This window comes from Crocodylus siamensis, chromosome 3 (genome assembly GCF_052110815.1).
Source record: "Crocodylus siamensis isolate JL-2025a chromosome 3, ASM5211081v1, whole genome shotgun sequence".
NCBI classification, from domain to species: Eukaryota; Metazoa; Chordata; order Crocodylia; family Crocodylidae; genus Crocodylus; species Crocodylus siamensis.
The window spans coordinates 139,276,799-139,420,977 of record NC_143397.1 but is presented as its reverse complement, the minus strand read 5'-3'; the positions used below and the strand labels follow the sequence as shown (position 1 = coordinate 139,420,977).

General features: G+C 43.8%; 1 protein-coding gene across 1 annotated transcript; it reads right to left on the bottom strand.

The window, feature by feature from the left end:
* Positions 1–30,200: 30,200 nt before the first annotated feature.
* Positions 30,201–127,817, bottom strand: F13A1 (coagulation factor XIII A chain). Its single transcript, XM_090039336.1, has 15 exons — positions 127,734–127,817; positions 126,723–126,890; positions 113,331–113,519; positions 90,210–90,461; positions 79,517–79,635; positions 76,013–76,120; positions 71,828–72,002; positions 68,047–68,185; positions 58,382–58,485; positions 57,106–57,194; positions 54,486–54,639; positions 52,002–52,289; positions 49,321–49,481; positions 42,384–42,520; positions 30,201–32,817 (listed from the first exon to the last, which is right to left on the bottom strand). The coding sequence occupies exons 2-15, from the start codon at positions 126,868–126,870 to the stop codon at positions 32,664–32,666; spliced, it is 2,217 nt and encodes a 738-aa protein (XP_089895462.1). The 5' UTR covers positions 126,871–126,890; positions 127,734–127,817; the 3' UTR covers positions 30,201–32,663.
* Positions 127,818–144,179: the final 16,362 nt, after the last annotated feature.

Here is a 144,179-nt window from a genome sequence, read left to right as displayed (position 1 = left end):
GGAGTCTGGCAGGAGAGCATGAGACAATTTAATCTGAGCTACTACATAAACCGCAGCAGTTTTCAAGGAGCTTCAGGGGGCTTGCAAGTGTTTGAGGGAAATACAAATTGAAAGTGATTCAGAGGGCAAAACTGAAGCATAAGTTTCTATCTCCTGCATTATTCCATTGGTAGGGATTTTTTTAAGCATTCTTAAGGCATCTTGATGATGAATGGACAGATTTCTCCAGAGAAATTTTTGAGTCAAAGTTAACACAATAGTGTTTGAGTTTAGTTTGTGCTGTTGGAATAAAATTAAATTGACCAAAGGTACAGTTATACATCCAGATATTGATTCTGGGCTAATCAAAACCTGATATGTTTACTGGCATTTAGCTGGTACCTCTTAGTCAATAAAATGCACTGAGGCCAAATTCAAACTTGGTATATTCAGGGGACTTAGAGCTATTTTACCCATGTCTGGATTAGGCCCTTAATATTATATCCAGCTGTGCTTTTTTCTTAAACAGTGTGAATGTAGAAAACATAATTCTAGATTATACATTTTAGGCTTGACCTGCAAGGTGTTCAGCACCTCCAGAAAGATGGTGGCCACCCTCTGTTCTTGCTCAAGTCAGCTGGAGGTGAGAGTGCTGACTGCTGAGCACGTCTCAGGACATGCTTCATCACTTTTCAAAACTGGGCCCTAGAAGAGCTATAAGACGACTATGTTCATTAGTGCATCTGTTATACACAGAATAGCATTACTTAACTATATTACTTACCTACACAAACATTCACAGCAATTTGCACAAGGCTCTCATTGAGGGGAGACAGTATACAGCAACCTTCAAAGAACATAACTTTATCTGCTTTGTTCCTTCATCTAATCTGTCCACTGCATCCATCAGTGCAGTATTTAGGTACTCAAAAATTATAAATAGTAATAATAATTCTCAGATCTTATCTAGAACGTCTCACCAGCAAACCTCAAAGCACTTTTGAAAAAAGGTCAGCAACATTATTCCCATTTTACAGCTGGAGAAAGTGAAGCAAAGAAGTGAAATGACTTGTCCAGCAACACCCACTAGGCAAAAAATAGTTTTTCAGAGTCTGATTCCAGTATTTCATAGCCTGTATCTATCTATCTATCTATCTATCATCTGATCTATATAGTATCTAGTCTGATATAGAGTACGTATTGCATAATTCTTGGTCTTCATTTCTCTATATAAAACCTATGCTAGTCTCTCTCTATATAAAATGTGTATATTTATCTATATCAATATCTATATATGCATGTGTGTATATATATACATACATACATACTACATATACAAACACACACTATATATATATATATATATATATAGTCTGATACATAGTATATACTGTGTAATTCTTGGTCTTCATTTCTCTATATAAAGCCTCTCTTTCAGCTCCCATAATGAACAAAAGAGAGAAGAAATGAAGACAGAGAGAAAGACTACCAGATGCAGAAGCTATAAAAAGGTTGTTGGTTTTGGGGGTGGGGAGGGTTGGCCTTGTTTTGTTCTAGGGTCAGTGGAAAAAAATGACCACATTTGCATCTAAAGTCAAGGATATTTATGTATGCAGTAGCTCTTTAGAGACAGGTAATATGTATGGGCCCTCAGTTAAAAGAAGATATGTCTGGAATAAGGAAATGAAGATTGACAAGTAGATAGAATGACTCTATAAATCCATTCACAGGGTAAATATCAGAGAAGAAGCGCTATTTAAGGTAAAGACAAGACTGGCATAAGATCAAAAGGATACAAACTGGTTGTGAACAAATTTAGACTGGAAATTAGAAGGTTTTTAACCCTTAGAGGAATTAAGTCCTGGAATGGTCTTCTAGAAAATGTGTTGAGGTAAGGAATTGCTTCATGACTGTGTTTGACAGGTTTATAGAAGGGATAGTATGACAGGATGTATGTGTAGTAAAGTAATATGTTCATGTCATATGTACAGTCAAGTATTTTGGTATCTCCAAGAAATAACTTGAGCTCTCTGAGAAGTGCCTGGTAGTTCCATGCTTCAGGGCTTTGCTGATCACCTCAAGGGGCAAAGAAAAACATTTTTTTTTGCCCATGAATGCATTACTACCTCTCTCCTCCACTCTTCACCTTTCTCTAAAATATTGGCCATTCCCTACAACAGCTAGATGTGGGACTTTGGCTAGGGTGTGTTAAAGGCACAAAAAACTTTAGTAGTTGTCTAAAGCTCAGGTTCAAACAAGTCACTAGATTTGAGACTAGAAAGGATATCAGATTGATATGGTGTATAGGATATTTATTTATTTATTTGCCTTCCTCTGTAGCATGGGGCACATTCCTCTGCTTAGGATCATGTGAGCAATTTTCTATGGCTGCAGTAGCAAGGCACTGGTGATGCCCTGGTCCCTCTTTAGCTGTGGCCCCTTATAGGGGATTTTCAGTTGCTTTGTGGCTGTGATAATTAGGAGGAGGGTTGGAGTAGACCATCTGGACTGCCTGTGCAAACAGGAAACTGGACTTGCTGGGCCATGAAGCCCCTTCCAGTTCTACATTCCTAATCACTTCATTTCAGTTGGTCCAAGCACTATGTCAGATTCTTCATTAGTTGAAATTGTTAACTTCCATGGATAGCTTTCTTAATGATGTATTCTGCTTTAGTCACAAGCTTTTGGCTTATTGAAGGGCCTAGAAGGTGGAAATGTACTGCCTGTATTATCAAGAGACCAGACCAACTGACCATGGTAGTGTAGCAATAGATGAACTATCTATGGAATTGCACGGGATAGTTGAAAACAGGATTTGACTGGGTTCTCCTGTCACAAGGAGCTGTCAGACAGAACTATGGTATTTCAGATGGATTCATGTTTTCATCCTTGGTCACCTCTGTAGTTTTATTCATCACAGTAACCCATTGCTTCAAGGGGTAGGGGAGGGTTGAGGTCTGAAATCTGGTTTTAAACCTGAAACCAAATTAATCTGGAATTTATACATTCTAATTTCTGGGGCAGGAGCTCAGCCAGTGACACAATGCCAGAGGGCCAAATTCTGTGTTCTCTCACACTGATGCAAATCTGGAGTACCAGACAGAAGTTCACCAAAGGCATTTGATTTGTGGGCCAAGTACTCTGAATTACTACAGTATAAAGGACATCATATGTTTACGCCTATGTGGGTGCATCTACATGTGCATTCATGTGGGTACATTGGGAGCAAAAAGAGGGTGCAGGGTAGCATAGGATCCCTGCAGGACAGGCAGGGGGGCTTAGTCGTGGATAACAGGGACAAGGCAGAGCTCTTCAATGAGTTTTTTGCCTCTGTCTTCTTTAATAGGAATCTAGACGAACCCTCAATACGCATTGTGGACACCAACAATGGGAACATCAGCTGACCAATGGTCAGTGCCAATACTGTAAAAGGACACTTGGAGGAACTGGATGTGTTCAGATCACTGGGACTAGAGGGACTCCATCTACAGGTAATGAAGGAATTAGCGAGTGTCATAGCCAAACCACTAGCAAGGATATATGAGCACTCATGGTGCTCTGGTCAGGTCCTGGAGGATTGGAAGAGGGCCAATGTTGTCCCAGTCTTTAAGAAGGGGAGGAAGGAGGATCTGGAGAACTATAGACCGGTCAGCCTTACCTCCATCCCAGGGAAAATCCTAGAAAAAATTATCAAGGAACACATCTGTGGGAGCCCGCTGGCTAATGTGATGTGGAGGGGTAACCGACATGGTTTTGTAGCAGGCAGGTCCTGCCTGACTAACCTAGTTTCTTTTAATGACAAGGCCACCAAATGTTTAGATGCAGGAGTCAAGGTGGATGTTATCTATATGGACTTCAAGAAGGCCTTTAGTGTGGTATCCCATACCATCCTTATTAATAAACTGAGGAGATTTGCCTTGGATGATTATATGGTCAAATGAGTAGCAAACTGGCTCAGGGACCGCACTCAGAGGGTGGTAGTAGATAGGTCAGTGTCAACCTGGAAAGATGTGTGCAGTGGAGTCCCCCAGGGCTCAGTTCTGGGCCCAGTGCTGTTCAACATCTTCATCAGTGATCTGGACAAGGGGGCGGGAAGCACCCTGTCCAAATTTGCAGATGACACAAAAATATGGGGTGAAGCTAACACCCTGGAGAGGAGGAAACAGATCCAGGCTGACCTCGACAGGTTGGGGAAGTGGGAAGAGAGCAACAGGATGCAATTCAATGAGGACAAGGTGCTGCATATAGGGAGAAAAAACTGCCATCATACCTATAGGCTGGGGGGCGACCTTCTCAGCACCACTAAGGTAGAAAGACATCTTGGAGTCACTGTTGACTTCAGGATGAACATGAGTCATCAATGTGACAAAATAGTCAGCAGAGCCAATCGCACCTTGTCATGCATCCATAGGTGCTTCACAAACAGGTCCAGGCAGGTGATTCTCCTTCTCTACACAGCACTGGTCAGGCCACAGCCGGAGTACTGTGTCCAGTTCTGGACACCGCAGTTCAAGCGGGATGCGGACAACCTGGAGAGGGTTCAAAGAAGAGCCGCTCGCCTGATTGGAGGCCTGCAAGGAAGACCCTATGAGGAAAGGCTAAGGGACCTTAACCTCTTCAGCCTCTCCAAGAGAAGATTGTGGCGGTGTACAAATTCATAAGGGGACAGCAACACAAAGTAGGCGATGATCTGTTTACCAGTGCACCCTCTGGAACAACAAGGAACAGTGGCCATAAGCTATTGGAGAGTAGGGTTAGACTGGACTTTAGAAAAAAGTTCTTCACCATCAGGATTGCCAGGATCTGGAATGGGCTTCCAAGGGAGGTGGTGCTCGCCCCATCCTTGGGGGTCTTCAAGAGGAGACTGGACAGGCACCTGGCTGGGATCACATGACCCCAGATTTGGTGACCCTTTTCTTGCTTGCCAGGGTCAGGGGGTTGGACTAAATGGCCCACTGAGGTCCCTTCCAACCCTGGAATCTACAAATCTATGGGCTTTGTCTAATGTACATTAAATTTAGTACCTCCAATATGAGGTAGTAAATAAATGCACATTAGGCTACACTAATGCGCAGTAGTGAAAACATACACTTTTTAGGTAATGCTTAATGCACAGTAGCCTATTCTACTGTGCATTACCATATTAGCAGTTTTTTTACATGTCACTTTGATGCACAGTAGAATAAGATACTGCACATTAAAATGCATGTGTAGATGCTCCTTGTAAGGAGTTACTGGGTCCTGCATAGATTTTTGCATATTCTTTTAAGCTGTGGTACTTGTTCTATTAGGATTCCTTGCCTCTCTCTTCATGTCCTATCAGATACTGCTGATTTATATACAGCTGTAGTAATGTGACAACTTGCCATTTAACATGCAGCGTATGGTAGATTTAGATTCAGTCTTGAGACCAAAGACTCTTTAGTTCCATCTAGTGGCAATAGAACTGAGAAACACATACCTCCATGCAGCTCAACCAAGTCTGAAAAAGGGTAATATGTATGAAATTAGGGAGATGTGGGGTATTTACTAATGTATTTGCATCTGGAATTGGTGTTCTTGGAGTCAAGGAGTCTGAGCCTATGAAATGCTAAGAATCTCTTATCTTGTACTGAATCAAAAAGAAGTTGTGAATGTTAATCCTTTGCAGGGTCTGGCCCTAACAGCTCGACTTGCAAGATGCTGAGCATGGCAGAGGTCTGTATAATTGAGTTTGCGGGCACTAGGGGAGCACGGAGTTTCAAGCAAAGAGATACGATAAAATAGTTTTCTGTGAATCATATGGCATATACAAAATATGTGACAGTGTTGTGTGCTATAAAGGTTTTCTTGGCACTTGCTCGGGATGATCTGGATGGCATACTCAAAGCGTGCCACACATGAATAATGTGGGCACCTCCAAACTCAGCCTGATAACATCTCTATATCACCTCAGAGTGCATTCTGCTGTGTGGGGTTATATAATTTTACAGAAACTCTACTTTTAAAAGAACATATTCAATTGGCAAAGTCAAGCACTTCCAAACTAGGAAATACCAAAATTAAGATGGTCTATGGCACTTAAACATAGCCCCCTTATGTGTATTCTTTATGCTACAATCTTTTGTTACATGATTGCGCATAACTTGCCTTATTCTTTGTGTAGAAGGGACCGTGTTTTTTAATTGTTGTTCTCATAAGCAGGTATTCAATAGTTACTGTATACTATCCAAGCATCAGTCTGAAGTGAGAATTACTAATCACCCCATGGGCTTTTCTATAGGGTCCCTATTAGAATGTCTCCATACTTCACAGACATTAACGTATTTTCCTAACACATTTGTGAGTTTGGGGTGTGGGTGGGGAGTTATCTCCCTTTCTAGAAGCGGAGAGCTGATGCACATAGAGAAAGCACAATTAAAGACCCTGCAAATATTGGCTGCCCAAATTGAATCTCTTAAGACTTGATTTTGCAGAGTAATTTTGTATTCTGTGGGCACATCTACATGTACATTAAGGCGCTTTTTCTAATGTGCATTAAATATAGTACTTCCAATGTGAGCTACTAAAGAAATGCATATTAGACTGCCTTAATGTGCAGTTAGGCATGTGTATGGTTTTTAAGTGATGCTTAATGTGCAGTAGCCTATTTTACTTCATGTTAGCTTAACCACAGTTTTTAATATGAGGCTTTAATGCACACTAAAATAGGCTATGGTATATTAAAGCACACATATAGACATGCCCACTAGCACTCGATATATTCAAAGCACAGCCTTCAGTAGCTTCAGTTATCCTTATGACTATTCAGCACTTCTGTCAGTCAGACCCATGTCTGATTGGCATGTTTCATGTCTGACTTGAAACCCATGCACACTAAGTGATCGCCAGGGAAAAGCCTGATTTAAATGGCTTGTCCAGCCTCAGACAGCAGCTTGTTGACACCGGCGGGGACAGAACTCCATTCCATTCAATTGCCATAATTGAGGGACTGTGACCAGCCTGTCTCTTCTTGCAACCTGTCTTTTTCTCAACAAAATTTCTGGCTCCTGCAACAAATAAAGGCAGGGGCTTATGGACAGTAGCTTCATTTGCTCACAGCTCAGATTCACGGCCAGAACACTATCTATCCTGTACACTGGTAACTTGCTTCTGACAACCTCCAGCCCTAAGCTCCTGACCTCACCACTGCACTCCATGTCTCAATATACCCCCTGATTCCCTTCTGTAAGGCCATCTCTTGGCTGGACTAGTTTTGCATTTAATTCAGACAGCTGCCTGGGCTCAGCAAGGTGTTAACTGAGAGCCTAAGGCTATAAACAGACGTGGTCTTTGGAGCAGGATCAGCTGTGCTGGGATGTGTCCCAGCACAGTTGATCTGCTTTATTAGTATCCACAGATGTTGCTGGGGCCCCTGTTACTCCCAGAGCTTCATGGCCCTGATCCTATGGGACAACAGCTCCTAGCACTATAAGTGGGGGGACAACTATGGGGTTATATTCATTTGCTGATGTGCCCCAAGTTAAAGGGCAGCAGCCTGATATGCATACTGCGGGAATCCTCTGTAGGGAAATTCCTATGGCATGCAATAAGCAAATAGACATCTTTCCATTTAAGGTGTCACAGACTGTGACTATCTTTGGTCCTGGCAATGTTGAGTAGAAACAGACGTCGCCCAATGTCATATTTGTACCACCATAATTTTTATGGAAGCACAAATGTTGAACAAATAGACTTTACTCCATGCTGGGACCTGTGTGATCCCAAGCTTCCATGGGAGCCAAGCTGGCCCCTGCCTTAGGGACAGGGGAAGGGTAGTGGGCAACCCCCAGCACTTAATGGATGCATCTACACATGCATTCATGCACTTTTCCTAATGAACTTTACATTTAGTACCTCCAATGTGAGGTACTACATAAATGCACATTAGACTGCCCTAACGCATAGCAGTAGAAGTGCATGCTTTTTAAGTGATGCTTACTTTACAGTAGCCTATTTTACTGTGCATTGCGGTATTTGAATGATTTTTTACATGATGCTTTAATTTGCAGTAAAATAGGCTATTGCATTTTAAAGCACATGTGAAGATGTCTCCATGCAGGAACCTGGGCTGATCTGTGCCTCTGTGTGAAGCATGGGACACTGCAGATACTCTCATGGAGGCACAGGGTGCTGGGGATTACCTAGCTCCCATTCACACTGCCCCAGCAGATGGCAATTAAAATGATTAGGGGGCTGTGGGACATGATTTGTGAGTAGAGGCTGAGGGAACTGGGCTTATTTACTCTGCAGAAGAGAAGACTGAGAGGGGATTTAATATCAACCCTCAACTACCTGAAGTGGGGCTGCAAAGAGGATGGAACAAGACTGTTCTCAGTGGTGGCAGATGACAGAACAAGAAGCAATGGTCGCAAGTTGCAGCAAGGGAAGTTTAGATTGAATATTAGGAAAAAACTCTCTCACTAGGAGGATGGTGAAGCACTGGAACAGGTTGTCTAGAGAGGTGGTCTCTCCATCCTCGGAGGTTTTTAAGGCCTGCCTCAGCAAAGCCCTGGCTAGAATAAGCTAGTTGGGACTGGTCCTACTCTGAGCAGGGGATTGGACTAGATGACCTCCTGAGGTGCCTCCATGTGAGGCACTGGTAAGTGCAGGACTTGATATTGGGCAGCAAGGAATGCAGGGAATGCCTGGGCAAGGGGAATACAATTGCCCTTATTGTATTGGATAGGGGACCTGATGCAGGACAAGGGGTGATGAGTGTGTCACCCAGTAAGGCTGATTAGGTATGACAGGACATGTCCGATCCCAGCTGATCTACTTCAGGTCAGCAATATCTGCTTCTATTCACTTTGGGGCACCTGGAGCACAACAATGAGCTATGGCTTCTGTCTGCTTACAATTTGTGCTGCCATTAACATTTTTATGGTGGTCCAAGGGCAACGTCTGTTTGCTCCCTAGGAAAGGCAGCCTCTCTGGTTACAATTCAGGCATCTATGCTTAATGAGGGCCACAGCAGCCCAGAGCTGAAAGTCCCATCCAGCCCTGGGCTGAAGCATGCCCGCTGAGGATGGAATTAGAGGATTTTAACTCACTGAAATCTAGGTAATCTCTGGACAGGTGCAAGTTGAGATTTTTTTTGTTTTGGGGATGCTTATGTAGCCCACCGAACTCAAACTCCCCCAACTTGGGGTAATCCAACAATAGCAAAATCAAAAATTCAGTGCTCCTCCACCAACCCTCCACCTCTTCCACATCCCTGGCCCCTTAATACAGAGAGGGGGCACTTTCTGCCACCCCAGAGCTCGCGCCGATCCTTGCTTGCCCTCCTTGGTCCTGGCGGTGACCCCGCCCCAATTATGACCCCTATCCGGGCTGTCCTGGGCTCTTGCCTCCTGGCATGCCGTCCTCCACGCCCCACCATCCCAACACTCCACCTGGGTCTTCCTGCACTCCAGAGGGTGCCTCCAATCTTCTTCTCTTAGGCCACCATTCAGTCCTCTGGTGAACAGCGAGGGACTGCGATGGGATGCTCCTCTCCCCAACGAACCTTGCCCCCAGCTCACCGGCCTCCTCGGGATCCTTCCTTGGGGCTCGCCCCACTGACAGCGTCAGCTGTAGCTCTGTCTCCAGGCCATCCGCCTCCTCTGCAGCAACTGCCGCCATTTTTATTTTTGCCGGCCAGCATCTGATGCTGACGTCACCGGCTGGCCGCAGCTGTACATAGAAGCGGCTCATGAGCCGCACAGGTTCCTCTTCCCGTTCCCCATGGGCTCCGTCCTGGGCTGCAGGTGAGTATCCCATGTTACCTCACTTCCCGGGACATTTTATATATATATGTATATATATATAAGATATCTAAGCAAATAACATAAACAATACAATACCCTCTGGGTAAATGCCATAAAACCTTATACCAGTGCTCCAGATACAGGTAAGTCACAGGTAAGTATCTGACCTCAAACTGATAAACCCCAAAATAAACATAGATAGCCAACAGGTAAACTAAAGATAAGTATGGGTGAACACAAAATAAGCCACAAGTAAATACAAATAAACAACAGAGGAAATAATAGCAACAGGGACTCTGCTCATCTACTAATTTACAAACATAAGAGTTTACAAAATGTAAGTGTGACAAGTGAGCCTATTCAGGGTCCACCTACTGGTGACCCCGCCCACCTATTATGGGCCAACCACCTGCCTTCTTGTCTGCCATGCCTTGTTGTTAATTGATTAATTAGAAGATGATAATTAAGTGGGAGGCTGCCCATTTACTTCCCTGATGCAAGGGGGCACTATCTGCAGCTCCTTTCCTTCCCTACACCACAGCCCAAGCCTTGCAGATGGTGCTAACGTCGTTTGGTCTGGGCCTTGTTCTACTCTGGCCCCCTTGTCCTCCCTGGGCTCTCATCCCATACATACACTCCTGGTCTTCCCACTTCTTCAGCATATTGACATGGTATACCTGCTTCTTTTTCTGTTTGTCTGTCTGATACAACTTGTAGTCTATGGGTCCCACTTGGCATATAACTTCATAGGGTCCCTGCCACTGGGTGAGTAACTTACTCTCCTGGTCAGGCAATAGAACCAACACATGGTTCCCCAAATCAAATTTCCTTTCCTGGGTGCCTTGGTTATAATGTCTCACTTGTCATTGCTGTGCCTCTCTGAGATTTCCTAAAACCTCGCTTCGAGCTGCTTCAAGGCGTTTCTGCAGGTGTATTACGTATTGGATCAAGTTCTGGTCTTTACTCTGCTGTTCTTCCCAACTCTCTTTAATCAGATCCAGGATTCCCCTTGGTTGCCAGCCGTATAATAGTTCAAAGGGTGAAAATCTGGTTGAGGCCCGGGGTGCCTCTCTTACAGCAAACAACAAAGGTGGTATCATTTTATCTCAATTCTGAGGACTCCTCACCACAGACTACTTTAACATCTGTTTCAGTGTCTGATTGAAATGTTCCATGAGCCAGTCCATTTGGAGATAATACGTCTTCAGGTGTTTAATCGCTAAGGCTTTACTCACTCCCTTGAACATGCATGATATAAAATTTGTTCTCTGATCCATCAGCAGTTCTCTAGGGAGCCCTACTCAGGAGAACATCTTCAATAGTTCATTTGCCACCTTTGGGGTGGACACTGTCCTCATTGGCACAGCTTCCGGGTACCTGATTGCGTAATCCAGTAAAACTAATATATACTGGTTTCTGGTGCTACTTCGGGGAAGTGTCCCCATGATGTCCACCACCACCCTCTCAAGGGAATCTCTACCAAAGGCATCGGAATTAAAGGAGCATTTAGGGGGTGTCTTGGGTTCACTTTTTGGCACATGGGACATGAAGTGCAATACCTAGTCACTTCCCGCAACAGTCCTGGCCAAAAAATCTTGCCTGAATACAGGCTTCAGTTTTGTCCCTGCCCAACTGTCCCCCCATAGGGAGCTCATGAGCCACCTTCAATAAAGCTCGTCGATATCACCAAGGTACCAGCAACTGTATGACCTCCCCTCCTTCAGGCTTCCCTTGTTCAATTTGGTACAGGAGGTTGTTTCTTATCTTGAACCTTGGTGTTGTCTTCATTAGATCCGGTCGTAATACCTCGCCATTTCGTTGAGCCAGGTGTTCCTGCAATGCAGACTGAAAATCTGACTCCTGACTCTGCTCCAACTGAAAATGTTAATCTTCACAAAAATATACGATGTCCACCACTTGTTCAGCCTCTTCTTTGGGAGGAGGTTGTTTGGTTGCCCTCTCCTCTGGCCTCACACTGGCTGTCTCTTCCAACAACTTGGGCCAGTCACAGCCCAGTACTACTGGGTAGGGTAAATTCTCAGCAATCCCAACTAGCATCTGGCGGGTCCTATTGCCTACTTGTAGGATGACCCCCACCCTGTCGATTTTGAGGGAGTCCCCACACCAACATTGCACCGTTATGTAATCTGCTATTCCTCTTTCTTTTGTCGGTAACATGTCGCTCTGCACCATAGTCTGCAATGAACCTGAGTCCAGCATAGCCCATAACTTTTTTCCCTCCATTGTCACTTCCACCGTAAGTGCAGGTGGCTCGTCTCCCGCCTCAGAGTTAACTCTGGCTCTGTAGCCGTACATCCCTACCTGGATCGTTGGTCACGGGTGGGTACTCCCAAACGTGTTGTCTTGCAGCTTGATCCCATAGACCTTGTGTAACAGGGACTCGAGGATGAGTCCTGTTACTCCTGGAGGGGAAGACTTAGCAGGTGGAAGAGAGATAGGATCACACCTGGGATCCATTTTGGCAACCATGCCAGCATAAAAGGGGGATTACCCAGGAGACCCATTGCTTACACGCATTCACGAGGGAGCAGGAGCCGGGAGCCAAGTCTGCGTTCACTGAGTGAGGAGCGGAGCACCTGGAAGCAGGCACAGCAATGGAACAAGGTAACTGAGGGCTTGCTGAGGCCAGCTGTTCATGGGACAGACTAGAGAACCCGTTGCAGCTCACTCCTTTGCCCACACCCAAAAAGACAGACAAGGGAATGGGCTGAGAAAGAGAGGGAGAGATTTAACTGAGACAGCCAGCAGATGCCACGACCGGTTGAAACTCTGTTGCAAGTGCCGCCACACTCAGGTACTCAAGGACTTAATTGATTCATTAACACAGGGAATCTGCCTATGCCTAAGGCAAGGCTAGGTGCCTTATGCAGCACAGGGATCTTTCAGGCACTGTGCTTGGCTTAATAGGCAATAAGGAGGGCTTGCAGTCCATTGTAGACATACACCTAGCCTCCGAGCTTCTTATTTATATCGGAACCTCTTCCTTTTAGTCAAAAGTCATGGTAGGCAAGAACAGGAAGCTTGGAGACCCCCTACATCTCCAAACGTCTACATCTTGTATGGTTTAATGTAGCCGAATCAAGACTTGCTGCTGTGAGTCTGGGTCCAGGATTAGTGTCTGCTTTCATTGCTCTCTCTCAGTGGACCCAAGGGCTCTTTTCCTCATATGGGCAAACCAGTGTTTTATGGTGCATACTGCTGTATGAAACTTTCCTGACCAATGCACCATTATGACAGGTGTGCCTCTTTGGGGTCTGTCTACTGGTGACCCCACGCACCCGTTATGGGCCAACCGCCCACCTTCTCATCTGCCACACCTTGTTGTTAATTGATTAATTAGAAGATGTTAATTAAGCGGGAGGCTTCCCATTTACTGCCCTGATGCAAGGGGGAGCTATCTGCAGCTTTTTTCCTCCCCTACACTGCAGCCCAAGCATCACAGATGGTGCTAATGTCGTATGGTCTGGGCCTTGTTCTACTCTGGCCCCCTTGTCCTCCCTGGGCTCTCTATAGCCCAGTCTTGCTCTGTGCCCTCACTGATGCTTGGGCTCTCCGTGGCCCAGTCTCGCTCTGCACCCTCACTGGTGTTCAGGCTCTCTGCGGCCCTGTCTCACACTGCACCCTTACTGGTGCTCGGGTTTTTCTCAGCCCTGTCTCACTCTGTGCCCTCATTGGTGCTCAGGGTCAGTGCACCCCAAAATGCTGCACCGTCTCTGGCACTGGGTTCCCTACACTGCTGCAGGTCCCTTATGAGGCCTCCTCCATCCCCTAATAGCCCCACCCAAGCCACCAGTCTTAAACAGAAATAAATCAAACACAAGCCCCTGGGCTGTAACATAAACTCAAGCTGCCCAGCTGTAACGTCATTCAAACCCTACCAGGGAATACTCTGTCCCACAACAGTATCAGGAGCTGCTTGTGCAGTCAGGCCTCTCCCCTATGCTTGCTCAGGCAGAGCTCCTTCCCCCTTGGCTGTTAGCAGGGAACTGTCCTCCTGGCCTCAGGCCTGGGACTTATGTGTGAGCCAGGCCCTGCCCCTTCCTGTCAGCTGACCACTGGTAGGTGTGGGTTGCTAGCTCACTTGGGTTGCCCTGGTGACTCACAGCGGGGTCTCCCTACTCACTGCTAGGGCTTTTTCCCTAGCAGTTTCCACTCTTTATAGGAGCTGGGCATCTAAAATGCCCTGCAACAGTAAGGCATGACATCACGCCACTTATGGTGCAAGAGCCTCAAAGATATATTTAATCCCAAGGAGAAACTCCAATGCCCTTGGGTTTTTTCCAAGCCCTACAAGGAAGCTGGTAACTTTAGGGGGGCCCTCCTAGTGGGACCTCCACTTTCAGGAGCCCTTAACTAACCAGGGAGGACTCTCCCTCCCCTGTGGGAATCCTCTTCTCCCTGCAACTCATGGCTCCCAGGCCTAGAGGGTGGCCCTCATGCTCTGTGCCAAGCTGCTCTCTTGCCTGCAGTGGGCTTTGTGGGGGGGTCGCTGTCCCCTGAAACAGGGCTCCTCTATGCAGGACTTCTGGGGCCTCTGGCTCGGCCCTGTCTGCTTGCTCAGTAGCCTGATCACCATCTGGCTCCCTGGACTCAGCCTTTTGCTGTGGGTTGGAGGCCTGGGCTGCCTCATGTAGCACCAGGCTCAGTCCGCTCCTGGACCCTCCATGCAGTGCCTCCTGCACCGAGCTCCCAGCCTTGTTCCAGGGGTTGAGAACCTGAGCCACCCAAGCACTCCAAAGGTCCTACTCCATGCACCAGCCTGTGCACCATGTCTCTGGCTGCACGCCAGAGATTGCAGACCTGAGCCGCCTCACGCAACTCCCAAGGTCTGGACACCGTACACTGTGCTGCACACCGATAGCCTATTAACATGAGCAAAATATATTTTTCCTTAGCCTTTTTCTTGAATCATTTTAGCTGAAATTTTCCAGTAAAATTTAATCTGATGCAAACACCTGGCCTAAATGAATCAAGCTTCATAAAGTTCTAAATCACTGAAAAATGGGTCTTATAATGAGAAATATCAACTATAGCAATAGGGGATGGTACCAACCTCAGTTACAAGGAATGGAACACAATACAAAATAAGAGATGATGCATAAGTGTCCAGATATCTATTAACTTAGTTAAATAATGATAATGATATTTAGGCATTTGTCTTTGTGGAAATGGATAACCTGGTATATTTTTGAAAGAGTATTTATAATTGGCTGTATTGTTCTGAAGATGTCTACCCCACATTTTCTTAAAATTGAACCAAAAATCCAAACATAAGTGCATAATTTCAACTTAGGAAGATTTTTCTTCTTAAGCACAATGTAAGGAGATAATTTTGTGCCATCTGTTAGATTGCCTAATATCACAGTGATTCTATTCTTACTGTTCTCCATAATTTTTACAAAGCCAGATGTAGCACCCTTTGTGTTCACAGTAACATTGGTTGGCATATTGAAGTACACTGGTGTTTCATCACTGTTTCCAGTTTTCCCAGTCATGTAACTGTGGGCTGTTCTAAGGCAAATAATGTGTTACTGATAAACTACCAACTTTTCACTTGTTTTTTCTGAGTCAAACAAAAACTGGGCATTAGGGCACAATTATAGCTTGATTTATGGGAGCTGATAGTAGTTATGTAGATATAAGTAAGTAAAGTGTGATTTTTATGGTTCTTTGGAGGGGATAGGGACAAGGTTGACTTATATAGTGTTTAATATTTATTCTATAAAGTATATCTATTTAAGAGATCAACTTGTAACTATCCATCATCAAACAGACATAGAGAAGTGAAGTGTAATCTACTTTTCAATATTCATCTAAGGATTGTACCTTATTGCCTTAAGGAAAACCCCACATAATAATCCTTTATTATAAATCTGTCATGCAGGTGTGGCTTGTTTGCATCATACAATATGAACCCTGGTTTAATAAGCAAAAGATGCTTTCTCCGTTTAGCTTCCTCTCAGACTTGTTAATACCCTATCTTTTTCTGTTCCATAGAGGTGATTCTACAGGAAAAATAAACCAAACTGATGCCAGTCTGCCTTGCTGAAGCACTCCAGCTGTCTTCAAGGAGCCTGACAAGAAACTTGTAGTTGATGTCCTTGAAAAGTCAAGGTAGCAAATGCACTTGCAATGGGTTGCATGAACTTCTCCTACCGTGTTTTTGGTTTTGTTTTTTTTTGTTTTGCTTTCATTTTTTTATCAGAGGCAAGGGTTTTTTTGCCATAATTTTCATTGGAATAACTGGGGGTGTCTACATAAGAAGCTTTACTGAACATTAGACTAATCTAATATGCAGTAAAGTGTGGCAATGACTGCACATTAAATTAGTCTAATGCACCATTTGCTAGTATCAATACACACAGGTACTAGAAAAATCATGCATTTACTAATGCACCAAAGCGTGCATGTAGACCCTGACAAGCAGCAATTTGCTCCTGGTCAGCCCAGGCAACTGCTGCATGGCTAACCCCCATCTCCATGTGGTGGAGGGAGCTGTCCTGGCTTTGTCCTGGGTGGGGAGCTGTCCCAGTTCCAGGGCATCTCCTTCCCAGCTGCACAGAGATTGAGGCCAGTCCCAGTCTCTGCAGGGTACAGGGGAGCTGTCTTGTCTCTGTGGGCAGCTGCTTCCCAGCCATGTGGAGACTGGGGTCAGCCCTGTGCCCCCTGAGGGTGCGTCCACACATGCAAGCATGTGCACTTGCAGCAGCTCAAATAGAATCAATGTAAATTTGAGCTGGGGCTTTTTGCTTCAGCACACATGCTCAGGCAAGCACTCTGGTGTGGAACAAATTGTGCCACTTGGGGCAAAATAACCCTGTCTGGCTCCTCCTGGATCTTCAGCCAGGGGGAGCTAGAGCCCAGGGCCAGCACCTGTGCTGTCCCCAGCAGCATAAAAAACTACCCTGTCCTGGCCCTAGCAGTATAAAAGCCACCTTGGCAAGTAGCTCAGGGCTACTAGCTCTCAGGAGCTTCTGGGACCCAGCCAACTGGTACCTGGGGACACTAGCTCTTGTGCTAGCTGGACTGCTGAAGCAGCCCTGAGAGCTCCCTGCACCTTTTACCCACTGCAGCAGTCTGGCAGTGGGGGCTGCTGCCTGGCTGTGACCTGCTATGCACCTGCCAGACTCAGATGGGGACTGCAGAGCCAGTAGAGGCATCTGCCCCTCTGGGCCAGCTGCCAGTGAACTGCGGTTGCAGGGTTGGCCTTTGTGTGGCACTACTGCCATTTGTGCCCCTTGCCCAGCCATCTGGGCAGCTATCCCCCGGAAGATGTTCCGGGTGTGGTGGCCTGCTTTGAACTGTCAAAGCATGTACTCTTGGCCCCATTTGTCCAGGAGGTCAGCCACAGCCAGATGGGTCCAAGGTGCCAGCTCTGAGCAGGCAGGGTCCTGCCACTTGCCTCCCTAACAGGAATTCTGGTGTTCCCCTGTTCACCAGAGCGCCCCAAGGGGATGACGAGGTCGAACGGTCACAAACTCCTGCAAGACCGTTTCAGGCTGGACATAAGGAAGAATTTCTTTACTGTCCGAGCCCCCAAGGTCTGGAACAGTCTGCCAGCGGAGGTGGTTCAAGCACCTACATTGAACACCTTCAAGAGTAAGTTGGATGCTTATCTTGCTGGGATCCTATGACCCCAGCTGACTTCCTGCCCTTTGGGCAGGGGGCTGGACTCAATGATCTCCCGAGGTCCCTTCCAGCCCTAATGTCTATGAAAGTCTATGAAAAACTGAAAAATCCCTGATAAAAAACATCCCAAAGTCACCCTGTAAAATACCCCCAAATCAATGTTCCTTTTGTAAAACAAAAGACAACTATAAAGACAGAGAGAAAGACAGAGACAGTGATCAGTTGGACAATGTTTTATTGATATATCTTACAGTGTTAAAACAAGTTTCTTATCATAATAATAAAGTGAACTCTAAATACATGTTTCATGAATTCATGAATACTTGTTTTGCTGCACTCCCACAGGGTGATGGCCCCCACACAAGGGGTTTGCCTCCCCCAACAGGGGATTTGGCCCCCCAGTGGGGGGTTCAGCCCTCTCACAAGGGGTATGGTCCCCTAACAGGGAGTTCAACCCCCACACAAGGGGTACTGGCCCCCAACAGGGAGTTTTCCCCCCAACAGGGGGATCAGCCCCCACACAAGGGTATGCCCTCCAACAGGGGATTCAGCCTCCCCCAACAGGGGATTTCATAGATTTCATAGACATTAGGGCTGGAAGGGACCTCGGGAGATCATCGAGTCCAGCCCCCTGCCCAAAGGGCAGGAAGTCAGCTGGGGTCATAGGATCCCAGCAAGATAAGCATCCAACCCCAAAACAAGGGGTACAGGCCCCCAACAGGGGGTTCAGCCCCCACACAAGGGGTATGGCCTCCCAACGGGAGTCAAATGGCCCCCACAGGGGCTATTATGCAGCAAACATCCCCCCTTGCAAGGTTCACATACCCCACCCCAGCCCCCCAATTGCTGCCCCACCTGGCCCCATCCCCCACCAGTTGCCGCAGTCCCCCCAATGGTTGCCCTGCCCAGCACCACCCTGCTCCCCCAGACCCCCCAATGGCTGCCTCACCCAGCCTCACCCCACCAACTTGCACCCCCAGGTCTCCATGGCTACCCCCAAAACCCCAGGCACCATCACTTAAAAAAAAACAGAAAAAAAAATGGAAAAAAGAACCTCTGCTTACCTTAGAAGCAGGGGGGGCAGGGCTCCAGGGCCTCCTGGCAGAGTCCCCTGGGGCAGCACAGGGCAGCAGGGCCTGGGCTGGGGCTGCTGGAGCTGTCACCCTGCCCCAAACTGTGGGGGCGGGGCCCCAGTCAGCTAGATGCAGCCAGATTGGAGGTAAGTGCAGGGTTTTTGGTTTTTTGTTTTTAACTGGGGGGGGCAGGGATTGGGGGGTTGGGGGGCTGGTGGGTGGACTGCAGCAGAGCAGAGAGAGGGGGCCTCAGGGGACTGGCAGGGGGGAAGCCTCAGCAGGGGTTGGGGGCCTTGGGGGGCTGGCAGGGGTCAGGGGGGCTGGGGCATCCAGAGCATCCCCTTGGAGGACCCAGCCTCTAGTTGCCTCAGGGCACAGTCCAGGACCATGCCCTACTCCACTTTTTTAAACATCGATTTTTTTTTTAGACCCAGGGGTCTAATTTTCTCTCCGCTCTTGTTCCCACATGTGCCTGTTGCCCTGCCTCAAAGGGGTTTGAGGTGGGGCAAGAGGCACCTGTGCGCTCATGTGGATGCACCCTGACAGCTTGGGCATTGAACCCAGGGGAGACTGGAGGTCCCCCTGGCTGCTGCAGAGGGGCAGGGGAGGGCAGGAGCAAATTTGTTCCTGATGGGCGCATGTTCAGATGTATGCCCAGGCACAGTTTAATGCACCTGAATCTTCTGCACAGAAAATTCAGGTGCATTAATTGCATGTGTAGACACACCCACTATAGCATAGTTGAGAAACATGTTGGACTAGCTTTTGGGCATAAAGTGCCTCTTTTACATCAAAGTCATAGTGAGAACTTCTATTCGGCCAACACAAAAATTTGTCTAGATAGACTAAACTAAAAGGACACAGTCCTGTTGTAATTTCTTTGAGTGCAAAGCCACAGAGAACTGGTCTAGGCAGAAAAATTGGGCTGTGAAATTTGAAAGGTTTGGAAAATGCATCTTGTGTGCATCTTGTGATGTGTGAAGAATGTGCTTTCTTCACTTTTTCTCAGCTGGAGATTATGCGACTAGTTTGTGAATTTTCAAAGTGTAATCATTTCTTGTTATAAAGAATCCATATCCTTCCTTCCCTACAGTTGGTAGGCAGGTAGAAAGGAAAACTCTAATTCAGATGGATTTCAGAGCTGCTCCTGTAGGGTCCTACATCATCATAGTGGCTCTAGGGTCTTTCTCCAGCTCTACCTGGCAGTGAGACTCTGGCATATATATTTATATTGACAAAGCTCCTTACAAAGGTATACCTCTTAAAGAGGAATCCCTAGGGAGAAGGGGCAAAACCAGTTAGCTAGCTTCTAGTTATGCTGCAGCAATTTCTAGAAGGCCTTGGAGAAAATGGTGTGTTTCTCTTGAGTTGCACCCTGTGCCAACATTCAGCCTTCATCCTCATACAGACGAAATGACATAAAGCATTCTCCACATAACTGAAGAGAAGGAGGAAATGATGAGAGTTGGAAAATTGTTGATCCGTGCCTGCTATATAATAGGTTTGTGTGTGTGTGCATGAGAGAGAAAGAGAGAGAGAGAGCGAGAACGCGAGTGAGAAAGTGAATCTCCTCCCTGATGAATTGGGAGAGGCATCATTGTCCCGAAGTCTGGGTGCTGGTAGAGGAAAGTTGCATTAGACAGAGAACTCCAAATGTAGAAAAGCAAGTAACCAACTTAGGTGCTGAAGGTTTTTCTCTTGTTTCTACCTCCTTCCCCACCCTTATTTCTGAGACAGAGTTGATGTATTGTATTATTTATTCTTCTATATTTAGTGGCACATAGTGTAGTGGTCTAGATAGTTTTTGTTCAGTATTAGGCACTCAGTAACATTAATTCCAAAGCTCTCAAATACAGCAAATGTTCTATATTAAAATACTTGCATAAGAGACAAGTCACTTTGTTGGGAATCTAAATACTGAATTGTTTTAAATAGTTGATGTACAAAGCCAATATCAGAAACTTTACATGGCTGCAGTAAGAAGGACTAGAGGAACTGGTGCTGAGAAGACAATAAAGTGCCTTTTTGAGGGCAGCAGTAGAATACTGACATCTGTATGGGGAAATGTGCCTCTTTGTGCATCTTATTTTTTCACTATCTTTTATCTGTGTCAGATTATATGGCGTAAACTGACTCCCTCCACAAAGTCAAACAGTTTTAAGATGAGGGCTGAGCCTCACCACTGCCCAGTCCTCATCTGCACTATGCTGTACTATGTAGCACAGGTTTTCTGGTTTGTTTGTTTTTTTTAATGTAAGCATCTGGGGTTTGATTGTCCCTTTTATACTTTCTCTCCCGTCTTAGGTGCAGGTAGGGACGGAAGCCACTGTTGCTTTTCCCTGTGTCAGGAACCAAGTGGCAAAGTTTCAAACCCCAACATACTGTAAGTCTGGGGTACTACATGGTATCCACTTACCACAACACCCAAAGGGGCATTCAGTGGGTAAAGACTGTGCAGGCTAAGTCTTATTTCAATTTCACTGATGTCATGGAACTTACATAGCTGTGCAGTGGCTACTTGTTGGCACTGCCACATGGTTTGAACTCTATTTGCACCTATGGTGGGAGAGAATTACCTGAGACATGAACCTGCCAACAGGAAGAAGGGATGAAGTATAAGAACCCTCACAACTTTTAGGTGGACAACTGCCCAGAGAGACAGAGACTCAAGTTTTAGACCCCACATTTTAACCAGAAAGGGTCTGAACCCCTTGGTTCCAGCACAATGCTCTAACCACCAGCCCATAGACCAGGCATCACCCAAAGCACTCTCCAGGCCTCTTCTTGAAGCTGGTACAATGGGCAACCAGAATGGGAAGAAATGTGGGGCTTAGAAATAAACAAGCCAGAAGGCACATTGTTCATTAAATTGGATGCTGTCCTGGAAGGGAGAAGGTCACGGGTTCCAAGGGAGAAAATAGCTAGGGAATATTTTTTTTTGTCTGAGGGACTCTTTAGGCCTCCTATTGAAACTGTCCTTCTGGGCTGCCAGAAAAGATGGATATATGGGGCTAGGAAGAGGTGAGTCAGCCAAAGGGTGTGTTGTTAAATAAGATGGGGCTGTACTGAAAGAGAGACAGGCTTGTGCCTTGCTCCCAATGAGGAGAGGAACTTTCCCAGTGCTAAGTTATTGAATGAGTAGTAAACATAAGGTGCAGTGGACCAGATTCAAGAGGAGTTTGGATATTGCTTAGCCCATAACCTGGTGGCTAGAGTAGCATCACCCTCTACATCCTCCATCAAACACCTGCTGATTGTATTTTTTCTGTAAGTAACATTTTGGGACTTGGGTGGTGTTATACACAGGCCTGGGCAATTCTTTTCCACCCAAGCACCTGTGCAGGGTAAGCACAACAACATGGAACCCAAAATGTACATAAATGTCAGGAACTGTGGTTATTTGGCTCTGTAAAAATGAAATATGGTTTAGCTCCAAACATGTATCAGTATCACAGCAGCTCCAGCAGTACCTCACTTACCCTGTGGCCAATGAGAGGGTGAGGCAGAGCTTCTGTGAATGAGCGACAGAAAGGAGGTGAGACATCATCCTGGCCCATGGTAACTAAAGTGAATCATTTGTAATTAAGGTAACTAACTAGGACAAAATTAGGAGAACTATCATTCCTTATGCTAATTGGCAGAAAGCTGTCTCGGCTATGGAAGATCCCTTTTCCTCTAGAGACCAAGGGACAAATCCTTAAAGATACATAAACATGCAACTCACTGCCTCAAGAATCAGGTACCTCAATACCTGTGTATTGGCCTATGTATAATTCAGAGCTAAAGTTCTATCAGGTTAATTGAATTACAGGACTAGACCCTAGCTGCTGCAGAATAACCATACACAAAGAGACAGGGTGGGGGAAATAAGGGGATGAAGAAAGAAAACGGGTGTATTTTTCTCAGATGCCAAGACACAACAATGGCAACTGCATTATAACTACCTAGCTAGTTAGAATGACCATTGGACTCTCTGAAATCTTGGGCTGGCTATGCACATGCTTAGGGGTGGAGGGTGTAGAGAGGTCATTTAAATTAGAGCAGTTGTTGGACAGCCACTCTAATTAAAACAGCTCACCATCACATGTTTTAAGCCCTAACCCCCCCATTTCAAAATGGCCTCATGGGGGTACTTTAACAAACAGGAGAGGGTCAGAGGAGGGGCAGACTGAAGGGTTCTGGGTAAGAATACAAGGGGGTTGGGAGGAAAGGGACTTAACGGTGGGTGTCTACTACAGACCATCCTACCAGGGGGAAGAGCTGGACTGGGAATTCTGAGGTCAGCTTGCGGAGGCAGTTAAATCAAGGGATGTGGTTGTTATGGGTGACCAAAACTACCCGGACATCTGCTGGGAGGAACAGTCAGCCAGGTCTTACTGCTGACATAGGTTCCTAGCTGAGATACAGGACCTCGATCTAACTCAGGAGGTGCACAGTCCCATGAGGGGAAATGCCTTGCTGGACCTGGTCCTGGCCACAGGCGATGACTTGGTGAGGAGACTGTGGTTTTCAATCACCTGGGTGACAGTGATCATCGCCTGCTGGAATTCACCATCCAGCACAGGGTGTCAAAGGCCTGCAGCAAGGCAGTAGCCCTTGACTTCAGGAGGGCTGATTTCAATGAGTTAAGGAGATTAGTAGGAAAGGCACTGAGGTCCTGGAGGGTAGGGAAGTTGGGAGTCCAAGACGAGTGGTCGTTCCTTAAGGATATGATCCTCTGAGCCCAAAGGGTGACAATCCCAACGCGAATCAAAGGGGACAAGAGTGCTCAAAAGCCCCCATGGCTCACCAAAGGCATTCAGGAACATCTGAAAGCTAAAAAGATGTACATCCAGTGGAAGGGAGGGGCTATCACCAAGGAGGATTATACCTCCATTGCTCAGGGGCTGTAGGGGGGCTGTTACGAAGGCTAAGGCAGAGATGGAACTAGGATTAGTGACCAGGATCAAAGATAACAAGAAGTCCTTTTTTAAGTACATAGGGAGTAAAAAGAAGGCACTGGGTAATGTGGGGCCCCTGCAGGACATACTTGGCAATCTGGTGATTTAATCAGATGATAAAGCTGACCTCTTTAACTAATTCTTTGCCTCCATTTTTCTGAGCAGGGACTGGGACATCCCCCCCTACCGGGATTCTGGACGGACTCAGGAAAGGCACAGCCAGGCCTAGTTAGGGAACTTCTGGTGGGGCTGGATGAGTTTAAATCAGCAGGTCCAGATGATCTCCATCCCAGGGTGCTGAGGTAAATGGCAGGGGTCATTGCGGGACACCTGGCACAGGTCTATGAGCACACATGGTGCTCTGGGCAGGCTGGGAAAAGGCCAATGTGGTCCCCATTTTCAAAAAAGGGAGAAAGGAGGACCCAGGTAACTATAGGCCTGTTAGTCTTACCTCAGTCCTGGGGAAGCTCTTTGAGAAAATTATCCAGGAGCACATATGCGAGGGGCCAGCAGGGGAACTTATGCTCAGGGGCAACCAACATGGGTTCATTAGGGGCAGGTCCTGTTAGACCAACCTGGTCGCCTTTTACAATCAGGTCACAAAATCTTTGGACACAGGTGTCGCGGTGGATATAGTCTTTCCGGCCTTCAAAGGAAGGTCTTCGACACTGTCTCTCACCCCATTCTCCTTAAAAAACTAGGCAGCTGTGGCATTGGTGCCAACACAGTCAGAGGGGTCACAAATTGGCTAGAGGGCTGCACCCAGAGCGTGGTGATGGATGGGTCATTTTCGACCTGAAGGAATGTGGGCAGTGGAGTCCCCCACAGCTCAGTCCTCAGGCCTGCACTGTTCAACATCTTTATCAGCAACTTGGATGAGGGGGTAAAAAGCACTTTGTTCAAATTCATGGACAACATTAAGATGTGGGGAGAGGTTGGCATGCTAGAAGGGAGGGACAGGCTACAACTAGATCTAGACAGGTTACAGGGGTGGGCGGATGAGAATAGGATGGGATTCAATACTGAAAAATACAGGGTGTTGCACCTAGGGAAAAAGAACCAGCAGCATACCTGAAGGCTGGGGAACTCCCTTCTCATCAGCACAGAGGCCGAAAGAGATTTTGGAATAATTATTGATTCCAAGATGAACATGGGCCACCAATGTGAGGACATGGTCAGTTAGGCTAACCGCACCTTGTCATGCATCCACAGATGCATCATGAGCAGTTCCAAGGAGGTGATCCTCTCCCTCTATATGACATTGGTCAGGCCACAGTTGGAGTACTGTGTCCAGTTCTGGGCACCGCACTTCAGGAGGGATATGGACAGCATTTAGTGGGTCCGGAGGAGAGCCACGCACATGGTCAGGGGGCAGCAGGGCAGGCCCTACGAGGAGAGGCTACAGGACCTGAACCTGTTCAGCCTTCACAAGAGAAGGCTGAGAGGGGATCTGGTGGCCATCTATAAACTTACCAGGGGGCACCAGCGGGGAACAAGAGAGTCCCTGTTCCCCCAAGCACTACCTGGACTAACTAGGAATAACAGCCACAAGTTGATTGAGAGTAGATTCAGGCTAGACATCAGGAGGTGCTACTTCATTGTCAGGGCAACTTAGTATCTGGAACAAACTTTCAAGGGAAGTGGTGCTCACTCCTACCCTGGGGGTCTTCAAAAGGAGGAGGGATAATCACCTAGCCAGGGTCGCTTGACCCCAGTACTCTTTCCTGCCCATGGCACGGTGTTGGACTTGACAATCTGCTTAGGTCCCTTCCAACTCTATCAACTATGAAACTATGAAACTAAAGCTCATTCAACAACGTTTAGTTAAAGTGCCCCCGTGGCCATTTTGTACTGTGTGGGGCTTAATACATATGATGGTGAGGCAATGCTGGAGCTAGAATGTGGAGCAGACTTGATTAATTGAGTCTGCTCCAACGCATTCTAATTAAAACATGAATGAGCATGTCTACAGGCAGCTTTGAAAACTACGTTCTATTGCAGGTTTGGGCCTATCAACAGCAGTCTCCCTAAAAGTGAGTACCTTAGAACAATAAACTTATTTTAAGTAGCAGATCTTAATAGAAACCTATAAAGCTTTTGCAATACTTATTTTTACTCTTCCTTACTTATATGACCCACAATGTGAAAATACCTTGTTTATGATAGCTTTTTCCATATGATAAACATCAGATTTTCCCCATGGCTGGGATGGAATAATATGCTGTTTTAGTATGACACTTTCAAACTATACAGCATCTCAGAATGCAATGGCATTTTTTCCTTTGCACTTTGCACTGATGTACCAGCTGCACTGATGATGTCAGCACAGATTCGTGAGTACTGTTTATTAGTAAAAAGCTCTTCCATGGCAGGCAGATAGAGCACAAGATATTGTTTTATAATAATGCAGAAATTGTGGCTATTGCTTGTTTACACTGATGGAAGAGAAGATTTTTGTAAGAACTAACTGCTGTATGGTACCACTGATCACTCTGGTAACTATGCACAATTCCCCACTCTAAATATTAATGTTATGATGCAACCCTTGATGTTTAGATTGAGGGAACTTTCAACATCACATTAATGATAGTTACAGAATTAGCTCAAGAAGTCTGCTTTAAAATGGTAATTAAAAAACAAACCCACCAACCTTGCTAATGTTTTAAACAACTGTGGGATAGACTTCCCTAGTTATGAATGGGACTTTGACCTGGGCACTGGTATATGGTATTTTATGAGACAAAGGGGTGCTTCCCTGTGTTAATTGCCTCAGGGTCCACTCTTACGCTGCAGCTGAAAATGCAAAGGGCTGGGCAGTGAGCCCAGGACGAGCTCACAGATGCACTGCTGTCAGCATCTACCTAGAACAGTGATTTTCAGATCCCTAGGGGTCAGCAAACTATGTCTAAGGGGGCTGCAAAAGATGACTACGATCAATCAAAAGTATGTGGATACCCACACCTACACTTACAATTCAAAGGGGTCTGCACCTCCATTCAAAATATTTTAGGGATCCACAAATGAAAAAAGCTTGAAAACCACTGCTGTAGATAGTTTAAAACTAGCTTAGGTACGTCTACAAGACAGCAGTCACTGCAGCATAGACTCTCAAAGGAACCAGTCTGCCAGACAAATCGGGTGCATCTGCATGTCACCGTATGGCATAACTGTACAGGCAGTTACTGTGCCAGGCACACAGCACCCACTTAGATTTCACTGCTGCATCGCCATAGCAGTGCACTATACCCAGGGAGCGTGCCACTACAGTGACACAGCTGGTGATCACATGTAGACACACATGATCATTACATCACCATAGTGTTGGTGACAGTGTGTTGCTACGTCACCACATGGTGACGTGTAGATGCACCCAGCAAGTGGAGAACAAACACTCCAAAAAAGCACTAACAAAAGGATTAATTTCCCCCTCGTCCTCACCTGGGGCTGGTTATTTAAGACCACTGTGGCTTGCAGGGTTGGCCTGTTCTGGTCTCTTTCTACTTAGCATTCCCAGACGTTCTGTTACTCAACTTCCTCAACCGCAGTTCATCTCCTCTATTTCTTCCAGCTTTTGTTGCTCTAGTTCCATCCTCAGTTTCTCCATCCAAACTCCTTTCTTTCAAGCATCAGATCTTCTGTTCCAGCTCTGGATTAGGGGAAGTTGGTCACAATCAACCTCAATTGCTGTTCTGACTGCCTCGATGGTCAACAATGATGTTCTGCTTGGGTACTCTCCCTTCCTCTGCTGGTGAAGTGGGCTGCCATCCTAGAGATTACTCTGGAACTAATCTGATCGCTCTTCTTAAACAGGCCACTCAGCTGTGCCATTGCTTGGTTACCTTACTGAAGGTTAACCCCTTTCCTGGCACAGCATTGCAATCCTCTCCTTGGGGAGCTGAGTTTACAGATTCCTCTTCCGCTGTCTTTGGCTAGGCTCGTTGCTACAGCCGCAATTACTGTTTCAAATGAAGCAGGATCATACTCAAGTCCTCGTTATGGCCATCACCTGCCTTCAATTATACGGGATCCCTACCTGTCCCCCCACCCTCCACATGCTCACACAAGCAGGACCCAGCCCCCTCTGTCACGGTAAGGCCTTCTCATATTTACATGAAAAGCTCATTGATGTGAGAGTGATTTGACACTTTGGCCATATAGTTCATACCATTCAACTACTTTGGCCCAGGCAGCTGGGGGCTTGTTGCTTTGTTTTTTTCTCCAGAAGAATGAGTGCCAGAATCTGGACACCTATACTCTGGGGGATAGTGCAGTCATATAGTGCAGTCATATTATACCTTGTTTCCCTTGGCTAGATTTTTCCCTGGACAAACCCTGAGCTCCAGACATCTCTTTCTAAAGGACAGCATGTGTTCTAATACTGATTCTCTCAGAAGAGGCCTTCCCTTCCCAGACTTCTGCAAGATGTGGACAGATGTGGACCTCCTTTAATCTGTCCAAAATACACTCCTATTAGGAGAACTTTTCTCTCCCACCATTTGGGCTACATTCTCCAAATTCTTCTACTCTACTCGGCACTGTTGAGGCCTCACCTTGAGAACTGTATCAAGTTTTGGGCCCCACACTTCAAGAAGGATATGGACAGGTTGGAAAGAGTCCATTGGAAAGCAACAAGAAGGCTTAGTGGCCTGGGAAACATGACTTGTGAGGAAAACCTGAAAAAACTAGGTTTATTTAATCTGGAAAAGGGAAAACTGAGGAGGGATTTGATAACAGTCTTCAAATACCTGAAGGGTAATCATAGCGAGGATAGAGATGAGCTATTCTCTGTGGTCATAAAGCCACAGCACAGGAAATTTAGGTTAGAGATTAGGAGGGACTTTCCAACAATGAGGATGATCAAGCATTGGAACAGACAACTTAGAAAAATTGTGGAATCTCCATCCCTGGGAATTCAAGAGCAAGTTGGACAGACATTTGGCTTTGTGGTGATTTAGTCATGGATGATTCTGCCTTGAGCAGGGGTCTGGACTAAATGATGACATGTGGTCCCTTCTTGCCCTACTTTCCTATGATCCTACTTCACAGCACTGAGCATTGGATCCTCTTCTAAATTTGGCTCAATCTTCTCAGTTCCTTTAATGATCTATGCAATGGCATCTGGCCTACCGGCTGGACCACTATTTCTCCCAGGCATGGTTGTGCTTCATATATTCTGTCCAATACTCTCTCAATTGCTCCTTTTGCTTCATCTGCCTAATATTGCAAATAACTCTGTGCTGGCCGTTATGCCAGCTTCTAGATTCACTCTAGGCTTTCTTTTTTCCTCATTCAAGCTACTTAGAAACCTCAACCTGTTCTACAAGGCACCAGACATTATCAGGCAACTGCACAGTTGGCTGTACATCTCATTTGTCCTTTGCTTCACTGAGCCTTCAGAGTATGAACACATTGAGGCAGGGAATTTGTTTTTGACATGTGCATCTTTGTTAGAGACAGTGGGGGGGAGGGAAGGGGCACCTTAAAGTTTGAACCCAGGGTTTTAGGCCAATTCATTAGAAAGTTCTTTGCTATCCAGTTCAGAGTTGGATCCAGATTTCTCAACATTCAGAGATGGTGAGTTTGAGGTTCAGGGTTTGGATTCATCTCTCAGTTTGTATTATTGTAATGTTCTACATCTCTCTCTAGTGCTATGTAGGAAAGATTGTGTTTGTTTGTATAATAGTCATGGTTGTGTAGTGACTGCACCCCTAAATGCTGCCTCAAAGTTTTGGAAAATAAATTATCCATGACCACACCAAAATGTCTAAAGAAACAGATTCACACAATATTTCTGTTGCAGGATGGTTTTTTTGATGGATGGAAGACATTCATTCAGCAACCCGCCCCCCACATCCCAGTGCATCAGTTCCTCCCTGCCATTCAGGTTGTCTTTTAAGATGATAGAAGATGGGGAAGAATAGATGGCTGGTTGAACACAGAATGAAAATTTCTGTGTAGTGCTGACACCTCCACAGTCTTGCTTCAGTTGCACATAATGGTCACAGCATAATTTTTTGGGGGGGAAAGAAAATACAGTATAACATTTATAACAGATGCTGAATCTTGACACCTTCATCAAGTTTTTACTTACTCCTTACTTGGATCAAATGCATTGAAGAAAGCTCAGATCCTGGATACCTGCTCATGTTTCTGTCAAACCACCTTAACAATGAGTGGGCAAATCTCTGTACCAAGTGGGAGGCATTGGATCTAATGGTTATACCAGGCTTACTGTTCTCAGGTTCTGTTCACGGTTTTTCCACAGTGTAATCACATAACTTTCTTTTGCCCCAGTTTACCCACAAGAGAATTGGGCAGAAGAACACTTATGTATGTCACAGGGATGTTGCAAACCTTAATGAATGTTCTTGGAGCAGCACTCCAAGATAGTAAGGAAAAAGGAGTTGCAACATCAGTGAAGATTGCTTACAAGACTATTAGTCATTTAATGGGTTTCTGACACATTAGAACAATTACCATGGGAGTCTCTGGATTCCCTTTACTATCACTGTGATGTGTGCTGAAAACCTTGACAGCTTTATTGGATAAATGCAGTAAGTATCTGGTTGCCAAAGCACTGGCTATAATAGGCTAACTGAGAAATAGTTTAATGTATGGAATGTTTTCTTTTTTTCCCTGGTATTGGAGAGTGATTCCTTACTGATGTGGTTCTAATGTAGCCTTTCCATTTCTTAAATCGCCCTTCCCCTTTAGAAATGCAAGAAACAGTGCGCTATTGCTGAACTGCAGAAGATAGGATTGTTCAAAATAAAAAAACAGAGAACTTGAGCTTTACAGTATAGCCAGATTTGCTTTATTATAAATTTCTATTACATTCTAGTTGTTAATAACATATATGAGAAAGCAGGTGTATACTCAGTAGCAAAGCTGATGTTTCATTCGATATTGTGGAGGCTAGCAGGACCATGTGGTCACTTAAAATTGGTTATAATACAATTAAGGCACTCTGCTAGATGTCAGACACATACACATGGGACTTGAATGCCTAGGCAAGGGCCAGCTTCAAATGTGCTCATGTAAATCGTGCTAGTGAAATATGCATGTGCACATGTTTGTACTGAAGCCCATAGGCTAGTAGGTATTCTTAGGTTTGAAGCTACTTATTCTCTGCATGAAAATGCCCACAGGCACAGATAGGGGTGCTCTTTCTCTACACAATGCTTATTGGTGGAGTAGCCAAGGTACAGATTTTGATACTAAAAGTTATGTGCCCCTGTCAATTTCCCTTGAATATGACCTCTGTTACTAAGAGAGCTTCTGGGCTTACTTCTTACTTCTTTAAGAGAAGCTATTCTTAATTGAATACACGTTTTGGGGCTGGGGAGTAAAAGGGATCATGTGGAAAGAAGGTGAGCTAACAAAAGTACTAAATGACAGCACAGTAACAACAGCACCATAGGAGTAAGTGTAGACACACCCAGGGCGACTGTAATTTTGTATTATTTAATAACTATGAGATTTACACCTACTTTCTTTTCATTTATTTTAAATGATTAAGTATCCCACACATGCAGTTTGTTAACATGGACAACATCCTTTTCATGCAGTAGATCTGTGCAGTGCAGAAAATGGAGATTTTACTGCAGGTACAAAATCATTTCCAAGCTATCTCCACACATGTGTGTGTACACTTGGCTTGTATGGAAAAGACTAAAATATTTCAATAGAAAACAGGACACATATGAATTTGGGGGATGAAAAAAAAAGAAGAAAAGAATATGACTCTTCAGAACTGCAGAACTCTCACCCCCGGAAAACCTGAACTCTAAATTTAACTGAACTTTCAGACCTGTCAGAGTCTGTGTTGTATCTGTCTGGCAGTACTGTCACTCCAAGATGTCATGAGTAAGACATGTCAATATGACTGAAGGCCACTTGGTAGCAGAGAATGCACCAACAGGGGCTTCCTTTTGGCTAAGAATTGGAGGACACAGAAGCAGTTTCAGGAGGAAGAGAAACACTGAATAAGAAATCAATAAAGAAAGTGTCAGGAATAGTTTTGGGTAGGAGTGATCTGAAAAGAAAAACATGAAGCCTGAGGTCCCATTCTTCCTTATGCAAGTAGAACAGATAGGAGACCAGTTTTGAGCTTGTGGAGTTTCCAGCTTCTCCTTCTCTTCTGGAATGTGTTTATAAGCCCTGCTCCCTGGGAAAAGTTGGCATCCTACCCCCTTAATCTGTGAATACCCAAAAATCTGGGCCCTACTTTGTGATGGGGAAGAGGAAGTCATCCAATAGCAAGGTCATTTGTACTGTGTTGCCCAACCCCACTGGCTCTGACTGTGCTTGAAAAACAGGTCCTGTAGAAACAGTGCTTCAGATGGCTTTCCTGTGATCATGTCTTCCTGAAAAAGAGTCTCACAGCATGGAGGGGGCAAACGAACTTGAAGGTAGCTTCCTTTGTTGGCTCAGAAGGGGAGAACGAATGAAAAAAAATGCCAGTCTGCGATCTGCTCATCCCCTCTTGTCCCTTGTCCCCTCTTATTTCCACCCCTGCCGAGCCTGAGCTCTGTGGTGGGGAATGAAACTCCTTCTAGAGTCAGTGGCCATCTTCAACACTCAAGCAGAAGGAAGAATGAGCTCTTCTTCAAGATGGAAAAGAGAAAGTGAGAGAGAGACCAGAGGAGACAGTCTATGGTCGAAAGAACAAAATTTTTAGTGTAATGAGTATTGGGCCAAGAAATGCAAGTGGGAAGAGGGGTGAGGAGGAATGGGAGGAAATGATAGTAGCAGTGCTGTAGGGGAACAGAATTGAGCTGCCCTGTGACCAAAGTGAGCTGCTCTGTGAATCTGAAAACTAAGACTCTAAGATAAGGCAATGCCTTTAGTTAAAAATACCTGTTTTTATTGTAGTCAGAGTAGTCTATCGTAAGAATTATAATGTGTTTTTTATTCTGAGAAATATCAGACCTCAATTAAAACTAAAGTTCAGAGTGCTTTGGTGGATGGAACATTTTAGAAATCATCCCAGCACTAATGCAAAGGGCCATAACTATAAGTGAACTGTATAAGTCATATGGCATGGAATTGCCTTTAACTAGTTTTATCTAAGCTTGAACCATTCACGAGCCTATAAACGCTTCCCCAGTTCTTCCTGGTGTTTTCAATTACATTTTTCATTGCAACTTACTGAGAGTTTGGACAATAAAAATAGCTGAAAATATATTTCTGCCTCTTTTTTTATAATGAAACTTTGAAAGTGATAAATGAAAAGAATGAAGAAGAAATCTTGTTCACACAGCTAGTCTCTTTTGAATCTCTACATCCAGCTCACCATAGACGTGCCGCAGAGTATCACAAGTCAGGCTTGCAATCAGCTTTCGAAGTCCAGCTCTCCTGGGGATACATTTTTCTTCCCAGGTCAAGGTAGAATTCTCTGGAATTTCCCTGCAGTTATAAAGGAAAGCATAAAATTTTGATTGATAGATGCAAATCCTCAGACTGACACAGAGGCAGAAAAATTAAGAGATCGAGAGAAACAATCTATCTAGATATTTCATGCTGTACCTATGTAAGTGTTCTGTAGTTCATTTGTTCCATTGCAAAATTGTTCCCAATAGTACCTTTTCTAGTATTTTCCCCCCATTCCAGCTTTACATTTCCAAAATAACAGGATTTCCCTCTCACTTCATGACTGTTCCTCAGTCTGTTAGGTCTCACTCAGGAAGTTCTTGATATTCAGCTTGTATTTGTTTAAAATATAAGTCTGTTGTTATTATATTTCATAGAGTACTAGTGGCCTTTAATTCTTATCCTTTTTTGATGGGCCAAATTTCCAGGGGTTAAAGTTGACTTCAATTTTATTGAAGTCAATGAGACCACGCTCATGTGCAAAAGAAAGTTTGGATCATTACTTCACTGTTAATCCATGAAAATATCACATTCAAAATTATAGAGTATTATTCTTTTAATTTAACCCTCATCCATTCTCATGAAATCATAACCGTTGTTGTCCTCATGGAGTAACTTGTTACCCCACAATTTGACGGTGCTAGTCTCATGGGATAACTTGCTACCCCACCCACATGAACAAAATGGAACCAATGACAACAGTATAAATGTACCAAAACCTTTTTATTAAACATACAGATTGTTTGAAAGAATATTTATGATGATTTGAACCCAAAATATTATTTAACAAGAGCTATGAGCAAAATTTAAACTGTTTTTAGAGTTTTAAAACACGAATGAATAATTTGCTAAGTCTGCAGTTCACTCTGTTTTCAAACTAACAATTGCTTCTAGAAACATTTCCTAACTTTTAACTAAATATTGCATTCCTCACAGTGATGTACTGTGGTGCACACAAGCAAATCGTTTACAGTCTTCGCATCATTTCCGGGTTTTGCGGACAAAAAACACAACATCCACTCATGCTTGCAGAAGGTTCAACTGCAATGTGTTGAGGCAATTTGTAATTTAGGGCAGTCATATCAGACTTGATCGACTTAGACAGATTATGTGCATCCATCATTCTTCATTTTATTTGTCCATCAATCAGCTGTTCTCCAAGCTCCTGCAAAAAAAAGTGCCGTCTTCTTAAATTTGATCTTTGCTTCCAGTTTATGTTGTGGCCTAGCCAAATGATAAGGCTGGCAATGGCAGCCACATCCAGCATATTGAAAAAGTGTCATTGGCCCCCTGTTGATTTTCCATCTGCAGGTGGTCATGCGTGTGAGAGAGAGAAGGAGCCACCACGCTCCAAGGCTCCCGGGCTAATCAAAGGCTCAGCGCCCCAGGTCCGCAGGCCCAAGGAGCCTGGCAGAAATTCCCCTTACTCAGGTGCGTCGGGAAGGGAGGGGCCGAAAATTCTCCCCGCCCATATAAAGAAGAGCCCGGAACAGACAACAGGCAACAACGCAGAACTGGAAAGAGGAGGAGGAGGAGGAGGTGGAGCATGCCGCGACACGCTGCAGGGAACTCTAAAAGCAAGGTTGAGTGCTAGTAGGAGCCTCTGGCAGAGAGCAAAACCCCAGTGGGGTTTTGGAACCCAGTTTACTGGCCCCTGGGGGGAGTAGAACTGTTTGTTTACCCCTGGCTGAGCCCCCCCTCCCCCGAGAAGGGTACCGTAATAACCCTAATATAGGGGAACTATTGACTTTGGGGTACTGTAGTACATATAATAGTGGCACACGCCAATACTATGGACTTAAGCTGTTAAGAGAAATCGTGGCAAGCTCTACAAGGGGCTCTCAGAGAAAGAGAGAGAGCCAACAAAGAGAGACTGACCCGACGAAGGTCAGGTTTGGTTTTGAGTGTGGCTGCAGACAGCCGGAGCAGCGACACAGGCCAGGAGAGCCTTCTCTGTTTTCGTGTTTTCTTTTTGACCTTTCTTTTGTTGATTGTTCAAGAGGAACTGAGGACACATGGCTGGACCAACTGGCTGGCCACCTCCCGGTGGAATGGGCGAGGGTGGCAGAGCCCTCAGAAACTCAGGACCTCACGGGACGCCGGTGAGACTAATAATCGAACTACACGTGAAGGTTTATGAACCAACTCCATTAACATCAAGTCGTGGCAGGTGAAGCATACGCATGTAAGATCCTCAATTAGAGCTGATAACACCCTAGTCAAGTGGCAGGCAGGGTCCTTCAGGTCCACAAGGGACAGCAATACCTGACAATGCAGACTAAGTGGTCAAGGTTATCTACTCCATCCTTGTTTTTATTGTTGTCATGGATCATATTTCTTTGCTTTCCATTCACTGATAGGTCATGGTGCATGCTTGACAGCAACAGCACAACTTTGGACTTCTTTGGAACACAGGAAACTAGGGTTCCATTCAAAAGCAAAAATGAATGGAAATGTTTCCCTTCTTTGATTTGCTTGCATTTTGTTTGGGATATCAGCCTTGTTTTTCTAAACTGTACCCACATAGGCCCCACTGTAGCAGTCTTTCTGCCAAGTCAGTACTTGTGAAGAAATTGTCACCCACAATATTACCTCCTGTATTGTATCATGAATGAACCAGTTTTTCAATGACCTAGGTACCAAGATTACCCTGGCATGCAGGTTCTGGTTGCTTGAGCAGGTAGATATCTCCAGACAGGGGAAATGATGTTGCTGTATCACAGCACCATCAAATTTTCAAGCCATATTTGGCAGGCCTGCTGGGCATACACTGTCTGAAGGGACAGCGACCCCTGAATGCAGTGAGTTGCTCATCAACCACCAGGTGTATTCCTGGAATATACCATTTCCTGAGCTGCTGCACAAATTGTGTCCAAATATCTCTGAAGGCAGCAAGCTTGCTCACGGCTCTCCTTTCCTCACATGTCAGTTTGTTGACAAATCTCAGGTAGCTGGTGATTTGACAGAATCGTTTTATACTCATAGTGTCATGGAAGCAAGGACTCCTGGCGCTTTATTCCCACAACTCCTCCAGTGCCTCGTGACCACTGTGGTATAGACCACTCAGCAGTAGGAGGCCAATGTAGGCTTTCAGCTCTGTTTTGTCCAGCTTTTTCCACTCCTTTCTATTTTCAGGATGGCTATCATTCCACTCCCTGAATCTTCTTGCTGCCTCTCTGTTTGTTTCTCTTATGATAACACTCAGGATATCTTGTGAGAGAAACAGGTGGAACGTTTCCACCATTGTATCCTTATTACTTTCTCTTGTTGGCCCAGCACTTTCATGGACTATGTCCTTGGCTGTTCTCTGATGATATATTAGCTGTGGACTTTTTCCCCCATGCTCTGCCATTTCTTCCTCTAAAGGTGTCATCACCTGCAATGTTTTCTGGGGGTGGTTGCAGTGGTTCTGCTCCACATCCTGCTGTAGCTCTCTTCAGTCTTCCACGGCAGCCCCAGGCTGGTCCTCTTCTCTTTCCCACTGGAAGTGCTGGCATCACTTCTGCTTGTAGCACTAACTCCTCATCTGAGCTGGATGAAGCTTCCACAGACACACGGTCTTCTTGCTCTGAACAATCTCTCATGTCTGGAACAAAGTCAGCATCCTCACTGCCTTGGAATAAGATTTCATCAGTGGATGTGTCGCTGTCATCACTGGTTACCTGTGTAAGACAGGCTCCAGCACTGAATATGCGCTGCCTTCTCATCCTGGACTACAGAAAAAAAGAAAAAATGGATTACTGCTGAATGCATATAAATAGCAATCAAAGACAAGCCTGTCCACCTATGCTGTCACAGAAGCAATTCCACCCTGCCCTATGGCAATGCAGGTAGCACCCTCTCTTCCTGGGCAGAAAAGCCAGAGACCAGCATCCACCCTTTGCAGGCAAGCCAAATGTGGGTGGATGCTGTTTGGAAATGACACATGCAGGGACTTATTGAGAGCAGGTAAAAAGGGCATGGAGGGTATCAAGCCCTTACCATTGAAGGGGACTCCATAGTGTATGCTGTATTGCAGTATGATGTTGTTCTATTTCTTCTCTGCTGTCCCTTTGCTCCTTGTCCTCACTTCCAACAAAGGCAGGGCAAAGTAGCTTGTATACTATGAAAGAGGCAGGTGAGGCAGAGTTTTGCCATGAGAAAAGAGAGTAGAGCTGGATTTGGGTGTGACAAAGGGTTTTTTGGAGGGGGAGGGGGCAGAGATTTTTTGGCAAACGGCAGAGTGTTTTGATGACCTGGCAGCCTGCAAACAAAGTGGTTAGCAAAAGGGATTACCACATCCTCTGCACAAGCAGAGTGGAGGATGGCCATCCTTTAGTTACCATGGATACCTGAAGTGGACATGAGTGAGGTGTAAATGAATGGTGACCTTTTAGATGCATCCACCCGAAGTGGCCAAACAGGTCTAGGCCTGTCATTTTTCCAGAAATTGCATTGGGGTAACAAGTTACCCCAATGTGTTAACATGGGCGTGGGGTAAAATGTTACCCCATATGGAAAAACACATTCACTCCTGGGATAACATGTTACCCTGAGCAGTTTTTCATCCACAGAGAGCAAACCATTCATGTAAGCGGGCTGTTCTTTGGGGATATTGTGCACTGCAGTGCCAGTGACAACATCTTAAAAAGAAATTTTTTTAGAATTAATTAACTTTAAGATACTGCACAAAATATGTGTCTGGAGTAGAAAATTACCCCATGGGAATGTATGAAGGTTAAATTCTTGTAATAAATTCTGTGGGTGAAATCCTGGTCCCATTAAAGCCAATGGAAAGTTAGTCATAGACTTCAAAATGACAAGGTTTAATCTCGTAAACTTCATATGGACCAAAGAGCAGATATTTAGCCTAATCTACAAGCCATAGGTGCCAACTTTGGTTTTTGCTGGTGGGTACTTGCAGACATAAACCCCACCCCCAAAAAATGGTGCTTTGCTTTAAACTTGGCATGTTCCCACGCTGAGCCCCATCCATGCCCAGAAGACACAGCACATGTCTTCAATGCTTCTTACCCAACTTGTGTAAAGATCAGGTGCTTTAGTGGGGCTTTTTTGGTCCTTTTATCTAATAGACAATTGACTCAGCTTTAGCTAAAAGTGCCAAAAGGCCCTGCTGACGTGCCTGATCTTTACAGACGCTGCAGAGCCAGGTTGAAGTGTTGCACTGCTGCTTCCAGTACAGCACTTTAAAAAAAAAGACAAGAAACACCTGCTGATTTTTTTATGTGGGTGCTTGAGCCCCGGTGCACACATGGAGTCGATGCCTATGCTACAAGCTGTTTCCACAGAAAGTTGTATAAATGGGTTTTTGCTGTCTGTAGAGTTTTGTGGGTTTTTTAAGGACATGGAGAACAGCATAATTAAATAATATACTGAAAGCACAAATTCATGTGCTTACGTGAATCACAAATGGTTCTTTAAGTAAAAAATTAGAGTTGTCCAATGCTAAGCAGAGCAAGTGATGGGTAACTGACACACTCTTCCAGTGAATACTTATGGCCAAAGTGGATTTCATCATGGTCCAGTTTAAAAATGACTTCTTCCTGTCCAGAAGAGCAAGCTGAAGTGTTCTTATGAATCCTGCTGTTAGCAGCTGCGCTCTTACATTATGTATGACTCCTGATTGCTCATAGTACGAACAAACTTCACTCTGTACTGTTCTTAATTTTCAATTTAATGCTAAGATTTAAGTCGCACAGAGAGCCTCACATATTGGTTGTAATGTTGTTTTGAAGGCAGCTCCACAACCTTCTCACAGTTTTGTATACAGATTTTGATAACCAGCATTGACTGACAGTGTTCAGGGTAATGTCAGAACACAGCCTATTTAATGGAACCAGTGCAGCATGCGATACATAAGCTAGGTATTTATAAAAATGAATGCTGTTTTTGCTTACGTTAAGCAAGAGGATTATGAACTGCTCACTTCTGAATTGTGAGGGGACAGTGATATAGGACCTGATCCTTTGTTGTGTAAGCATCTGAAAAACATGGGTGCCCCATAGCTCTAATGCACTCCCAAAAGCATAATCTAGAGCAGAATTTCAGGTCAGATTTGACACTCACTTTGTACACATCATTCACTGTACCCGTTTCAATGTAGGTAAGAGTCAAGGCTATGGTGGGGATTGCTTGAGTATATCAGTCTCATCACAAAAATGCCCAGGAGTAATTTAAATGCATGGATTCTGTAAACAAACAGTTCACTGTTTTGAAGAGAAAATTGGCAGACCGTTCTTAGTATATTCTTTCCTCTTCTATTTTTTCTCTTGATGAAAGATGTGCAACTTTTCCTTTCATAGCTGAAATTCTCCATCAGTACAGATCTAAGATGGCAGCTAAGTGGTTTTAGATGACTCTGGGTATGTCCTCATGAGAAGCTGAATGTGCAGTAGACTAATTCTACTGTGCATTAGCATGTCACAGCAAAAGCTGTACTACTGTGCTAATGCACAGTAGAATTAGTGTACTGTGCATTAGCGACACTGAAATGGTGTGTGATTCAGCTGGCACCTGTTATTAAAGGTACTATAGTGTGCAGTACCTATACCACATTAATGCACATGTAGATATGCCCACTGCCTGCTAAATTCCATTTCTTCAGTTTAGACTGCTGTTCAGGAAAAACCTGCAGTCTAGAAAGCAACAAAGGTAGCATAACTCATTTGGTAGCAGTGCTCCAAACTGTACATTCTGATACTTGATGGGGCACATCTCCCACTGGTAGAAGTGGTCACAGGTTAAGAGTGAAAAATAAATAAATAGAGCCTAGATCTCATTGACTTTGAGTGGGGCAGATGAACCTAATTCACTAAGGTGCTTTTGAAAATACTACGCAAAGCTCCAATGAAGTCAATGGGGCTACAGCTATCCATACCAGCTGAAGTCTTGGCCATATTTATGGAGATGATCTTCTAATGTTAAAAAGGGCTTGTTGTATGCATTAGCCTAGTATAAATGTAATTCATATTTCTGAGTATGTCACTATCCTAAAATTCATTCTTCCACACGCTAGATTTCTCCATGGATTTAACTGGTACAAGCTGGGCCAATTGTACTGCCTATTGTTATCTGGTAGGTGGGCGCAGGCAATTTCCCAGTGCAGTAATTGCAATAGTCAAAGTTAATACACAAACGATGCTTTCTCTACTCAGACTGGTGCTAAATGTTAAACAGCTTTACATGACTTGCCCTAGCAAGTCAATGGCAGAGGCAGGAATAGCACCTGGGTCTCCTGACTCCCAGATCCAGATCTCTGCCTCTGGACCACCCTGCTTATTCGGGGAATTTGAGTCAGGCCATCTATTGAAGTTATCATTATAATAATACAAAGCATTTCTACATCCTCATCCTCCTGAAACAATAACAAACCATTATGAAAGATGGAAGGGAACTCTCTCACATGTGATGGGCCTGTGCTGGTCACAAAAGAAAACAATGGCACAGTAGAAAGCAGCATCATTTTTTTTGGGGGGGGGGGGGAGGGGGTTGCAAATGGAGTAAAACTCCTCTAATCGTATTTGCCTGGGAGTGAACTAAGTGATGAATGATTCTTAGTAATGTGCTGAGCCATCACCACCCAGTAGCCATTTATCACTTTGAATGCACACAGGCAAATGCGATTATTATTTAAATAGAGTACAACTACGCCTTGTTTGTCCTTAGTGTGTGTAACCTGCAGCCTTTATTAATCTGAGAAAAGTTGCAACAAAAACTGAACATGACTAAGCCAATAATTTCTATTTCAGATAACCCTAAAGATATCATCTTAAAAGGGAAAAACCTGGTACCTGGAAAAAAAATGATGTTTCCACATGATGTGTTATGTTTCTCAGTGATCCCTATTTCTTTGTTGCACTGGCAACTCTCGCTACCTTGAGGTACAAAAAGTCAGCAACAGCTTCTTGGAATAAAAAGACTGCCAAAGAAGAGGTGGGCCTAGCATTATTTATTAGCACTAGAGGCCATTATCAGAACTTGTCTAACCCCTTAGGGAAAAAGTTGAGCCAAATTTGGCAGCAATGTCAATCTATGGTATGTATTGGGAGCAAGATGTAAGAGTAGCACAGTGCCCTTTAACACTCATTTTCTAAACAGCTCAGCCCTGGTCAGATCTTTCGTATGCTGGTTCAAGAATGATCAGCATCAGGTCCCTGATGTGCCAATTATATTGCCATTTGTGTTCCTGCTGAGTTATAGCCAGTTTTTCAAGAGACTGGGCTTCCATTCAAATTCTGAATTTCCATACATGGTATTCCCCGTCCACAGCAGATTTTGTACCTGCATGCTGCAATAAAGACCTTTATGATGGTGTATGTGGGTGAACCCTTGCACTGGTGAGATATATGACAGCCCTTGTCCCCTTGCTTTACCTGTGGCAGGTTAGGGTGTTTCTGGTATCTTTGGGCTGTGTGACAGAGTTGATTGTGTGGTTTTAAAAATCGGTTACGACTTGTATGGGGTGATTTGGATAGAGACAATCCTCCCTCAGGCAGAGGGTTAGACTAGGTGTCTTCCAGAGGCCACTTTGAGCCCTACTTTTCTATGATGTGAAGAACATAGACTTACACTATGACTGCAGCTTGTATAAACAGAGTAAGCCAGCTTTAAACTACCTAGTTCAGGCACCACTGTAGCCAAAGCATTAGTAAATTCACAGAGGCTGAAAAGCCCTCTTGGAATCCATTGTGGCTGGCCCAAACTCAGTTCCTTGCTGGCACAGCAACACTCTTCTCCATCCCTGAGCTAGCTAGCTTGGGTAGGTAATGTGTAGAAGAGCTGCAAATGGGGTGACTGCAATGCAGATCTACACATGGTTCCACCACATCATATGCAAAGGCAAAGTGGAAAAACTAGACCTAATGGTTGGGAAGCAATGGCCTCTGGGCTGAACTGCTCCCTTCATGAATTGAGTGGCAAAGCATATCTCTTTCTTGGCCTTGAAAACATCTTGGCTGTACTGGGAGATTAGCAGTCCACTGCTGACATCCCCTTAATACTCTGCTGTTTCAGCATCAGGGCCAGATTTTTAGGTATTAAGACGCCATTCAGATAGGCCCCTTGTAGTACTCTCCAAGCCTTTTTTGAAATACCTACCAGTGTCTATCACCATTTTTAGATATTTAAATATACAATAAAAATGTAGCCATTATGGTTGGAGAAAATCCCCCAGTGCCTCCCCCCAGCTCCTCCCCACCAACTGTGCACGGCTGGATTATACTTTTACCACAAACAGGGTAATAGAGAAAATGTAGCTGATGTACAGATCAGATCTGCCCTGAATACTTTGGCTGGCACTTCTAGGTACTACCATAAATACAACAAAAATAACATAATACAATAGCAATTAATAACAGATTTAACAACTTCCCACAAACACCACCAATTTCTCCCACACCCTTTCCAAGCTGCCAAAACTCTACAGTGAGAACTTGACTTCTTCCATCTGTCAAGAACCACTCCTCCTCCATCCATCAAACATCCTTATACTAAGCAGCATATGCCTGACTTACTATACATAGTACAAAGTAACTATTCCTAGTAATAAAAAGCTACTGTATAGGAAGGGGAGAAACTTTTCATTATTTCTGCATTTTTCCTACTTGAATGTCCTCTGGACTGTCTTCAGTATTCCAGGTCCATCAAGACGTACAGACACATTCTTAAGCTTCTGTTTCACTAGATTGGTGAATTCCACTGTCACAAACATTTCTTTACCAACTACCTTCTCTCCTTTCACCTGCAAAACAAGAGAAGAACACAGCTTACAAGTTGCTCATAACAAAATTATGGAATACCAAAGCCCCTATTATTAAATAAACAATGGACAAATATGTGAATCAATACCTAGGTTTTTTGTTTGTTTGTTTATGGAAGAAGCACTGTATAATAAGTCCTAATTCTTTGAGTCTGGCAATGAACATAGAAGAAAATACCAAATAACTCTGGACTCATGTTTCTCTTCTCTATGTTCACTTCTTTGCAAAGCTAATTAAAATGCCACCTTATAGCCAAGCAACTGGCCAGTACTTGCAAGGAAGTAGTACTATATTAGATTGTAATGGTTGTTTTTCCATCCAATGAGTCTTGGGTTTTCCATGACGATACAAGAGTTTACTATAGGGAAAAGAAGAGACACACAAAAAAGGACATGCCAAATTTTATCCCCCTCCCCATTTTTCCACACAATCTATCCATGTAGATTTAACATACACATGCAAAAAGTATAACAGAACTGCAAAAAGACCCCTAGTTTGGACACAGTAAAAGTCTATCTAGTGGTGTAACTAGGGCAGGACAAGTGTGGCACCAGTCCTGGGAGTTGACTGAGAGTGTGCACAAGGATCACCTCCTGAGAGTTTTTGCCCTTGGGGCAAACCTACACTGCGCTGCCTGGCCATGGGAGCCAGGCAGGACAATGCCACATCAAGCAGCATGTCTGAGGGGGAGCAGGAAGGGGTGAGAGTGGGGTGAATGTAGTGGTGCTGCCCACACTTCTCAGAGAGGTTCTGCCAAAAGAGCACAGCCCAGCTTTCAATATGTGTATATTTGGCGGGGGGGGAGGAGGGAGATGTGGAGCAAATTGGACACCAGGGTCACTTCTGAGGAAACCCAGCCACGAGGCTTCTGCCATTTGGTGAAATGATGCTGCAACAACAATAGTAGCTCAGGAAGGTAAGCCTTCCCTTCCACATACCCATGCCCCCCGCCCCCGGTTTACAGTGGTCAGCATACCTCCTACCCTTCCCCATGGGCACTCAGCAAGCTCACTCCATTGCTGGGTCTATGTATTAAAATACTGCAAGGGAAAGGAAAGACATACATATTCTGAATAGGATGGACTCTTGATTATTATAAATGTGAAGGTGATATTTCACTGATGCTACTGAACAGAAAGAAGCCTTCTAGATCGCAACCTATTCTAGATTGCAACCTATTCAGGTTCTCATCACTACAGCTTCCAGTTAGTTGGCTCCCAGACTGAAACAGATTTAGTTTTGACCTCTGTAACTTCTCAGGTTCTAATTCTAGCCAGGCCTGAACTGTGAAGGGCACCTTAGAATGCATCACGTGTGAAACAAAGTGCATACCCTTCTTCCCTTAAGTGACAGATTCTCAGGACACCTTGTAGTGCACTAGTTCTCAACCTCTTTAGGCTCAAGGCACCTCTCAGTTGGCTCAAGGCACCCTCAGAAAATGTCAGCACTTAGATTTCAATCATTTGTTTTTCTCCAAAAAATAATAGAGCAATTCTTCTGTTGCAGACAACTCAGAAAGACCACAACAGGTCAGAATGCTTTTAATGCTATGTATTCCTATTTGAAACTGCTTGTGAATCATGTTTGCACACCTGAAGTGCAGCACCCTTGAAAAGGTCTTAAGGCACCCTAGCTGAGAATCACTATTGGACATCCTTAAAATCTCAGCTGATAGGCCTGAAAGGTAAAGGATGGTTTGGTTTACTAGGTTTTTGTTTTAGGATTTTTACTTTTTTTAGTGAAAAAAACAGCTTAACTCTTTCTAAAGTTTTAAACATAACCTGCTTACAACTGCACAACCCAAAAACAACTACACTGTCATGACTCCACCGACAGGGTTTGTTAGGACTGCACACACAGAATATTCCTGGTTGTAAACTGGGCCAGCAGGATGGGTTAGTGCAAACATGGATGCTGGCTCTAGAAGAGATTTATCTCCTTTAGATCCAAGTTTCAGGTCTGCTGGGCAATGATCAAGCTCGCTTACCCAGTTTCCAGGAGTATAAAGGGGTCATCCCCAGGTAGAGTAGAGCTAGAGTAATAGATCCTACACCATGCTCATGCTCTCTTCTTGTTCTAGTTCCTGGTATTCCTAGGAGAATGAAGGTGCTGCTAGGGATAAAATGTCCCTTTCATGCCCCCCATCTCCTCTCCCTACTGCTGCTTATGTAGTACCTTTTTCACTATCAAACAGGTTTATCACCGTAGTGCCTAAGAACCAACCAAGAATAAAATGTTTCTGTACAGACATAGTAGCAGAAAGTCTGTGCTCTGAAGTGGCTATGCAGTATGCACAACAAAATAGACAAGACAGACGCACTGTGAAGGCAAGGACACCTGGCACACTGAAGAGCATGGTAGCAACCAACAGTATGTTACTCCTACAATATTTGGAATGGTTAAGCTCAGAGATCACCTTGATGAGAAACACAGAGAATGGGGGTAATAGGACAGGGCAAGAGAGAAAGGGATACGTGGGGGAAGGAGGAGAGAGAATCTAAGGTGAAGAGCCTGGTAGACAATTGGAGCAGGCATAAGGCAGCGGAAATCCCATCACAGTTGTAGAAAGCTCTTGGAATGACCCAGCATCCCTGATTTGGCTGCTTCTACAGCTGCTTTTATGGCTGGAGTCTCTGGGTGACTCCTTTCTGCAGTGTTAGCCTAAGTACACATGGCATGGAGGTGTATCACTTAGATTCCACAGAAGGCCTCACATGAACCATTCTAGATTTGGAGGGCATTAGAGAGTTGGCTTGTTCCAGCAGGACCCTTCCTAGTGCAGCAGGGTCCAAGTGCTCAGGCACTCCAGAGTGCACCATGGGAATGGGAAACATATTTTTATGCCATAAATACGAACACAGGTTGGTGCTGTTTGCAATTCTCCAAGGTGTTGTGCACAGCTTTTCATTCTCTTGCACTCATCTTTGAAGTTCAGAGGGGAATTCACTGCTCTCTCTATGTAAGCCTATTTAGATATCCTCAAAAACCCTGGCATGCAAGACCAGAAAATGGATGCAGCAGACTGCAGATGAGGTAAAAAGAAAAATTTTACACTTTGGTGAACAACATGTTTTACTTTGGCCAGTATAAAATTGTGGAGTTAATGAGCAACGATAGCATTAACATCTGCATTTGCAGTGGTGCAAAGCTGAAAGTATTCTTCTGTACTCTCAAATGTACATCCATAATAGAGCTGGTTCAAAAAATTATCATATACTTTTTTTTTCTTTTTTTTTTTAGCAGAAAAGACTGTTTTTTTGAAAACCCCAAAATTCAAACCCCAGTTTTTCATCCAAAATAATCAAAACACAAGAATTTCCCTTTTCAATGAAAAGGTTCTGAAAGAAAAAGAACCCCCTCTTTCTGACCAGTTCTAGGTAGTAGTATGTTGTTTTTAAATCTACAATCTAATGATCTAAGAGATCACTAAGGCCATACCCCAATATCCTCATGTATGGCTTGATCTCATGTTCACTGGGAGTAAAGTTTCCATTGACTTGAATGGAATAGGATAAGGCATTTAAGGACTATAACTTTAAAATAACTTAGGTACCCAAAGTTGCAGATATGTTCCCAGTGGAGTTTTTTAAGGCACCTAATCTGTTTAGGTGTTTATCCTACATTGATTGTAACAGAAATTTGTGCCTAGCCTTCATAGGGGCTTTTAATCATAGGCATTACCTCCAAAGGATTTAAAAATGATTCTCAGTTTATTTAAGTGTAGCAGAAAGTATGCATTTACTTTAGTGTACTTATTACTGTAACCTGACCTTAAGCTAAATTTGAGGAAGGTATAATTTCCCATGAATTGATAACTCTAGTATTTTTTTTAATCAGATGAGGAAAGATCAACAGCTGATCTGAAGATAGGAGGGGTGTACAATTTTTGCATTCTTTCCTTTTAACTAAGAATCAATATAGGACTTTTTAAGTAGAGAAGAACTGACTTGAGATTCATTACATTTTCAGATAAAAGTAAGCAGAGTTACTAGTCTTTTCCTCGACTAAAACAGAAACATCTTACTATATCACAGAGACAAAAAGTAGAAACCCACTTTGTGGGTTTTGTTTAGCTCTTTGCAGCCCATCTTTAAACTTTTATTATTTACAGAAGTGTCTATTGAGCAAATATTTCTCCTTTTCATTAAATGGTCTTTCTTCATAACTGAAGAGAAAGGATAAACTATTTTGGAGGTTCATCTGGGGATAGTGTATAGGATGTTCTGTTTCAATACTGAATCTAAAGGATTAAATATCTTTAATATTTGGTTACGTTTAATATTTGGAAGATATGTTTGATGTGAAGTTGATTTGCCTTATTGGCTTCCTCTGTGGAATGATCTGTAATACAAAAAACCTTATATGAAGACAATGCTTATTTACATTTATAATTAGATTGGAATGACAATTTTGTATTCTGTGAGAGCAAACTGATTTTCTGTGAATTTCACAGGATTTTGAGCATGCAGTGTTTTATACCTACTCTCTTTTTTTTCTCCAGCAACTATGTGGTTTTATATGGTAATACCTATGATTTGATGAGCCTGGCTAATTTTGGAAGTTATTTTAAAATATGTAGTCTTAAAATATAAGGTGATACCTGGAAACTTGAACATTTCTTCAGACGAGCACACACATGCAAAACATATACAGGAAAAATGAAGACATATAAGCCAAGGTATTTATTTAAAGCAGCTGAACTTTAAGGAGCTGCATTCATAGTTAAGCATCCTAAGCAAGTGACCTGATTTTCAAAAGTGCCGAGCAATTTGAAGATGACTTCAGGGAGTTGATGAGTGCTCAGCATTTTTTTTAAATTAAGACATTTAACTTAGGTGCCAACATGTGAAATTAGAAAACTAATATTGGTCCTTATTTTCCAGTCTTTTGGCCATCAACCTGAGGGTTTTAGTGCTGTCAAAATCATTTAAGCTTTTGTCCTCATAGCTCCAAAGCACCACCTTACAATAATCAGGATAAAAGAGACCTTCCTAGACAGAATATTCCACTGTCTTCTGATTTAACAGTTAGAAAACAGAAATACATATTGGGGTAGCATAATGAGATTATAATCAAATTCAGCCAACAGCCAAGAACCTTCCTATATAAGATTGGGAAAGAAATAAGGGTAGAGATATGCAACTTTTCCCGCAGAGAAAAAAAATTGATTATATGGTAAAAAGCCGAGGCTTTTATTTAAAGAAATAATGTACTGCTGTGAATATGATCAAAAGATCTTAAAGGTATCCTTGGCACCACCGGGGCATAATTCAGGGTAGATTTTGATCATCACTGGGTGTGTCTACATGTGCACTTTACTGCAGAACAGACTAACTAGCTCCGCAGTAAAGCATCACTGTCTCTTTCATCCACTACATTCTCCCCATAGCTCCTGCTTCTTCCCTCCTTTGCTCTAACTAAACTTCCTTCACACCCTGCCTCCCCCCTGCCTCAGCACTTTAGTCACCAGATACCTCCTTCTGTTCTTATCCCCCTTCTGTAATCTTCCTTTTTCCTCTGGAATTCCCTTTTCCTCTTTACTGCATGATGTTAACGGGGGAACAGACGGATTGAGGTCACAGGAGAGACAGACTCTGACCTCACTGCTGATGCCCAGTGCCCTGGTGGCTCCTAGACACTGAGAGGAACAATTTGAGCTTAACCGTTGCATTTCTACACTGGCTCCTGATCAATACAGAAAGAACAGAACTGCCAAGACTCTGGCATGTTGCTGCTGAACATGGGCAAACTGGGCTCTCTCAGAGGCTCATAACTTTGCCAGTGTGAATTGTCATGGAGAGAGCAAGAGGTTTATCCTTAGCACTAAGGTAATCTTCTTGATAAGTATCCAGATTCTTGCTCTGAAGCATGGAGACCTTAACGATCCTTAACAAAACAACTGTAGCAGTCTTTGGAGATGGTAAAACAATACATTTTTCCCTAATCTCATTCTTGGAATTTGTGCAGAGATTTTCCAAAGAAATTCAGCCTGAGGCAGACACCTAACATAGAAAATTTCAGCTTAAACGGTAAAAGTTTGGCAAAACTATGAGCAAATGAAAACAAGCTCTTATACCTTTGGCATTTAAAAGCAACCCAAGACCTACTGTGCACTGCTGCCCCTCCCGCCTACCCGCCCCTGCCCAGCAGGTAAGTTTATGGGGAGGGAAAAGGTGGGGACAGATGGAGGCAGAAGGAAAAAAAATTATTTGGGGGCGAGCCTCCCTTGCAGTTAAGTCCCACCCAGCTGGGGCCCCATTCAAGTTACCCCTGCTCCTGCCTTTGCAGTACTGTCCCTGACCATGGGGGCCTTAATCTAGCCCCCACTCCTTCCCTCCCCCTTGGACTGACCTGCTGGGCTGAGGCACGCAAGTGCATGCACACAGGCACTCAGCCCTGCACCCCAGCCTCAGATCGACTCCAAGAGGCTCCAAGACCTACTGCAAGAGGCTCCGAGATCTACTGGTAGATCACAATCCAATGGTTGGTGACCACTGTCTCATACTGAAAAGTATCAGGCAGCTTTGCCTATGGGTGGTGCTAGCAACTCCATTTACATATTTATGCCTATTACTATCTGAGCATGCATGCATACTTAAGTACTTATGTACACATACGCACATAAACACACACACACACACACTCATATTTCCAGCTGCTTCTAATTCTGTATTAGTTTTGAAAATGTTGTTTGAAATGAGGATGTAAGGGCCAGAACTGCAAAACACATCTTGCATGGAGGATAGGTATCGATCTCCTCTGTTATATTCCTGAAACAAACCTTGAGGTGCAGCTTGGGGATGTCTAGGACTGAAGTCTTCTGCTTGGCCAAAATCTTTCTTGTTTCATTGAGACGTGCTGTGACGAAGAAATGCAAAGAGGCCTGGTCCAGCAGCTGACTGATGTAGTCACTTGAGCTAATTAAAACCTCTACCACTTTTGCTGATAGAAAGAAAAACAAACAAGGAAAAAATTAAATTGAAGCCTGAGCCCAATATAAATTGTCAGTTATTGGTTCTAGCCCTGCCGACACTATTGCACGGGAGCTTAGAGATAAAATAAATCCTATTTTAGGTTTTACAACCCAAATGAAATTTTGAAATCTCTCTTCTATTAGTCTTTGTTTTTACTGTATTTGTGCCACATACTGTACAAACTCCCACTAATTAAACTCATCTGGGTAAAGCACATTCACTCCTTTCCATTCTTTTGATCCACCCACATCAAAACAGGTTCCTTAATTTGGTTTCAAAGCTATTCCCATGGTGACCACCTGGCATGGATTTACCAGGTACGCCTTGAACTTACTTGATGTGGCCCTGTTTCCTGAAAAGGAATTTCCCATCAGACCCCAAATCTTAAAATAAATGTTTTTCATCTACTCAAAAAATACTAGTTGCATTGTAAGTGAAGATTATTCTACAGTAAAAGAGAGAGAAGAGGCATATCAGATGGGATTTAATCACAAGGGAAAACAAGAGTAATAGAATCCCACTTTTATAGGGGCTGTGCTGGTAAGCTGCCAGTATCACTTACTGTGCCTGGGAAAGCCAAGGGAGACACAAGGCTGAGCTGCCTACCCTCCTAATCAAAAAATAGAGAAAACTAAATATAACGGAGTAGAAGTGATAACACCTTTGAAGGCTCAGGAAGGTTTAAGCTATTCAAATCCTCAAAGATGTTTTCAACCCACACAATTCCTTTAATCATTATTCTGAAAATCATGCATTCAGTTCCTGTTTGAAAACTTATTTTGCTCCTCTCTTTCAAATGGGGCAGTCTAGAAAGAATGTTTCTGACACATCTTGATCATATTGTAATATTCTATTAGCTCCAAAAAAAAAAAGAAACAAATATATATGTGAAGAAGTTTCTTGCTGTGGAACTAGACTTGCAACACAGTGTTCATATTCCTGTAAAAATATATTTAGTTCATTTTCCTTCCCTCACCTTATCCTAGACAGAGGCCAACTCTATAGTCACTTATCACCAGATCACTATAATTTAGAATTCATAAGCCCATTTCATGGCCAGAGCTTTCCATGTGGCTAAAATTGCATCCTGTTAAGTCACTTAAATGCAGAGTACCCAAACAAGTCCCTGTGTGGTATATAAGCTCTGTTAAGCAGTGTCATAGTACCTTACATAGAAAACTTCAGCACAAGAATGAATTTAACCCTCTGGAATTAAGCCTGGAAAACAAATGAGGAGGGAGTGCTAGATATTTACACATATGCCCTCAATTTTTAAATAATGGTCAAATTCTTCTCCAAGTCATACCAGTACAGTCAGAACAAATACAGAATTTAGTTTGTGCAACTGAAACAAATCTTTTTTATTGTCTAGCCAAGTTTTTTTTTAAGTTTTGGGGAATGTTACATCAGCTATTCAATAACTGATCCCAGGCGTTTAAAAATGTTGCGTGTTGTGATGAGCTAGAACAGTGGGATAAAGAAAAAGCACATTTACCCTTACCAAAGACTCACAGATGAATTAGATGAGTACCAAGAGACAGCTGTTGCATACTCATATTTGATCTCTAGTTCTCCTTAAAATGGGCTACTTCTTAATGGAGATTCACCAGCTCCAAATAAAAACATATAATTGGGGTGGGGGAGGGGGAATCCCACCCTGAGGTGTGGAGGACAGATTACAGATACCTTCTTTTACTGCAGCAAAGTGGGATAAAGTCTTTCCCTAACATTTCAAAGAGGATTAAATAAGAAGAGACTGGCAGCAGTTGGATCAGCATGCAATGTCTCAAAGGTTCCTGGTATCTCTGCTAGAGAGTGGTTCAGCTGACTAGCACATATGCTACAGTCAGCAACACACTCCATCCAGGGCCGTCCACTGCTCCTTTATAAACTACCCTAAATATCTACTCAGTGATACATTCTTAGCCTGTCCAGAGCCATCTTACCCAGTCACTGCAGAATGGTTTTTATATCAGATGTGCATCTGACACCCTTCTCTCCCTCTTCCTTGTATGAATCAGATAAGAGTAGGATTTTACTTTAATCTTATTATTGTAACTTACACCTGAAGAATCACAATGGTCTCTTCCCCTTTTGGGATACTGCAAGAAGGTCAAAGTAGCTTAGCACTTGCAGCCATTCTCTCTCTTTTTTTTTTTTAACTAAATCATATTACTAAGCACTGAACAAAGGAACACTTTCCATCTCCAAGACTCAATGTGGGTAGGTATCATCACCCCCATTTTACACATGGTGAATCAACAGTTTACTCAAGCCAGTTGTGTAGCCAGAGATGGAGTCTAGGTATCCTGAAGCCAGGGAGCTAAGAAGCCTGACTCCCACTCCAGTGCACCACACCCGATTACCTGCTTGGGGCCTATTTATGGAGAGAGTTTATTCTGGTGGTGGTACTGACATGGGTAAGATAGCAAACAACCAGCTTAGGCTGGAAAATGTCTCCATCCCCTCTTCCCCCCTTACATCTTACATGAAAAGGGTTCCAGTATCACATCAAAAGACTGGCTCTTGAATTCATTCTTCGGGACTCCCGTATAAAACACAATGTTGCCGGAAAGGTAAGCTGTTGCAGTGTGACGACTTTGGCCATTGTTTCTGAAAGTTATGGTGACTTTGAAATCACTGCCGAGTACAGCATGTTCCACTTCAAAGTCCATGTCAACATCAGACTGTGGCAGATGCACACTATCCTGCGTAGCCTCCTTTTTAACACCATACATTAGGGCAGTCTCGAGTGCTAGTCTCTCTTCATCTGTACCTACGGAGGAAGAGAAATTGTGTTAAAAAGAATAGGGATAATGACAACTACTCAACAGCTTCATAATGAAGCCTCTATCATAGGGTTCAGATTGGTAATTTTGATACTTTTGGCAAGAATTCTAGCCGTGGATGATTGGACCAACAGTATGGTTGGTGTAGACAGAGGCAAGCTGTTGGATATCACAGTAGTCTTCTTCAGGCCTTTAGTTATAAAATGCCAAAAGCAGCCTTTTAAAAAATATACTCCTTTAAAACATTACTTCAGTGCTCATAAAAAACCCACCAGATTCTGGGCCAGACCCAGAGCTCATTAGTTATGGACAAGTGTTCCATTAAAGGGCTGAAACCCTGACTCAGAGTTCTGGAGACCTGGTGACAGGATAGTGGAAAAGTGCTGCAAAAATCAGTTCCTTCATACGACAAAAATACACTATCAACTTTTAAAAATGTTTGTGGAATTTTCTAGTTTGAATGAAACTGGAAATTTTTTTCTGGTCTCTGAAAATTAGAAATAAGCATTCGCCTCCTTTTCTCTCCTTTTTAAGCTTCCAGTGGAAAAGGAGAGGAGAGAAAATGGAGGAGAGGGTAGTAATTGTGGGGGGAAGGAATGGATTAACGGATAACAGGGCCAAGGAGGTGATCCTCCCCCTCTATGTGACACTGGTCAGGCCACAGCTGGAGTACTGCATCCAGTTCTGGGCACTGCACTTCAGGAGGGATGTGGACAACATGGAGAGGGTCCAGAGGAGGGCACTCGCATGATCCAGGGGCAGCAGAGCAGACCCTATGAGGAGAGGCTACGGGACCTGAACCTGTTCAGCCTCACAAGAGAAGGCTGAGGGGGGACCTGGTGGCCATCAATAAACTTACTAGGGGGGACCAGCTGGGTTTGGGAGAGACCTTGTTCCCCTGAGTGCCTCCCAGAGTAACAAGGAATAACAACCATACGTTGCTAGAGAGTAGGTTTAGACTAGACATTAGAAGGCACTACTTCACAGTCAGGGCGGCTAGGATCTGGAACCAACTTCCAAGAGAAGTGGTGCTGGCTCCTACCCTGGGGGTCTTTAAGAGGAGGCTCAACATTTACCTGGCTGGGGTCATTTGAACCCATTTCTCTCCTGCCCAGGGCAGGGGGTCAGACTAAAAGATCTACAAGGTCCCTTCCAACCCTACATCTATGAATCTACAAAGTCAAAAGAAGAAGTGGAAGATTCAAACCAAAATAAAAAACTAAATTTTTGTTTCCATTGAAGATCACCTTTTTTCCCCCTCCAAAAAAGGTTTTGACAAGTCAACTGTTTAAGTATACACCTTTCCTTGTCATATAAGGGGGGCCCTGAGTATGCCTGGCTCTACACAAGGATCAGAGCCATGTGGTCTTGATTCCTACTTGCTGCAAAAAACAAACAGTCTCAGAGTGGGAGGGCTCTATGATTTCTATGGGATTATTCCATGTTACCATTTTTTTAAAAGAAAAGATTATTACTAGGAAAACCTTTGTTAGGAAGGAGGTCTACGGGGAACTACTGTCACTTAAGTTAAGTTATGCTTTATATAGTGGTTGATGAAAAGTCAACCTTTAAAATCCCCACTTCCAGATACATACATTTTTCAATGACAACTGACACCAAGCACCCTGATCAACACCACATATTTACGTTTGGGACAAATAGATGGAGTTGTAACAAAGTGGTACAGAAGTGGCATTAATTATGTAATTGAAATAAGTAAGTAATGCATAACGGAAAACTTCACAATCCCTGAATTCACTGGCCTAAGAATGATTCCTTAATTGGTGTAAATCACTACAACTCCATAAACACCAATGGAACAACTGGACCTCAGGTTTCCAGGCATCCAAGCAAGGAATATAATGGCTCACCCAACTGTATAAATGTAGAGATACTTTTTGAAAGAAGTAAGTTAAATCAATTATTACACTTTGCTGTAAGATATAGCAACATCAGTGTAAGGTATTTCCAAGTAATAGGAAAAATGCATGTTTTTTGCAAAAGGATCTACAATGCATTTGGGGTGGAATTAAGAGGCACAAGATTTTGCTAACAGGGTAGCAGCTTCTCAAACAGCTCACCTCGTGATGGAGGCATACAGACCAACAACGAGAGAGAGAAATCTTAAGATAAATCTACTTAAATCTTTTCTACACTCCATTTTGTTGTGTACAGTAGTTTACCTTCTCGGAATTTGTACTGCTCAGTAATATCCTTCATTCCATCACTACCAATATCCTTGGTCACGATTAATTTCCCAATATGGGTTGTGTCAATTTGTTCAATCACTCTTGCCCCATTTTTCATTGCTCTGGAGTAAACAACATCGCTGTTAACCTGGAAAATTAAATATTGAAGGATTAAGTCATCCAGCAGTTTTAAAAACCAGTCTTTCATCCCCCCCGACTCAATAAGGCAGAGTCATTGAGTACTATCAGTTTCAATAGGACTAATCATATGCTTAAAATTAGACACTTGTTTAACCACTTTCCTGAACTGGACTATATGGATTCTCTGAAGACCCTAGGACATGAAAGAAGCTGACAAAGAAACCCTGAATACTCACCTTTGCTCAGACACACCAGAGCAGATCTCTGGGAGTAGCCTGGAGCAGTTTGGAGTAGATCTGAGCGCTCTCCTCAGCACTTATCTCCATCTCTCCCAAGAGATAGCCTGAATAAGATCCAACAATGCTTCTGAACAGACCTCATTTAAATGGTGATAGAACTGATGTGGGGAAAGGGGCCACACAACTGGCCACAAAGATGACACCAAGTAAACACACCCTGGGTGACCAGAACATGCCCAGAAAAGACTTATACTAATAGTAAGTTGGTAAAACCATAAAACAGCTATGAAATCCACTTTATGTTTAGATGTATTAACATGGTGGGAGGCCCATTCATAGCCACTACAGTCAGTTTTCACCAGCTAAGGGTCTGGCCTACTGTCAACTTGTTTAATATTGATTAAGATTTTTTGAAGGTTAAGTAAGGCTCGACAGAAATATGGTTTTAATGATACTTAAAAATATTGTTCTGAGCTGCAGAGCCCAATTATTGTCATCTATTTGTATTTTAGTAGTGTCACACAACATGGTAGTGTTGTCCATATCTACAGGAAGATACACAATACATTCTCTGCCCCAAGAGCTTACTTGTCTTTAAGGTCTTCACATCCTGCGTATAGTGACAGTTAAAATCCTGAAGGAGCTGTGGTGTGCACATTCTGCCTCTTCTATGTCTTTGGCTAATGACTACTCGTGCTAGCTTTATTACCTGTGCATTGACCTTTCACAAGGGCAAGCACAGAGTAACTTTCTGTGCATCTGTGACTTCATTTGAACTGGAGAGATTCTTATGCTTACTACTCTGGCAACTAGGAGCTTAAGAATGGAGACTCCCCCCATGTCACACCTACTCAATGGAATGGAGTCACAGTATTATTTTTACAGGCAGCATATAGGGAACAATGAATCCACATATGAAAAGTGGAGACCAGTTTCCTATCCCCTTCTTGGTGTCATTGATATAATTCTATACATATAAGTGTGGGCAAGCCAGTCAATTTACTTGTGAAATAAAGTCAATAACTGGTCATTTGATGAGCAATTACTTGACTGCAGTCAAAAGTTGCCAAATATTCCAGGGAGCCAAGAATGTCCTTGCGTAGGTGGCAGCCCCCCCTTCCACTCGCCCCCATTTAGGACCAGGCTTGTTCCTCTCTTCTGAGCTTCCCCCCCCAGTGAAGCCACTTAGGGCTGCAGAAGCTGCTCTGTGCTGAGGGAAGAATCAAAACCAGCAGCACAGAAACGTTTCTTCTATTGGCAACCTGCTGTGACTACAAGCATCTCCAAGTACAAATAGCAAAATGTCTGAATAGTTAGCCTGCTGCCTACTTAGCATAATTTCACTTTAAAAGCTGACTTTTGTCTTTTATCATTGCTATGTATTTTATTTCTATTTGATTTCTTTTTTTAAATTTTGTAACCATTTCAGCTTCAAGAAAAATGCCAATGAAAAGTGGAACTGTTCAGTCTTGAATAGCATTCTTATTTACACATACCTAACATTGGTAGTTATCAAAATTAATTACAGTTTTTTAGAATTTAATTTCCTTGTTTCACTATAACAGTTAATTAACTTTGTTGTAATTAGGAAAAGTGTATCTAATCTACTTACATGGGTGGATCCAGGATTGGTGAGGGGATGTGGTCACCCCCCCCCCATTCATCCTGCATGCCTAGCAAACTCTCTGAGCTCGTCAGCATGTCAGTGCAGCTCTTACTGGACATGCCCTGTGATCTCTGAGTGCATAACCTGATCAGCATGAGCTCTGGCTAGAGTCCCTGCTGTTGAGTAACTCCAGTGCCCAGGGGGTGAGTGCTGCCACTGCCCTCCCTTCTCCCTGGCTCCCCTTTTCCCCTGATGAATTCAGCAGCAAAGTAAAAGAGAGATGGGCAGCAGCACTGAACCCCTGGGCTCCAGAGCTGCATGAAAGAAGGAGCTCTGGACCAAACCTGTGCCAATCAGCAGATTTGCTCAGAGCTCACAGTACATGCACAGCTCTGGCAGGAACTGTGCTGGCATACTAGTGAGCTCAGAATGCTCCTTGCATATGCACCACACAGCCAACAAGGCATACATCTGCACTGCTGGACCCCTCTTGGATTGGCCTTCTGAAAATTAAAGCCTCTCTATCCACTGTTCTAATAAATTACTTCTTAAAATATTTTAACATTATATATTTGACCAGTCAAATGCTCACCCCTAATATATGCTATTCCTTTTTTCAAATACATACCTCAGCAAAAACAAAGGCAGCATCAAACTGGAAGCAAACGTGACCATGTTTAACGGCTTGCACTGAAGCAGGACCACATCTATACATACCTGAAGAAGGGGGAATGAAGAAATTTAATCTTAAATAACTAGAAAGTGCTAGATTTTGGTAGGGGGAAAATCATTTAGCCAAAGCCATTGGCCTAAAATAATACAAGAAATGGAAAGATAAGCTTATAGGACTAGGAAGAACCCATCTTCTCTGCTGTTGTCTCCATGCAAGGACATACAGGGCATAACCTTCCATTGACGTAATTACTTCAAAGACCAAATTACCTGAGATGCATGCAGCACTGCAAGTGCATTTCTGACCCATGCGGCAAAGATGTGATGCAGCACCGAAGCTGCTTGTTAATGTCCATAGAAAATTTTACTTCCCTTTCTCTTTCAAGATCCCAGCTCCATCAATATTATATGCACTGATTTCAGTGAGACCACTTGTAAAGTATTCAATGCAGTAATGTTACCAGGATCCAAATTTGCCACAGAACAGGCGGAATGCAGATGTGTCACCACAAATTTGCTGTGTTGTCCCACCAACATGCCTCAGTTCTGAATATTCTAAATGCCAGGTATTTGGCAGATAATCTAGTGTGGACAGGTTTGTTTTTGTGACATTTTTTCATGGTTTTGTTTTCAGTCTCATGTGGAACAAAAAGAGTACATTGAAACCTAGACAGTTTTCATGGAAATGGAATTTTTATTTTCTGGCCATCTTCATTAATAAACTGTGGAACAAGAAGTTAAAAGCTCGATGTTCCATTACCAGCCCTGCAATCCAGTGCAAATTCTGAAGCTATGCAGCAGCTTGGTAGCAGAGGCTAGAATAGCCAATACCAAATGAAGCAGATCAGTTATACTGCGATGCGTCAGGGCACAGCTGATCTGCTTCACTGGGTGAAACACACATTGCTCCCTTGATCCTGCAGGACATTGGGTAATATGATCTCCCTGCTTTTCCTACTCAGCCAGACGCAACCCGCATGACTGGGTGTTCACGAAACTGATTTTCTTTAGGTGTGGTGAGAAAAAAGCATCTGTTTGCTCACAATTTGTGCTGCTATAAAAAAAAATCAGGTTGATCAATTCTGGAGCTCAAAATGGCCCATGCACAGGCCAAGGATGAATATTTCAGCAAAATGTTGCCACAGTTGTGATGGATCCAGCCTACCACAACAAGTAGATTTGCCATCAGAAAGAATGCTGTGAAGAATGCTTAGGACCATACGCAGGATTACCATCACTGGTTTCTTGAGGAGTGCCATCCACAGCCTGCCACCCTCCAAATCCAACAGGAAGATCAGGTCTGGACATCCAAGCCTCATTCCAGCAGTGATAGTTCCTTTAACAGGAGGACCAAGGAGATTAGGCTCTCAAGTATAAATATAAATCCCAACAGAAACTGTGTCACAACATCCCACTAATGGAGTGAAAGATCTGGTAAAACTGCTGAGATAAGCACTTTATGCTTCAAAGAATATATCCTCAATCTGGTGTCTGATAATGCTTGGTGAGGAGTGCTGCTTTTTGCCTTCCCTTCAGTTCCCTTATCCTCAGGCTGCTTGATTCCAGTCTACTCCCAAGACAAAAAAAAAAAAAGAGAACTCTGAAGCTCCCTTATATCACGCTGAATGCAAGGCACCTAAAAGGAGATTCTGGTAACTGAGACAAGGCTACATTAGGCACAAACCCCTTTTAATTAGTCCCCAAGGGGGCAAGGGAATAAAAACCAGGCTCAGCTCTCTCAGTTTGTAATAAGCTCACAGACTCCAGTGCTGACAAAAGAGAGGACATATCTCCAGGGACATATGGCATATCTCTATAGGTCAGGTTTAAAAGCATTTAAGGCTGCATCTAGGCAAGCACAGCAGTGTGGTATGTGATGACACAGACATGTATGTGGCACCCCATTTTACACATTCAGTTGTTCTCTGTGCTGCAAGAGAGCAACACGGAAGGATTTTTTGACCCCTGGATATCCAGGGGTTAAAAAAAAATGGAAAAAAAAATGTGGAGTGGCGCATGCACTGCCCAAAGCTGGAGCTGGACCCCAGGAATGGTTCTGACTGGGCTGGTCCCCCAGAAGTCCAGGTAAGGCTGCTGGGGCCAGCCAGCATCTCCTACCCCACCCAGGGTAACTTGCCACACACCAGAACACACATGGCACAGGCGTTCCCTGGGGACAACTAGCGGTAGCACACGGTGCATCGCCACTAGTTGTCCCTGAGGAACAAAATGTCCACATACATCTGGACACAGCCTAAGTGGTTAATCTAGACTTGAAATGCCCTCAGTTGACTCAATGCTTGGGAAAAAAAACAAAACACCAGAGTCATCTCACATAGTATGTCCAAAATGTTTAAAAAATGAACAGACCTAAAGAGAAACATTGGTTCTGTAGCTTTCTTCTTGCAATTTTTTCAAACTCAAGGGAGAGCATAAAAAATAAAGGAAAACCCCAAAAGAAGTTTCTTGCAACTGAACTGATCAATTGTTTCAGTTTCATTACTGCAAAAAAAGGGAAGGGGAGTGTGAAAGGGAAAGGAGCATTTTTAGAACTTTTCTCCACTTTTCTTTGCAAATAATTTTTACCCTGCTGCAGATACGAACAAATGACATCCATGTAGTGGTTGACACAGGAACGCAATGATATTAGCAATAAAGCCCAAACCAAAATGGGGGTTCTTAAACTCTAACCATTTCATTAACAGGTCAAAAAACAGGGATGGTGTGGAATCAGAGGGATCTGAGGCTTCTCTAACAAGACATTTCAAAGTGGAAATGAAACCTTGGATCAGAGAAAAACTTGTCAGTTAGGAGAGCTAATGAAGCAGGGCTATAGGAAAAAGAATTATTCAAAGCAAGTGACACACACTTCTAGAATTTTTATGCTGCTAAGAACGCTTAATGTTGAATCATCCTTGTAGAACTTGGACAATGGCTAGCAGTAGGAAGTGCTATATATGCTAGGTGGGTTTTGGAAAGTTGTTATGATACACAAGCCTGTCTTGAATACTTGAGTTTAGTTCAAATGTTATTGGCTTTGCATTCTATAAAAGTGCCAAAAAAAAGGATCGGGTAGTGGGCACAATGAACACAGTAGTGTAATTTAGTAGTTAGACAACAAAATATAATAACTTTGATTCTACACTTTTGGGGGCAGGGATTGTCTGCTTTAGGTTTGCACAGTACTTGGCACCTAGGGTATATCTACAGAGGACAACACAACACTTTTTGTAGTGATATCCATGCTAGCTCTGAACAAGCTGGCATGTCTACAGTGTATAGTACAGTGCCAAGCAGAGATATTAATCTGGGTCTTGGAGCCCACATATGCTGAACCATATATGCTGTGCTTGGCCTGGTCAAATTAGCTTTTTTCAGCACTGTCTATGTGTGGTTATATTGTTGCCAGTTGTAGAGTCAGTTTTTTCAGAGCTCAGGTATCTCCATATGGTGCTACATTGCACTATGTAGATATAACCCTGCCCACTGTCATAATATAAAACACTAACAACAGCAGCAATAATAGTAATGATGATAATGATCATGGGTGAGAGAGAGAAAGAGAAAGATATTAACTTATGCCAGCCTAGGTTTTGGAGGATTCTTTTATCACAAAAAAGTAGCCTAGACTTCCCCCTTCCATAAGTAGCCCCAACTGAGGATTTAATCGTATTAAAATAATTTTGTAAATTGATGTTGTGCTCTTGTACCTAAACCAGAGACATTACGGATTGTGCGAATGACTGTGCAGATCAATGTAGTGACCATAAAATATTTACAAAGATAATTACAAGTAGGCTAAACAAAGAAATAGGGAAATTAATAAAAAATGACCAGGTGAGTTTTATGCCTGGCAGCACATTGAAATGGTTGTCATGGGTGATTTCCACCACCCTAACATCTCACGGGAAGAGCATTCAGCTAAATCTAATAGGTCACACAACTTCCTGCACTGATGAGCTTCATCTGACTCAAGAAGTCCATGGGCTGACAAGGGGTGAGGTGCTGCTAGACCTGGTTCTAGCCAAAGGGGATGATCTAGTAAACAACCTGAGGATTGAAGGGAAGCTTGGTGATCACGAGTTGATCACTTTCTCTATCCATCCACTTTTCTCTATCCATTTGCAAAGCTGGCAAATCAGTCAGCAATGCAGAAATCCTCAACTTCAGGAAAGCTGACTTTCACAAGTTCAGGAGGTTGGTTGTTGAGGCCCTGAAAGATCATGATCTGAGAGGGAAGGGAGTCCAAGAGTTGTTCCTTACAACGCAATTCTAAAAGCACAAGGGAAGTCTATTCCAGCCTTTAGGAAAGGTAGTAAAAGGGCTGGGCTTGGCTTAAAAGGGAACTCATGGGCCTCCTGACTCTTAAAAGAGAAGCCTGTATGGGTCAGAAATACCTCTAAGGAGGATTCCGCATCACTGGCCCGCACTTGTAGGGAGCAGACCAGAAAAGCCAAAACCAAGCTCAAACTGGCTATGGAAATTAAGGACTGTAGCAGGGCACTAAGGTGCCTGCTACTGGAAAAGCAGCAGTATGGGCTCAGGCGCTGGTTGCTAGGGGCAACCAGGAGGAGCTAAGGGCCCACACTCTGTGAGTCAGCTGACCAGAAGGGGCATGGCTGACTACTATAAGACCCAGGCAGGAGGCTGGGAGTGCTCTCTCTCTCTCTCTGCCTCTGCCGGCAGCCAGGAAGGAGGAGTACTGCCTAAGGGAAAGAGATCAGCCCGGAATTTGGGAAAGAGAATAAGGCCTGAATGTACCAGCCGCTAGTTAGATGGGTGAGAGATGTGGTGTGGTTTGGAGAATGTTTAGCCATGAGGTTTAGCTTTGTGTTATAGCCCAGGGGCTTGTGTTATTGTTTGTTGTTGCTGTTACACCGGCGGACTGGGTGAGGCTATTAGGGGATGGAGGAGGCCTCATAGGGGCTTCATGGTAGCGTGGGGACCCCAGTGCCAGAGAGGGCACAGCATTTTGGGGTGCATTGACCCCAGCCCCAGTGCAGGTCAGTTGCGAGAAACCCCAAAAAGGGGACAAGCCAGGGAGCGCCAGTGGGGGTGGAGGCTGCGAGACAAGCCAGGCAGCACCAGTGGGGGCGCAGGCTGCGAGACAAGCCAGAGAACGCCAGTGGGGCATGGAGCGTGGAATCGACAAAACAACATCTGGTACATCTGGGAGGCTTGGGGTGTGGTACCGGGGGGGTTGGAGCCACGCATAGCCCAAAAGGCTGGGGTGCACCGAGTCACCCAAGATAGAACACAGACTGGGATACATCAGGGCACCATGTCAGAGAGGACTAAGGGCAGCCTCCCTTAAACACTGTTAACATCAAAGACGTAGCAGGCAAGATGGTGAGGGTGCTTTAACACTGACTTGGTATGGCAGGGGTGCTAGGGGAGATCACGGCGACCCCTAGGACCCTGCGCTGCTACAAGAACAATAAAAAGTCCTTCTTCAGATATGTGGGAAGCTGAAAGAGAAATAAGGACAACACTGGACCCCTGCTGAACCAAATGGGGCAACTGACATCCGACACCCAGGAAAAAGATAATCTTCCTAATGACTACTTTGCATCAGTTTTTCACCAGCCCAAGGAGATCACCTTGCCTGACAGGACACAGGATTACTAGGGAACAGGTGACCATATGCCTACATTTGGTGAAGACCTTGTGATGGAACACTTTTAGAGGCTGGACATCCATATGTCAGCAGGCCCTGATGAAATGCACCCAAGAGTCCTAAAAGAGTTGGCTGATATTATAGCGTGACCAATGGCAAGGATATTTGAGAGCTCATGACACTCAGGAGAGGTTCTTGAAGATTGGAAGAGGGCCAATGTGGTGCCTATCTTCAAGAAAGGAAGGAAGGAAGACCCAGGGAACTACAGGCCAATCAGTTTGATCTCAATCCCTGGAAAGATCATGGAAAAAATTATTAAAGAATCCATCAACAACAGGCTAACATAAGGGGTCATCCTGAGAGATAGCCAACATGGCTTTGTTACAGATAGGTCATGCCTGACTGACATCATCTCCTTCTATGATCAGGTGACACGTCACCTGAACAGGGGAGGAAAAGTTGATGTAATTTACTTGGATTTCAAAAACGCCTTTGACTTAGTCTCCCATGATGTTCTCATGACAAAATTGGGCAACTGCTGCCATGACAACTTTACAGTCCAATGACTGGGGAACTGGCTCCATGGCTGGACCCAGAGGGTGATAGTCTATGGAACTGAGTCAACAGTGGCTTCCCTCAGGGTTCAGTACTTGGACCAGTACTCTTTAACAAATCCATAAATGACCTGGATTTGGGTGTCAGAAGCAGACTAGCTAAGTTTGTAGATGACACCAAATTATGGGGAAGTGCAGTCACACTACAAGATAGGCTGGGGCATCAGGCCAACTTGGAGAGTCTTGTGAAGTAGACAGATAAAAACCTGATGACTTTCAACATAAAGAAATGCAAGGTGCTCCACCTTGGGAAAAAGAACCCACATCATACCTATAGGCTAGGCAGTGCTACACCACTTAGCACTATGAGCATGGGCAACTGGTGCCTCCTGGCTCTGGGGGTCCCCCAGCGGCTGATCGTCAACCCCAGAAGTGCCAGTGGCAAACTGGAAGTGCCACCAGAAAAAATGGAAATGCCGCTGGTGTTTCTCATGGGGGGCACCGGCAGGTGCTCCCCACTCCCCAGCTGGTGAGAGCCAATTTCAGGTGGAGCACGTGTCACCCTGTAATTCTCCCTACATGTCACCTATGACTACGACCAAAAGCAACTCAGAGGTCATAACTGACCACAAGATGAATATGAGCTACCATGTGATGCCACAGCCAGCAAAGCAAATAAAACCCTGGCATGCATCTACTGATGCATCTCAAGCAAGATCCAAGATGTCATCCTCCCACTTTATTCGGTCTTGGTGAGGGCACAGCTGGAATATTGCAGCCAGTTCCGGGGTCCACACTTTAGAAAGGATGTGGAGAAGCTTGAGAGTGCAGAGGAAAGCCACATACATGATCAGAGGTCAAGAAAGCAGGTCTTATGAGGAGAGGCTGAAAGGCATTGGGACTCTTCAGTTTGGAAAAGCGTAGGCTCAGGGGGGACTTGGCAGCAGCCTTTAAGTATATCAGGGGTGTGCATCAGGAACTGGGAGAACATCTGTTCACTAGGGCACCCCAAGGGAAGACAAGGTCTAACAGTCACAAATTGCTGGAAGACCATTTTAGACTGAACATAAGGAAAAACTTCTTTAGTGTCCGAGTCTTCCGAGTCTGGAATAGACTCCCTGCAGAAGTGATGTGAGCACCTACTCTGGATACACTCAAGAAGCATCTGGATGATGAATCTGACCCCAGCTAATTTCCTGCCCTTTGGGCAGGGGGCTGGACCCAATGATCTCATGAAGTCCCTTCCAGCCCTAATGTCTATGAAATCTATGAAATGTAAGAATACTTCACATGGCTTATGTGACCAGGGGCATGCTAGAATCAACGGCTGCCCTTTCATTAGATAATGCAAAGAGACATTAGGGTCAAGTGTGTACCAGCAACCTGTCTTTCATATTAAAATAAATTTGGTTTCTGGAGTGAATGGGAGGAAAGGTCATGGAAGAATAGAGTATAGATCTTCACAAGGGCTCTGTATGAAGGCCGTCTTCAACAATGAGCTTAGCACCTTCTACAACCCACTTGAGAGCCCACTGACCTTGGCAGAACTCTAAAGGTGTAGAAGTCTGCTTAGTCAGAGCTGATCAAAGGAACAAAGCCTGACTCACATTTAAGACAGATTTTCCCTGTGTCTTTATACCACCCTTAAAAGACAAGAAAACTAACATAAGGGCTACAGGCTATAATGACAGCCACTGGTCTAGCCATCTTAAGAATATTTTTTTTTTGAAAATCCATGCATTTTTTTTTATATATATGTTTATACCTTGGGAAGGAGTTACTTTTAGCAAAATATTAGGTGCCTAGCACTTAGGAGAAAACCAGCTTCTCCAAATAACTGAAGAAAATCTCTGATCCAAATTTAAAATGGGAACACACATCCAATTACAGTCATTCATATCCACAGATCAGTAAACTGACATTGTCTTTTATATGGTAAAATCCTAGTTTTTAGTTTCCTAAAGATTATAAATAAAAGTGAGGAATACACTTAAAAAGCATTATAAATACCTTGATTGTACCATCTTTAAAAATAAAAAGGTGCCTTAATATTATCAAGGTAAAGACACAAACAATTTAAAGCCTGAGTTAGGGCTACCATAGAGTGGTACAAGGTAATGAAAACAAAGGACATAGAGGAGAAATAGAAAGTGCTGTAAAATATATTAACTTACGCCCAAGGGGCTACATGCACCATGTAGCAATAAATTCACTATGAGGAGAAAGGGATGAACAAGGAAGTTCAAAAAGTAATCAAGACAAAGAGAAAGGCATATAGGATGTGAGATATAAAACATCAGGGGGCAGTTCCTCTGCTGGTGTGAGCTGACATAGATCACTTGACTTCAATGGAGCTATGCTGATTTGAGAAGCTCTCCCTAAATCTAGAGGAGGAAAAGAAAAAGGATTGAATTAAGTTAAGGGTATTGAAACTGATAGGGAAATGAAGAGGTGGGGCAAAAAAGGAAAATACCAGAAATGTTAAAGACAGGGCTATACAATTTCAAAGGGGCTGGAAGCCACATCCTCCCCACCAGGCTGCTCTAGCAGGGGCCATGCGCCCTCCAGGTGTGAACGCAGGTGGGTGAGCACTTAACCACTGTGTGAGACTGATGTTCCCCAACCCCGCTGTACTGTATGCATGCCCACACATGGTCAGGCACCTGTCTGTGCAGCACAGCATCCAACCTCCCCTGCAGAGTCTACAATGCTGCAGTAATGCATAGCTATACAGAAGGACTGCTTCTCTTTCTACATCAGTTAAACGACCAGCATAACTTCAGTGCAGTGCCTCTCAATTTGTATTCAGGGTAAAACACAGAAAAATCAAACCCACAAAAATGTTAAGTTGCCCTGTGATCACAAAGAGCTGAGGCAGAATTTGGAGTCAGCAACCCTAGGACTCTGCTGAACATGTGACAAAATAGGTAGTAAACTAAAGATACAGAAGTACTTGCTTTCCTTGGAAAACAACACAGTATCCAAATACTGGATCCTTCCCTACTGGCAATGAAGCTTATGGCAGTCACATCAGGTAAGGCAACAACATACACTATCTTTTCACCCCAACATAATGGATCTATTCCAATTTTATTTAAAAAAGGAATCCAATTTTTGGGTTGTTAATGAAACATGCTGATCCATGAATATTACCATTACTCAAATGAGGAGAAGAAATCATTAATACAAATCAAGATCATTAACCATAAACAGGAAGATATCTATTGAATCTAGGAAAGTGTGAAGTAATGAATCTGCCCTCTATCTACAGAGGAGAGGTTTTGTGGCATGGCAGCCCACAGATAACTTCTGGTGACTGTAGCATTTAATCAATACATGTTATTTCTTATTGCAGGAAGTAGAATAGAAAAGTTTGAGGGAAAAGCAGCATTGTCTTCTTCGAAAGAAGGCACTGATCATGTGCCTTAATTCTTATGTTTACAAATCTAGGCATGTTATTAAAGTGACATACCCTATGCTTGTATCTATATTAAAATGGATTTATTTTAAGATTTGCCCACATGGAACTGTGAGTGCATGTACAAACTTTAAAGACAGCATATAAATAAGAACCAACTAAAAATGACCAAAAGAATCCCATTGGCTTCAATGGAAAACGGACTGGGTTTCAAATGGAAACTATGAAATATTCTTCCAATCCTACATAAAAAGATTGAGAACTTTGTTAGGTCTTCCTTGAATTCAGACAATGCTTCACCAAAATACTCCAGTTAGTTTGTGTGTGCAGTATATTGAGTGCTGATGCCAGCAGTAGAACCCAGATCATTTGTAGGCAGGTAGCCTATTTAGGGTATGGACAAACATACATTTGAAACTGCTCCAAAAGGAGAAGGACTCTTGCTCTGAACCATCCAGCATCTGCATGTTCCCAAGACAGTATTCAGAGGTGCTTAGTACACAGGGGCACGAGGGCCTTGGCACCCCTTGGGAAGAGGGCTGTCACCTGAAACACGTAAAACTTTCCACATGTCCATCATCTTAGCCCCCTGCCTCCCCAGCAAAAATACAAGGTGGCGCCTATGTGCTCCAAATTTAACCTTATATGAAGCAAGGTTCAAGTTAGACCAGTTTTCTTACGTTTGTAGCATTCCTGACTTGTTCATATATAACTGTTACAGGTCAGCAGATACTGTGCATTCTAGATCTGTCATTCCCTTTTTCAAACGTTCCCCTTTTGAAACGATGCCAAATGTACATTTGTCCATTCCCTTAGACTTCAGTAGGCTGGCTCATTTAAGAACTGCTGCTCAGTAGCTTGCTGCTGCTTTTACTTCAAAAGGCACCGCTTCTCCACTCAGCTGGAATACATCACCAGTCTCATAGAGCTGACTGGAAAAATGCCCTTTGAAGTAAAAGTTGCAAAGCAAACAATTGGAAGATACAGGTGGTATTGCGCTATATATTCACCCCTAGTTCATTTGTAAAACCTCATATTTGCTTGGGGGCTAAGGAACATAACCCTGCAGAACCTGGGGTCTGTTGTAACTTTGCCCTTGGACACCCCACTACTTACCTCTTTTCATGATGTCTCTGACATCCATTGGCCTATTCACTATGTTTTAGTTCTGTTTCCAACTCTGCATTTCTATAACCTAGCAGTATTCCTTAAAAAATAAAGATACAAAACTACACCTCGATTATTTCTGTCACATTGTTTTAGATTTTCAGAGTTGACTTAATTAAGGTATATCCCAGTGAAGCTCACCAGACTGAGTCTTTTGTAAGTTTGGTGTCCACTATTCCTTCTTCATCCATGAAGATATCCAGTTGTAAATTGGCATTGTTATCATGGGCAGATGAATAATTGGTAATAACTCTTGCTGGTATACCTAAGCATCTTAAAACTATGGAAAATGAGAAAAGAAATTAAAAGGACAATATGAGGCAGTGATACATATGTGGAAGGAGTAGATAAGGAGATAAAAACAAACAATTTTAAAAAAGCAAAGCAAAGTCAACACAATTCCTCCAATCTGAGAAGATACTATAAAAGTAATGCTTGGCTTCCCCAAAATTAAGAAATAACAGAGCTAATCACTGAGTTTCTTTGCAATGATAAACTTTGAAATGAAGGGAAACTTCATTAGAAGGTCAACCATTAGAAGATTTCTAATTTTTTAGATAATCTGCAACTTTATAGTTTTCCCTCAGAAGGTACACAGAGAAAACAAAGCATAACAGAGATGAATTAATACTGATTAATAAAACTGAATGATTTACAAGTGAAATGCCTGGTTTAGAGAGTTTAAATAAGATGAATTACACAAATCGTAACTAAGAATTTACAATTAAATTGAATAGCACTTTGGACTTCTGTTTCACCATATGTCAGAGAATCTCAAAGTAGAAGAAACACAGTCAGTCTCAGAACTGCCCACTGAAACATATTTACAGATGGAAAAAGTAATGAAATAAAAAACTACAGCTCTGGCTGAAGCACTGTGGTGACTCATGGGAGATGGAGTCTGGCTGCACACTGGAGCCCAGAAACAGAGTTGGGAGCATAAGATACAAAAATGCAATTTCCATGACTTGAGACTCACTAGTAGCACTTCTAAATTAATGTTTTTGGCTTTCTTTCCACAAAATTCTTTAAAATGGTTTGGTTCTGATGAGAACCAATTTTCCACAAACAGCAAATACTTTTTTGGGGAGGGGAGGAGAGAGGTGGGGTGGAAATGTTTGACTGAAAACCCAAGTTTTAGCTGAAAAATTGTTTTGATGGAAATAATATTTTTGACCAGCATTACATGACTAGTGTTTTTGTGCCTGCATTAGTAGCACTACTGTATCTCTCAATAAAGAGTATCACCACATATTCATTTTCAGTTGCTTGATGACACATTACCTAGATGCATCCACAGCCATATGTACCTATTGATTAAACTTAATTCAAATGCCCTGCCAGGCTTCCAGTACATGAGCTATCACAACTCATTGAAAATAATTCATCTGACAATTTCAAGATTAATGACTTAGCTCATTTTTTTCCAGAACGTTTTAGCATTTTTTTAACAGGCGATTGTCCAGAATACTCAATATAGTAACCTTGGAAAGCTGGACTGGTAGCAGTAATAGACTAGACAAGCTTTGAATGTCTCAGTACAAAACTCTGAACAAATGTTTTAGCTGAATAAGCCTTCCCCCATTATTTTGATACTAAATTGAAGTAGCCCCTTTTCACTGGCTCCCCTAGGTCTGTGTGCATGAATTGCCTACCACAAGTTAAGAAGAGACGGGGCTTTGCCACACATCAGCTATTTCATGGTAACTGCCCATATTCATATACAATGAAAGAAAGCTAAGCTATTGTGGTTTAGCTTTTATCTGCTGTGGGTTAAGAGTGGGCAAATGGCCAGTTTTTAAACAGTCGCTGATGCACAGTAAATCCCTCACAATAAGTAGTTCAGCTGTTTATACCTTTAGCAGCCACCACAGGAAGCAGCATATACTAGGTACACCACAGCACATTTTCATTTCCTATTGGTCAACTTTTGGGGCATGTCTGCATCATAAACTTTCTGTGCCCACCACCAGCCTGCTCAAAACCACTATGCTGGTTCAGTGAGCGCACTTTCAAAAGGGAGTCACATTTCTGTAGCATTGCATGTAGGCTAATTGGTTCTGTCTCTTGGTAGTGTCACCATAATAAGCCTGTCTGCAGAGCCTCATGAACGCTGTTATATCACTCTCAATTTGGGAGGCAAGGTGTGGTAAACTTGCAGGGTAGACCTGCCATTTTGTTCTTCATTCTGCCTGGCAGTGATATGCACTTGGTCAAGAGCTGAAACTCAAGATGCCAGTAACAAGTTTAGCCATACAGAGAGAGCACATGAACCCAACATACAGGCAAATCGCACACTGGAAAATATACAGTTCAGAATAATCAGGGGAGAAGCAGCAGCATAACTAGGGTGGGGCAAGAGAGGCACCTACCCTGGGTGCAGGATAAGAAGGGATGCTAAAGAAACAGCTCCCTGGGACCCCGGCCTGCTCCATGGCAGAGCGTGTTTCTGAGAAGCTATCTGTGCAGAAGCAGCAGGAGGCAGTGTACAGGGAGATGGCAACACCCCCCACCCAGCACAGCACCACACTGCATGTGGAGAGCCAGAAGCCCTTGGTGCATATGCAGAGAGCTGCCCCTTGACCACTGAAACTGCCTCCTTCCCCACCCTGGCAGAGCACCAGCCACGTAGGGGCAAGGAGCTCCCCCCTCCCCACAGGGGTAGGCAATTATTTCAGCCTGCAGGCTACATAGGGAGTTTTGGGGAGCAGGCGTGGGCTGGGTTGGCACTCCCACTCCCCCACATGCAACCGCTCACCAAACCTCCCTATGCAGGATGGGGTCATGGGTTGGTGAGGAGCTGTTGTGAGGGTGAGTGGGCAGGCAGCAGCTTCAGCAGGGCCACCACCAGCACTCCAGGCTACCCTTTTACCCCAGGGGGGTGGGCTGGAGCTGCTGCCCAGTTTCAGCAGCAGTGGCTGGGCAGAAGCTGCTGCTGGGCACCAGGAAAAAGCAGGACCTGGTGGTGGCCACAGCCTCCTCCCCCTCACTGCTGCCAGGGTCTTCTCACCGCAGCCACCCAGGGCCACAGCACATTGAGCCAGGTCAGAGCAGCCCTGGCTGGCAGGGAGCCTGGGGAGTCAGCCTGCCACCCCAGGGCTGTTCTGACCTGGCTCAGCATACAGAGAGGCTCGCTGGGGCATGAAGGTGCTCCAGTGTGGGGCTAGTCAGGAGGCAGCCCCAGCACACTGATTTATACTTGTGCCCCAACCAGCCTTGTCAGCATCTACACATGCATTGCTGTGCACTAAAGAACTCTGCCACAGGATAGTACTTGTATTTAAAAGTACTGGCTTGTATTGGAGTTTATTAGTTTCTTGTGACCTAATAGGGCTGCACATGTAGATATTGAGACTTTACTGCAGAACTAATTAGACAGCTATACAGAAAACATCTTATGTAGATGCATCCAAGTTGTACTACATAGGTAGGTTCAAAAGTGCTACTGCTTAAAACTGTGTTTATGGACTACCTGTGCTAAAACTAGCAGCAGTTTCCAAAAAGGCAACAATTTAGTTCTGAATGAGCTAAATCTATGACTGCCCACAGTGATTTGTCTGTAAGCAAATTACTAAAGGCATGTTTATTTCAAAGTCGGTGTTCTCATATTTGTTCCTCACTTCCATGTGCTCAGGGAGAACAGAGTCTGATAGCAAGGGTGGGGTGAGGGAGAAAGGGCTGCAGGGGGAAGAAGTTGCGGAGGCAGAAAGCAAGGGGGCTACCTGATCCTCCAGATTTATTTCCCTGCTGTAGCTGTGGGAGGGGGACAAATTCAAGACAAACCTTCAATAATGAGATTATATGCCTGGAAATTTATACCAAATTTATACATTTTCCTTATATAAAATATAATTATTGGGGAGTCATCTAATATTCAGGGTTGTCTTGCATTCAAATAAATACCGTAATTTATTTTACTTACATGTGTTGAAGACACCAGCAAAGACCCAGCACTGACCATATCGCACTGGGGATGCAGAACTATGATATTCCAGAAGAATGTCTACACTTCCAGTCCAAGATGATGGTGGAACACCATATGCATAAATATTGTCCCAAGAGCCAGCAAGTACACCCTCGTCATCTCTAGCATTGATCTAGAAGGGAGGAAAAAAAACTATGTTGGGAGATCCGTGGTATTTTCTCACATACAAGATGCCCCAGAATAAAGTATGCACGATGCTTTTGAAAGTCAGAATGAAGAAAAAAAAGATCTTCCTTTGAAGTAAGTAATGGAACAACAGCAGCTAGGGAGCAACACCTGCTTATTGTTCTGCTCTTTGCTAGTCAAATGCAGTGTTTACTTCCACTTTTGTCCTGTAAGAGCAGAAACTGGTCTAACCATACTTCCTGCATGTAATGCACACTGAAATTTCCAGCAGCTGCCTTTTGGAAAATGATGTGGGTGTTGTCTATGAGAAAACATGGTATATTATACCTGTCAGGTTTGAAAATAGAGGGTTCTTTAGCCTATCTGCTAAAAGTGTAACAAGATCCAGTGGCAGAAGTTGAAAATAGACAAACTGGGCATGTCTACACGTGCATTAATGTGCTGTTGTTACAGTGCATCAAGTTTACTCAATGTGCAGTAGCTGGGCTACTGCACAGAAGCACTGGCTTCTGTGACCAGGTGTAATTTTGATGCGTGTGTGCACGTGCATGCATGTGCACATGTGTGCACATGCATATGTGTGTGTGTATGTGTGCATGCATCTCCTAACCAATCATTTGCAAGGATGGAATAACATGGAATATTCATGTTTAACAACTCTATTTTCTAGCTGTGATTTCAGACTCCATGTAGGGGTCACCTTCAAATGAAGCTCCTGGAGATTTGTCCTCTTCCAAAAAAGGAGAGAAATCATCAACCTGTAAAATGTATATTTTCAAAAAAAAATAGGGTTGAAGTCTAATAAAAACACATGTTGGCCATTTATTATTCAGAAACGTGCTAATTGGGATATGAATAATCACCAACTGTGAGTCAGAGAAAAGTTGGTCTTGAATCCCCTCTAACTTCCTATGTTAAAGCAATTTCAATGCAATTATTCCTGGCTTACACTGGTGTGATACATTGGACCACTGGTCACATCAATACACGTGCTTAACTGTGAAGTAAACTAATTAACTGCAGAGTAAAGCATCACCATCTACACATGACACTAGCAGGCCACAGTAACAAATTTACACTGCCATAAGATAGTACCACTGGGGACAGTGTAGTTAACTGCAGTTAAACACACATGTAGACGCTGACCACAAGCACAAATTGCTTCCGGTCAGCCCAGGCAGCAGAAGCCCAGTCTCCTACCTGCCACTTATGCACACAGCTCTGCACTTTCAGCACCATCATGCCCCAGCCAGCCCCTCCACTACCTGATGCTGCCACCCAGAGCTCAGGGCTGACGCCCCATGCCCTCTGCCTGCCCAGGCCTGCTCCACCTTGGCTCATATTGCTGCTGTTTGAGGCACACGTGTAAAGGCTGTGCCCAGGTGTAATTTACTTTGGCTCAAACTGCTCCAGAATTTATTGCTTTAAATTAATTGCACATGTACATGCACCCACTGTTATTTTAAAGTTGAATCTGTTTTCATGGAAAACAAAAAGAAATTTGCTGTGTTAAGTTTCCTCCAGGTAAGCGTACACAAACTACTGAGTTTTGCTGACTAATAACTAAATTGATAGCCATTAATGACCAATACATTTCCTACCAGCAATTTGAACCAAATCAGTTGAGACTGTGGAAAAAAACCCTTATTCACTATGTAGCCTTTAATTATGTTAATGCTGAGCTGCTATACTCTTGCCATATAAATTATAATTCTCATTTAAAATCTTTTGGCTGGATTAACTACTGTTTTATAATTAGAAAATTGACCTTCTGTGAACTTTGGGATTGAATAGAGATAAGTATACAGTGACAGAACCAAAGGGTTCAGAGTTGCACCCATCCAGCAATTGTGAGAGAAGTGCCAGGGAAAGAGGCATTTCAAGGACAGTACAGTATTTCAATCTTTAATCTGTGCTACAACCAGTCCTCAGAAGGCTATACTGTGCCTGTTAAAATGCAGCCTGGGGGAGAACAGATGGAGATGGGAAAGGTGAAGGCAAAGAGAAGGTGAAGAGTTGCTCTGTATGGCCAGAAACCCTCAGAAGGATTCTAAAGAAGGGGCTACAGCAACACCTTAACAGGGTCCAGCGTGTGCACCTGTACAGACAACCTCTGATCTACTGGACGATGCCAAAACCAAGCTTTATGATCTTCATCCTTGGATAGAATTGCCAACACCCTGAAACTGTCCTTATCTACTTACAACATTAATTATCATTACAATCAATTCAAGATCAAAGAAATTGAGGTGCAGTTATGTTAAGTGGCTTTCCTGAGGGCAAAAACATGGTGGCTTAAATTTACAAAGAATCTGAGCACCAGTATTCTAACTGCCATTTTTGGCTGTCCGGCCTTTAGATCTTTAAACTCCTGCTCAACTCTTGTCTAATTTTGAAGGTGCTCCCAAGTTTTCACATTAATGTACTCAAAGCCCCTCAGTCTCAACTGTACTGAGCCCTTCATTGCCTAGGCCTCTGCCTGTGTCATCTATAGATCCTGATCTAGTAGCTGTTCTCAGAGAATACCTACAGTATCAGGCCCCACACAAAACCCGGTGGCCAGGGACAGTTTGGTTGCCTCCCTTCATCCAGGAACCAAATGATTAAGAGAACTCATCTGGGATGTGGGAGACCCAGGTTCAATTTGCTTCCCTGCCTAGGAAGATTTAAATCTACATTTCTCACCTCTCAGAAGAGATCTATCAATCAGTATCTCTTGGTGAAGAGATTCTACTTTGTATGGGATAGTTACACAGTTGTTAGATTAAAAATTAAAAAAGGAAGAGAATGCCTTAACCACTAGGAAAATCTCATGCTCACTCCTTGCTTTCTGGCTTATTTAATATTTACCTATTCTGTGTGAAGTATGGTAGCTTTAACTGAAGGAACTGAAAATGTCCCTATTTCAGAATACCACAGAGCCTGGTGATTAAGGCAATCTTGTAGAACAGAGGTTCTCAAACTCTGGTCTGCGGATCACCACTGGCCCACAAGCTCCATTCAGGTGGTCCGCAGAAAGGATGCAGAACAATTGAGAATATCTGTGTTAAAATATGAATTGTGTGCTTTGATTTGTAGAACAAAAAATGTTCATTAAGTGGTCTGCTGAGACCCTCAGCAATTTTCAAGTGGTCCATGAAAAAAAAAGTTTGAGAACCACTGTTCTAGGAGACAGAAGATATGCATTCAAATCCCAACAGGCAGATGAGAGACTAGTATCCAAGTCTCCCGCATCCTGTGCGAGTGCTCTAATTAGTGAGCTATTACATAGAAAGAAAGGTCACTCCTTCACCCCGGACATTATAAAGACTAACCCCCTGCTTGGTTTTTGAAAGAAAGTGCTTAAGCATTTAACAATAAAGTTTTGGCATTGGCACCTCATTCCTGGAGAGGTCTGGAATCCAAGATCCAGCCCTCTCCTCAGCCTTTATTTATGTCAGTCTTCCAACTCAGCACAGTGCCATTGGGGATCCCATCTTTAGGTGCCTAACTTCCCCATGCATTTTGTGAAAGACCCATGTGCCTAACTTGTATGTTACGAATTCCACTAGGCAGCTAAGCTCCCAAAAGGTAGATGCTGCAATGTTTAGCCTCACAGCCCTAACTTCTCTTGGTGGATCTATCTCCGGATCAATGAAAAAGCTAAAACTAACACCTCTAGCTCCTCACCCTAATCAACGTCTTGTTTTGCCTCTCATGAGAAGGACTGGCTTTATCAATTACTTCACCTGCTAGAATGCCCACCATACCAAGATGTCCAATGTCTGAAAGTTTGAGACAATATGAGAAGCCAACACGAAGACCTGGGCTTTTGTGGAGTGAGATATAATGGAAGACTCTAGAATTCAACATATGCATGGATGGAACAAGATGGGTTTCAACAGAACATTAACAATGCAGCACCGTGGGGCAGATCAGTGAGATCCAAAGTGGCCATTCAAGATCACTTTTAAAGGAACTGACTCTTCTGATACATTTCAGGTGCTTCTTTCATACCATTGCAGATGCAACTCGACTTATTTTGACTGGATTGCTCCGCCCAGAGAGATCCAGTTTTGCTCTGTCCATAATGGTCAGGCAAGCATCCAGAAGGCCCTCTTCAAACTAGAAGAGAAAAACACACAGGCTTCTTCAGTTCTTATTCTGGAAAGCAAATGAGAAGTTATCACCCTTCCCCATAACACTGATCATACTAAAGTTTGACTTGGAATTTATAATATCATTTTTCTTGAATATTAATTACCATGGTTAATAAAAAGTGCAAGAAAAAATAGTCTTTCAGTCCATCCTGGTCTGGACACCTGAAGGGGAGAGCAACAAAGCCATTTTTTACAGCACAAAAAAAATGAATGTGACTAAATATATATATAATATGAAGGTATAACAACTACAAGAATTTAGTCTATTCAATAAGCCCTCACTGTCTTTCACAGAGCCCAGACTTATTAATATTAGAGGACCTTTCTGACACACATATTGCAGAGCTCAAAACTGAGCAACTGATGGGCTGCCAAAGTTAGGTCAAAGTCACCATACCTCAAAAAATAGTGATTTTGAACATGTATTTAGAATAAACTGGCAATTAGCTACATCATATTGATTAGCTCTGGCTTTTGAGCTTAGGACTTAAAAAAGACCAGTGACCTAAAGCAGTCTTCTTAAAATGAAAGTCAAAAATTCAAACTTCTGGGTTCCAGAAATAACAAGGACAGGAAGGATTAGAGGGCAGAGGTGCCTAAATAGACTAGAATTCATCATCAAAGAACTTGTCCCATGATGTAGTTCAATTTGTTTAAGAGAAATTGCATAGCAGCGGCAAAGATCACTGTCCTCTGGGAAAGAACAGAGGACAGAAAAAAATGACCTAATAAAATTATCTTCTATATTCATAAACATCAAAAGTATTTATATCATAGGCTGGGATTGAAACAATATGATCTTCTCCATATAATTATAGACAGATCATGCTATTAGAGAGTTTTGTTTTCTAATAGGTCAAATACAGAAAAACTTGTCTGTATTATGTCACTGACAAACTATAGTAAGATACATTGTTGCATTCTAATGCAAAACCATCCAAAATAGCATCCATATATCATCATTTATCTCCTCAGCTCTGGCAACCATAACTGCATTAATTTGATTTCTTTGGGACTTGCAGTGCAAAACTGAATTCTCAGTGGGGGCCCACATGTCTCAAGGGAGCCCCTTCCAGCATCCTATCCTCCATACAAAATGAAGCATTTGCCTAGGAAACATCAATACCACTGGTACATCTTGTAAATAATTCTGGGTCAAGGGTAGCTCTTTAGGGACACTCCCTTCAAAACATGAGCCTCCCAACTGACCGTGTAAACCCCTTAACTCAGATCTGCTGGCATCAGTCCCATCTGTCACCAGTTACTCTGCTGCTGGCTGGATCCAATGACTTGTCACTTTCACCATCACCAGACATCTATTTTCCTCACATCAAGTCATCACCAGCATCAAAGACCCAAGTTAGATCAATAAGAAGTGTACTCTGCTCTAAACCCTTGTCATCTACCATTTATAAGATGTTAATTTTAATGTTGCTGCCTGAGATCTTAGTCTGCCTGTCATAAATATTTAGTCATAAGTTTAATCAGGGGTGTCAAACTCATTTGGCCCTGTGGGCTTAGCTGGACCATAAGACTTTCTCTGGGCTGGCTAACTTGCAAGCAGCAACAGCGGCAGCGTTGATCCCCACAGAGGCTGGAGCTGCTGTTTCAGTGTGGCTCCCCAACCCAGGGAGTTAATGCCAATGTTGCTCAACCTCCCAGGGCCCTCCTCCCAATTGTCTCTTGTCACCAATTTTAATCACCAGGGTCAGCTAAAAACCCTGATGTTGCTGGCAGGTAAAGGGGGAGGAGGGTGGGGACACACTATTAACTCCCTGAATTCCAAAACCCACCAGAAACACCAGGTCCAGCATCTGCAGGGATTAACACCACTACTGCAGGGACTCGAACAGCCCTGATGACAAGTGGGTGACCAACGTAGCCCACAGAGGTGGGTGGTCCCAAGGGCTACAAGAAGCCCTCTGGGCTGGATGGCCCACCTCCAGCCTGTGAGCTGTATGTTTGACACCCCTTAGGCATATATATGCATATTTCTGTGTTACACACACACAGTATAAAAGAGCATACATATTATATACAATGAGGCATGTAGAAATAACTATCCTAGAGATTTATTTTGGCTTTAAAGATCCACCGTTTGACAAAGTGAGTGCAACTCAGTTAAAACCCGAAGAGTTACAAAAAGTTAAAATCTGATGAACCAACAAATATGGTTGCCTGGTTCTGTTGTGGTGATTCACTGCAGCTATAAACCCAGGTAAAATGCGGCTTAATCCATTCCTAGATTTCTTCTTCCAGGACCGTTGTTCCCAAACACTATAACAAGCTCTACACCAGGTTTTCAGTCCCTAAATTAAACTGCTATCTAGGTGGACCTGAAGGAAAACACTGGATATGAACATCTCTAATATTTAGGAATCAGGAGGCTGCTTCTGCATTGCTAAAACACTGGTAAAGTGATCAGAGAAACCAATTAATTTGGCTGATAGAGAGAAAAAAGCAGGATTGAGACAGACTAGGATCTAAATAGATAAGATATCTATTCATTGCTCAGAATCTTTGGCAGAGGTCCTGTTGGCACACAAACATGGAAGTGAATGATCATATCAGAATTCTCTACTTGTTTCACCCAGGTTCCACCTGTATTTCACTTATTTTGGAAAGGGAGGGTGTCTGCAAAAAGTTTTAAAAAGGGGGTGAGGAGAAGTGGGGGCTGGAAATCAGACCCTCCAGGTTTTACTAAAGGGAAAAAAGAGGGAAAAAAATTAAAGCATGGGCAGAATGTGGAATGTCCCAAACATCCTTGGGCAGAAAGTCAGCCCACACACTTCTAACAGAGAAATCAATGCTTGTGTTAAGACAGTGCCACAGTTCCGAAATCTTTTCAAAATGATCATATAAATCTTAGGTATGATAAAATTTTAGGAACTCTGTACAAAACTTGTGTCAAGATAACACATGAGAAAATGTTTATTTTCACTAAGTGGTGGAAGGAGGTAAAGCAAATACAGATCATTCCACACAGAAATTATAAAATCTGAAACACTCTTACCTTCATTTGTCCCAATTAGGCTTGATCTTGTAGAAGCAATAACGAAGCAGACAAAATTCTTGTGTATTTTGGAAATGTCTGCTAATAATTTTTTTGTTCTCAGTGGGCAGCCTCTTACCATCTGAAATATGCACCTAAAATAAGCTCTTTAAATATTAGATATTATGAAATTATTTTTTCTGGATTAGGAATATACCCACTTTATGCAATTTCAGATGCTTTTGTGTTTCTCAAAGAGTGACTGGTAATGTCCCTCTTGAGAGACTATTATTTCAACTAGAATCTGGCAGCGATTAAACTGAAGTGCAGTACAGTATGGACCAGCCAGAAAACTTTTAAATAACTCACCTGACCATAATTCCAGCTTCTGGTTTTTATATCATTGATGTTTCCATGGAAAATCACGCCAACGTCATTCAGGACATACTCTTCCCTTTCCTTTTCATCATCCAAAAACACAGAGTCCTCTGCATCAGCGTATACACAATAACAGTTAGTCTGCTTATATATGGGGTAGATTTTTGAACTACAAGGCAACATATTCATTTTAAGCAAAAGTGTTCTTTATTCAAGAAGCATCCTGTTATTTCCACCAAGACAATATAAATAATCATCACCTATGGCAACTACATTTAGAAATAACATGTGCAGCTCTAAAAGCTTGCAATATGGAAAATGCTGACAACTCTTGACTGTTTTTAGCAGGATCTGTAAAGCATGATTAAAATGTCATGTCTTATCAAAAATTTCATGATTGCTGTGCATCACTAATTTAAAGTTGGAGCACCATGACACAGTTCTACATCTGCAAAACAGATCAAAGAGCAACAATTTCAACCCTATTAATGTTAATGTAAAACAACTCACTGTTAAGAGATATAAAGAAAACTCTGTAGTGCATAAGTACTTGGAGTTCATGTTTTACACCATGTTAACTTAGGGGTTTTGATCTTTTTCTGTAACTAGGTTACTGTACATTTGGTTTGCACTTACTATAATTTACCAGTCAATAAAATTAGAAGACATTTCAAATGAAAAAAAGAAATTGTTAAAAAAACTTTAAAAAATGTTTAAGATATCTTTTCTAAACTAATTGAAAAGAGATTAATCAGTACAAATAATAAGTGCCTTGAGCCTGCAAATAATAGTTTGCACACTAGAAACAAAAATAATCTTAATTGAAGTCACTGTGACTACTCTCAGACTTACAGGAATGAATGCAGTAGATCCCCAACTGGTAAAAACTGTGATAGCTCAGTTAAATGCAGAGGCATTATGACATTTGACACCTCCTACCACCATGGGCAAATGACTGGATGACTGGATGGCTAAGCAGTATCCTGGATCATGTAATGGAATCAGAGTTTAATTTGCACAGCACACAAAGTAGTTAAACCATAGCCACAGCTATCATGTGAAACAGAAATATCACAAGCTCTTATTACAATACCAGGCAGGTGTGCATTTACTAGGGCTGTGCATATCTTCAGGTGCTGATTTGATTTGGAGGATCTCTGAATCCGAATTGAATCAGGAGACCAATGAAAAGGTCTGAATCGATTCAAAGTTCTCTGAATTGAGTCGGAAAAGATTCGGAGAGCTTTGGCAATTTGGGCAGTCCCCGCTTGCTGCAGCAGGGAGCTGGACCCAAACTCCATGCTGGTAAGTAGGTGGAGGGGGAGCAGAAGGGGGGGAGGAGATCATGGGGGGACCCCTGCCAAGCCCCATTCCCCGCCTGCTCCCCCAGCTTCCTGAGTGCCCCCATGACGCCCGCCCACTGTCCCAACCCCCCATCCCTCCATGACTGCCCTGCCCACCCCAGCTCCTGGCTCTTTAAGAAAAAAAAAAAGCCCCACATTCACCATCTCCTGCAGCAGCCTTGAGACTTTTGGGGGCTTATGGAAGAGCACCCCTCCCTGCAGCATGCGGTAGTGGTAGGGAGCAGGGATTGCCCCCCTGCCTGGCAGGAGCAGGTGAGTGAGGGCTTTTTTATTTTTTAAGGGCCAGAAGCTGGGGTGGGCATGGCACCTGTGGGGGGCTGATTGAGTGGGTGGGGGTTGGGGGGCTTGTGGCAGAGCCTCTCACATGGTATGGGGCAGTGGGAGACAGTCGGGATCACTCCCCCCACCCCCATCCTGGCAGCAACCGGTAAGTGTGGGCTTTTTTTTAAAGAGCCAGGAGTTGGGAGAGCAGGTGGGGCACCCATTGAGAGTGGGCAGAGGGATGGGGCCGATTTGGAGATTCAGCTGATTTGGCTGCACCCAAATCTCTGAATCAGATTCACCCAACTGATTCGGGACAGTGATTCGAATCACTGTCCTCAAAATTGGCCAAATCCGTATCGAATACTAGCTGCTTCGCACATTTACCTTGTATCACCACTGTAGTAGAACTGTTTTTTGCATTATCAAAAATAATGGGGTAGATGATGCATCTGATTCTGAAAAGCTTACTGTTTAGACCTATTTAAATAGGATCTGTGTCTTTACAAGTTTATCTATAAATGGTAATTTGGATTGAAATGGTGGTGTGTGTGCGTGCGTGTGAGAGAGGTCATTTATACATATTATGCACACACAAACAAATACATATGCATACACACACACCTACATACATATACATATCTACATATTATATGGAGATACACACTCATTATATACATACACCTACATGCACACACACACCTCTGTATGTGTATATATATATATACACACACACACACACAAATGCCTATGTACACACACATATTATATATATACAAAAGCACCTGCATACATACACATACTATATATACACACACACCTATATACATACACACACATATTATATATACACACCTACATACATATACATTCACATTATACACACACATCTACATACACACACCCCTACATACATATACATTATATACACATCCCCCTACACACACGACATACATGTACATTATATACACACACATCCCCCTACATACACACATCTACACATGCCTACATACACATGTATCTACATGCATACACACACATATATTTATATCTATATGCACATGCACACATATATATACACATACCCCTACATGCACACACACATATACATATTATATATACATACATATTATATACATATATACACACACATACATACATATTATATATATACACACACACGTATATACACATGTACACACACATATATACACAAATATACACATGCATCTACATGCATACACACATTATACGCACATACACACATGTCTATTATACATACAGACACATGTGCGCACATTCAGAAGAGAAGAGAAGAGAAATCCAAAGCACACTTCTCATTGACTTCAGCTGGGTGAGAGGACTTCACCTTGTCATACAGTGTTAAAAATATATATTTGACTTGGGGTAAAAATGGCTCATTTAGACTTTTATATGGAAGTAAACAAAAGGAAGTATTTTAATTTAGGATACCTTTGTTGCACTTGGGAAAATAGTACCATAGGACTAGATAGGGCCTCAATAGAAACATTGAATCCAAGACCCTACTATTCCAGGTAATCATGTCACATAATTTTGTCCATAACTGATCAACTCACACCTTAAGACTAATTTGGCCTTCTGCCTCATGATTTTTGTTGGAAGTTTTTTTTTAGACCCTCACTTGTCTGATGCTTAGAAATCTTCTATTGATTTCCAGCCTGAATGTATTCATGGCCAGTTTCTAATCATGTGTTTTTGAGCTAACATGGTCCTTCAGCGATTTTCCTCTTGATTTATTTTCCCTCCATGTCATGAGACCTCTGCATTTCTCTAATATCATCACTGTTATGGCTGCAGCTAATGTACACATTCCTGAGATAGCTTTAAACTACCAAGGATGGGTACCACTGGCAGAGTAGCTGTGACAGCATAGAGCTCTTCACAGGCTGCAAATGCCACCAGAGGATTTAGGTAAATACCAGGCCATGGTGAGGGTTCCTTTTTTGCACCTGTTCTAGTTTGAATTTATTTTTCTTGAACATAAGTGATCACAATTGTACATAGTATTTCAGATGAGATCTCAGCTCTGCCTTGTACAATGGCACTAACACTTCTAAAAATACCTTTCCTGGACATATGAGATAGACTATTGCGATTACAGAAAGAATCTCATGTCCACATTGCCATCCTTTGATTGCCTAAACCAGTCAGGCACTTCATCTCATCTTCTGTTAATTTCCACCTGACAAACTCCTAGTTTATAATAGAAGCTCATGCTAACAATTCCAAGTACCAGGACCTTGCATGATGTAATGTTAAATTTTGTCCTGCTTTATTACTCCATCCCTTGAGGGCATCCATCTCTGCCTTTATGATACTCCAGTCTTCTTTTGTATTGACAATCCCTCTCACTTGTGTGTCATAAGCAAATTTCACTAGTTCACTCTTACTTTTTAATACCAAAGGTCATTAAGTAAAATATAAAACAGAACTCCATCTTTGAGGAACTTGACCAGTATCTTCCTCCACCAGTCTGAGGGGTTTCCCATTTGGCACAAATCTCAAAGGTGGCTTTGGATTACAGATTGCATTCATAACATGCTGTGGTTGTGCTATCATAATTCTCACTATTTAGCATCAACGTCAATGTAATTATCTTCATAATTTTTGCTCTTAAGGAAACCGACAGAAAAAATTCGCTAGATCTGCAAACCTGAACAGTTTTTTTTTTGCACAGCTCTTGCCTGATGTTCCTTGGCACCGCAGTCTGACTGGAACAAACCCATAAGACTATGTGGTAGAACTCCTAGTGTGGCAGTGATAGCCAGCAACTTCAATAAACTTTATTTAATTCAATGACTGTGTAAGTATTCTGGCTGCTAGTGGGCTGTTAATTCAGTGTTTTACAATTCTATCCCTCCCAGGTAGGTCATCAGCTAAAAAGATTCCACAGGAGATTTGGGTATCTGCAAAAAAGCAGAATAAGACAGGGAGGAAACAGTTGGGGACATTTTCACTTTTGAGACATTCTGGGAAAATGTTATTTGGCTGAAAAAAATTAAAAAGTGTTATATAGTTTTATTCAGGAGCCTTCAAAACCTGCACTAGCAGCAGAGTAAAAGAAAGGCAAGGAGTTTTTATTATGTTTCTCAGAGGTGTAATAGCAAGGGTCCAGGCTGTGGCAAGGGCTAGGTTGGCTGTAGGAGCTGGGCTGGTAGGGGCATGCGCATTCATGCAGCCTCTCTGTGTGCCTGGGGCCAGTTCCATTCTTGTTTACTGCTTACTATGCTACCGATGTTCTCCACAAGTCTGAAACCCTTCTCACCACATGTACACATGCATGCCTATTGCACAGTATAGTGCTCTTTCCTCTTCTAATAGTTAGGGCTTGTCTACCCTGCTGAAGTGGTTGGTTTTGGGGAGGATAGCAAGGAGTGCTATCTACGCACTTGAATCTATATAGGAATACTCCCAATCTGCAGTCACCAGTGATGCCACTCTGGGTTCATCTCCAGCAGCTGCTCTCCAGTGTGTCAAAAACAAGAGGGCTCAACAGCGGGCAACAGGAACAAGCCTTCCTCAAATCTATAGACTACGGTAGGCAGCACCATTCTCACCAGGACATGATCTTGCCATGGTGTGCTATAGAAATTTACAGGTCTGCTACTGGCTGTAGACTAACTGCCTTTTAGGCGTAAGTAGATCATGACTCTAAATTCAGGTTGCATACATAGATTTAAAACCTTGGACCAAAACTAGAGAATCCCTGGGAAGCTGGACTTGAGGAGACAGATTATTAAGTGTATTCAAGGCTTCAACTCTCTACTCAGAATCCTTTCATTGCTGAACGTTACCAATAACATTGCATAATTAACAGATCACTGAACTGGTGGTTGATTTGCATAATTTGCCCATTGCACTACAATACAGTCGGACCCCCAGTTACACAGTTTTGAGTTATACTGATTCACGTGTACACGCTTTATATAACGTGACCACGTTTCAACTTACAGGATACCCTGCTTCACATTTACACTGTTTGTAGTAGAGTGGTTGTTAGTTTGGAGTCTGCTTACATAGCGTTAGCATCACTTGTCATCTCCTCCAAGATTGTCCATCATTTCTGGTTGTGTTAACCCCTGAATATTTGTGAAAATGGCATCAAAGAAAGCCTTTGATATTGTGCCCAAAAGAGCATGTAAGTCTATCACCCTAGCCCAGGAAATAGAAATCCTTGATAAATTAAGAGAAGGCAATAGTCCTACATTGATAGCTCGCCAATACAGTTTAAGTGAATCGACTGTGCATACCATTAAAAAAAATGAGCAACAAATTAGAGACTGTGAAAACGACAACCCCTGTGAGCTCGAGAGTGTCGTTGGTGACTAGAATTCCTCATTTAGATAAGGTTGAGAAATTCCTTAATCTTTGGATCAGTGAAACAACCAATACAAAAGGAGCAGTTGTCAGCAGTGTGGGAATTAGGGCTAAAGCCTTGTCTCTGTACGAGCACATAGCCAGGAGTAAAGGTTTTAATAAGGCTATTCATTCCATTATTTTATGCTTAAATATCCTTTTATTATGAAATAATGTTATCAAATCTTGGTCCCAGGTCCCTATCCCCCTCTTTTCCATTGACTTAATGCCTCGAGTTATACAGTTTCAGCTTACACAGTGTTTTTCAGGAAGGTATCCCCTGCGTAACTTGGGGTCCGACTGTAGATATTTACTCATTATCCTTTGCATTTTATTTAAAGCACATTTGTAAAAATGGGTGCAAGGTGCAGCTCTGAAGATATGGAAAATACTTCTTCTACGATGTTGGTAGCTTATCCATTCAGGAAGGACTGACTGCTTTCTTGACAACTGGTGAGGTTTTCATTCATAGGTAAAAAATATCAGCTGGTCTTGTTGACAGCAGTCCAGATGCCTGTTATTTCATGACTGCGTCATCTCAGAGAGATCAAGTGGAGATCAATTTAACTCTTTTTCAATTCTTAATATTTATTTTAAATGTATTTTAAATTTAATTTTATTATATTTTACATGTTGATAAAGCCAAAAGAGAACACCTAAAAAGGGTACCTCTTAGAACCAAAAGGTTCAAAAGGGCACCTCTTAGAACCAAGTTAATAATATTTAGGTAGATGTAAATGCTATTACCCCAGGGAGTTACTCATTAAAAGGTGGGTGATTAGCTCACGCAGGTGAAATCTCTTAATCCTATGGAATGGTGAGTGCTCTTGAGCTTCCTGCGCTAAACGGGGAGATAAGAGCACCGCTCACATTCCAGGATCAGGCTCTAAAGCAATAGTTGAATTAGCAAAGTCTGCCTGGTGCTGAGCAGCAAAAGCAGTTACATCATATAAAATAATCTAGTGACTTCTGAAGTAAGCTCTCCTTCTAGAAAGAAAAATTGCTTGACTGGTGAAATATGCAGACTTCTCCTAAAATGGCAACTATGCAAACCTAACCAAGAAAAATGTGTCAAATCTGAACAGCTGCATTAAAGGAAAGACACAAATACAAAGCCTTGCTCTTAAAAAGTACCTCAGAGAGATCTATTGGCACTTCTTTGAAGCAATGAGCTGGAAAGCTGCTAGTGAAAGTGACAGTCTGCCCAGGTTATGAGCAATTCCCCCACATTCCAGGTATAAGTCTTCTCTCCTTCTAATGATATATATCATACCCCCTCCCCGCAATTATTTATTCACTTAGAAAGAAAGTCTAGTTTAAGCTGCCATCTGACTTTCTATATTTTTCAGCTGACCCATAAAACCTCTGTCTTTAAGGTCAGAGTGAAAGGTGGTGGGGTATTCTCTCTCCCTTAAGTTCTTATACCAAAAGGCTGAGCAGAAATAGATGCTGACTAGCTGAAATGACCTAGAAAGAAGTTGGATAAGCAGCAAATATGGGTCAAAACAAAAATCAAGCCCTTGGATATGCAGAAAACAAAACCTGTTACAGACAACAAGATACAGAATATTTAAACAGGTCACAAAGATCAACCTCTGCCTTTGTAAAATGGAACACGTGTTATTTGTAGACACAAAAAGTGGTGGTCCAAATAGTTCAGGGTTGTCTAAAAACCCCTGGGGTGGGTGAGAGCTTACATACCTTTTTAGCCCCTGTGGATATATCAAGGATCTGTGTGCTTCCGTAATGCTGTAGGCCACAAGGCAGGCCTGGAGAAGCATGAGTTAAAAGCTAAATTACGTGGAAGAGGACAGTACATCAGAACATTTGGAATCTATGCAAGGTCTTTCTAAGATATTCTTGTGGAACATCAGGCAGAAGCCGTACAATCTGCTGTAGTATATAAGGAAAGCATGCAGGACAGTACAACTGTACCTGGTATAATAGATGGGAGAGGTACGTAACAATGACAATCTTATGACAATCATAAGATCACGAATCAGCAAATTGTGAGGTATAATAATGCCAGTTTGATGTCAGCACTTGTAACGTAGAAAAAGGATAAAACAGAAATGCATTTTGGATGTGCGTTTAACCCTTCAGTATCCCTGCTGTCAGCCATTCAAATGACAGGGCTGATAGCATGTGTAAAAGCTACATTTAGCTTGTACTCACTAACTGATGCATGCTTATTCAAACTGTATTGTAACAAGACCTAACGAGTTCTTGGAAACAATGACAACAGATGCTCTCTTTCACTCTCTTATGGCAAAACCTCATGTTACCTATTGCTGCTGAAGGCTACAGCATCAGCTTTGCATCGCTGTTTACAGCTTGTCTTACTTATTTCCTCCACCGACATGGTATTTTTTGTTTAATTTGACTTGTATTTGTTGGGCCATACTCAACAAGACTGCATAGCTTAAGGGCAGGGAGTTCAGATGTACACTGGCTAGTCGTGTAACATGCAAACTCATACTGGGTGTGTACATATGAAGTTTCACTAGGCAACTTGCACTTTTAAAGATTTTGGCACTGCGCTTGTCTTCATGTGACTGTGTGTGCTGGTTGCCATGTTGGGTATTGAACCAGGGACATCACAGCTGAAAACAATATGCTATAGCTTGAGTTAGAGCCACAACTCACTGGCTAGGACTGGAATAGTCTTATAACAAGCATAGAGGGGGAACATTATCTATTCAGAAGAAAGTTACATTTGCAAGCCTACTTCTTCTTGGGACTCCTCCCACTTGTCATAGCTATACACCTCCCCTCACATTTGTCCCCAAAGTCCTAAGTAGCTATCGTTGTGGCCTTATGATGCCCAGTGTTTTACAACATGCTTAAATGATACACTGAAGTCATGGTCTCTGCTCCTTTCAGTCGTTTCCATTTAATTCCACTCAACATTAACAAACCTCTTCCTAAATAATACATAAAGCTAATCATTGCTAATATTCTCTTGGACCAAAGGCAAGAAATAAACTTGGCAGAAATCACTCTATGGAGAAAAGAAACTTGTTCATCACGAACTATGAATGCATTTGGTACATGTGAACAAGGTGCTGATTTTTACATGTGAACATGGAACAGAAGGTTCGACAAATTTAGTCCTTTATTCCACATATTAGTTGGGAAGACATAAGTAGGAATTTACCAAATATGCGATTCCATGGATTTTGCAAAATCCAGCATTGCCTCCAAAATCCACAGAATAATAATTAAAACAGAAACAACTTATCAAGTGCTACGGCAGGCTGCCAGGGCAGTGAAGGGGGAGAAGGGACAGTCAGCAAGATGGCTGCTGCCCCTGCCCCTCACTGATGACTGGGTGTGAGGGCTGCCTGTCATGTGGCCCTACCCATCTCCAATCAGCGGCAAGGGGCAGGGCTGCATGATAGACAGCGCTCACAGCCAGACGCAAGGAGCCTCTGCGGCCAATCAGCAGCATGGGGGGGCCTGCCACACTCTGTCCATGAAACGGGTGCCCGGGCTTACACTCTACCTGCAAAAATCAGGGGGCGACCCCCACGAATTAGGTTGGTCCCTAAACATAAGGGATACCATAGTGGGTCAGAGAACAGATTCATCTAACTCAGTACCCTGTGGCACAGACTGGATGCTAAGGGAGAGAGTATTTATGCAGGGCCTGTCCAAACTGATTTGTCCTCTGCCCCTTTCCCTTTACATCTTCCAGCATTGGGAGGCCTAGGGAGTCCTACTTTGGGGGTTGCAGCCCTACTGGTGTCTTTAATATCCACTGGTAGGCCAATCTGGAATGAATTTGTCTAATCCACTTTTAAACCTGGTTAAAAATTGTTGGCTTCTACAATATCTTGTAGCAGTAGGTTCCACTAGTTTACTATGCACTATGTGAATGGTTTGATCTCCTTGCCAAAGGCCAGTTTCCTGGAAATGAACATGGGTTTATTGAACTATCAGTTTCACACATACAAACAGGGCCTGAAGAACAGCCCACTAAAGTCAGCAGGAAGACTCAGTACCTACATGGGAATGAGAAGAGCAGTAACATAACTAAATGGGGGCAATCAGGGCACCAGCCCAGGGTGCCAACTAAGAAGGCACCAGAATGGTCCCCTCCACATAACAGTCTTCACTATGGCAGGCACAGCTTGGTCATAGGAGCCAGGCAGGCATAGCCCCCTGCCCAGCAGTGTTGGGGTAGGAGGGTTTGGATTGGAGGTACAGTGTTGCCGCCGAGAATGGGGGGTAATGAATGGGGCACTAGAAGCACCCCTCCTTCCCACCCTGGGAATCCATGCCGCCACCTGCTCCTCAGTGGCAGCAACCAGAGGCCATGTTGCTATGCCAGCAGCAGCAGACTCCTCTCCCCCATGGCCATCATAATTCCCCCTCCTATCCCACTTGTGTGCTGAAAGAGTGTGCTGTGCCTGTGCAGGGGAGTGAGGACAGGATGAAGTGAATGCTCACTCACTTTCCAACTCTCTTGCCCAAAGTGAACATATAACCAAATCAAAAACTACTGCTTCCTTGGAAAGTAACCAATCACATTCAGATCATGTCCAGACAACAGCCACGGTCACCCTAAGCTTTATCAGGCCCTTGCCTCACCAAAAGCCTGAGTAAACTGCTGAAACTTTGTGCAGAACTCATGTATGTGATTTCTACACAGCTCTCACCTTGGCACCAGGGATTGAACAGGATGTAGGTATCAGTTGCTGGGTCTCTCTTGTTTCTGAGGATGCCAGAGGGGGTCCAGACAGCAACATACAGGCGAAATTTCCCAACAATGCAGTCTGGAGCAGACATGATGGACAGGTTAACAGAGTTGCCCTCCTTCTGCATAATCTTGGCTCCCCAGACCCCACTTTTTAGTTCTTCAACCAAAGGGATCTGAATGTAAGTGCCTTTGTTCACCTGTGGATATCGACCTGCAGGAATGGAAACAGAAGAGGATCCTTTTGTGAATACAACCAGCAGCTTAGCAAATGCCTCTATTTAACAATCTCATAGTTTCTTTGTACTCTTCAGTTGGCTGCATACACATGTTGTCTCATCTCCAATTTATATTGTAAGCTGTCATGCATAACAATCACTTCTTGGCCTGATGGGTTCAGATCATGTGTAGATGTACTGCCTTGCCCAGCAGGGGCTTAAGCCATACTGTAGTGCGCGTAAGCATTAGTTTCCTAAGCTGTGTCCATTGTGCCCCTTGGTTAGACCCAACCAGGCTAGCTTTAAATTAGCCATAGAATCAGGGTCACCCATCTGAACTGTTGCAGGGTGGCCTATTCCTAAAGCAACACTATTCCAAGCCACTGCACAAAGTTTCTTCTGGACTCCAACTTACCTCTTACCCAATAAATCAAAAGTCAGATTTCACCAAGCACTTAGTCATGGACAAATAAAACAAGCAGACTGCTTTATTTTTTTACTCTAATATTACTATTTATGTGCTTTGAAGTTGAAGGTGTAGGGTATGTATATGATTTTACAGTGCTGTGCAGAGATCATCTCAAGTGTGAGATGGAAACATCTATTAACTTTGAAAAAATTGTACATAGAGTTAGATCTGAAGTTTGCATCATGGGCCAATCTATGCTTCTAATGTGTGGGTTTACTGTGCTTCATTTGATGGATTGTTCAGGGCCATATAGCCCAGTTTGCTCTGCAGGCCAGGGATGCAGTAACCCATATGACCTTCCATATTATCAGTTTATTTGGGGCATGCATTGGAAGGAAAATACATAGAACATTTTTAAAAAGAATCTGAAAGAAAAAGTAAAATCAATAGCAAACACAGAAAAATAAAGTGCAAGTGCACTTCAAAAGGTCCATCAAAAGAAGAGAAGTGTAGAAGGATAAGACTAAAGAGGTAACAGATATAAAGGTCTTGTGTCTATTAACAATTGGGATCTGAGAGCTGAACACAGTACTGTCCTTTAAACTAGTGCAGGGTTTGACCCTTCTTGCCTCTCCAGTAGGTGCTTTGTTTCCAGTTGTAATAATTGTATAAAGAAACAGAACACCCCAAACTCTCAACACAGCAGAGCAAACCAGTTATCTCTGAATAGGCACACATACATATATATGGACTACTTTTCAAATACTATCCTTACCTCTTTTCTATGAGGAGAGTTATTAATACCAGTAGGTACTTTGGGGCATATCAGACTTATGAATCAATTGTCAACCCTTACAGAACCTATACTCCAGTGCAGGATCCAGAATCTGAAAGATCCCCAAGAGACCAAAGGGAGAACTTTCCCCATGTCAAAGCAGAGTTAGGTCCTTGTAAACTGTCTTTGCCACCATCCTCCCACTGATTATTTGAATGCAGCACATAATTGTCCCCTCACTGTTTCAGATTTAGATCCACAATGAAGCTTGTGGCTGACTATTTTATTAAGCATTACAGGCCTAGGCTTAGTGAAACTGGGTTTTTGAGTTCATCTACACATGAAACTAATGCAAAGCAATAAACTCTGGTACATGTTGTGCTGGAGTTTATTGCTCTCCGGCACCACATCTTCACATATGCCCAGGACTGCAGTACACTGAGCCAGGCTGGAGCAGCCCCAGCTGGCAGGAGACCTGGGGGGTCAGCCTGCTAGTCTGGGGCTGCTCCAGCCTGGCTCAATGTGCTGCAGAGGAGCTGGGGCATGAGGGTGCTCCAGTGTTGGGGGCTAGCTGGCAGGCAGCACACATACTGAAGCCCCAGACAGCCCCATCAGCATCCATATGTGTGTTGCTGTGCACTAAATAATGCTGCTGCAGGATAATACCTGTATTTACAAGTATTAACCTGCAGCACAGTTAGTTTCCTGCTGCCTAATAGGGTTGCATGTGTAGACATGGAGACTCCACTGTGCAGTTTATCAAGCAGCTCTGCAGTAAATGTATCATGGATGTGCCCACTGTGTATTAAAGTATTACGTAAGTTGACCATGGAAGCTGAATAAGCAGATGGAAGCTAAACTCCGTGCTATTGTCTGCATCACTGGGTCAATGGGGTTTGATCCTAACAGGTGCTAGTTTAGATGCTCAGCTGCTATGAGGATCTGGCACTAGAACACCAACTAATTTAAAAAGAACCCAAGAGGAAGTTGATTAGTGTAAACATAACCCTCCAGAACACAGGTAACAGTTTCCTTCAATTCATTTGAAAAGAGCAGGGTTTCCCTATGTTTGAAATGCAAACAGAAATGCAAATGAAAGAGCCAGGCAGTTCTGACTGACTCTAGAAACTTGGAAGATGGTTTGGAGCCAATTTGCAATCACATATATAAATTGAGCTGTCAGACAGTAACTTGAGCACTCACATACACACCTCAAACATAAAGATCTTGTTGCTATATTTAAAACCAGAAGGCTTAGGATCTCTGGCATTGATGTGGTTGAGCTGGAGAGGTGCCAACCAAAGGGTTGTTACATTGGTTCAGCATAGGTTTAGCAAGAATTAACGCTATTCTGCTCGGTGGAGTTTTGCCATCCATGGCTTGGTTTTAAGCATTCATAGCTAAGCATTAATTTCTGTGGGAGATGCACCTCCTCTGAAAGTCAGCTCATACATATGATATATTAAATAGCTACACTCACTTCTGTAACAGAAGGGCATACTTTCAATAATTGCTTTGATTCTTTGACTCAGAGTCTCTTTCCTTGGTTGGTTGCTACCTTCCCTGTTTACCAAGACCACAATGGCTTCTGTTGCAGCCACCATGCCTCTTCAAAGCAATGCCCTGTCTTTGCTTCTGCCATCCCAGAATGCAGCGATGCCTCCCGAGTCAGGGCGAGTGGGTTCACTGGGCCAGTGGGGCTCAGCACAGCACCTCTCCCCCCAGAGTCACAAGGCAGAGCAAGTGCTGCAGCCCCAGGGTACCCAGTGGCTGCGGTGTCTCCCAGCAGCACCAGGGCCAACTCACTGTTCGTGTCAGCAGCAGCACAGAAAGCGGTGGGGAGGAAATGAACTCCAGAAGAAAAAAAAATGATCAGGCCCCTCGGAGCTGAGGTGGTGTGTGACTGACCAGCAGGGAGCCCAGCCAGCAGCAGTATGGCTGCTGAAGATAGCGAGGAGCTTTCTCAAGACTTCAGCTGAGCACAGCGAGTGAGCTCCAGGGCTGCAACTTCCGCTGGGCTCTCTGATCTTGCTGGAACTGAGACAGTGGCTCCACACAGAGTGGGACTGTGGGAGCTTAAGCCCTGGCAGCCCTGTCCTCAGTGCAAAGCTGCTGCAGCTTGATGAGACCAGAAAGCCCCAGGGAAGCAGCTTGGTCTTATCAAGCTGCAGCAGCTCCCCAGTGCTTTCTGGTCTCACTGCAATTGCCACAGTGGTGGGCCTGCTCTGCCTCTCCCTGCAGATTCTTTTTGGTATTGGGTGGTGGAACCGGAGCGTGCTCCATCCACTCCATGCATTGACCTGGTATAGCAGTGCTTCCAGGACTGGTGCAAAAAAACGGGGGAAAAAAAAAAAAAAGCCTGCTCTGCCCAGCAGGAACAATGAGCCACTGCTGCCCCTTCTCACCAAGTCTCTAATGCCAAGTCACAGCTGTGCAGATGAAGGGCAGTCAGAGAAGGATTTTTGCCTTTAGGTGCAACTGCTCCACTGGACCAAACAACACTAAACTAATTAACATTTGTGCAGTTTTTAGCATAAGGTGTAACAAGGCCCTAACAGTACTGCAGGGAAAAACAAAAAGTCAGAAAAAATCAGCTCAGGGGTTGGCAGCCTACAGCCCACAGGCTGCATCCACCCCATGAAGAGATTGGAGCCTGCACTGACATGGAGGATTGGAGGCATGCACATTTCTCCTGAACTTTTCCCTTTCTCTTCCCTCCACTGTGCCAGTAATTCCCTCCACAGCCCCCTTTTGTCCTCTACAGCAGGTACTGCTTACTGTCACCGCCAATTCACCCCTCCTCACTACTAGGCATAGGAATAGGTAGAAAACATGAAGGTGACAGACGCATGTAGCAGAAGCAACAATAGGCAGCTTGGTCACTGTGGAAGAAGGTGCTGCAAAGGGGAGCGGCAGCAGAAGCCTGCTACTCATGAAAGACTGCCAACCTCTGGATTAAGTTAGGCAAAAGCTGAAAATTGCTCTGCAAGACTCAGGGAGATAGTCTAATATTCTTATGAAGAAAGGTATAGAGGTTTTCATCACCTGATGTATTTTCTAAATGTAGATTATGGCTAGGGACAGACATTACAAATAAACTCATTTAAGTGATCAGAAACTGATTTAAACCTGTAACAGAACAGATGTTCAGTGCACATAAACCAGATTGACAATGGCTGAAACTGGTTTGAGATGAACCTGGTTGGATGTAGCATCAGACTTAACTGATCTGGGTCAAACCAATTTATGCAATGTCTGTCCCAGACCCCCTGCCGGTTTAAGTTAGACCAAACTCCCCCAGCATCCTGGCATTCTCTCTGGTCTGGGCAGGGCTCTCTGCTCCACAACAGAGCTATTCCCTCCCCTCTGCTTCCTGGCTGGAGCTCAGCAGGGACTGCAGGTGTCTGCCTGGCTTCACCCTGCTCTCCCTGCTAAACAGGGATTGCCCCATCCCCTCTGCCTTGCACAGACACCTCTCAGCATTAGTTAGCAGACCACATGCTGGCTATGGTCTGTGCTGTGGCACATGGAACAAAGGCACAGTCAACAGGTAGCTGGTAATGTCCCTCTATGGTTTTCTTAATAGGTTGATAACACAGTATTTATCAATTCCCTGCTGGGCTAGTCAGAAAGGTGGGGGAGAACCCCTCCCTAATCAGAGCATCCTGCTGGCCTGGCCATGCCCCCTCAGCTCAGCACTGTAGAAGGGAGTGGAGAGCTGCTCTAATGCCCCCTGGCTTCTAGCTTGAGCCACTGCAGGCAAGCACCTGCATTTCTGGGATGTCTGTACAGTTACAAACTGATTCAGCCTAACCAGGCTAGACTAACCTGCAAAGACTAAATCACCTCAGGCTCAGGATTTTTGAATGTCTGTCTCTAGCCTATGTGGATTTTTCAAAACCCACACAACCAGAACACAAGGGAAGGTCTTGTGAGTTACTATTTTAAAGAGTGACCTAAGAAGATGATTAATGAATAAACACAGTGCATTTCAATCCAAATGCTTAGGGACACTTATTTAAAAACAAAAGGAAAAGAAAAGAAAAAAAACCTCATCTTGGTTCATTTTTCAAAAAAAAGAGTATATGGAGTTCTGAAAGATTAATAGCTTACTGGTTGTATAACCAGAAAGCCTGTCAAAATCCAAACAAATCATCTGGTTTGTTGCTGCAAAGTGTGCTAGTGTGCTATATTACTGGTAAAAAGATCATTATTGTTTATGTGATAATGGCTGTAATTTTTTTTAATTTATTTATTTTTGGCATTTGAATGGTTATAGAAAAACCGCTATCTTTTGAGGAAAAGCAGAAAAAAAAGGAATAGGTCTTAACCTAGCAAATCCTCAGCCAGTTCAACTTTAAATCTGTGGAATTCCACTGAAGCCAGCAAGGGTACTCGTATGTTTAAAATTAATCATGTACTTAAGTGATTTGCTGAAGTGGATCCATAATTAATATGATTCCCATTAAGGCTCAAAAAGAAGGAAATGGCTTTTGCTAGTAAGAGAGATACCAACAAGAGCAAGCTACTAAAAATCTGATAAGAGCATGGAGAGTCTCAATTAAAGCTGCCTTCCTTGTAATAATTAATTTGGGGGTGGGCCTCACTGATTTCTAAGGATTTGATTCTATAAAGGACTAGGCATTCCTTCTCTATAGTTATGTCCTTATCTTAAATACATGAGCAACAACAAAGAAAACTTAAAGAACATGCTTACATGCTTTGCTGGATCAGAGCCAGAGTACACAGCAACCTGCTAAATCAAGCCATTAATGTTTGAAACAGCTTTAATATTTTGCACATAGATCCCTTCTAGTAAAAAAATCTCAAAGTACTACATAAAAAATAGTGAATTAAGCTTCCCAACCCCCTTGTGGCAGTAATATCTCCAAATGTGTCTATTTTGAAGAGGGGGAAATAAATGAGGAATGGAGAGATTCCCAGGCTGCGTAATCAAGACAAAGATTAATGTGACACAGGGCGCATCAACACATTCATTAATACACCACAGTTACAGCGCATTAAGCTTAATACCTGTAATGACAGGTACTAAATGCGCTATAATCGGTGCTACTGCACATTAGATCAGATGACCAGTATTTTAGTCACATTAATACACATTAGATTAAATCTATTGTGCATTAGCACAGGTTTTGTCCACTGCACCAGTGCACAGTAGATTGTCTTTGGTGCATTAAGCATCTCATGTAGATGTGCCCACACAGGAGCATCATCCACCTCACCTGATCCATGTTACAAAAGATATCCACCATTTACAAGTGAATCAGTGTTCACCAGCTCCTGTTACAACTATAATGCAGAACTAGAGAACTTTCTTGAACCTTAGCTGCCTCCCTTATATGTAAACTTAAATTGGATTTTTCTTTACATTGGTTTTTGTTCTGGTTAAACTGGTTTTCCCTGTGAAACTGAGTGGTTTCAAGAGGGCTAACATAATTTACTACAGTTCAACGCCGTGGCCTTACAGTTGCATGTTACTGGAATACTCCTCATAAATAAATTGGATACTTACTGACAAGAAGGGGCAGCTCAAGAACTTTTAATACCATCTCATTTCAAAGAGTAAAGTAGGGTTATTCAATTAAAGGAGTCTACATTTTGTGCTGCTAAAGGTGCCTTATGGATGGTCGAAAAGATTAAAATCCAGAGTTTTAAAGGAATTTTGGTACCTAACAACACATGTAGATGCCTAGTGGGATCTACTAAAGGGGTTAGGTGATTGTGAAAATCTTGTTTGCCTAAATAACTTTAAGAACCTTGAGTTTAATTCATAGAACAGGTGTAGCAGACCAAGCTTCCTCACACTGTTCTAAGATGTATTACCTTTGTTTTAGGAGGTTTCGTTGTGGACATCTTTCCACCAGGAAAGAGCTATTCCTACAAGTAAGAAGCCTGCCATCAGATAGCAGTGCCTCATTGTCACTAATGGAAGTTGGCCAAATTCAGATCCATGACCTACAAGTGAAATTCACTAACAGTCTCTTGCACAGTCTGGTCTCCAGTCTTTGTCATTCATTTTGCTTCTCTACAGTAATTTCACTGCAAAGGAAATGGTTCTTACCTGTAAGTAAAAGTATACTTCAGTCTCCATTAGTTCCTTGATATCTCTGCTGACCCTACTAGCTAGGGCCATTTCTGGTGATGGGTTATTTAATGTGGGCACATCTCCATTGGGAACAGGACAAACAGAAAATTCAATTCATATAGGCCACCCTATGGCCAAAGGGTGACAACTTTCAGTCACCAAAGACTGGAATAAAATCCAAGCCAACTTTCTCGATGAGAACATTCATATTTGGTGTTCCTTTATACCCAATACACTCAGACATCCCATACCTGGCAGTATATGGAATTATTAAATCGTTAGGAAAAATGACTAATAAGTTGCACTACTCTGGTATTTTTAAGTGGTCATTTGTCATTACCTTTCATATTTAGGATTAATTCCCAAACTTTATGCTCCCCCGGCACCACATATTTTAATCTACAACTATCTTTAGTGTCTTCAGATAATATCCACGAGTTAATAAATTAACTGCAGTCCCATTTGGTTATAAACCATGTCTTTGATGTCTATGCTGCAACACAATGACAAGAGATTTAGAGAACAGAAATGCCTCCAGGAAAAGGGCGATACAATTCACTAGCCTCATAAGGAACAGGAAAGCTTATGCAAACACTTTTGTACTGGAGTTCCCCTTCCTACACATGATGGGACCAAGTGTGAATGAGAAGGGAAAGGGCAAAAGAGATTGTGCAAATGTAAAAGGTGTTATTGGGTCTGCTTTGATCTTTTGTTTTTGATGTGTCAGATAAAGCAAAGGCCTCATGTCAAAACATAAATCAATGTTTCAAATGGATCAGCAGAGAACTCATGACAGTGTCTTCACTAGCCTGCAAGGTCCTTAGTTACTCTTTATGCTGGTCTATTCTGCATTAGCAGCTGATCTTGGGGAGGATGGGACTGACTGCACCCTGTTGACTTGAGTCCAAACACTTGCCCCAGGATCAAAAGTTTGTCTGTAAGGCTATTAAGGAGTCAGCTCCAGAGTTCAACCTCAGACTCACTGGAGACAGAAGGTTGAAGAGCTGGCACTGAGGAGGAGCCCAGGATAGCCTCACAAGTCAACTTCCAGCTCTGGACCACATCAGCAGGCTAGGGTGGGCTTTTAATCTGGTCCTCCTGGGACACATTTTGACATGGTATAGACAAGCCCTACCTCACTGCCTCTAGTTTAGAGAGTCTTCTACTGTCCCTCCTTTCAGAGGGAAAATATTAATATACATCTGCAGAGGTTCTCCTGAAATACCGCTGTGACATATATAGCTAGGTATCTCTGTACACCACATCACCACAATGAATGATATATAAGTATGTATGTGTCCATTTGTAAGTATGTATCACCTTACAGTTCTTTTATCCTACTACAATATTTTAACATTCAAAATATCAACTGTAATTTGTACATAGAGAAACAAAATGCATTCAAAGGTCTGAAAGGGATAGTTTGCTTGGGCTTATGTAGCTATCATAAATTATTGAAGCATGTAAAAGGAAGACCCAGAAATGAGTACCCCTGAGCAGGATTCATTGGGTGAAATGGAAGGTCTGTGACAATGTAGGAGGAGATCAAAATTAGTCAAGGAAGAGACAAGAAAAACATGCTGCCAAATGAGGGATGGTGGGGAAGTCCTGGATCTGGCAAATTGTTAGTATGCCCATATGCACCAGAAAGCTGGGGTTTGTTTATTATCATTTGAAACGAATTATGGTTGCACACAAGTGATGAATACAAGTCACTGGTGCAAACTTAACTCAGCTTCTTGGTGTGTAGAGGCACTATAGGTGCCTATAGACAGGGCTGGTCCAAGGGTAATTGGCACCCTAAGTGAACTGTGTGCTTCGGTGCCCCCACCACTTCCAATATAGAAGAAGAGGTAGGAGTCATGATTCCAGTGATCTTTCCTCCAAGATCTTTTCAGAGGTCTTTCTCCCCTTACCGAAACAAAGGTCTTAGACCAAGGTAGAGCTGTAGCTGGCCGGGGCTGTTATTTAGAATGATGTTCCTGTCATTTTGTTCTGCATATAATTTTGGCACCCTCAAAATTTTGGTGCCCTAGGCAACTGCCTAGGTTGCCTAATGGTTGGACCACCCCTGCCTATAGAAGTGCTTCAGTGCATTCTAATGGAGTCTGCTGGAGCATTCTAATTAGAATGCTCCGGCATCCATCACCGTCATGTATATTAAGCATTCCACACTTCAAAATGGCTGCAGGGGCACTTTAACAAAAACTCATTGAATGAGCCATTTTGAAATGAAGGTGCACTTAATACACATGATGGTGAGGTATTTTAATTAGAGCAGCTCTTCAGGAACAGCTCTAATTAAAACATGCCCCCTCCACCCCAATGCACATCTATAGGCACCCTATGAACCAGTCTTCAGTCACATGATCACAGGCTATTTTCTCCACATGATCCTTACCTTATTCGGCGTGTGCCTCAGGGTTTATTTAATGCAATTATTACAACTGTGCTCTGAAGATATACATCTCCTTGTAGGCTTTTCTAGGACACATACCACAACAATTCCTGACCATTTCATAAACTTTAAAATATTTATTTTTATCATACCCCTGCACAATGAAGGATTCTTCTTTCCTCCCATTTGACAGTTGGGGAACTGAGGCCCAAAGACAGTTTAAAAGTTTCCACTCATTTTGGATGTCTGATTTTAGAAGACTAGACCTGGTCTTTCAGAACACATAACATGATACTGCAGTGAATACCTTCTCTCCTTGTCCATCCTGTTGTCTAACAAACAGATATGCCAGCAGCGTATGTTCTCTTTAACATGAATGGCTGCCTGCTTAGGGCCTGGTATGATGCCATCAACACTTTTCACACATGGCGATAACTTTAAACTGGTTTAAAATTTAAACATCTCTAAACACCATGAGCAGTAACTGGCTAGAGAGCCTAGCACTTGAGCAATCCTGTCCCCTCATAAAACAACATTTGGAAGAGTGCCCATGGAGAAATACTATTTATACAACACAGTCGTATCCCTGAACAATCCTTCAGTAGGTGGAAAGTGCCTCATTTCTGTGACTGCACGCAAAAAAGACTATTACTGTTAAGTGTTTTTATGCATGGGACTCTGGTTGGGTGCGACTCATGCAGGATCAAACCAAGTTAGAAAAAGGGCAGCATTCGCAACATGTACATAAGAGGTTTGCACGATGCAGTTGATGGGACTGTGCCCCTGCTCACACTGTGTTCTGCCAGGTGTCCCCCCCACATCCACCTAGCAAGGCCAGCAACCAGCACTAGGAGACTGTCCTCATCATGGGCAAATGAATGAAGATGAGCTTGTTACATTCTTCCCCCCACTCTAGCACAGGGGAAGCATAACATTTTACCTAGAGCATATTGTGCACATACACCCTAATACTGCTGAGGTATTGCGAAGTAAACAGACACAAAGATACCTTGGCTCAGCAAAATGCAGGTCTGAAGACAGCATAGTTAGCTAGCAAGGATAGCAGTAGTAGTGAAAATGTGCTTACACTGGTTTCAACTGAAGTTAGCTCCCAGAGCAGAAGCTAGGTATGGCCACTGGCTTCATTGTGATAGTCTGTTCCATATTAACACTAGCTTCAGCCAGTACTGAAGCACATATGCATTCATCTGAAACTTATGTCCATGCCACCACATCTTCATTACTACTGGTATCAATTCTAGCTTGATTTATTTTGGGTCTAATCCATTTTAAAGAATGGCTGTCATTGGCTTCTATGGGGTTGGCACTGCCTGTTCCCCCTTTACAGTCAGTTTAGGTCTCTCTCCCATTGGGGTGTAATATCTTAATTACCACTAGAATGTGCATTAGAGTACTCCAAAAGTATGATGCTATAGTCTTTACAGGCATCTCTCCAATGATTCTGGACTAACAGAAAAATGGAAAGATCCACCACCGTACCAGTGATGGTTGTATTTATTCAGAAGCACAAGAATAAACAAATTAAATTAAAACAAAGAACAGTAATCACCCACACCTGGATTCCATGTAGAAGTGAGCTATTTTTACAATACATCTCAGCTCCCTGAAATGTCAGGTGGTGGTCCTGTCAAGTAAGCGTAGCATGCCATGTTTAATTCTTGATACAGCTGCAGCACAAGGAAGGAATTTCCAGTGATCGAGGAGAGAAGAAGGTATGGCGGAATGAGGTTCAGCTAACAATCAAGAGTGATCCTCTTCCATTTAATTACTGCTTGGACGAAGGCTGCCAAATGTCTACTCTGGTCATTCTTTTCCAGTTTAAATACTGGCTAGCCCTTCCTAAAGCAAGATTATTGGGGCTTCTTTCTTTCTTTTTAAGTAACATGTGCCATTTTAGTTTAAATCACCACTAACACTTGTGCATACACATGCTCACATGCATGTCAGCATGTTTTTCAGCAAATACTGCTCTGAAATAGCTCTGTTAACTGCTGCTGCATGGCCAGCAGAGGGAGACCCAGTGTTTTGGGATAGGCGTTATATAAATCAGTGACTGTTGGGGGGGGTAGAATTTGGCAGAATAATGGAAATTTCCTTTTTAAACTCTCTCTAGATCCAGAGAACATTTCTATCCTTGTGACAATATTTTAAGATATATCAAAATGGGAGCTGTAAGGGGTGGCTAAGTTATTTGGACATATCCCTTTTAGGCAAACCCATTAAAAGATGTTTTTTCTTTTAAGGGAGTCTAAGAACTCATTTCCCTTTGGGAGACATTAGACACAGAAAGGTTAATCATTTTCCTGTTCAATTCATTTATTTTACTTAGAGAAACCCTTCATACACAGTATAAAAAAAATCTGTTTTCAAGCTAGTCCTGGAAGTATAATAATTGTGACAGGATGATAAATAAGTTGGAGCTGGAACCCAAAATAAGGTAGCCATGTAACAGAGGTAAGCCTTATTATAACAAACAGCCTAAGGATGGTGGCTGCATGTTCCAGGACCATGACTTGTTAATGGCCATGAATAAACTTTAGCAAACACTCAGCTGTCAAAAATTGAGATCAACATAAAACCCAAACAATCAGAGTAAATAGGAGTGAGAAAACAAATTCTTGAAATTACCTGTCTCTAAGCTGCTGCTTTAAATGTCACAGCCAGTTTCTTCCTACTGACAAGCACTATCTCCTATATGCAGACCTAGAAGCCATCAACACACACACACACACACACGGAAATACATGCTTATTCAGGTCTCTAGTTAGGGGCCTTTAACATCCAACAGCATCCCTGGGGATGAATATCACTAGCAAACTCCCAATTGAATCACTAACTTATCTTGTAAACCCACTGAAAATTAACAGATGAGCTGTAAAAGTCACTAGAGATGGGCCAACGTAACCAGAGAACAAAGCCCTTCTGCATACGATACTGAATGCAGAGATCTCAGAAAGCTTCTTTCCCTCTGCCATTCTCAAAATGCCAGCAGGGAAAAAAACAGTTTTCCCTGACTGTTTTGTTGTTCTTAGTGAACAGCTGGCATGCAGTTGTTTTTATGTTCTTAATCAATTTTAAGGAAATGTGTTTCAGTGTTTATGAATTGTTCCCATTCTTTAGAGAGGGAACATCCTTAGAAAATGGAAACAAGATGGGGCAGGACATGAACTCTTTGTTCAGTCCATCCTGAGTCCCTATACATTTGCCTCAACTGCTGAATTTTTAAGCAGTAAAATATTTAATAAAATCATGACACGTGATTAAATGGACAGACAACACGCTGTGCCATACTGACCAAGGCAATCTGCTTTTGCAAAGTGTAACAATGACAGAAGCAATGGGCTTTACAAGAAATGCGATCAGGAAATCAGACCACCTCTCTCAAATTCACTTTTTTTCTTCCAAGCCAAAGGGTATTAAAAAACAAAACACAACACAACACACACACACATAGCACTGGTAACATTAATTTTCATTTAGACAATACGGGTCTTTGTACCCACCACAAAATTGGCCTTTAAAGTGGCTTAAAAACCTTTTTGCGCTGCTTTAATGGCATTGCTGTTTGCATGCTCAGCAGCATGTTCCACTTTAAATGACTTTGGTACATAGCAAGCTAAAACACCTCCGAGGTGTTTTAATTTGCTACCTAACAAAGCGCAACAGTGCACGGGGCACTGGAAGTCGATGTGCTCGAGGTTTGGTGGGCCTCACACAGCTCAGGGGCTATGGGACCTGGCAGCAGCCCGTGCAGGTAGACTCCACTGAAGGAAAAAAAAAAAAGTGGCAAGCCTGCCTGCCTGACCTGTGCAGGGGCCCGGTGCTTCCCTCTGCAATTGTGGTGGGGGCAGGAGAGTGCTTCCCTCCATGGCTGTGGTGCCCCCCAGGACCACCCAGGCCAGGTGCCAGTGGGTGGGTGCTGCCTGGGGGCCCCTGTGCAACTCAGGGACTGCTCAGCCTGCCAGCAGCTTGCCCCCACTCCCATGCACTGCCGAAGAGGCAGGTAAGGATTGGGCCCCTACCCTTGTGTACATGCCATGGGGCTTTAGTTCAGTTTAATTCTACCTAACTTGAAGCAGCGTTTTTAAAAACCCACCATTTCAATTTAGGGAGAACTAAACCCAATTAAACCCCCATGGCATGTAGAAGAAGCCTTAAAGAAGCAGATTTGCTGCCTAACAAAATGTCAGGGAGAAAACAAATAAACAAACCAAAAAACTCTGAGCTACTAAAAGTTTCCCATTAAACAAAGTAGGGACTGGTGCCCTAACCCCAAACTGTTTGGAGTTAGTAGAAGGATGCCCATTCACTTTGGATCAGACCCTTACTTAAGCAAAAAAAATTACTAACTTCAGTGGGACCCTGGCCTGGTCCAGACAAGGCCTACAGGAACTAGACATAAACTGCTTTACTTTTAGCTGATTTCATGAGAGTATAATTATTCCTCTGAACAACACCTGAAGTAGAAATGTCCATGATGAGAGAAGTGTGCAGAGAAGGGATGTGATCCTAGCCATAATGGTTAAGGTTTACGACCATTTCTGAAGCACACCAAATCCTTAAAGGTGTATGATAATATTTAGGGATATATATATACACACACACACATATGGATATAGGAAGCTATTTAGGAAAGGTAGAAATAGCCTTCAGATGTATGATGGTACATAAAAATACATCATTAGAACAAGGACATGCTGCAGCATAGGAAACTGCTATTAAAAAGTTGAAATTGAAGGCCATTTTAGCCAGTCTAATCATATAGCTGCTTTACAAAGAAATTATGATGAGAAATACCAGTTCTGATAAGACACCTACTGTGGTGCTGAGCACAGGGAAACAGGGGTGACAGAGCAGGCAGAGTCCTACCTGCTGTGGTACAGGCTCACTCGATAGCTAAAAAAGGTCCCACCTCAGGGAGTGGGACAAAGTCCCTTCCTCAGCTTCACTCCCCTTGCACTACTGCAACAGCAACACGGTTAACCCTCTCACAGCTGCTGCTGAATTGTATGTGGAACCTGACAGTAAAAGCCTTAATTGGGCACCAGTTGTGTGAGGGTTAACCCAGGAACTAGGGATAGATCTAGGAATTCAAAAGGGGTATGAGAGAGATGCCACCAGCACTGCAGGGATGGTTGCAACCCATCTCTTCTCTGATCTCCCCCCACCCACCCAGCAGATACCCTGCACCACGGCAGCAGCTACTGGGACCTTAAGAGTCCACAAAGCATAAAAGACTCCCTCCCTTCCCCTTTCCCCTCCAATACCCTCTCTTCTACCACAGGCATCATTGCTCCCATCCCCCTGCAGCAAGGTTTGTCCAAGGGTTGCCTCTGGAGGGGGAGGAAGGGGCAGGGACTCCACCACCACTGTACTGTCTCTGACTGACCCAGGGCCTGGGGGAAGGTCCCACAGCCACTCCTGTCCCACTTCAACCAGATGCTCCAGTGAGTGGCTTTGTGGGGTAGGGGCTTGGCCATATGCTCCTGCTCAGTCCCTGCAGGTGTCTTCTGTTGCCCAGGTGCATGCACTGGAAGGAGATACCTTGTGTAGACATTTCCTATAGCTGGGGCCCTTGGGTAGGCACTAGAAAACATAGTAGAGTGGGCAGGAGACAATGCTACTGAGCTTGATACCTTGTACAGCTGTTCTCCACAGGTCCTGGCTGCAGCAGAACAGGGTCAGATAAGCACAGCAGTGGCAGAAGTGGGCCCCTCCTCCTCACCTGCTGCTTCTAGGCATATTACAGCAGCCTGGGGCTCCAGCCATAGTTCAGATTCTGCAGGGGACCCTGGCATCGCTAGTATATGACATACACTCCAGAAGGTAGAGATGCAACCACACCACTGTGGATGTTCTGGTTCCAACCCTAAGAGGAGCTGTTGACTACAGAACAGGAAAAGTAAAGCCGACAATGGGACTCCTGCTTCTGGTCTATGCAGCTGCATCCTCCATCGCCCAAGTAAGTTCACGCGGAGCACAGCCTTGTCCTATCACTCTGCTGCCCCCCCCATGTTGCCTTTCCAGAATTCCCGTGACAGTCAGCACTCAGGCCTAGTTATGCTACTGGGTTGGTTCATGGATTCAGTGCATCCCTGTTGTGACCTCTGGCAACAGGGCTGCTAGCAAAACACAAATTGCTATTTCTCCAGATGGCCTGGAAGAAGACTGGCTGCAGAAACCACACTGTTCTCTCATGGAGGCATGTCAGCCCTGAGGTTCCCTTGTCCAAAACTGCAAGAAAGAATTTGTCCCTGAAGGCACCACTTACCCTTCCTCAAGTAAGTGGATCTTGTTCAAGGAAGTCTCAAGAGATGGAATTAACTCCCAAACTAAAGCCAGGATGTAAGGCTGCAGCATGTGATATAGGTTGGAATAATGGCCAGAACTACTTACAATGAAGTTTGCAATGAGTGGGTAGTTTTCCATGCAAATTTTTAAAAATTTCGTGCTGTTCCAAGAGAAGAGAATTGTCCTACTTGGTGAAGCATTAAGCTTCACAAGTAATTATGATAATTTAAATGTTAACATTTTAGACAAATTTGACTGCTCATTATCTTAGCAGAAACATCCCGCTAATGTGCAAAGTACTTTATTCACTAGGTGGCTGTGTGGTATAACGTTGGCAAATGATGAATTTCTAACAGAGCCAAGTAAACTACCTGTAATGAACACTTTATTTTATTCATGTCCCTCTAAAACATCTGCAACCAGACTTTGATTTTTGAAAATCTGTTCTTCAAAATGAGTCAATGAGTATGTGAGAATAAATGTCATGCTTTTGTGTTGGTCACAAGGGTTGTTTGGCCCACATGCATGGTCTACAAAGAGGTTTCTGCAATCTAATCTTAGCTTTGCTCACAGCCTTGTTAGCTTCATTCTAGTAGTGGATCATATGTTGCTAGTTCTCAAACCATTCTGCCAAGTTAATAGGAACAATAGTCTATTTACATATTCAACTAAAATAAATGTGACTGTGGCAGGCTTGCTGGTAACAGCCCAGTATGCTGGACTCAGAAAAGCTTGATTGTGATTAGTGGAGCACTCCCACCAATCAGGTAACTGCTGGGGAGGGGCTTGCCCAGCCACTACCCAAGGCAAGGCAAAGAGTCCAGACCTGTTTGAAGACTGCACTCTACCTCATCCTGATTGGTCTATTTGCAGTCCAGGGGTGGAGCCTCTGGAGGGAATAAAAGAGAGATGTGCTCAGCTCATGGGGTGGGGCATTGTGATGAAGAATGGAGAAGAGAATGGGCAAAGAAGAGCTGGAAAGAGGTGGCCAGTGGAGCAGAATAGCTGCCCTGAAGAGCCTAAAGACCTCTTCACCGGATGGCAGGAGTGAGCAGCTGCATCCCCCAGCCCCGCTGCTAGGAGTGCAGTTTTGGTGCACAGCTCAGTGCATGGAGTGAGACCCTGGGAGCTGCACAAGGCAGCTTGGGTTTCCAACCCCTGGCACGAGGCCAGAAACTTGATGCATGGTGGGTCTAGGAGTATAACAAGAACCTAAAGGCCCGTGAGGGGCTTGGGTCTCTCACCCCTCGTACAAGGCTAGGCAGTAAGTGCACAGCCAGTGCACAAGCAGTCTGGGAGTGGACCGAGATCCAAGAGCCACACAAGGTGGCCAGGGTCTCCAACTCTGTGCAAAAAGATAGAACCCTTAGTGCACGTGATGGTATACAGGGCCCTGAGCAGGCTGGCAGCCCAGAGGGAGCCTAAGGCAGTTGGGACCTTGGCAAGAGAAGCAGCAACTCACCCAGGGAGATGAGGACCACCTTTTGGGAGCCCGGAGTCATGACTTACTGGGAAAAGGGATTCCCACAGGGGAGGGGAAATCCACCTATGGCTGGTGAAGCTGCCCCCCTGAAGGGAAGCCCAGGCAGGAGAAGGCTTCCTGGGTCTGGAGTTTTTTTTCCCTTGAAAGCTATTCCAGCTGAGTTGTAGAAGAGCCTGAAGGGCACTGGGGAATCTCCTCCTTGGCGCTCGAGCACAGTCACTGGTCCAGAACAGCCTAGGTGCTTGGTGCCCCTGAAAGATGTGTTTTAGCATTAGTTGTTCTTGTGCCTTATATTTTGTGTATTTGTATTTCATGATTGTGAGCTTGTATTTTAGTGGAGTTTTATATTGCCATAATCTTTATTGAAACCCTTATACGAGTTCTTTTCTATTACTTGCTTATGTTCTGAGTGGTGGTAAAGAATTATAGATATATATTGCATATAGTTCATGTTGTAAATATCTGTATATATTTATATCTATTTCCGTTAGGGTCTATGGTATCAATAAACTTGTACGTAGTTAAGCTACTGGAGCATCCTGGTATAGGGGAAGAGAAAAACTGTGCTCAGCCTGCAGTTTCTACCCACACCACACCTGCCCTGGTAACAATCCCCTTCAGTTGGAGAAAGGAGTACATACCCAAGTGTACCTGAGCTACACAACTCTGAAAAAGACTGGTTTCCTCAGCTATGTAGGTACCCTTCTTACTTTTGATAGCAGAATGCCATGAATTCAAACCACATGCTAAGGTATCATCACCAAGAATTAGCATTAATGAATGCATTTGTGCTGTCTTGGTATCCAGGTAGTACCTATTAAAAGTTTGATCCTGCTAAGAGATCTGCTTTGAGGTTGACAAGTATGTTCAGCATCTACTGAATTCACTGGAAGCCAAGTGCATTTGCCCCATCCAAATATACTTGCAATCTTGCAGTTTGAGTCTTAAAACTCCCCCAAAATCTTCTCCCAGAATGTACTAGACTTCTTGCAAACCTTGCTTGGATTCTTTTATGTGATTTCTTATTTGATAGTTTTAGATACCATGCTTAGGGATACAGCTGGCATCTTTTCCAGGTCATTATAGTCACCTGTGAAACTGCTCAATATCCATCACTTTAAGCTTTCTAATCCACAGTTTGTCTTTAGAAAAGTTTTTACATGGAGATATTCTTAGGCACTGAGGCTGTGGCTTGGATTGCTGCTGTCTGACAAATTTCTTCATAAGTATAAATACATGTGATAGTCAGTGGGAGCTGGCTTTTTAGGAACCCAAAAAACACAAGTGTGGATTGTCCAAATTTCCCCATGGCAAAGGCTTGGCAATGCACTGAGGAATCTCAGCAAGTTTGAGCTTGATCCTAAGAGAAAAGTCCTTCTAGTGCCATCAAAAAGTCATTAAAATAATGCATCTGTCACTGAGGGAGGGCACACAAACAAGGCAAATGAGGGTGGGAATTTGCAGGTGCCAGCTGATATATGGGAACAGCCCCTGGGCATCTCCACAAGAGATAAAAGATGATCTATGGCAGCTTAGCTGTGTCTCATTGAGGGGTAAACGAATGGCTGTCAGTTCACTTATCTGCTGCAAAGTAAGAGCATGCATGTGTGAAGTTACTGGAGAGCAAGGGTATAAAAAATATGGCCCACAGAGCTGTTTCCCCAGGCTCACAGGGCTGGTAAAAGGGCAGAGAATTCAGGGGCAGGGCAATGGGGGTGGAAACCTGAAGGGCATACGTGAATAGTTTATTAACCCCTGCACTGCTCCCCTGGCTGCTGGGTCCAGATATAGCCTGTGAGAAGTCCCAAGGTTCTGATCCAGGAGATCAAGTTTGACACCCTTGAGCAACTGGCACATGGCAATTTTTACTCCCTTTTAACCTTAAAAGACAATGCCCTTAAAAGGGCTAAGTAGTAAAAAAGTAAACATTAAGAGTTGGCAGAGCCAAACTGACAGGTGATTTCTTTCTCCCAGGTGTCATGGTTGTTTGGTTTGTTGCTAAGTGCACAAATTAGATTGATTAAAGTGCTTTTATGCCACATTTGCTTAAAAAGAAACATTTTAAACAGTGATTGGGATTTCCATTTGCTTATAATTCATCGAATAGAGCAAGCATTCTCCTACAAAATAGCCCCCAGGAGGTAAAGAACAGTCTATTACTCCATGTTTTGCATCATGATCTGTAAGGTCTACTGCTGACCCTCCCCAGAAAACATATATTGTGCTAACCCAGTGATGCTGACTCTAAGCACTGCTTCCCCAGGCCCTGTGACATTCTGTATATTCAAAGGGAAATACAGCTTGCAGGAGAACATAGAAGCTCTGAAATCAGATGCAATGCACTCTGCATTACTGGAAGAGTACCTATAACTTCCTTTTTACAAAGAGAACTCAAAAGAGTTTCCTAAGAGGTGCTTAAACCTCTTATCTCTACTAAAAACCTTGAGTATTGAGACTATTAACAGCCTCCCAGCCTGTGCCAGCAACCCACACCATCAGATCCTTACAGAGCAAGAAATAGCAAAATGATTAAGAATAACTGTAAGCTTTTACATAGCTCTTTTATCAGTAGATCTCAAAGGCCATTTGTGTACACCACAAAATTGCCCTTTAAAGAGGCTTAATGCCCTTTTGCACCGCTTCAGTAGTGCAGCTGTTTACATGTCAGAGGCATAATGCACGTTAAATGACTGGGAGGCAACAAAATAAAGCATTTTGTTTTGTCCGAGGTGTTTTAGTTTCCAACCTTACAACTGCGGAGGGAAGCACTGGGACCCGTGCAGCTCAAGGGTTGTGCAGGCAGCCTGGCAGCAGCTTGTGCTCTAATGAAAGGGGGAAAAAAAGTGGTGAGCCTGATCTTTTTTTTTTTCTTCTCCCCCCTCCCCCGAGCCTTCCTGCCTGAGCTGCATGGGGACCTGATGCTTCCCTCTACAGCTGCAGTGTCCCCTGGAACTGCCCAGGCTGGGTGCCTATGAGCCTGGGGGCACCACCACTGCCAGAGAGGGAAACACCAGCCCCCCCCCCACAGCTCAGGGACCGCTCTGCCTGCCGGCAGCTTGCCTCCCCTCCCCACCACTGAAGGTAAGGATTGGGCCCAACCCATGCCATGGGGGTTTACTTTGCCCTAAACTGAAGCAGTGTTTCTAAAAGCTCCCTGCTTCAATTTAAGGAGAATTAAACCAAAGTAAACCCCCATGGCATGTACAAATGGCCAAAGTGCTTTACACTGGAGGTCAGTATCATTACTAGGGAAACTGATTCATGGAGACATTAAGAGGCATGCCCAAGGATATGCATTTACCTTTGTAGAAATGAATCCCTGCTAACTTTTGCAGACAGAATGGAGGTGTCTGTTGGCCTCTACTGGTGGCACCTAGATAGAGTTTGAGGTTGCTACTCTCCCCAAATTAAAAAGCTAGTAGGTAGATCCACTGGTTCATCCTTCTAGACATTTGCACTTACTAGACACCTGTTTACAGCAACAGCAGTTGCTATAGGACAGTGGTTCTCAATCTTGATAGACTCATGATACCCCCTAGAAACTGGAGCTCTTAGTTTTCACTAAAATAAAGCACTTCGTGTGTTGCAAAGAACTCAGAAAGACTACAACAGGTCTTTAATACCATGGATTCCTATTTGAAATCTCTGGGTTTATCTTGTGAACATGCTTGCATCTGTAATAGTGCTAGGACTGCATGTCACCCTGCAGCACTTTTGAAAGAATCTCCAGGCTAGAGAATCACTGCTCTAGACATTCATTAATGACTTCTATCTGGTTTGGTCCAGTCACAGCAGTGAAGGAACTGGCTAATTTCAGGGAGGAAAGGAGAAGATGTTCTAGTTGATGTGAGCATTAGGAATTCTATCATGAAAACAGGGCCTATTACAAAAAAACAAAACAAAACAAACAAAAACTGTATAGCATATCATCCCCAGAGACAGATAAGGTTTTGACCCACCTCTAATGCTAGGAATGCTCATATGTTGTCCTACTGGATTGTGCTACATCAGAGAAATAGGTTAGGATTCTCCTTTTTATGAAAGAATGTTGAAAATTGTTTTAAATCATATATCACACAATGCAAGGGGACATAAAACACTTCATTTTCAAGTTCTAGTTGCTTGTTTTAAGCACATCAAGATTTAAGGGAATAGCTTTGAATTTTAGTTCAGATCACAAGAGTACTAATATTATGCATATTAAAATTGAAAGGTACTCCTAAATATTCAGCCAATCAGCTTGGTGGCTGATCATAACATGCCTCCTAATCCTAATTCAAATGAGAAGGAAGTGACCAGGATGGGAAGCCATTGCAGACAGCAACTTTTTCCATCATGCATACTTATAAACATGCATCTATCTCAAAGAGGGAACAAATATAAATAGCCACATGATCATAATTCAACAGCGCCCAAAAAAATCAATACTACAAATTTCAAAATTGCATTGCTCAGGAAGGTAAATTAAAATGTCAATTCAAACCAATTTTTACATAGTTTATAACAGGAACAGAGGTGTCTCAGAAAAAAAATGATCGAAAAGGTAACCAAGGAGAAAAATAATGGTTTTACCAGATTCCAGGAATACTGACAAGAGTGTAGCTTCGATGTGCCAGGAACAGAATAAGAGTGAAACCTTATTTTCCACCTGTACAAGAGAGGACTTACCTTGCACTATCCTACATTTGTTCCTGTACTGACTGGTGCATTAGGAAGTGTTATTTTCCATTTCTATGGTGCAGGTACTGGGAGAAGTGGAATAAGGGGCTACTGTACATTCCCTCATTCCTACCATGGCCCCTGGCTTAGTCCTTATGATTCAAGCACCTTTCTGGCTCCAAAGCTGAAGTATTTTTCTTGCCTATCAAATTCTCCAGTTGACTATCTCTAGCTGTCAGCATGTTACAGAATTTTAAAGTTTCTATAGTTGTTTTTCATGTGATTTCCGCTCCTCCCATGTGTATTCAATGACATGTTATACCAACACTTACATTTCTGCCATATCTTCTGACTAAAATAAAGTTAATCATCTCCTGGTTTCTCCCAAAGACAGAGAAACAAGTTTTCTATTCCACCCACCACCTTGAACCTTTGCCATTAAACATAAACCAGTAATAATGCTAGCAATTTAACTCAGTAATGTGCAGCTTTGGAATACACACAGGACCACATCCTGCTCCCTTTCCTCAATGTGCTTTGACAAATAAGACTAGCCAGATTTGGCAAAGCATGTGAGGGTGTGCTCAGCCATAAGCAGGCTTTATTGGGTTACTGAGTTAAACGGCAAAAAATCAAGCCATTAGGTGCTACAGTGTTTGCATTGGAGAAATAATCTATGAACCCTCCTTTGCTAATGTTACATAGATCTTGTTTGGTACTTACCTATGATATACTCCAACCAGAAAACATCCTTTTCTGGTTTGTAAGGACGGGTGAATTCAATCTGGATATAGTAAGGTTGTCCACGACGCACAATCAGCTTAGGGTTATAGTACCGATCAGTATGATGCTGCTGCTTGTTAATTTCCTGGTCACTGCTGATCATGTTAACATTCACAACTTGCAAATAATCTGTATAAATACAGAAACAAACAGAGGGAACACATTCAATTTCTTGAATTCATACCAACACTGTACTCATTAGAGGCCTTTGTACACACCATGTGATTTCCCGTTTATACCACCACAACTGCTTTTTTTGTTTGCACAAGTGGGATTTTCCACCAATTTAAAAGTTTTTTTGACACATTAAACTAACACTGCTTGGTCATGTTTTATTTTCTGGTGCCCCCGCTTACGCCGCCCTATCTATGGAGTCATGTCGTGCAAACAGTGAGCTACTCTAAGACTTGTAATTATGCATTACTGTGTTCATAACTGCAGAACGCAGCGGCATCACCAGAATGGTAAGTTTGAAACTATTTATGTGTGCTACCCCTAAGACTTCATTGAATTTTTCAAACCTTCCTATTTCTTAAAATTGACATTCCCATTACAGAAACATGAAGAATAGTCCAGGTGGAAGCTGACTGCCAGACACTCCCCCCAGCATATGCAGCATCCTGGGGGACATATAGGTAATATCAGAAATGTCCCACCGACCTTGTGCAGGGCAGGGTTGGGGGGGTAAGAGAGCGGTTTTTGGACCGTGGTCCAAAACCCCATCCTCTTCTTCTTTCTTCCCCCTCCCTGCAGAAAACTTTCACAATTGCAAAAGGACCAAGAGCAATAAGAAGAAAAAGCATGAAGAAGAAGCCAGTTATTAAGAGTATACTGTGTCGTCTCCTATAGAAAGTAGTGTATGGTTTATTTAAGTACTGCATAGATTTATAGATAGTGTATAGTGCATAGCGTGATAGATATTGTATAGAGTATAGGGTATAGATAGATATTGTACAGAATTATATAGTATAGGAAATAATGTGTAGTTAGTGTATATAGTGTTATGGGACTAATTTTGCCACCTTCATTCATGCTGAAAACTATTTAGAATTGTCCCCTTGAGATGGAAGGGAGAATTCTGATCTGGTTGGGTTAAATGCCCTATAAGATCTGGGACAAAAGTTCAATAAATTGACTTAACCTAGATCAGTTAAGTCTGATACACCTGGATGGAGGTAGTATCTTAAACCAGTTTCAGCCATTTTGAAAGCAGTTCGTGTGCACTGAACTTCAGTAGTGTTACACACTTGAACCAATTTCTGAATACTTACACTAGTTTGTGTGCAACTTCTGTCCCTGGTCAAGAGCACATGGATAAATGCCTTTGTAAGGTTCCAGACAGTGCAGAAACATATCTATATCTATCTATATCTCTCTACCTCTATCTCCAAATTCCTACTGTCCTGGGAGTTGCCCAAGGGTGCAAGTTGCCCCATCAATGTCATGGCCTGTGAACATGCTACCTCATGATGTTCTGCAGATGTCAGAGTACTGCCAGAGTACTGCTCCATCCCCAGTCCTTACTTGTTGTGTCCCATGGGAATTATGGACCCTGAAGCTGTCACTGGGCACATGGCAAACCCACCACTGAAAGTTATCTTTAGGTGCCTCAGCTGCAGCTGTCACAGGGCAAAGATACCTATTACACCACTGGCCACCAAATAATAAAACTATAGTAGCTAATAAGGGACCAGGAAGTCTCCCAGCCCCAAGACTCCCTTGCCAAAGATCCCAGGCAAAAATAGTGCACAGCAGTGGTTTTCTACACTTCTCTAAAATGTTTACAAGAAATGCTTTCTCTTGACTTTTCTTTTAAATCCTGAGCCCAAGTGATGTAAAGCAATAAAAAAGAGTGGACAACCTGCCCCATGTGTGCCACAAGCAGCCACTGTGTGGGTCATAAGATCCCTGGCCACTCACTAAAGGTAGTGCTGGAATGGAAGCAGGGAACTCCAACCTCTAGCTGCATGGGGTAGAGAGGTGGCAGGACCTTTCACCAGAGAAGGTGCCACTGCCAAGAGCCAGATTAAGACTTCCGTGGCTCTGCAGAGCTGCCAATTTAAGGGCTTTGGATTTTTGCTTCCTATATAATACTGCAGTGTTTTCAGGGCTAGGGAACGGTTAACCTGGCTCTTAGTGGTGATACCTTCTCAAGCTGCTGCTGCTGCTGCTGTTGCTGCTCCACTCCATGGGGCTGGAGGCTCAAGCCCCCTTGCCTCCATACTGTTGCTCCAGGATGAAAACTTGATTGGATACATCCCCAGGTATCAGTGGCAATCAAGGAAGAGAGAGATGGCTTAACTTGTGACACACCTGCCAAAAAGGGTGGCCACCATGGCCTTAAACAAACTTTTAAACACAGGTAACCACTAATTGTATGTTTCTCACTTGACGGGTGCCAGACATGACACATTGAGGGCCTGCTTTGCAGAAGTGTTGAGCATTCACACCTGCAACTGGAGTCAATCGTAGCTGTACTTTAAACAAAGAGTGGTATAAAAAGATCCAGAAAGAAAACTGGCCCTTGGCATTGGTCACCCAAATTAGAAGCTACTTGAGAGATATAGACCCTATGCCTCAATTCCTCACCTGTACAATCTAATTGTAACACCAAATACACTCATGTTTGTGGAGCACTTTTATGGTGCACAGCAATGAAAAATAGTCCTATGAACAAGTAATTTAGTAATTTTGTGTGGAGTCAAAATGTTTCAGTGGATTAGAACCATGTATTAAATGATGATAAATAACATTACTGAATAACCTCAGAGGCACTGATTGAGGTAGGATCCATACAAAAAAAATGTTTATGTATTATGATGTAGTCTCTAATTACATGACCACGTATACATAAGGAAATTGAATTAAGATTGTACAGACAACCTTCAGTTCTGGCATTTACTAACTTTCAAATATTCAACTCTGCAACCTTAACACCTTTGCAATGTAGTATTTCATATGTCATAGTCACGTATTCCATTATTGAAACAAATAGAACTAATTTGTCAAACGGTCGCAAACTCCTGCAAGACCATTTCAGGCTGGACATAAGGAAGAATTTCTTTACTGTCCGAGCCCCCAAGGTCTGGAACAGTCTGCCAGCGGAGGTGGTTCAAGCACCTACATTGAACACCTTCAAGAGTAAATTGGATGCTTATCTTGCTGGGATCCTATGACCCCAGCTGACTTCCTGCCCTTTGGGCAGGGGGCTGGACTCGATGATCTCCCAAGGTCCCTTCCAGCTCTAATGTCTATGAAAATCTATGAAAGGGATTTTTAAAAAGTCAGTATGCATAATTGATACACACCATTATGGTCCAGATCAGGGATGTCCAACTGGCATCCCTCAGGATGCATCTAGTCTATAAGACTGCAGAATAGGGAAACATCATTGTCTAGTCATGAAAGGACTTGGTTCGGAGTATGGAGTATTGTGATCAGTGACCCACTATATAACCAAAGGCAAATCATTTACACTCTTATGCCTGTTTTCCTTTCTATAGACAAAGACAAAATCTGCTTCTGTAGAGTGATTAGAGATAATTGGTAAAAAGGACCTATATAAAAAAAGGTTAACACCAAGCTCACCCAACCCTTTAAAGTCCATTTAGAGCAGTGGTGGCCAGGCTTTTCAGCAGGCATTCAGCAAGTTTAGCACCTCCACTCCACTCCCCAGAGGTCCATAGTTTACCCCTAAAGTTTCAGAATGGAGACAGAGCGGCTTAAGTCTCCAGCCACAACAAAGTGAAGCAGGGCAGAAGCAGGATGCTGTTGCACAACAAGGTGTCAGCCAAGAGCCAGGTTAACTCTTCCCTGACTCCACAACCACCAGAGTTTTATATCAGGAGTGAAGATCTAAAACCCTAAATTTGACAGCAGCTGCAGGGCTAGGGAAGGGTTAATTGGCAGTGACTCCTAATATCTCCTCTTACAGTAGCATCCTGCCTGGCTCCATTCCAGTGTCTTCTTTTACTGAGCATGAGGGGCTCACGTGCCACAAACAGCAGCCATCCTGTCACCCGTGGTACATATGCAACAGGTTGGCCACTTCTGATCTAGAAAAGCTGATACCGCACACCCAAAGCATCAGCACTTAGTGTTTTCCCTAAGTAAACCTCAACTTAATGCATAAGCAGCAGAGTTGTACCCCTATTTGGCTTCCTTCTTTCCATGCCAAAAGCACCTTTCCCTCCCAGAAGGCATCTGGCATAAACTTCTGTACGCTTTTATCACCTGCCTCTATCACAATTTACACCAGCTTCCATTGAGCTATGCTAGTTTACATGATATGAGAACTTAGTCTAGCCTTATACAGAACTTTACAAAGGTGGGCATCATGATTATTCTGGGAAACAGAGCATGGATAGTGTCAGTGTCTTGCCCAAGGTCACAGAATCAGTGAGCTACACCTATTTCTATCATCCAAGGACCTGACTCAGAGTTTTTCTGATTTTTCAGTGCATCTTCTTGAATATGAAAGGCCAGAACTGAACTTAAATAAAATATCCAAGCTCAAAAATAGGGCAAGTCTGTCCACTGGTTTTAATGGAGTTCTACACAAGATATGCAGCTCAGCAAACCCTGAGCAAGGAGGTTACTCTTCCTTGAACAGCAGTCTGTTTTCTTTTGAGTAAAGACAAGTGCTTTAATTACCATTCTAAGAAATATTTCTCTAACACTTCCTCTTGAGATCAGGGATGTCATAAATTCAGCTCAGTGAAGGAATGCCAAGGGTACTTGCACTTACAGTTAGATTCATGACTTTGCAAAAAAAAAATTAAAAAATAGGACCTTCTTCTCACTTAGCTATCCACACCCTGTGTATGTTTAAATGATGCCAGTTGACTTCAGTGGAGGAAAAAAAAAAGGCACCCTGCTAAAGCAATGGGAAGTGAGCTGGATTCCATTTTGATTCCTGCCTAGTTATGATGAGAGAGTGAGAGAAGAGTAAACCTTGGCTTTCTGCTCCCAGCTTGAGCTTCCAGTGATGGCAATTAGAAAAAAGAAAAGTCTTTCACCGGAAACTATGAGCTGGCTAATGTTTGTACTTTAGGACAGAGGATTACAGGACCAAATAATTAACACCTGGCAAAGGAATTGCTATATCAGCTCTCTGACAGTCAACAGAGTTGAAGAACTTACAATCACAATGAATTTGGCCAGCAATGCACAAAATAAAGGCCAAAGTATTATCCATTTGATGTGTAAGAAATCAAAGGCTCAGAACCAACCACTGCACACAGTCCAAGATAACCAGTTTTGCACACAGCTTATCCACAGAGGTAGGGCAACACCAGTCAAGCCTGTTTCAGGAGATGGAGGAGAACCTCCGTGTACATCCTCCACATGCAGACAGGAATGTGGAGAAGGCCTCCAGTAGTGTTTGTCCAACCCGTTCTGCACGTGAAGGATCTACAGCAGGGGTGCGCAATACCCAGCCCCTGGGTCAGATCCAGCCTCTGGCACGTCTTCCAGCCTGAAGGGCTCCCTACGGGCCACAGCCCTGTGCACTAGATCAGGTGTGCACGGTGATGGCTCCTCAAAGCCAGACGGGGCTGCATGAGGCCTCAAGGCCTGATCCTGGCACATGGGGGTGGCATACAGGGGTTGTGTGGAACCCCATCAGGCCCACAGACCAGTCCCATTCCATTAATCTGGCTTGCAGGACCAAAGCCTTGAGCATCACTGATATACAGAGTAGTCCTGAGGCCAAGAGTCCAAACTCTCAGCCCCACCCCTCTGCCATCTGCCTCCTTCCATCCTATCCTGGCACAATGTTGCAGAGACTGGCTGTGGTCTGCAGTAGCTGTTGTGTACTGGGCAAGTGCAATCCTTCTTCAGAGCCCTGAAGGCCTGATCCTGGCACATGGGGGTGGCACACAGGGGAACCCTATCAGGCCCACAGACCATTGTCCCACTGCTCCATGTGCTGCAGCGGGACTAGCTGGGGCACAGGGTGTCTCAGTATCTGGCTAGCCGGCAGGTAGCCTGTGCCCCAACCAGCTGGGGAGCAGCACATGGAGATAGGGGAGCAGGCAGCCCAGGGCTGAGTTGCCTACTCCCCATCTCCACATGCTGCGGAGCCCCTGTGCCCCAGCCAGCTACTCCACGGCTAGCTGAGGTGCAGTGTGCCTCAAGATGGGGGAGTGGGCAACCCTGGGCTGCCTGCCTGCTTCCCTGTCTCCACATTTGTCTCAGCACACGCCACTTCAGTGTGTTTTGTGCCACTTTTGTTCAGGGGCTGTTTTTTTTGCTTACCAGGAAATCCCACTAGCAAATTTTGCTGCAAATTAGCAGTGCCATGCAGGGTTTAATGTGCAATGTGTGCAGTCTGTGGTGCTGCAAATGGTGCCACAAACTGCACGTGCCTGAACATCTGGATCCAGCCACAGAGTCTTTAAAAGTTCAAAATACTTTAGTGCAGTCCTTATGGAAAAGCCCAATGGGATTTAAAAGGGATATAGCTCACTGGGTGCAATATGAATGACTCTGAAAGCTTTTAGAATTGATTTAGTATCCTTGCTATGGAATATTTAAGCCTGCCTATCGGATCCAACAAGGAATTTTATCCTTCTCATATGCTGGTTTTAAAATTTGATAGAAAGTACCTTGTGTTAAATTCTACAGGATTTCCCCCCATGACCCCTCTTGTTTGATTTTTCTCAAAGCAGCAATGTACAACTTGTGGCAAGAAAGGACAGGAGCATGCTTCTGCTGCCCCCTTTCATACAAGTAGTGCCACTGAGCTAAATATAAGTGGCCAGAACAGAGCTCAAAGTAAGGGGGCAGTAGAGACATGTCAATATTTTGCTTGGACCAAAACACATTTTTCTCAGACACTACACTCTCAGTGGTTTCCCATTCCTGAGACCAACCCCCTTACTCTCTCTGAGGATTTACTAGCTCTCCGTTACTGATAATGGTAACTAGACCATCCTTGTATGACAACAGCTGTAGGATTTTCCTGAGGCAATGTTATTCAGGGTGGTGCACACCATCTCAGCATCTTCTCTACCTTCTCTCAGCCTAAAAACAAAACCTGTTATTAGCAGAGATTATAGGAGATTACAGGATGAAAGCATGCAAGGCTTCTGATAGTTCTGACAAAATTTGGGACAATTCTGCTGTGGGATTTGCTATTGTTTTTAGAAATAATGGGAGGAAATAATAACCTGTCTTCTTTGTTTTTTATTTTTTTAAACCATCACCTTCAAGAAATTCAACTTATAGCAACAGTTTGCTTCATCTCATCACAGGGCTTTATGAAGCTCAGGTCAAAGTGCGGCCAGTCCACATCTGCAGAAACATTTCAGTTTCAACATAAAAAAAAAGTTTAAAAAGAACAACTCTACATTCACCAGAAGCAGCTGACCTGTGATTTAGCCAATCTTTGGTCATGTTATCTGCAACAGCTAAAAACGCTTGCAAAGCCCCTGATAATTGTATATACTTCAGATAGCAGCAGCAGTAGAAATTTTTTAAAAAGCCATTCAATGGAAAGCACAGGGCTACTTAGTGCTTTCCACAGACACCTCTGAACAGCTGCACTTTTTTGTTCAGAAGGGAAAGTGAGGAAGCAAGGCCTTCCTTTGAAGCAAGATGCTCTTGATTGGGAGGCGGCAGCCCTGGTGCAGGCTTTCAGGGCAAGTTTGTTTGCAGTGCACGAAGGAACAGTTGGACAACTCATACAAGTTTTATAAAGAAGAATTTTTAACTTTCATTAGCACAAGTTGAACAGCTGAGTCAATAATGAGAATAGCCTTCAAGCTTTGTGATTTCCTAGAGAACAAGATAGGAAAAATTTTGAACTAAAAGAACTGTGGGGATTTTCAAATGACGTATACATTGTTCCTTTCATGGCAAAGGCATTGTTCACTCGCTGGTCCTGAAACTGTACAAATAAGGATGTAGTGGGGGTTTCCTATTCTATACAAATAAACATGGAAAAAAGGTTCAATATTTGGCATGTCCCCCACATTCCAAAGTAGTGTGTCTCTAGCCCATTGGGCACTTGAACTCAGATAGATGAAAGAAGAGCAAGTTATGGATGAAGAACAAACAAAGCCAAGGGACTTTGATCCCAAAAGCTTGCAGAAAAGGACAATTTTCTTGCCAATTTCCAGTTGATCTAATAAAAGGTATCATTTTGGAACCAAGAGTTCTATTTTTTTGTATGTCTTTTTGTCTCAGACCAACACAGCTACCAAGTACACCCCTGAAACATGGAAGATGCCAAATTTTAGCTGATTTTGGATTTTAAACTTCATTGAAGAACAACAAGGAAGTTTTTTTTACCTCCCTGCCTGCCATCTGACACCTCCAGGGAAGGAATTCTACCTGATCAACACATCAAAGAGCTACTCAACATAGCTCACAAAGACACTCTCATGGACCCAGAGGAACAGACTTCCATCTTCAGCTCCCTCTGTACAAAAATGAAGTTTATTTCCTACCTATGGGGACTTTTTACCATTTTGTACCATCTACATTTTTCCCAGAGCCTGATGAAGGGACTTTGATCCCAAAAGCTTACAGAAAATGACAATTTTCTTGCCAATTTCCAGTTGGTTTAATAAAAGGTATCATTTTGGAAACAAGAGTTCTAGTTTTTTGTATGTAAACATAGCCAAGGTGTTTTGGGAGAAAGTATCATGCTTTTCTTGTTAATGACACATTCTGCTACATGTTCTAAAGCCTTACCTGTCCTTGAAAGTAGGAATAATTTAGCAAACAGGAAGAGAAAAGGTGGTCCAGTTGTTTAGGCACTAGCCTAGGACCCAAGGTGCAATTTTAACTTTTCTGCCATAGGTCACACAGGGAATCTTGGGCTGGCCGTAACACCTCAAGTTTCTAGTTTTCTAGGGATGTTGTGAAAATAAAGTTCACTAAAGAGCGAGACACATCCAACTATTATGGTAGGTGGGGGGAAAGTATATAGCACTTTAGATTGTTAGCATGGTGTCATTAATGCAGAACTACACTCACATGCAGCTCCTGTCCTACTCTCAGAGTCCTACTTCATTCTCTTACGCACAATGTCATTGCACCCAAAGTGAAGATAAAATCCAAATGTGAAGCCAGAGCTGCATGTGAAAAAGATTGAGTTACAAAATCCTTGATCAACCACATTCTCCCTGTTTTCCACCCCATCTCCTCAAGCATCCGCCCCAAAAAATCATAGAATCATAGAAAATTAGGGTTGAACCACCTCCGGTGGCAGGCCATACCAGACCTTGGGGGCTCGGACAGTAAAGAAGTTCTTCCTCATGTCCAGCCTGAAATGGTCTTGCAGGAGTTTAGAACCATTCAACCTTGTCATCCTTTGGGGGGGCTCTGGTGAAAAAACGTTCCCCCAGGTCCTGGTGAACACCCCTTATAAATTTATAGGTGGCGGTCAAGTCACCCCTGAGCCTGGCTGTCCTCATCAGGTACCTGGCAGCTGCCAGCTCCAGGCCCTTATAGTGGCATGCACCCCCAGTGCCCTGCCACAGGCTGACTTGAAGGTGTCCAGCTTCTGAAGCTGTTCCGTCACAAGGTCAGCATTGATGAAGAGCAAGGAACCACCCTTGCTTAGGAGTCCTTGTCTTATAATGGGCAGGGGCATCCCATGGGACTTGTGAAAGACTGCTGCAGAGTACCCATTTAGCAAGATGGCTTTCTTTCCTGCACGTCCGTCATCAGTTCTCCCTTTTGGTTTAGCAGGGGTCCAATGTTGCCTTTGCTCTTCCTCCAGCTCCCCACATATCTAAAAAAGGACTTTTTATTGTCCTTGATACTTGTGGCCAGTTGGAGTTCCGTGATTTTTCTAAGACCTTCCCCAGGATAGAGGTCAGGCTGATGGGCCTGTAGTTTGCTGGATCCACTTTCCTCCCTTGTTCATTTGACAAGCTTTAGTTAAAGTGCTCCTGCCACCATTTTGAAGTGCAGGGATACTATTACATGAGACACGGAAGGCATTTTAGCTTTCAGAGCCTCACTAATTAAAGCACCCCTTTCCCCCCACACAGAAAACACGTAAAAATACCCAATAAACCCAGTTCCCTCAGCCTCTCCTCAGAAGTCATGTGCCCTAGTCCCCTAACCATTTTCATTGCCTTCTGCTGGACTCTCTCCAATTTGTCTACATCCTTTCTGCAGTGGGGGACCCAAAACTAGACACAGTACTCCAGATGTAGTCTCACCAATGCCAAATGCCTGTCAGGATGTGACAAAATAGAAAATGGCTCTATGGGAAAGCAGGCAAGCAAGCAGAAAGGAACATATGCAGATTGATATGCACCATGGCTCATAAAATAGTCGCTACTCATGTCTCTCCTCTTATAGGCAAGACCTGTCACTGGGCAACAATTTATTTTCAAGCTGGAATTCCTGCTGAAGACAGACTTTGCATATACGTACTTTCCTACCTTCACTGGTATGGACGCAGACCACATGGAGGAGAGGAGGGGTGGGGGTGTTGTGCATCTGTTGAAAACCCTTCTGCAGGCTTGAGAAGGATTGCATGCAAGCAGGATGAGTTGGCCTACTGGAAGTGAAGAACTTAGGAAACTTGTCTCACACCCAGAAATGTTCAGGGAGCATTGCGCAAACCAGCATCCTCTAACATTGTTCTGAGAAATGTAAAGGTTCCCTCACTGTTCTATGAACCTGACCTAAGAGACTGAAAGAACATAGTGGACAGTAGGGAGCCAAGGACAGTAAGGGAAAGAAGTGTGGTGGATATATATTTTGGACCTGGGATCTCCAGCCAGAGATCCTCATTGATCTGGCCATGTTATTTTGGTCTTCTAGTATTTTGCCCAGTCATGCCCATTGCACCTTCTTCAAGTTCTTCTGAGACTACATCAGTAAGAGATAGCACAGTTTGACCAAGTGTCCTCAGAAATCATGAATCTTCCCAGATAAATTCTCCCCTTCCTTACACAGAAGACCCTCACCCTTTTTTTTATCTATTTAGATATAGGATTCTAAGCTGCCAGATTCCTACTTTTATACATTAACAATGTTAATGGTATTGCCTCTTGCTATCAGTAGACTCAGACATTTCTTGTCATCTTGAATTTGAGCCAGTCTTTGAAGCAGAACAGGAAAGTCTCCCTCCAACTTCAGTTTTATATCAGGGTCTTACTCAAAGCCTATTAAAAGTCATGGGGAATCTTGGGCTCAGTGGGATTTAGGTCTGCCTCACAGAGAATATCTAAAGTCTTTAGACCTGGCTATTTTTTATTAACATTCCCATTTTGAGATTATGTCTAACTAGGGCACAAGACAGACCTTATTTTGTCATGAGCTGAATTTCCTCAATAAATGTACCACAATAAAACTACTAAGAATTAGTGGCTACTTATATACGTGGTCAGGTCAGAAGAAGGGTCAGGTCAGGAGGAGGGAAGAGTTTTAATTAAATCAGTTTCTGGACAGCTGCTCTAATTAAAGCACCTCACCGTCACATGTATTTAGCCCTCCATTAATGAAATTTAGATAAAGCATCCCATGGCCATTTTTAAGCCCATGGGGGCCTATATCCATGAGGATGAGGCCACACTGGAGCAGTCTAATTAGAACATGAACCAGCACATGTATAGTTTCATGGTTAGTTTCATAGTTTCTTAGTTTCTAGGATGAGAAGAGACCTGAGCAGATCATCTAGTCCGACCCCCTGCCATGGCAGGAAAGAGTACTGGGGTCAAACGATCCCAGCAAGATGTTCATCCAACCTCCTCTTAAACACCCCCAGGGTAGGAGCCTGCACCACTTCTTTTGGAAGCTGGTTCCAGATCCTAGCCGCCCTGACCGTGAAGTAGCGCCTCCTGATATCTAACCTAAACCTACCCTCTGCCAGCTTGTGACCGTTATTCCTGGTCACTCCTGGCAGTGCTCGGGGGAACAGTGACTCCCCCAATGCCTGCTGATCCCCCCCTGACTAGTTTATAACAGGCCACAAGATCCCCCCTCAGTCTTCTCTTGTGGAGGCTGAACAGGTTCAGGTCCCGCAGCCTGTCCTCATAGGGCCTGCCCTGTTGTCCCCTGATCATACGAGTGGCCCTCCTCTGGACCCTCTCCATGCTGTCGACATCCTTCTTGAAGTGCGGCGCCCAGAACTGGATGCAGTACTCCAGCTGTGGCCTGACCGGTGCCGCATAGAGGGGGAGGATCACCTCTTTGGACCTGCTCGAGATGCATCTGTGGATGCATGACAAGGTGCGGTTGGCCTTCCTAACTGCCTCCCCACACTGCCGGCCCATGTTGATCTTGGAGTCAATGATGACCCCCAGATCCTTTTCCACCTCCGTGCTGACAAGAGGGGAGTTCCCTAACCCGTAGGTATGGTGCCGGTTGTTCCTCCCGAGGTGCATCACCTTGCACTTGTCTGTGTTGAATCCCATCCTATTCTCATCCGCCCACCCTTGTAACCTGTCTAGGTCTGATTGTAGCCTGTTGCATCCTTCCAGTGTGCCCACGTCCCCCCACATCTTAGTGTCATCAGCAAATCTGAACAGGGTGCTTTTTACAGCACCCTGTATGTCTTACTGCTGTGTATAGGCAGCCTGTATGTCTTACTGCTGTGAGTGCAAAGTGGAACAAGCTCAACAATTAATTTAATAAAATTACAAATGTAGCCTCTTGTGTTGGGGAATTAAAGAGGAGCTTATACTGTTTTGGGTTGTTTTTTTAATCTGTTTTTTCTAGCACTGTTTCCATATAAATTTCAGCTGGTGAGTGAACTGGTTGTTCCAAAGATTTATAACTCAATGTGATTTGATCAAACATATAATTCATGTGGTACAGATGTACTGAATCTTTTTTTAAACAGGAGAAAAATTAACACACTTTTAGTAGGAATTTTCAGCCTTTGATAGGACTTATTCAGAGCTTGTAACCATTTTCATTAAGAAACAAAACAAAATAAAACAGCAAAACAAAAAATGAGCCTCTGAATGCTCATAAACAATCCCCACACAATTACCACAAATTGGAGCACACTGAGCTCTGTATTGTGTGTGTGTGTGTGTGTGTGTGTGTGTGTATAATCGGGATTTGAAAAAGATCCACATCAAGAGAGAAACTGGAACGTATGTGTGTGTGTTTCATATATATAATATGACCCCCATGTCCCCTGGGATTGGCCACTTCAATGTCTCTATGGCTTGTCTACCAGTAAAATTGAGGAAGCATTTTCCCTAACCCACAGCAAAACTTAAATTCATTAATATCTGTAAATACATAGTATGATCATTAAAAAGGTGAAAATGGTTTTGTTTTACTTCAGAGGCAGAAGCAAGTATTTGGGGATATCAAATGGATTCATTTCTTACTTGTGCAATACTCTACCTTTCAGGTTGAATCCCTTAGGCATCAAACCAGTCACCTCCATTTCAGGGACCTCATCTTCTTCAGCATTGGAGAAGTTTGGTGGGAGGGCTCTTCGCCCATTCAGGCTAGCAGAGGGTGGCTTCTTCTGACTTGCTGGTTGAGACATTGTAAAAATGTTGCAATCCTCTAAAAGGAGGAAAGGGAGCAAGAGTAAAGGAAAATGAGTCAGAGTTGCATTTGTAATTAGAGTTGGAAAGAAATAACAGTACGAGATGCCAGTGAGCTACACCTTTTTTAGTCTCACATAAATAAAAACCAAAAAGGCAAAACACATCAGTCAAATGATGAAGCGCCTCAAGAAGTCTAATAACTCCTTGAGGCTTGGAAAGCATTTTGTATTTGTCAAAACACGTGAATAAGGGGAGGAAGCAAACCTAAACACAAAAGGATTTGTTTGAAAAAAACTCCAACAAGAGTTCAAAACATTTGGGAGACTCCATATACCACAAAACTATAATCCCCAGAAAGGCTGAATGATGAATTAATAACTCTATAGACAGATTCTCACATATCCTTTCCCTAATAAAAAAAAATATATATGTTATAGTGCAGCCATCTCTCCAAAGCACCACAGCTTATGTTAGGGTTTGTGATGGTTACTCTAGTCTTTTGTCTAAACCTGTATACACACAAAATATGTAGGGAACTTTCCTCACAGACACTCAGACTCTGCCTTTCAGTATTCATGGAGGGGGGGTGGAAATCTTCCTCCACTTATTTCTCCAGAATTAATTAATGGCAGAGAAACCTCCCATCTCCGATGATAAAACCATTTCTCTTTGAAGTAGTTTCAAGCTGATTTTGTATCCATTTTTGGGGGGAAGGGGATAGCAAATGAAAGAGAACCAACCTCCTGCTCAGAAAATACTCAACTTCTCCCAAATTCCCTTAACGCAACAGTTCAAAAACACAGAAATTATTCAATAGCACTAATTTCTTAAAGAAAAAAACATCAGTTAGCTATGGTACCTTTTGTTCAGATGCTCTTTTTCCTACTCCTTGCAGGCTTTCTCAAGTGCAGGGAAGTCTGGCAGTAGTTGGGGGCTCTTAAATAACAGTTGTAAGTCCCCCTTCCTCCCTCCCTCCCTCCCCCTGTCATAGGGCAGAGCTGGGATGGTTTCCCTTCCCTGGCAAACCCTCCCCACACCACCTCCAGGGATCAGCAAAAGCTGCCGAACCTTAGTTGTCTCTTTCTTCTTCCCTCCCCCTCCCCTGGACATCTATATCTGGAATATTTCAGTACACACGTACTTGTGGAGGGAAGCTCTGTCAGGCTGCTGCACATAGATTTCTCAGTCCTTGGCTGCAGCTGAGCTGCAGGGAGTGGGGCTGCTCCTCAGTGCTAAACCTCATCTTGGAGTTGCCTCATTACTGGTCAAAGTTGTCCCTGCTGCACAGCTACAGTGGCAGCTATGTCACCTGGGATCACCAGTACAAGGCATGGTGTGCCTCTTTTCCCTGCATCACATCCTCCGTTTGTTCCCTTGGCCTGGGGCACAGAAGAAGCCTTGATGGTTTTGTGCTACTTAGGGATTCCCTCACATCAGGAAATAGGCAACTGGATAGCTGAGACTACAGGAGTGTTCAATAGGGGCCATAGTCGGACTGAAGATCTGGACCACAGCATGGGTTATTTTTTCACCCAGCCATAAACTTAGGTCCAGATCCTTACCTGGTATAAATACATATAACCAGTGTATACCACCTGAGGGCGTGGCTCTGCGTTTTCAAAATCTATATACATAAACGTTCCTATGTACTGAAATGGCATGCATGCAAATGTTCCCATGCACAATTCTGCAAGTACAAAATGAACAGTCACGTTGGTAAATCTAGCACTGTGTCCCTATAGTGAAAGTGATACAGCCATGGCATAGAATCATGCTTGACTGAAAATGTATTAATGCCACTTGTTCTGAACAAGAACATAAGATACTGTAATATATTTGGATCTATCTTTTCCAGCATGTTAACTGACTCCATGCATTAGACAATGTTGTGCAAGAGCCCTGGGTCCTCCACATCATTAGATAACTGTGTGGTTCTTTCATACAACAATAAGGGTCGGGGGAGCCTGAAATATTTTCAACCCAAGCACAAAAGGAACACTTTCAGCTACTTTTACAGCCTTCATTTTATTTCATATGCCAAGTTGATGCTCTCCCTTTAAGAATATGTGTACAGTAGCAAAGCATCCTGTAACCACCACAGTACAAAAACAGCAGGACATCTTGGATACTGTGATTCGCTTCCACCGGCTGGAGGAGTAAAGGGACAGAAGAAATGTTTAAACTGAAAAGCAGCTGATTAATATGATCAGCCCTCCTGGTCTTCCTGCACTTTTCAAGCCAGAACCCTCCTATTTAGATCAGCAGAAGTTACCACACCCTCCCAAGGAGCTTTCCAGCAGATATTGGTGAAGAGACAGAAGCTAATTCCAGGAAGGCAACATCCAGTGAGCTGTGGGGGAGGCTGTGCCAGGTGTGGCCAAATGAAAGCATTAGAATTTCTTGTAATCTCTGAGTTTTCCATATGAGGTTAATATGTGGAGCCAGATTTGGCAAGAGTGTATAGTGAATCAAAGTTTTGCTTTACTTTAAAACTTCAGTGTTTAACTTGACAATGTAAAGCACACTAGCAGTGAATCTTCAAAAAACAAAACATTGCCAATCCTTAACATAATAAAAGACCTCCTCACCTGGCATAAAGACTAGGAAAATGCCTGCTTATCCACTCTGAGGTTTATCCCCATCAGCATCTGGACCACAGCATAGGAGGGATGTGCCATGCACATGTACATGCACATGGCCACCAGGCAGCCTGGAGAGTAGCTCCCACAGGTAAGTGCAGGGGGAGAAGTTTGAGGCCCCTATAGCGAGGGAGTTGGGCAGGGCTGAGGCTGGGACTACTGGCCAGCTGCGCGGTGACTGGGGTTTGAAGCTCGGGGCTGCAACATGCGGCCACAGGGCCCTGGAGGGGAGCAGGTAGCTCGTTGGGAGGATGGGGCTGGAGCCACCTCCCCACCATTGTGGACACTTCTGGTGGGGCAGTGGGGACCTGTGCCCCCCAGATATGTGCGCAGGGTAGTGGTGGGGGCACACTGCCTGCTGCCCACTGCCGGCTCGGGCTCCTGTCCTTCTGCCCTTTCCCAGGGCCTCTGCAGCCCAGCGGGTGTGACTCAAGTGCTGCAGGGCAAAGTGAGGCCACACAGGAAAGCTGCTTGCAGCTGCAAGCTCTGTGCTACCCTGGCAATGTATCCCCCTGTGCATGGCAGCAGTGAGGGGCACAACTCCACACCATCAACTCTGCTGCAGCTGGAGCAGAGGGACATGTTGCCAGGGCAGTGTGAAGCTTGCAGCAGCAAGCAACTTCCGTGCATGGCCTTGCTGTGTCCTGAAGCACTGGGTCACACCTGCCAGGCTGCAGAGGCCCCGGGAGAGGGAAGCAGGATGGGACCCCAAGCCTGCAGCAGGCAGACTGTGCCTGCCCCTAGCCCCGCGCACAGATCTGGGGGGCATTGGTCCCCCCTGCCCCCTGGGAGTGTGAGCAGCCACGAGGACCCAGACCCCCCCACCCGAGCCCACAGCAGGCAGGCAGCAGGTAGGAAACTGGGCTGTGCTGTGCTGCAGAAGCCACTGCCTCCTGCCAGGGGGCAGGGGGCTGCAGACTTGGGTCCTTGGCCAAATGGCTTGGCAGCTGGGGGCCCCTCTGGCAGAGATGGGAGAGTAGAGGCTGTGGATAGAGGGCAAGGGGCACCAGCAGAGCCAGGGTGTTGTGGTATGGGGGAGTGAGGGCATGAGCAGAGCTAAGGTGGTTGTGGGGGGGGGAAGTGAGGGTGTAAGCAGGGCTGTGGGGCTGTGGGGGTGGGGAGTGAGGGCCACAAGCAGGGCTCTGGGGGGCCTTTCATTTTAAACATGGTTTTTGGGATTTTTATCAGAGAATTTGCAATTTTTTTTATCAGGGAAAACCAGGATCCCCGTTTATCAGGAATTACTCCATAAACCCATGGAGTTGCTGATATCAGAGCAAGAATAGGCTCAGCTGTTCAGCCAGTGATTGCTACTTGGCAGCTGACTCAATAACATAAGATCACGTGCATGACCTCAGGACTGAAAAAAGGCTATGCACTTACCTGGAGTATGCCTTTACTCTAGCTCAGTGCTTGTTAGCTATGGAACAGTGTGCACTAAGCTTTTGGCACCTCATTAAGGCTTCTTACCTTGTTTCTCTTTCTCGGAGTCCCTTGAAGGGAATCCAGTTTGATTAAGAGGTAAACAGTAGGGGCAAAGCATTCTTATGTGCTTGGGGCTAAATACAGCCAGTCAAAAAGCCAAAAACTGAACTGATTCAATCTTTGCAGGTAAGTTTAAGCTTTGTAGATTGAACTGAGAAATAAGTCAACAGGCATTCTGTTCTGATTCCGGAAATGCAACCACGTGCTTGCAGTGGCTCAGGCCAGAAGCGGGGAGGTGCTAGAGCCTGCCTCCCAGTCACTGCCTAAGGGAAAGAAGGAGAGAAGCCCTCCAAGACTTTCCCCCCGCTTCGCACCCCCACCACTCCCTGCTCAAGCAGCAGGGAGCCTGGGGCCAGCATGCTGAGGCCAGGGGAAGGGTGGGTTCAAACCTGTCTCCCTGATCCACATGGGAGCCCAGCCCTGGTCTGCCTGGGGAGGCATCCCCCATCAGGCTTCTATCCCCCACTCCCTGCTGGGGGTGGAGGGCACAGTCCCTGCCAGGGTTTTGTCCCCTCTCAGACAGTGGAAGGAGTGTGGCCATGCCCCGGCCAGGGGCTCACAGGCTGCAGTGGAAAGGCCCTACATGACTGCACAGGACCACAGCTTGGGCCTGCCCTAACCCCACCCCTCCACTCAAGAGGTGAACAAGGGAAAAGCCAAGCAGAGGCTACTTCACCCCTGCCAGGCAGACCCTGGCTGGGTCTTTTGGGAGGTGTTTAAACCCCTCTCCCTTCCCTCTACCTCAGCCTACTGGCCTGGCTGGCATTTGGCCATGCCCCCCCACCCCTTTGCTCACACATGGAGCAGGGAAAAAACTGAGGGGTTGCTCTGCTGCTGCGAGGCAGGCCCTAGTTGAGGTTTAGAGCCAGGTTTCCCACTCCCACCCCTTTCTCAGCCAGCTGGAGACAGTGATAGTGTTCTGGCCAGGGAGGAGATGGGTGGGGCCAGCCCAGGGCTGCAAAGCATCCTGGGATACTGGGGGTCTGTGAGTTAACTTGAACCAGGAAGGGGTCTGGGACAGAAGTTCCATAAAACAACTTGACTTAAATCAGTTAAGTCTGATACTACATCCAACCAGGTTTATATTAAACCAGTTCTGGCCATTTTAAGTGGTTTAAGTGCAATGAACTTCTGTTCTGTTACAAGGTTTAAACCCGTTTCTGATCACTTAAACTTGTTTATGTGAAACTTCTGTCCCTAGCCTAAGTGAACTGCAGACAGCGGGTGTTTGTGAGAATCTAAGTAATAGGGGAAAAGGTTAGGACCTAGGTGGCATTATGCAGTTAAGCAAATTGCCCTTTTATTTCATATGCACATGATGGGAGCAGGCTGCACATACATACGCACAAATTGGTTGGTGGAGATCACCCTTCACTAACAGCAGAATGTATGTAACCACTTAGTCACTGGCCTAGACTCTGAAGAGGCTTGCAATTGGCATTCAGTCCCATATAAAACAGTTCTGACAGACATTCCTGTACCCTAAATTCAAACATAAAACCATCAAAACATCTGATGGTTTTGTGCCATTTAAATTGTGCCACAATTTATAATACTGGAAGGAGATCATCTCTTAAATAATGCAACTTGCCTAACCATCAAGAGCCAGTAAGTCATCCACAAGCAGGAAATTTCCAGCTTAGTGGACACAAAGCACTTATTGTCATTATGCATCTGGTGTTCCATGTGAGGGTAAAATGCCACATAACCCTAGTACTTTGCTCCTGTGCTCTAGTGGTGACACTTTACACTCACTTTGCATAGGTGTAAATGACAGCACAGACAACCAAAGGCAGATTCCCTTCTTCTGAGTGGTACTTTCCAACTAACTAGTTTCATGCCTCCTTATATGAACAAGGGCATCACCCTAACAGGACTGAGAAACACAGGGTATCTTCTGGGGATAGCTGCTTTTTGTGCTTATTTGTTGATTTCTACATACCATGTTTCAATCGTGCCTATCCTTTTTCATCCAGCATTTCAGTTCCCTGAATTGTGGCTGCTGTGATGATGTTACACAAGCTGATGTAAACACTGCCTCTGTGCTTGGCCTGCTAGAGAACTGCAACACAAATAAAAAATTCAGTCTCCAGAGGAAGTCACATGTTTCCCAAAGTGGCTGCAGGGCTGTCAGGGCTGGGAGGAAAGCCTTCAGTCAGAGATAACAAGCAAGCAAGAGTACGTAGCAGAACAATCTTGTTCCATGTATAACACTTAAACATCTGATGGTTGCAAATACCCCTTTGTGCCCATTCACATCTTTCTGGAGGCATCAGGGGAGCTTTTGCAGTGCCTGACAATGACATGGAAAGCAGGGAGACGTTCACAGCAACAGCCACAGCAGCGGGGTCTTGCATCCAGGGAGAGTAATGCTCCACAGACTGTAATTTATTTGTTTTGTGGGAATGGATGTAAATTCATGCTTATGACAGCTCCAGATGGCAGGTATTTTCTCATTACCTCAACTTCCTAGCGCTTGCTGTCCCTTGCTTATTAGCCCATGCTGACCTTCCTGCAGAGCAGCGGCTGCATGGTTCAAATCTGCTGACGTCAGGGGTGATGCAGGAGGGTAAGATGGAGAACACAAAGCCCTGGTCTCTTTAGTGTCTTATATTTAATCAATTATGCACTGTGAAGTCTGGCAAAAGAAGCCCATTGATTTATGAATTTGCTACTTCATTGCAAGTCATCTGGAACCAAGGAGTCAACAGCAGCTTTGTAGGAATAGTTGTCAATAGTTTATAAGCCAGATGCAAAAGCCATTGAAATCAAAGAAACTGACTTCAAATGGCCTTTGGATCAGGCCCCATATATAAGCATGAAATTTCTCCCCCTAAATTAATGGAGAGTTTTTCTATAGAACCATAGAATTATAGGTGGAGGTCTACCTAAGTCCAGGAGGCAGCTGGATGATTTCTCAGGGAGATCGCAGGGCTGCCCCTCACTGCTAGGGCAGAGGCAGGCACAGCCAGAAGAGCTGCAGGAGAAGCCCCCATGGCTGCCCTGCCCGACCCCATCCCCCACCCAGCCCCAGCCTCCCAGCACTTACAAAAAAAAAAAAAAGCCCCACACTCACTGGTTGTACCAGCAGTGATTGGGGCCTCTGGGTGCTCATGGCAGAGTCCCCCCCATGCAACATGGCATAGTGGGGGGCAGTGGGAATCACGCCCCCTGCTTGGCACCTGTGTGGCAGCCGTCTCATCCTGCGGGTGCAGTGTGGCTTGGGAGGGTGCCACACACTGTCTGGGAGCTGGGGTGGCTCAATTTGTCAGTCGGAGCCCAGCACCGCTCAGTCCCAGTGACCCCAACTCCCAGACAGCACACAGTGCCCTGCCAAGCTGCATAGCACCTATACCATGGGTCAGCTGCTGTGTGGGTGCCAAGAAGGGGAGCAATCCCCACTGCCCTGTGCTGTGTGGGGGGGGGCTCTGCCATTAGCACCCAGAGGCCCCTGATTGCCGCTGCTGAAGCCAGTGAATGCTGGGCTTTTTTCTTCTTTTTTTCAAAGGGCTGGGACAGGCAGGGGATGAGGCTGGGCAGGGCAGCCATGGGAGCCATGGGAAGAGGCAGACACAGCCAGAAGAGCCACAGGAGAACCTGCAGCTGCCTGGCTGTGCCTGCCTGTCCCTGGCTGATCCAAATTTCCAAATCAGCACCGAAACAGTGTCTAAACTCCGTAACAGATTTGGCCAATTCAAAACGGAACAGTGATCCGAAACGCTGAAACGAACCACTGTCCTCCAAAATGGCCAAATCCAAAACTGAAATGAAACATAGCCATTTCTCACAGCCCTAGTATCTGTGTCAAACTGTGTAAAAAGCAAACTGGTCTATAGCATATAGTAGACACCATCTGCAGATGACAACAATCTGGGGGGAGTAGTAGATATGCTGGAGAGTAGGGCTAGGATTCAGTGTGACCTAGACAAATTGAAGAATTGAGCCAAAAGGAATCTCATGAGGTTCAGCCAGGACAAGCACAAAGTCCTGCACTTAGGACAGAACAATCCCATGCACCACTACAGGGTGAGGGCTGACTGGCTGGGCAGAAGCTCTGCAGAAAAGGACCTGGGGGTTATAATAGACCATAAACTGAATATGAGCCAGCAGTGTGCCCTTGTTGCCAGGGAGGCTAATGGCATACTGGGCTGCATGGGTAGGAGTGTTGCCAGCAGGTCAAGAGAAGTGATTATTCCCCTCTATTCAGCAGTGGTAAGGCCACATCTGGAGTACTGTGTTCAGTTTTGGGCCCCCCACTACAGAAGGGTTGTGGACAAATTGGAGAGAGTCCAGTGGAGAGCAACAAAAATGGTTCAGGGACTGGGGCACATGGCTTATGAGGAGAACGGGGCTTATTTAGTCTGGAGAAGAGAAGACTGAGAGGGGATTTAACAGCAGCCTTCATCTACTTGAAGGGGGTGTGAAAGAGGATGGGGCTAGACTATTGCCAGTGGTGGCAGATAGCGGAACAAGGAGCAACGGTCTCAAGTTGCAGCAAGAGAAGTTTAGGTTAGATATTAGTAAGAATTTTCTCACTAGGAGGGTAGTAAAACACTGGAACAGGTTACCCAGAGAGGTGGTGGATTCTCCATTCTTAGAGGTATTAAAGACCCAGCTAGACAAAACCTTAGCTGGGATGATCTAGTTGGGGATTATCCTACTTTAAGTAGGGGGTGGGACATCCTGAGGTCCCTTCCAACCCTATTTTTATAATTCTTTGATTCTATATAGTGGAGTATTTAAACCAACAGGCTGCAGGGACTGCCTCAGGAACCAGACTTGCACACAGATAGCCTCAGCACCGTGGTTGTACCAAGGTTATTTTTACCTCCCTTTTTGTTTGGGGTGGATGTAGTATCAGATTTAATCAGTTTAGATTAGATTAGTCTACCAAATCACCTAAGAAATGAGGGGCATGTGTGTACAATACTTTAAAGCGGGCTAAATGGTTTTGCACTCCTTTCATGGTGTCAGTGTTTGCACACCTTGGTGGTGTATTGTACATTAATTCCAGCCACTGCAGGAAATTCAGCGGCCCAATGCGCCTTAAATAATTTGGGGCTGCCCCTACAGCCACAGAGTGAAGCACCAGGCTCCATGCAGCTCAGGGGCTCTGCAGGAAGCCCATGCAGGCAGCCTGGCAGCAGCCTGGGAAAGCAGGCTCTGCCCAAGAAAAGTGATGAGCCTTCCCTCCCCCTTGGAGCCTGCCTACCTGCCTGAGCTGCACAGGGCCAGTGCTTCCCTCCACAGCTGTGGGGCCCCCCAGGACTGCCCAAACCAGGTGCTTGTGGGTGGGTGCTGCCCGGGGCAGGGGGAGGCACTGCTGCTGTGGAGGGAAGCACCAGCTCCCCCCCAGCCCCCGCAGCCTAGGGACTGCTCCACCTGCCGGTAGCTTGCCCTCCCCTCCCTGCCAGAGAGGCAGGTAAGTCAGCAGGGTGTGTGTACAACAAAGGGGTTTAATTGGTCCTAAATTGAAGCAGTGTTTTTTAAAACTCACGGCTTCAATTTAGGGCCCCTGTTACATCTACACACAGCCTTAGTTTCCTGCCCTCTGGCATCCCTTGATGCCTTGCACCCCCCCTGCTAACATCCCCTCATGGGTCAGCAGACTAGTTTCTACCCTTCTCATCTGGTCCAGTTGAGCCAGGCTGGCCATCCCCCTGGCTGTCACAGAGCTAAGGCAGAAAAGCCTCTCCTACTCAGCCTGCATCAGTCAGCCCTGTGGGACAGGGATAGGGAGAAGTAGGGGAACAGAGCCCTGGCCACGGCCCCAAACTGAGGCACCTCAGGGAGTTTCCCTGCTCTGCCTTGGGCTCCCACCCAAGCTCAGGTCTACCCAGCTAGGTTTCCCGCTGCACCGCCCTGCCCTGCTCCAGTCACTGCCTCTGACTCACAGGGGGAGAGGGGAAGGAGTCATCCATCCCAGTGCTGAGCCAGGATCTGCCCCATCCCCTGCTGACTCAGATCAGGCCTACTGCCCTCTCCATCCTCCTGAGCACCCCAGATCCCTACTCACTTTCCCCCTACCCCCTGATTACTTGTGGCTGTCTGTCCTAGGGAGCAGGCAGGGAAGGGGGAACAGTAGGGGCTTAGGGGTGTGCGTGCCAGACAGCCAATGAGGGATGCTTCTGCTTGGCTGGCCTCAGCAATGGCTGGCAGACTAAGAGGTATGCTTCAGCACCCCCTGCCTTTTGGCCTGGCCCAGTTCAGGCTTCTGCATGCCTTGGCCAACCGAAGACTAAATGTGAGTTATGTTCATTATTGGTTCAATCTACACAGTTCAGAGGAACCTGCGAAGATTGGAACAATTCTGCCTCAGGCTTTTTACCTATCTGTATTTAGCTTGAGGTTTCTTTTAACCATTTACAATTAAGTAGGTTTCTAGAATTACTGGGATATCAGTCCAGAACCCCTACTATGATACACCCACTGCCACCCCTTCTGCTCCTCTGCACGCACAATCCTCATTCTCTCATGGCCAGCCCTATCTCTGTTAATTTTCCCTACTCTCTTCAAAGTCCCACAAAGCACCTTGTGCCCATTCAGACCCTGCCAGTCATCCTACTTTTGTACATCAACACCCACCTCCAAAAGGTCCCATAAGTCCCATCCCTCCTCTACACACCCAGTCTCACTAGCAGTGAGCACAGAGCACAGCTGGTGAGTCAAGACTAGACCTAGGCAGACATTATGGACAAAAACAACATTTTCAGTGGAAACAAACAGGAAAATTGCCTTCTCACCTACCATCCCCTCTAATGTATTTTTAAAATTAAAAAAAACAAATAATTTGAGAGAGCTGTCTGAGTGCCCAAACTTGGAAAAACCAGGATAATCATGCATGAAAGAAAAAATCTTTCTGTATTTAATGCTGAAAATATGACTAAACTACTATCTGTGTGTATTTGTTTCTACATGCACGTGACAGAGAAAGGAATTTGTGGAAGTGCGGCTGTTTAAACTTTAAAAGAAATTTAAACATGAGGAAAACAGACAAATTAAAAAATACTGTTATAAATGTTTCTGCTGAAGAAAAAATATATGGAGAATTCTATTATCTTCAGAAGAGTTACTGTATCATATCTGGAGTCTAAAATCATGTATGTATGAAACTAGGATTTTAACCCTTCTCTACAGACCTGATTTTCTATGTCCTGAACTCTCATATACTTCAAAAGGAGAAATGAGTAATCAGTACCTCTCAAAATCAGCTTTCATGGTGGATCCACTACCAATGCCTCCATAACAAAGACTCTCTTCTTTTTTAAGCAATTGTTTTTACACCATTGAATTCACTTTTTTTCCCAATCTGTGCAGTAGAATTACCAGTAAAATACATTTTATTCCCTCATACAAAATGAGATTAACCCAAATTGTTACACTGGGATACAGACTCAAGATTAAGAGAATCTCTTTCTACAGGTTTCCTGTATGAAATATAGTATTACAGTACAGCTGTATTACAAAACAATTCTCTGTATTGTGGAAAACTTGGAAAGTGTGTGATTTATTCCTTGTAAATGCCTTACAGTTTATCTTTGAGTCTGTTTCCCTGTTTGGTTTTCTACTGCTGCCTAAATGCACTCAAGGGATTAAGTTGGACTGGAGTTTGTCCATGCAAGAAACAAAACAAATGCTAGGCGATAAGACAGCATCAAGTACCCACCTTCAAAACAGCTGACAAAATCACGGTGCCATTACTGGGAAATTTTATTTCCAGGTGCCAACAAAGTTAAATATTTCAGTTGTGCCAAGGCAAAGATCCAACATAATCAAAGGACAAAGGTGTAGTCAAAGATAGGCTGCACAACAGAGGAGGGGAGATCTTGTCACATGTAGCTGGTTACCACAGAGACTGATGGCCAAGATCTTCAGCAAGTAGGCTGTGACAGGAGCTTCCAGAGAAGTGAGAAGTGAAACAGTATGTTCACCAAGGTGCTTGAGGAGAATACCAAGCCTGGATAAAACCATATACATAGAGGTCAATAAAGCTCAGATGCAGAGGTCAAAATAAATCATATTTTGTTTTGAAGGGGTTTTTTTCTGTCTTACTGAATAACTGTTGCTCTCCACTGACCTCCAAAGACAACCACTTACAGTTGCCAAGCCCTTCACATGGTTGATGAAGGGACAGTGGGATATAACCTGAAGAGCCAATGTGGAGTACATACATCATGGGACTGATGAATTGTGGGATTCTCTCCAAGAAGTAGAGGTGCTGCTGACCAGTTGGAAAGGTGCACTTGGGTCTGGAAAGGGGTCTCAGGAAGGCTAGTCCACCCAGTGACTGAGAGTAAGCAATGAAAAATTCAATTGATCCAGGTTTTGTGGCTCCTCCTTCCTATATTTTGGTCAGAATTTTTCCAGGTGGACAGTTTTCTGATAGAAAATACTAATGCCACAAAATCAAAACATTTGCAAAAAATGCAGAAACATTTTAATGGTAAATCATCAATACATTTTGTTTTATTAAAGTCGGTGTAACAGGGAACCCTTGCCCTGTTACTGGAAAATCGTTTGGCTTCTTTAAGGGCAGGGTTTTTGTAGCACAGACACAGGCAACCAGTAAAACAGGGATTCAGAAACAACCCTGTGGTCAAGTCTGCAGACAGAGGAGGCATGTGACCAGAAACATGCAGGTCTTTCATAGTATACAAGCCAGATTCAGAGCAAGGGGTTAGACCTGGGAGGCTGCAGGGTAAGGAAGACTTACTGTGAGATGACTGCTATTGATGACTGCCTGGCAGGGAGCCTTGAGAATGCCCAGAAGGAGTGCATGATTCAGGGAGGGAGACATGATTCAGGGCTTGGAAAAAGTGTGGGTGAACTGGGCATTTGTTTTTGTGCCCAGAAGGCTTAAGTTTGTGTTTGTGTTTTGCCTGGAGGATCAGGGGGGACTAGCAAAGGGGTGGTTTGGAGGTCCTGGTAGTCCCTATGGTAGGCACAGCTAGAGAAAAGAAAGAAAGGAGGAGCCAAGGAAGGCTCAGGAGAAGAAAGGAAGAGCCAGGGGATGCTCTATGAGAGAAAAGAGCCAGGGAAGGCTTAGGGGAAGAAAGAGAGTCAGCGAAGAATTTAGGAGAAGAGGAGCTCAGAGAAGGCTCATCTCCCATGGAGGAGTAAGAGAAAAGAAGACAGGAGTCCAATGAAGGAAAAGGGGACAGCAAGAAATAAGACCCAAGTCCCATAGCGGAGTAGGGTAGAGGCTGTTAAAGACATGGCAACTGGGAAAAGGCAAGGAACCGTGAATTGACTAAATGGTGAAAGGGGTTGACAGCCCACTGATGGATGATGTGGAGCATATGCCAGGCATGGGCATGACTACGTGGGCAACTGGAGGTCATGACTTAAGTCCTTAAGGCAAGCAAGTTTGGGAGAGTCAACTACTGGAAAAGAGAGAGCACATTAGACTCATCAGTCTCTGAGGGCAGCCTCCCTTTCACTTAGTTTCCATCAGATGTGGCAGGCAAGAAAGCACAGTGAGACCTGAAAGAGAAAAAGAGCCTGGCAGGGATGAGGCGGCCTTCAGGGGCATCACAATGGGCCTAACCTGTTACAGTGGTGCATTGGCCAAGAAACTGGCCATGAAGGAGCAAGAGAACCAGACCCTTGGTGGGTAAGAAAGAAAGCAAGCCAAGCCAAAGAGCCCAGAGGTCTCAACTGGCCTAGGAGCAAGGCCAGGGCCCCGGGACCCAAAGGTTGAGGAGGGGCCACAGCCAAAGACTGCCAGAGCCAAGGAGGCCAGAGATATCAGCTGGCCTATGAGCAAGGCCAGGACCCAAGGAAAGAAGTCAGAGGTTGAGGAGGGTCACAGCCAGAGACCAAGAGGGTTAGGGACCCACAGTACAGAGAATAGAGGGTTCCATTAGGAGGAGAAGAAATGGAGAGTGCCCAGAGACAGCAAAAGAGAGCAAAGTTGATAAGGGCTGAGAGGGATCCAGGGGCATCACAGCCACCCCTGGAGCTGGACTCTGTTATAGTCGGAGTATTTGGTTTTGATGTCACCATTTTAAGTTTACGTTTAATAGGTTGAACAGAAGTGATTCAATAAAATCATTTCAATATTTCTAAACTAAATATTTTGAAAATGTTTCATGGTTGGGCTTTTGTTTGTGGGGTTTTTTTAGAACGAAAAAAATCACAGTTTTTCACACGTCGGCTATTCTATTTTTTGACCACTTTAAAAAACTCAACATTATTTATTAGGCCCATTCTTTATGCTTAAATAAGCGTACATAAAGAGCCTAGATGCTAATTCAACAGAGCACTTAAGCATGTGCTTAACTTTCAAGCATGTCATCCCATCCTGTTTAAGCAAATCTTGTTGATGTGCTTAGTGAGGCCAGATGAGGGTCCTGAAACTCCCTCATATATGAGGGAATAGGTACGAATCACTCTCTCTACACTCTCCAACTTATCATATGAACCAGGACTGTCCAATTTTGGCACAGCTGGGGGTGCACACCATGGTGGCTGCACATTGTGGGGGAAACCCTTTAAGTAACTCCCCTCTGCTATGCAGGCTGTGTCATCTACCCCCTGCTGCATGGGCAGTAGCAGTGTCATGTGCCTCTACCCCACACTACATAAGATGCACTGACAGCATGCAGTCCACTGTTCTCTGCTGTAGGGGCTTTGCCATCGGCACACGGCCTTCTGCAGCATGGCGGCAGGAGTGGCAGCCTTGAAGGCCTACAGGCCACATATTAACCACTCACAAGCCACCTGCAGCCTGTGGGCCATATGCTGGCCCCTCACAGCCTGCACATTGCCAATTGTCCTGATATGAACAATCCTCTCATGAAAGCTGGTTGGCATCTCTTGAAGACAGTTATCAAAATGGGCTGTTGATCTGTGTTTCAATTCTAGTATTGACCCTATCTTTGTGCCAGTGAGCTGAGTAAGTGTTTATTTAAGGAAGTGTGCATGCTTCTCAGAAGGAGGTGCCAGGGTGGGATGCAAAACATGTTAACTGTAATATCAGAACTGGTTGAGTTCTTGATGGCTTATGTTCTGAAGGGAAATGAATCATTATCCAAATGCACTCCAAAAGAAATTTATAAATCATTTCATAATCACAGATGTACCAAAAATATTAGTCCAGGACAAACAGTAGGCTTTGATTTTTAGGAATTCTGAATGTTGTTTTCTTATCTGGTCTGAATGCAGCCTTCTGCACTGTGATTTGTAAATGGGAACCTAAGAAATTAATATATTCTAAACTCTCCCTATGTACCTGTTTCTTTCTACAATGCTGCACTGCTTTCAGAAAAGTTACTAACAATATATAAGGCAGAATACAAACCCTTTCACCTTTAGGTGCTCAGGTTCTTACAATGAGTAAAATCAGCTGTTTGAGTAAAATGCATGCCATCAGAACACCGTTTGTTTCTGTTCTTATACTCTGGCTTGGCTCTACACTCCTTGGTGTCATAACAGAAGGAGGCATTTCTCCTTTCATCCCTTGTTAATCATCTCCATCCTCCCAAGGCCAAGGCCAAACCATTTCTTTCGCTAAAAGGTTGTCTCTGGTTTAATAAGTTACCTACAGAAGGGCAGCTCAAATGACCTCCCAGAACCTTATGCTATTATGTTGTCCTCTGACTATATCTCAGTGGGCACGTTTACACGAGATGCTACAGGACCGCAGCAATGAGCTACTGTGCTGTAGCTTGCTGCTACAGCACCGTAGTGTCACCAGGCACAAACCATGACAGTAACGCCAGTAATCCCAGTTACTGCACAGTCATTTAGCACTTGGCTAAACAAGTACTAAATGACTACACGGTAACAACTCTGCAGTCTGCTGCTTGCGTAGATGCGGCCAGTAAGAACAAAGATATTCTTAGAAGGGAAAGAGAAGAACAGAAATGTTGGAAGTGAGGGGGAATGGTCTGGCAGGTTTGGGACAGCTCAGCCAGTACAAGTGACCATGAAAAGACCATCATGTTTCCTCTTAGATATGGCGCACTAAACACACACCAGTGGTACTCATCTCCCCTTCCAGTAGTTTAAGATTCCTCTATTCACCGTCCCCAGTTATTTGATTCTTGAACTGTGGGGCACGTGTGCCTAAGCTGAAGCTGGAGCTCACCCACTTGCAGTGAGGATGTAGGCAAGATCATACGCATGTTGACAGTCTTCCCCCAATTCTGCCACCCTCTTCCAGACCTGTTTATTGACATAATTCATCACATCATCTTTAATGTTTCAAGCTGTGATCCTGCAGTCAAGCCTAGAAAGCGGACACCTCTTTCTCTGTGGATTCCCCCATTGACTTCAACAGGATTCTGCATAGGAGCAGTGTTCCATGCTGGATGCCCCTTTTCTCAACTGTAATCTTAGTTTTGTGAGCTTTTTGCTGTTTTCATAAACACGTTATTTTTATTTTGGACCATTTTGTTTGAGTTTATGGGAGCCTTAGATTTTTTTTCACCAAAATGTTACAAGTTTTTTAACATTATTTTACTGATACACTGGGAAAGACCAGAGAATCCAGCATGTGAGCAAACTAGGAAAGGCAAATGACAAATATATTTTTTGTTTTTACTATTCATCTTTTCTCAAAGATTCCTTCAACTGCTTACTATTGTTTTTTCAGTTCTTATTTTTCCAGAACCAAGGACTCCAGTAGTTGTCTGATGGAATGCATTTTACTCAAATGGTTGACTCATTGTAACAACCTGAGCATTTAAAGGTGAAAGGGTTTGTATTCTGCTATGTATATTATCAGTAGTTGTCTCCCCCACTGAAGTCAAGGACTCACTGACTGCAGCTGATACAATGTTGGTTGAGTTTTGTGTTTACCTCCATTTTCCTCAGGTATCCAAATACCATCTGGCGTTTTTTTAATTGCATCTCCACCACAGGTGCCACTTTCGGGAATAATGAAAAGAGCTTCAGTAACACCAGAATAAGCTTTTTCACAGCTTTTTTTTCAGTGAGCATTTGAATCAGTTCATTTTTGTTCAGAAAACAAATTGCTTGCAAAACACTTGTGCAAGAACATGGTTGTGAAAAGTTCTGCATAAAAAATGTGCTCATCACCATCTTGAAATCTCCTTGACTTTCCACCTCGTTTTTCAATGTGGCCTGCTATTTAGCTGACCAGCTGCACACAATGGATAACAAGAAGCAAATAATCTTGGACCACTTGCAAGCAAACAGTAAGCATAAATACATTT

Coding starts and splice junctions, on each gene's coding strand:
- F13A1 (XM_090039336.1), bottom strand. CDS start 126,870: ATGTCTCAACCAGCAAGTCAGAAGAAGCCACCCTCTGCTAGCCTGAAT. Junction 68,186..71,827: donor TGCTGGTGTCTTCAACACAT/GTAAGTAAAATA, acceptor CATTTTCCATAG/TTTTAAGATGCTTAGGTATA. Junction 42,521..49,320: donor TCCCCAAGCTGCACCTCAAG/GTTTGTTTCAGG, acceptor CTTGTTTTGCAG/GTGAAAGGAGAGAAGGTAGT.